The sequence below is a fragment of the Arachis stenosperma genome, chromosome 8 (genome assembly GCF_014773155.1).
Source record: "Arachis stenosperma cultivar V10309 chromosome 8, arast.V10309.gnm1.PFL2, whole genome shotgun sequence".
In the NCBI taxonomy this organism is placed as follows: Eukaryota; Viridiplantae; Streptophyta; class Magnoliopsida; order Fabales; family Fabaceae; genus Arachis; species Arachis stenosperma.
The window spans coordinates 37,925,720-38,063,996 of NC_080384.1; the positions used below are offsets into that span (position 1 = coordinate 37,925,720).

General features: G+C 32.0%; 7 protein-coding genes, 1 long non-coding RNA gene and 1 other non-coding gene across 11 annotated transcripts; 5 read left to right on the forward strand and 4 right to left on the reverse strand.

Moving 5' to 3' along the window:
• The first annotated feature begins 4,349 nt into the window (after positions 1 to 4,349).
• Positions 4,350 to 8,565, forward strand: LOC130946871 (organic cation/carnitine transporter 4-like). The gene is made up of 2 exons (XM_057875754.1): positions 4,350 to 4,896; positions 7,283 to 8,565. The coding sequence occupies exons 1-2, from the start codon at positions 4,485 to 4,487 to the stop codon at positions 8,470 to 8,472; spliced, it is 1,602 nt and encodes a 533-aa protein (XP_057731737.1). The 5' UTR covers positions 4,350 to 4,484; the 3' UTR covers positions 8,473 to 8,565.
• Positions 8,566 to 16,176: 7,611 nt separating this feature from the next.
• On the forward strand, positions 16,177 to 19,903 carry LOC130945943 (uncharacterized). The gene is made up of 7 exons (XM_057874629.1): positions 16,177 to 16,333; positions 16,484 to 16,566; positions 16,667 to 16,832; positions 17,436 to 17,527; positions 17,790 to 18,162; positions 18,255 to 18,324; positions 19,666 to 19,903. The coding sequence occupies exons 1-7, from the start codon at positions 16,177 to 16,179 to the stop codon at positions 19,901 to 19,903; spliced, it is 1,179 nt and encodes a 392-aa protein (XP_057730612.1).
• A 13,966-nt stretch (positions 19,904 to 33,869) lies between these two features.
• Positions 33,870 to 38,164, forward strand: LOC130944111 (organic cation/carnitine transporter 4-like). Its single transcript, XM_057872277.1, has 2 exons — positions 33,870 to 34,260; positions 36,850 to 38,164. Exons 1-2 carry the CDS (start codon positions 33,903 to 33,905, stop codon positions 38,001 to 38,003), a joined length of 1,512 nt encoding a protein of 503 aa, XP_057728260.1. The 5' UTR covers positions 33,870 to 33,902; the 3' UTR covers positions 38,004 to 38,164.
• A 97-nt stretch (positions 38,165 to 38,261) lies between these two features.
• Positions 38,262 to 38,334, reverse strand: TRNAA-UGC (transfer RNA alanine (anticodon UGC)). The gene has a single exon. It is a non-coding gene; the product is annotated as a tRNA-Ala (tRNA).
• A 5,584-nt stretch (positions 38,335 to 43,918) lies between these two features.
• LOC130943279 (uncharacterized) lies at positions 43,919 to 51,892 on the forward strand. 2 transcript variants are annotated; one of them, XR_009071771.1, is made up of 4 exons: positions 43,919 to 44,755; positions 44,927 to 45,082; positions 50,710 to 50,757; positions 51,836 to 51,892. It is a non-coding gene; the product is annotated as an uncharacterized LOC130943279 (long non-coding RNA). The 2 variants fall into 2 exon arrangements; XR_009071772.1 differs by lacking the exons at positions 50,710 to 50,757; positions 51,836 to 51,892 and adding an exon at positions 46,706 to 46,986.
• Positions 45,258 to 46,688, reverse strand: LOC130943278 (uncharacterized). The gene is made up of 2 exons (XM_057871070.1): positions 46,174 to 46,688; positions 45,258 to 45,540 (listed from the first exon to the last, which is right to left on the reverse strand). The coding sequence occupies exons 1-2, from the start codon at positions 46,479 to 46,481 to the stop codon at positions 45,483 to 45,485; spliced, it is 366 nt and encodes a 121-aa protein (XP_057727053.1). The 5' UTR covers positions 46,482 to 46,688; the 3' UTR covers positions 45,258 to 45,482.
• Positions 51,893 to 69,717: 17,825 nt separating the features above from the next.
• Positions 69,718 to 71,929, reverse strand: LOC130946017 (organelle RRM domain-containing protein 2, mitochondrial-like). The gene is made up of 4 exons (XM_057874701.1): positions 71,706 to 71,929; positions 70,791 to 70,859; positions 70,549 to 70,652; positions 69,718 to 70,111 (listed from the first exon to the last, which is right to left on the reverse strand). Exons 1-4 carry the CDS (start codon positions 71,860 to 71,862, stop codon positions 70,025 to 70,027), a joined length of 417 nt encoding a protein of 138 aa, XP_057730684.1. The 5' UTR covers positions 71,863 to 71,929; the 3' UTR covers positions 69,718 to 70,024.
• A 4,986-nt stretch (positions 71,930 to 76,915) lies between these two features.
• On the reverse strand, positions 76,916 to 79,293 carry LOC130946592 (uncharacterized). 2 transcript variants are annotated; one of them, XM_057875388.1, is made up of 4 exons: positions 78,811 to 79,293; positions 78,362 to 78,554; positions 78,112 to 78,208; positions 76,916 to 77,368 (listed from the first exon to the last, which is right to left on the reverse strand). In XM_057875388.1, exons 1-4 carry the CDS (start codon positions 79,125 to 79,127, stop codon positions 77,046 to 77,048), a joined length of 930 nt encoding a protein of 309 aa, XP_057731371.1. In that variant the 5' UTR covers positions 79,128 to 79,293; the 3' UTR covers positions 76,916 to 77,045. The 2 variants fall into 2 exon arrangements, with proteins under 2 accessions (XP_057731371.1, XP_057731370.1); XM_057875387.1 differs by having other exon boundaries at positions 76,916 to 77,371.
• A 17,860-nt stretch (positions 79,294 to 97,153) lies between these two features.
• Positions 97,154 to 101,065, forward strand: LOC130945944 (oligopeptide transporter 6-like). Its single transcript, XM_057874631.1, has 7 exons — positions 97,154 to 97,597; positions 98,001 to 98,098; positions 98,201 to 98,770; positions 99,243 to 99,501; positions 100,049 to 100,231; positions 100,365 to 100,641; positions 100,734 to 101,065. Exons 1-7 carry the CDS (start codon positions 97,154 to 97,156, stop codon positions 101,063 to 101,065), a joined length of 2,163 nt encoding a protein of 720 aa, XP_057730614.1.
• The last annotated feature ends 37,212 nt before the right edge of the window (positions 101,066 to 138,277 follow it).

Below are 138,277 nucleotides of genomic sequence, written 5' to 3' on the forward strand. Positions count from 1 at the left end.
AAAACAATGCAATTTCTCTTATCTAGGCAAATCTTCAAGCAGGGACACGTCACCTTTGCTCTGTTCAGCATCCAGAACTATGGTATCTGATTTCCTCTTCTTAAATACAATCCCTTTCTTCTTTGGTGCGGGCTGATTAACCTCCGCTTTGCCATCACCCTTGTTCGGATTAGAAGAAGAACCCTCAAAATTCTTGGTTTTGAAACGGGACCTCAAAGTTGAGGCTGAGACTCCGGGATACTTGCCAGCTGTAAAGTTCACCAAAAAGAAATCATCAGATCAAATATCAGATGAAGATAAGAAATCAGATACTGATATTTTAGTTTTCTCACCAAAATAATCCAATACTGCCGCCCTATTTTCTTCCCAAGGAAGCAAATCAGACACTGATATTAAACCCCCTTTGTCTACCATCTCAACCAAAAACGAAATGATACATTCATTTCGGCGAGTAATAAACTCGGGTCCCAGTATGTGCTGTGGTTGGCAACACCAATATAGTGGAAATTTTTCTCCGAGATTTTCATCCAAATAGAACGGAAATTCCTCATCCACTAATTTCACTTTTAAAAACATTTCTTTAAAATTCTTAAAGGATGATCGGTACAGTTTGAAAATCGAAAACCCTGGAGCTATTCAAATTTACTCACAAACCTTTCCAAACCCCTTTTGCCTGAAACAAGGAAAAGAATAGTTCCAGATCAACTTTAATTTCAAAAATTTCCATTAAAACCTGAAAGCTTTTGATGAATGCCCAACTATTAGGGTGGATTTAGGAAGGTGCGCAGTTCATTTATTTCATTACATCACATTCGAAATTAGAAAAAGGAAGTCTAACGCGTAGTTCTTCCATAACACAGCTATACATGAAAAAAATTTCAAAGTCTTTTATTCTATGAAAAATACAGTCAGCCCGATTGCATGGCAACAGTTCCAGGTGAAACCCAGGCTTCACTATCCTAGCCAGATTAACTCTGCCAACACTATCTCTATCAGAAAAAAGTGATGCCCGAATATGGATGTCACCATCGACCCATTCATAAGAATCGTTGTCTTCAATTTTAGGTAGGGCTTTCTTCTTCTTATGACTCATCTTGTGACCAAAACAGGAAAGCAATTTACGATGGTAAAAGATGAAGAAAAATTACTAACCTCTGGTTGTTATTCTTCCTTAAAAGCCTCTGAAAGTGACTCCCAAGTTACCCCACCAAGTGAATACCACACCCACAATCCACTCCACTCTTTAGTTAAACTGTTCAGTTCCATTATTGCATCTTGGCCATTAAAGAAAAACGCACCTTCAATGGTTAGTAACCCACGTTGGAAATCGCACACACTTATTAAAATAATAAATGCAACACACGGTAAACGATGTGGAACCATAAACTCAATTTTGTCTCACATTTGAGAGCCTTTTCATTTACCAGGAGAATTCAAATGAGCCACGTTGACTTAGGGGCTCCACATACCGAGCTATAACTCGTGTAAACTTGAAAGCTCAACCTGTCTCCTTTAAGTCATGCCAAGTTTGGGAGCTATGATATGACCAGTAAACATCAGTTACGAGTTATAGTTCGAAAGTGCATAATCCTCGGTCATAACCGCTGATTTATAGTAATTAGCATTGATCTCTATTCAATAACGTCGGATATGCAGTTACTTTTCCTCTTAGGCGTTACAAGTCGGATAAAACGGCTAACCTCACCTAACAAAGTATAAAGCGGAATGAGGAAACAGTAAAAGGTACGCAACTTATTCCGAATAGTAATTCCCATCAATTTATATTTCTATTGACTTGAACGTCGGAGTGCCTTTGCAGGTACCCACCTCCACTGTTCCTCCATTGCCGACGTATACAACGTTCCAGTTTGAAGAGTGTCGATCTCCATCAAAAGCACGAGATATACCTCGGATTAATCAGGCAAGAACAGTTTCTAAAAAAGTATTTTATATTTTTATTAAAATACAGTTGAAGAGAAAAAACACTTATTTGATTTCAATCTCGTCCTCCTTCTACCGTCCCTCTTAGCTGTTAGCAGTCTAACATCTATTGCAAAGGCATCTACAATCAAGAATTTTTTGAAATAAAAGAAAATTATTTTCACAGAATAATTATTTTGCAATTATATTCTAGAATTTATTTTTTTTGTGAGATTCCGGCAAATTTTATAAAATTTATAAAGTCTATCGTTCTTTCAAAATATACAGAAGTACACAAGAATACATAAAAGTAAGTCGTATTTAATAACGTAGAATTTTTGTATTTTTACATTAATTTTTTTTAAAATATGTATTTTTAAAAATTTATAAAAAAATTATATGTTCAAATTATTATTTGTTCAATTATATATGACACATGCATATATACAACAATAATGTAATAAGAATAATGTTCTCCAATAAAAAAAACTTTAAAGTTGGCCAGAAACAATAAAGTTCGCCATAGCTATGATGAATTTGCCCCTACCAAAAAAAAAATAAAAAAATATAATCCAAAAATAATTTTAAATAATTTTTTTATTTTATTTCAAAAGAATTCCTCTACAAATTATGATACAATTTTATTTTTTATGTTATAAATCCAAATCTATTTTCTCGGCCAAAAACCTTGAACAGACCAACATCACAGATTCCCACTAAATTCCAAGCACACGCGTCCATCATAATAGTTATTCCCTGTCACGCACATGACACAACGTTATTAGTATTAGCACCACATACCCATGTTCGATATGATGAAGTGAACCTCATCTATCCACTCTCATCCACCAGCTTCTTCAATCATATCCTCACTTTTTGCCAGCAAATAAAAATTTAAAACCTGCTAGGTGTTAAAGGTTTTTAATCACACTGGTAAAATCAATCAGTTTGATTATTAATCACACTTTGATTCCAAGATAAGTAAGTAAGTAATTCTAGCAAAAATTAGTACTTAGGTCTTGGAATTTTGACCAATAACTACTACTCCATTATGTTTTTGTCATACATGTTTTGTTTCAAATCATTGTCGTTTGTCTGCTCAAAATTGACTAATCACACCGTATATAGACCATTACCTAATATTTTGGTCAAAATTATTTGTGTATTCAAACATTTAAATTGATAGAATCATGCATGTATCTAAGTTTAGTTATTATCAAAGAAGATTTTGCTAAAGAAAGGTTGGAACCAAAAATTGCTCCTAATTATTTGGAAAAGATCAACTGAAAAAAAAATATATTCAGAAAAGATTTAGCAACTGTAGTTGAACATAAATTCCATATTCCAAGCTTAAATAAATGGTCAGAAGTAAACTATTAAATTATAAGTTCAAATAAGAAATACATAAAATTTAAACTCAGTTAGTAACAATCCATAGAATATCAAGTAGAGAATTGAATTAGATCAGCCAATTCAATTGCAAGTGAATTGATCAATGGTAAATCGGTTTAATAATTGGAATATATCTTTTTATATAGAAAATCACTTCAAATATAAAATGAAAATATATTATTATATTTCGTACATAAATATATTATTTTATTATACTTTATCATTAATGAAACCTTTAATATCTTTTTTGATAAATAACGGGGATAAATGCCCCAAAAAGAAACGACTGAATTGAAATTATTCTAGGAAGAGCAGTACTAACAAAATCAGCTAGGAAACAAAGAAAAATAAACTTGATATCCGTGTTAGAAACTATGTTTAAGAAAGACTAACTTGTGATGAAGAGATCACCTATTCGGCTATTCAGGCTCGAACAACGTCTCTTTAGTTGTGCTTCTAATTCCATCTCTGATTTTTTCAGAATTTTTATATTAAGTTAACCAATCTGGCATTGCAAATTTTTAAATTGCTCTTTTGTTAGGAACAAATAACTAAAAAAAATTCTTAAAATAAAGCGAGTTAAATAAAAAAATTTAAAAAATACATAGAACAAAGCAAGAAATTATAATAAATTCAAATAAGAAATATATATTAAAACATTAAATAAATTCAAATAAGATTATTACTTTTTAACTAGAACTATCCTAAAAAGAATAATATTAAAAAATTAATATTTTGAGTTAATATTAAATTTTTTAAAAATTATTTTATTTATTTTAAATTTTAAATTAAAATTCTTAATTATAAATTTAAATTTTAAAATTAATTGATATTAACTAACTTAAAAATTTGTTGATTTCTCTTTCAAGGATAATTCTTTCCCCAAATAAAATAAGATTTAAAAAACAGAAAATACATGTAACGAATTGAAAAAAAGAAAGAAACAAAATTTAAATAAAACCCAAAACGAAAAAAACAATTCTAGGAATATTCTCAAGCTAAGTCTCAAGTCTCAACCTAGCCATCCATCTCCATGAACAAGATTGAGACTATAAATAAGCCAACCACACACTCTCTCTCTCTCTCTCGTTCTCTCTCCCAAACACACTGTATCAGCAAAGAATACACAGAGAAAAAGAAGAATCAGACAACACAAGAAAAAAGGATCTGAAATGCCAAGGACACCGTTCTCGGACTCCGATGAGCTCCGTACACCGCTGGTGGCGACGGCAGCGAAGGAGGCGGAGACGGAGAAACTCTGTATCGATGAAATGCTTCGAAAGTACTGCGGCGAGTTCGGAAAGTGGCAGTTGAGACACTTCATCTTCACAAGTCTCGCATGGGCACTGGAGGCATTCCACACCATGGTCATGATATTTGCCGACCGTGAGCCGGAGTGGCGATGCACCGCCGCCACCTCCGCCACCTGCGGAATGGCTGGGAGTACCTGCGAGATCCGGCCGGACGACTGGGAATGGGTTGGTGGACGCGGCGGCGCCACCGTATCGGAATGGGGACTTATTTGCGGCGACAAATTTAAAGTTGGGCTCGTCCAATCCTTATTCTTTGCCGGATGTATGATTGGTTAGTTATTTTCACTTTCACTTTTTTTTTTTCGTAATTCATGGTTCTGGTAAGATCCTTTTAACTGTTATTTTCTAGATTCATCATTCAAAATTTTTAAAAAACACATTAAATATAAATACGTATATATTTTTCAATTTTATAATCTCATAAAAACATAAATGATGCGATAATATATGTACAATTAAGTTTGTTATATAATAATATATAAAAAATAATAATTTAGTTTCTAACTTTTTGATAAGTATCTGAATAATTATTTGTTAAAATTTCAATTTAAAATTTTAAATCATAGTAATTTAATGAAACAGTAATATGAACTGAATGTATCAGTATAAATTATTAAAGATAAAATAAAATTCGCTGCAGTTGGGTAGAAACAAATTAATGAGGGAGCGATGAGAGTTACTGTCGTTAGGAAGTATAGCTCTTCGCCTCTTCGTATGTAGCAGGTCTATTATTATTATTAGGATATTGGATTTTGCCATCGTATACCTTAAAGATATAGATTAAATATATTATAAAAAAATATTTTAATATTATTTATTATAAAAATATTTTTTTATATTTTTAATACATAAAAAATAATAAATAATATTAATTTTTTTATAATATATTTAACTTATATCCTTAAAACACACTATAGCAAAATCTTTATTATTATTCTTATTATTATTAAGGTTCCAGTTGTAGTTAAGACAGCTGTTTATGTTGAATTTTAAGCGAGAGAACTATTTATTTATGTTGAACTTCCGTGCTCCGGATAAGATCAGGATATTTGTTAATTGGGGAAATGGGAAATTATAGCAAGGAATGTGGTTATTGCAATTAATTAATTGGATGATCATTTTAATTCTATGAATGGTATTTGATACATCATAGTATCATACATAGTAGTTAATATTTTGTACTTATATGAATCAATAGCACACACAATTTTTCTATTGAGAATTACACAGAATCATAGATAACAATCACACTTCTTGTTTAGAGATAACAAACTGCGAGAGAAATAATAACTTAAACACAACCATAATTGAAGAAATTTCATTAACAATATATATTATTAGTCCAGTTTTTTAGTGCCGAAGTATTTTAGTGTTGAATTTGTCAAATTTTTATTTAAAAGAAATATCAAATATTTAAAAATTATTTATTTTTGTATCATTTAAATTACATATTAATTTTTAACTTTTTCTCTAAATTAGATACGAAATTTTAGGTACTATAACAATTATCATATTATTATTTCTCTATGTGGGTTTTGACCTTTGAAAGAAGCCATATATGCGTTGAGACTTGAGAATTACTTTGGGGGGATAAATGATAATAGTTTTAAAAAATAGATAAATGCAAACTCTTTCTCGAAAGAATGGAGACGATGAAAGTATGAACCTCTAGATAGGCATGAGGGCACATTATATTCTGGAAAACAAAGATAAAAATTACACAAAATAGTAGTTTATTACTGACTAATTTACTGGTGACGAGGTAAAGGATCACAACATGAACATGGCGTGCTAACTTTGAAACAGAAAAGTCTTAAATGGGGGCTTGGCCCGAGACACCAACAGGCTTTTTTGTGTTTGTCGTTTTCTGAGTAGATTTATTTGACTGTTGCATGTATAAATTTGCTTTTAGTTTGTCGTTTCGGTGGTGATTCACGTTGAATATTAAACAGACCCAAGTGGATGATAACCCTTTTTTATTTTTTCCCCTTTTAAATTATTTATGGTGGCTAGAATTTTGATTTAATTTTTAAAATTTTTTAATATTATAATTTTAAAATTTGTATTAGATTTAATAATTTTATAATTTAAATTTTATTAAAATTTTAATTTTATATATTTAATTTATTTTTTTAATTTTAAATAAATTTCAATTTTTCTACCTCAGCCATTCATTATTCCTCATAAATAAAACTAAAACACAACAAATTTCAATAGAAGGCCACGCGTTATTCAAGCTAGGGAACTTTTTTCGAGAGATATTAAATGATAATAGGGACAAAAGATGTACTCTTGAGTATAGTGTTGCTCCCCTATAAACTCTTTAGTGCTTAAAGTGAAGGCTCAGGTATAGTTTTCGTATTAATTTGAGAGTCGAAAATTGCAAAAAATTCAAATAATAAGTGGTGTTTCTTTTCAATGGACTTGAAGTTGGCTTTACTCTTATTTAGTTTCTAGTTGAATTGAATATTTATCGATTCTTGACTAGCAATTTATAAAAATAACTATAAATATAATTTTATTTATTTATTTTAGAGGTTTGGCTCTACTAGATCATGATATTAAATAATTAAAGAATTTATACAAAGGATTCAAAATTATGAATAATTTAATTAAATATATGAAATGAAATGATGTAAAGAATTTTGTATTGGCAGGTGCTGGAATATTTGGTCACCTCTCAGACTCTTTTCTTGGAAGGAAAGGCTCATTGATGGTCGTTTGTGCCTTAAACGCCATTTTCGGTTGCCTCACAGCATTTTCGCCAAACTATTGGATCTACGTCATTCTCCGCCTCCTCACTGGTTTCAGTACTGGCGGCGTTGGCCTATGCGCATTCGTCCTTGCCACCGAGCCAATCGGCCCAGCAAAACGTGGCATCGCCGGAATGTCTACCTTCTACTTCTTCTCCATTGGCATTGCAATCCTCTCTGCCGTTGCTTACGTCTTCCAAACATGGCGCGCGCTTTACATTGCGTCCTCCATCCCTTCCATTCTCTTCGTCTTCCTCGTCATCCCTTTCCTTTCAGAGTCACCAAGATGGTACCTCGTTCGTGGAAGAGTAACTGAAGCCATGAAGATCATGTCTACCATTGCTTCTACCAATGGGAAGCACCTTCCTAGTGGTGTTCTTCTTGCACTTGACGAAGAAGTCGAAGTAGAAGCAGAAGCAAAAACAGAAGCACTAACCTTGACTTATAAGAACAACAACAATAAGTCTTTGGAAAACAAAAATGCAGTTGGTGGTTCTATCGTTGACGTGCTTCGCTCCCCAGTCACTAGAATAAGGTTGATTCTAATGGTGGCAATCAACTTCTTTTGCTCTGTTGTTTACTATGGTCTGAGCTTGAACGTGGTAAATCTTGATACCAACCTTTACATGAACGTGGCGTTGAATGCGGTGGCAGAGATGCCAGCGTTTGGGATAACGGCGATTTTGTTGGACAAGTTTGGGAGGAAGCCATTGGCAATAGGGACAATGTGGTTCAGCGGATTATTTTGTTTGTTAGGTAGTTTAATGGGTAATGTTGGAGTGTGGAAGTTAGTTAGAATGGTGTGTGGTATTTTGGGAATATTTGGGATGGCCGGAACTTATAATTTGTTGTTTATTTACACGGCGGAGTTGTTCCCTACGGTAGTCAGGAACGCAGCACTTGGGTGCGCCACGCAAGCGGTGCAAATGGGGGCGATATTGTCGCCAGTGGTGGTGGTTTTGGGCGGCTGGTTGCCGTTCGCAGTGTTTGCTGTATGTGGAATAGTGGGTGGCATGTTTGCATTTTATTTGCCGGAAACTTTGAATCAGCCTTTGTATGATACATTCTCTGGGTTGGAAGCTGGGCTTGTTTGATGTTTTTGAAATTATTAATCTATTAACATTAGTTAACATCATCTCTATTAATATTGTTTTTTAGTGATCAAATTTTGGTAGAGTCCAATATTACCGAGCAATTCTAAATTTCTAATTTTAGACATTTGTAATTGACAATTTTTTTTTGTTTTATTTTCTAATTTAATAAGTTAAAAATTAATTTATTATAAATTTAAAAATCATTTAAAAATTTATTATTGGATAATAAATTATTATATATATAAAATAAAATTTAAATTTTGACATTTATTTAACTAAACTAATATATTAATTATTAAACCAATTCAATTTAATTGAAAATGGTGTATTTTTGACTGAACCTTTACCTGATTATTTTTTTTCGGTAATACCTATTAAAAGTCACAGTTTTTTGTCACGTATATTGTTCTTGATCAATAACTGTATAAGTTTCTGACTAATTTAAAAATAACATTACAGAACATATTTGAAGTCTCTATTTTCTCTCTTTTATTATTTTGTCATACAGACTCACCCATACACTCACATTAACATATACTAAAACTCTCTCTTTTTTTTTTTTTTTTGGTATTGAAACGGGGTTATAAAAACCCAGAAAACAAAAGCCTAAATACAAACTAAACGGGGTAAGGTAGCCCCTATTTCATCATCACGGAGGATACTAACTAGATCTGAAGGAGGTAAATCCCAAAACACAAACTCATCATCTAGATTTAAACTCTTTTTTGCTAGGCAATCAGCACATCTATTGCCTTCTCTATAAATTTGTACAAAACGAATACTCCAATCCTTTCTTTTCCACTCATTTACTTTTCTAATTACAGGATTTGGATGGGAGGCCAATTTCTTTCCTCCATTGAGTCTTTGAACCACCGCAGCAGCATCTATTTCCACGACCACTTTCTTGAAACCCATCGTCCATGCAAGCTCTAATCCTTTTACCACTCCCCATAGTTCTGCTGTGAACGCCGTCGCTTCTCCAGTTCGATGCGAAAAACCCGCAATCCACCGTCCTTCATTATTTCTCAGAAGACCGCCGCAACCACTTCTGCTTGGGTTCTTCTGTGAAGCCCCGTCTGTGTTCAACTTCACCCATCCCTCTGAAGGTGGCTTCCACTTGACATGCTTCTCTATTCTCCTTCCTATGCGACCGACCTTGTAAGACCTCTCCATTACTTCTTTAATTTCCTAAAACTCTCTCTGTTCGTTGTATATCGTCAGCCAGCATTGTTAAAGCCCAATCCATGAGATATTTGCCATTGAATAAACACAACCACCGTTCTTAAGAGGCCCAGATAATTTCCATTGAACAAAACAAACTCATACTGACCCAATAAAAACTGAAAGAAAAACATTCTCAGTCCTTGGGGGAAAATAATAGAAAAACCTTAATAATAATAGAGAATGGCCAACACTTTTTATTGTTATTTTTCAGTTGTTAGAAAATAATCGACTCTAGAGTTAGTTCCAGATCCAAAAATAAATAAATAAATAAATAAAAAACAAGAGAAACTCTAGAGTTAGTTCCACACCACGATTCTCTCTTCAATACTAAATTGCTAACTTTTCAACTTCACTAATTATGGGTAAACGCTAACGTGTTTTCGAAGAAGTAAGATATTTGCCGTTTTTTAAACTCTAAAGCATAAATCTTAAATTTTAAATTTTAAGTTTAAATTCTAAATCATAAAATTTTGAACCGTAAATTTAAAATTTAAATTTTAAAATTTAAAATTTAAAATTATAGACTCTAAATTTAAATAATTGATATAAAGTATAATAAATAAAAGTTAAAATTTATTTAATTAATAAGAAATGTAGCATTTGTACTTAATAAGAAGCATTTAAAAATGAATCCTAATCATGCATCACTGTTTTCAATATTATTGTTACCAATTATATATTGCAGGTTTTCTCAAAGTAATTTGAGACTGTTGTTACCTGCTGCAGTTGGAGACCAGAAAGGAACAAATGAAATTAGGTGTATGTTATCGTGAAAAGAAAAAAATGATGAATAGATGAAAATTTACTTTTATAGATAATTAAATATTTTAAAAAAATATTTTTGTATTAATATTTTAAAATAGATTATACACACTTCTTTTTATTTTTTTCACACAAAGACCTTTTTATTATAGAATTATTCATGAAATTAATCATTGGAAGAAGAACGAGAAATTAAAATAGCTTAGCAGATGTTATGTCGCAATTATTAAGATTAATTGTTTTGGGTAGTTTGATGATGCACGCATACTCAATTTGATAATTTAAAGTCTCGGACCAATTAAGGAGCCACCTGTAAAACCCATCCTAATTAAAGTAAGTAATTATCTATAACTCTAACATCTATTACGAATTATATATATTATTAACAATTTTTTACGTAGCATTATTTAAAATTATTTTATTTAATTTAATATATATAATTTTATAAATATAATATTTATAATTATATATTATTGATTCTATTTAATAAAATATATAGAGAATTAATTTTAGTTAGTTAATATTAATTAATTTTAGAATTTATGTTTTTAATTAAGAATTTAAATTTAAAAATTTATAATTTAGAATTTAAAATTTAAAATAATAAAATAATTTTTAAAAATTGATTGAAATTGAATAAAATAAATTAACTTTTTAACATTATTCTATTTAATATTATGCATTTATTTTTATGATAATTAATAAAAATAAAATAACTTTAGACTGATTTAAATTAATTTTTATTCTTCTCAAAATTTTTTATTATATATATATAATATATACTATACACAAGAAGAATATCTTAAATATATAACAGTGTAGCAAACTAGCAATCATCATATAAAATATAAAAACTTTATGCAAGTTTGACATAGAGATAATGAGCTCAATTAATTCTTTTACTCCAATCTGATCTTATTATATCAATCAACGAACGCCACTGAAAATTGAGAACATACAACAGTTTATTTGGATACAATTATTAAATTTAGATTTCGTGTAGTTTATTCAGGTTGATTACAATATATTAAATTTGTTGAATCACTTACGTAGTCCATTTTGGACGTACACGACCAAATGAACTTCACATTCTCGATTAGTACCGTTCCATTCACGATTAAGTTGACTTATTTTTCACTAAAGTCTCTATTAGAATTGATGATTTATTGGAGAACATTACTAGATTCTGACTAAATCACATTATTAGAATTACTTTTTGTTTTATATTTAGGCATTTAATTGATCGCTTTATTATTTTTCTAGTTATTCAATTGACTTGAATATATCAAAATTTTGATAAAAGTTTTTGAATTTTGTGAATTAAATCAACAATTTCAGACGTGTAACCACCATCAGAGTCATGCAAAAAGTGCAGAACGTCCAAACAATCTGTTTTATGTAACGACCCAACTTTTAGTCTGTCATGAGCAAGGCTAGTAGCCAGACGCTACTATTTAGTTGACTTTAGAGACTCTAGACCATATATTAAGTGGATACATATAAGTCTGTAGCACTAGTCGAGAATCGTGTATCTAATCGTGCATATTGGAATAATAGTAAGTTAAGCAGATAATACAAGAAACGAAAAAGTATAGCATAGTATAATCATATCATACATGAAACGCCCGCAGGCTTAATTCATCACAAAACTCAAATTCATACTTAATTACATACTTCTTTTTTATGGTTATAGGCCCCGAGTCACAAGAGTCATTCTAGTTTGGGACCCAATCTACTTATTAAATAAATAAAAAGAGTTAGACCTCTAAAAAGACTATCAAATACGAGGACAAGGACTACTACTACTACTACTACTACTCTGGTGATACTAGATATCTGGAAACTGCTGTCACAATATGCTGAAGCGAGAAAATTACTCTGACGTGCTTGTGATGTTACTGCTGCTCGCATCTTCTGTGAAGTCCTCTTTTTCAGTCTCAAAAAAACTAGACAGATCCGTCATCATCAGATCAATCCATGCCTCTGAGCTATACTCTATTGAAGGTGCGGAACCAAAGCTTTTGAGAATCCCTGGCCCATCGAATCTTGGCTCCACTACAAGGGATGGTGGTGGAGCATCAGACATAGATATATCGAAAACCACTTGATCCTTTTCGGGGTTGAACCATGGTGGATATTCGGGTATGTCAATGACCGGAGACTCCAGTATTGGCTCTATTATGTTTAGAGGATAAAGCGGAAAAAGAATACTGGTGTTTGCAAGGGTGAAGCTCGGATAGCAGGGTATCATAGGGCATGTCAGGGTCAAACTCTTGGCTGAGCAGAGGGTGAGAGAAAGGATGGTTGAAAAGATAGTAGGTGCAAGTACGCAAACTATCCCCAAAATACAGTGTTCCCCATCGCGGGATCCACGTAGCTTTCGTACACTGGGTACTCAAAGAAGATCACGCTGGTCCCATCTGCGGACAAGGAAAAAAGAGGTGAGAACTTAAAATTCCCAGTAAGGTACTATACAAAAAATTTAAGGGAATCCCCTAAGTTTAATCGTTTATAAGGTACATCAATAATCAATCATATAAACAAAAGCAATCACAAGTATATAAATCAGTATAACAGTCACATATACAAGTAAGCAGACACAAGCAAGGAAATATAGCAACCAAGTATGATGCATGTCTGGTTCTATGCAGGTCAAGAGCTCATGCGTTGATTGGCTATCCGCAACCTGACGTTACCTGGCTCAAGTCCGGATATGACTACTCCACTGGTCGGTTGCACACCGGTGCCCAAAATACATTCACGGCACTAATAAAGTATGGAAAAAAAATACAAGGTGCTCACAGTGAGTAACAATCCATATGACGGACGTCCGCACGTTCATATAGTCTTTGGCCAGGCAGGATGGAAGTCCGCTCTGCCAAGTATCTCTTAACACATTGGGGTCTACAGTTTCTTCTTCTGCGACACATCTCAACAAAATTTATTTCCAAAGGACTTCTCCTCCCTTCATTTATAAAAATTTGTGCCTGATTTTTTCTCAAAATATCTTAGTCTTATCACATTTTACCATTTTGCCCCTTTTATTTAACTTCAGTTTTACCGTTTTTAATGACGCTTTCAATGTTATTATTTTACCATTATATCTTCATGTTTTTTCTAATAGACCTTTTCTCCTTCATTGAGTTAATTAATCATTTTTAACTTGACTTTTGGCCTAAAATTACTAATATGCCCCTAAGTATTCTAGTTTTACCGTTTAATGTTATTTAGCGTCAAAATTTTACCGAATTAATCCTAATAGTTGCCTATGATCAAAATTACTCCCAATATTTTTATTAAATACCAATTTTTATCACAAGAGACCTAAAACCAATTTATCCTTTATTAATTTATTTACTTATTCTAGTTACCGCTTTTTACCGTTTTATTTTTAATTTTTACTAAAATTTTTATTTAGGTCCAAAACTTTATTGTAATTATAATCTTGACTCAATTAATTTATATCATTACTATTTTATTCTTAATGGCACTAAATTCAGAATTTTATTTATTTTTTATTTAAATTATATTTTTAACTCTTGTTTTACCTAAAATGAGCATAACATCCTTTTTACTTTTAAACTTTTGTTCTAGGATTAAAACTAATTTTTTAACTATTTTTTAACTCTTTTACAATCATAACTTTTGTGCTCTTAGTGACTGAAAATTTCAGAGGTGTAATTTTTATATTTTATATTTTTTGTGACATTTAAAGCTTAAAACATAAATCTCAAGTGCTTCCATATTTTCGGCTGTTGCCACACAAAATTCAGAGGCAATATAACAATATATTATACATATTTAGCAAGCTAAAATAGTGATAACTCATAGAATTTTAAAATTTCAAAACAAGCACAAATTTACTACAAAATGGCTCATACAAGCACTGAAAACAAGCACAAATATTCTCCAACTAATCCTAATCCTTACCTCTTATGTAATTCAATTAGTAAATCTTTTTCACACTAAAAAATGTACACACAAGGTAGAAACACAACTGGTGGTGCTGAGTGTTGTTTTTGGCCTAAAGTATCGCAAAACGTCAAAATTCAATCACTTTGAGCTCGAATCCCTCTAACTTCTTAGGCGTAATTCATGGGTGCTTCAAGAGAATTTTTCTATACATGAAAAAGAGTAAGAATTCATCATTACTACTATTTTAAATAAATAAAAAAAAGAGAAAGAACAAGAGTTTATCTAGCCAAAATTTCAGTATAAACGGAAGAATTGACGAAAATAGACAAGAGTTTGTGCTTGTATGGTTTGAGCCCTTGAAGAACACTTGAAGAATAGTGTATGAACAGTGAGATAAGATGCTGAAATCTCAGGTAATAGATGCAGAAGTCCTCTGTTTCTCCTCTCTCACTCACAGTTTTTATCTTTCTCTTTATGGTAAAATGTTATTGAATATTTGCTTGGTAATTGTCTTAAATAAAATATAAAGTCTAACCTAATTAAGTACATGTTTGGGTGCCATTATTTTAATAAAAAAAAATCTTTTTTTAATGAAAAAAGATCTTTTTTATTTTGTAGTGTGTTTGGCAAATTTCTAGTAGTAAAAGTAAAAGTACTAGAAAAATAAAAAAAAAAACATCTTTTTTGAGAAGTTACAATTTACATCTTTTTTTAAAAGATCTTTTTCCTTAAAAAAAAGATGTTTTATAATTATTGATAGACAAAAATATCCTTATTAAAATTTTAAAAAGACATCTTTTACCCCCTTTCATTCATAAATAAATGTACATCAACGCCAAATGCTTGGGCACTAAACTGGGCTTTTTACATGCCTATGCAAATGCGTGATATGCTTATGCAAAATATCTCGGTAAAAGAAAACATAATTTACCTTGGATATAAGGCGTTGAGTTTGAGATCAATCTAGTACTAGACAAACTCAGGTTCTCTTCATACTATCTTTTTTTTTTTATCTATTTTGTGTTTTTAATAAATATATGAAAAGTCATTTAACTAATTCATATAAAATTAACATAATTTTTATTTTCTTTTGCTATAATTATACGTGATATTTTTTATTTTTGTTTTTATTTTTATAGATGGATTTATATTTTATACCATGTTGATCTTAGCTTGATGTTTGAGATTTTTTAGGATTTTGTATCTGATATTTTGGGAATATTATTATGTAATATTTTACTAAATTCACTATTGCAAGAATCATGCAATATTTTGAGATAAAATCTTTAATGATTTGATATAAAATATAACCATATATAAATATAAAAAAAATATACTAGTATCAAAATATAAAAAAGTAAAAAATCTGAAATGATTCACAAATAAAAATATAACATATTCGTTTAGCTTTTGTGAAATATATATATATATAAAGGTTGAAAGTTAAAATATTATTGTTTTTCTACACACTCAACAACAAAGCATCAGATTCTTTTCTTTTATCCTTTCTTCTTCATATTGTTATTATTATAAGCTTCATATTAGTGTACGTTATTATTATTTGCTTTCTTTTATTTCTTTACCATTTTTTTCATATTGTTATTATTATTTGCTTTCTTTATTTTTTTATCATTTTGTCATTATTATTATTATTAATTTATTTGTGATTTTTATTTGGTTTTTTATCATAGTATTTTATTTTTATTTAGTGTGTTATTATATTCACAATTATTATTTATATTACAATTTATTTTATTAACGTTATACATTATTTAATTTGATATAATTTATAATTTATATAGTATGGCTCCAAAATTAAATCCAAGAAGAGGTTATAGTCAAGTGAATATTGAAAACGAAGATGCAACAAATGAAGGAGAAGTAGAAACTGTAAAAGCAAAATGGGATGATTGGAATACTGAAATATTTTTGACTATCTGTGTGGAAGAGATACGAAATGGTAATAGACCTAATAAACATTTCAGCAAAATTGGTTGAAAAAATCTACAAAAAAAATTTAGAGAGAGAACAGGACTCCTATATGTGCATAGACAATTAAGAAATAGATGGGATGCTCTTAAATCTTATTTTCAATTATGGGCTAAATTAGTTAGACAAGAGACTGGTCTTGGTTGGGATCATGAGAAAAAAACAGTGTTAGCTTCTGAATCTTGGTGGACTGATAAAATTAAGGTATGTTAATTTTGCATTATAAAATAATATAATAAGTTAATTTTATCTTTAAAATTTATTAGATATCTTTTATATTTATTCTTTTGCATATTTTAAACAGATTAATCCAGAATTTGCTAAGTTTAAGAATAAAGGTCCTAAATCTTTAGATAGGCTTGAACAATGTTTCAAAGACATCATAACTACTGGTTATAGTGCTTGGGCGCCATCGGAAGATCCAAATCCTGAAGAATTTAATCAGAACAATGAGGATTTTGAGATTGGAGGTGACATGAATTATACAAATGAATTTATTGAAGAAGACATTGCTTGCTAATTATACAGTTGTTCAAAGTCCTACTAGAGAGAAAAAGAAGGAAGACTTCTAACAAAAAAATTGAGAAACGAGTTGGAATAACATCTAGATTACAGGACTCACTTGATCGTATCTTGATTGGTGTGGAGTCAAAAGCTGCAACTAAGGGAGATGATCCTTGCTCCATAGAAAATTGCATCAAGTTGCTACGTAAATTACCTGGCCTAGAACCATATAGTCCAAAGTTCTATTTGGGAATTAGATTAATGGCTAAGCCACAATATAGAGAAACTTTCATTGCATTGAGTGATGATCCCAATCAACAACTTGGATGGCTAGAATCTTTTAAATTGGATGACATGAACCGTCTCTAAACTTTATTTTTATTTTTTTCTGCATGAATTCTTATTATCGTTATTGTTGAACTTTAATTTAGTGACAATGTTATAATTTGTCTTTTGATTTTATATTTTGGAACTTTATTTAATAATGACATCTTGAATAGTATTTTTTGCTTTGTTATCTTATTTTTCATGTTAATTTAAATTATACAGGATGAGTGATTATGAAACAGATAATGATACTGAATATGAAGAACATGAAAAAGATTACGAATCAGCTGCTATATTAGCTATTTGTGGAGTTGCCAATTATTACTTGCAATATGTCTTCAAACAAGAGAAAAGAACTTCAAAACTATCAGGATATCAATGGCTATTAGAATTAAAGGAAGGGAATGAAATGCAATTTTTTGAACAATTTTAAATGAGAAAATCAGTGTTTAACCGTTTATTCAATGATTTGGTTCTCAATTATGGCTTGAAATCCACACGAGGTGTTAGTGGAGAAGAGATGGTAGCAATATTTTTATACATGCTTGGGCAAGGAGCTTCTTATAGAATGTTAAAGGAGCGATTTCAACTTTCAGGTTAAACTATTTTTCGTCAATTTCATCATATTCTATCGTGTGAAGAAATTGGCAAAAAATATTATTAGACCTATTGATCCTAGTTTTGGAGACACACCTAAATATATTATGGATAACGATAGATATTGGCCATATTTTAAAGATTGTATTGGAGCTATAGATGGTACGCATATAGCCATTCATGTTCACCAAGATGAGCAAGTGCGATTTATTGGTAGAAAAGGAAATACTACAACAAATGTAATGGCTGTGTGTGATTTTAATATGTGTTTTACATTTATATGGGTTGGTTGGGAAGGTTCTGCACATGATACAATAATTTTTATGGAGGCTCTTCGAACAAAAAAGCTAAATTTTCCACATCCACCAGAAGGTTAGTTACGTTATTTAAGTTTATTTTGAGATTACATTCATTTTCATGATAATATGTGACTTGATTTTTGTATATTTTTTAATGTATTTCAGGTAAATATTACTTAGTTGATGCTGGTTATCCAACTTTTAAGGGATTCTTAGGACCTTATCGTCATACAAGGTATCATATTCCACAATTTAGACTAGCGCCAAATTTTAGATCAAACAATGAAAAGTTCAACTATTGTCATTCAAGTTTAAGGACAGTAATTGAAAGGACTTTTGGAGTATGCAAAGCAAGATGAAAGATACTACAAAATATGTCATTAAGAGCCAAATTTGAAACCCAGCGTGATATCATTGTTGCATGTTTCACCCTTCATAATTTTATAAGAGTGATGGATTCCGATGACATAAGTATTTTGCAAAATTTTGAAGATATTGTTTTGTTACAAGCCAATGAAGATGATGGTACTACTATGAGAAATGGATCAACAAATTCTGAAATTAATGAATGGGAAGAACCAACACAAGAAAATGTTCGGGCAATGGAAGAAATAAGAGACAATATAAGAGATCAATTATCGGTTCAAATAAATTAGTATAAATAATTATTTTTTTTATTATTATTAATAAACTCTTTTATGATTGAATGTCCTTTTATGTAATTTTATTATTATAAAAGTACTTTTGTATTTTTGTATCCAAACAAAAACATCTTTTAAATAAGTACTTTTAATTAAAATATCCAAATATAAAATCACTTTTACTTTTGTAAAAGATCTTTTAAAAAAAGATCATTTAAAAAAAGATCGTTTTCTAGAATGGCGCCCAAACAAGCCTTAAATGTGGTAAAAGAGGGTTAGAAAAATTATAAAGGAATGGGCTGATAGTAAGAGAGAAGGGGCGTGACTTCGAGAAAACACAGTTAGCGTCATAACGACGTGTTTATCTGCAGTTAATCGCGGTTAATTACTTGTGGTTAAAAACATAGCAAAGAGGGGGTGAGAGGCTAAGATAATCTCAGCTTAGAGGCTGAGAGAAGGGAGCCGAGTTACTTGGGTAGCAAGCAAGAGGATTCGAGACCTCTAGGAGTCGTTTGCGGAATATTAGACGAAAATTCAGTTCGAATAACTTTTATCAGGCGGTAAAATAATTAATGGCTAATATTTATCCTTAAAAATGTAAATCATGAAGGGATGACTAATATAAATCTAGAGACACATTTACTTGGATAGAAATTACTTTTACCACTGGTTCTGAGATTTTCAGACAATCGTTACTAAAAGTGTTTTTGTGGCTCAAAAGTTTCTGGTGTGGTAACTAAGCCAATGGTAAGATAGTATCTAATATTCATTAGTCAAGTTTGACTTAGAGGGATTAATTACCCTCATAAAGTCATGTTTGACATCGTAAATCTCCTTTTCTTTTTAATTTTTAATTTTTTTTTAAATAGTTAAAAACATTTGTTTATCAAAAATCTAGTTCTTACATTTCACATATAATGTCTCTCAAACTGTAGTCTCAGGCTAAAAGAAGCTCTTACAGGCTGCAAAAAGCTCACATCTTGTGAAAGACCAGAGAAGAGAACTACCAGAATAGTCCAATATTCAACCCCCATTAGAGTCTCTAATAATACAGCCAAACCCAAATCAGGGAATAAACTTGCATTACAATTAACTTTAAAGCTATTACCTATAGGAGGCTCCCAGCACCAGCGATTCTTGAAGGTTTTGAAGGAAGAACATTGGTGCATATAAAGTCTCAGGTCCATGACAGTGCTTCTGATAAAGACAACCACCTTGTGATCTGTCCAAAGATTTTTAAGATTGAGAATATCATTACACCTATATCTCCACAACCACCACACTTCGGCCACAAAAAGAACCTCATTACTAGGCACGACCTTTCTAAACCTTACCTCAATAGAGATGCCTTCAAATGAGTCAATAAAGTGAGAGTCTAATATTTGCCAAAGTCTCTTGGATTTAACACAATCCTGCAGGCAATATTCAATTGTCTCCTGAGCCACATTGCATCTCGCACAAATCCGAACTAGCTAGATGTCGCCTGAATCGGAAACCCTCCGTCGAGAGAGCATTATGAATCCTAAGCCACATGGTGAATTTGATCTTCTCCGAAAAATTTAAATGCCAAAGTCATTTCCAATCACTATTTTCATTCCAATTCACTTTATGCTTCAACAACTAACTGTAACCTCTTGCACTGTACCCTTTTGTCCTTGCAGGCCACCAACTCCACCCCGGATCCAGGTTCAAAATTTGGGTAGGAAAGGCCGCAAATGAATTACTTAACTGTAAGAGGAATTGTCGTAGCAAGCGTATCTACCACCCAAGATTCATTACGCCACAAATCTGCCACTACAAATTCTAACTCAGATATGTGAACATAGGGAATAAGATCACAAAGTCTTTCAAACAGGGTTCATTCATCATACCATGTAACAACCCACAATTTTAAAAATATAAATATAAATAAGTTATAATTCATTTCATAAATTGGAGTTCCTTATTTTATAAATTATCTTATTTTAAGTAATTAAATTAATTTTATAACTATTTAAGTTCAATTAAATTCATATTCCTATATATATTTTTATTATGATAAAATATTTTACATAATTAAAACTATAATTTTATTCATTTATAAATAATTAAAATTATATATATTTAATTTAAGTAATTGATATTTTTAATTTAAAAATAAAGTTTAGTTAGTAATATTATTATCGAGTTCGATATATGCCGATATGAGTAAATATCGGTACTTTTCGGTGAACATAACTTTGCTAATGCTTCATCGTATATTTTTTTATTGTTATGTTACTAATGTCATTTATATTAGTAACTCATATATATTATTTTATGTTTTAATATATATATTTTTCATAATTATCCGTTTGAGATATTTATAACTTGAATCACTGAATCAACAGTTTGAAACCACCACACCTAACCCCCCCCTTAATGACAGTAACCTATTAATTCACTATATAATCATCATAACCAGCCCTTAATTTTTCTTTTGCATCACCGAAAAAAAGAAAATGAGAGAGAGAACGTAAACTCCATGGAAGCCACAAATCTTCGGCATTCGATTTCTTGCGATCTATAACTCCAATAAAAAATCTAATTCGATAAAAGTGTTCGTATTGTATTCTCCTCCTCTACACGTTGGCACCACTTTTGTTCAGTGAAAGTTGATGGTGACATGACTCTCCTTCTCCTTGAGTTCGGCAAATTGGAGTTCTAGAAGGCACAGACGATTTCTGGTATTTTCTTCTTCAACAACTCAATTAGAAAGCTTCTCCAAAGCATCCATTGTTTTGATTTCATACGGGAGGTAAGGTTTGATAATTTTATAATAATTGAATGTGAACTTGATAAGTGAATGTTTGTTTGATTGATTATTGATTGAATTTGACTGAATTTATGTTAAATTTTTGTGATATATTGATATTTGTGACTAGTTAAGGGTTTGATCAGTTTAAATGCAATCAAGAACCTAATTATTTTGATGAATTCAGGATTGAAATATTGTTGGTGATCAAGTAAAATTGGTGAGATTTGATGATGACATTGAGATTTAATAAGAAATGAATTGATAAAGTAATGACATGATTTGATATATGAAAATGATTTGATTTTGAAAATGGTCGGATTTTTAATTGGGTTGATTTTATAAATATTTTGATATTAGAAATAATTTTGATTTATTGAAAACAATTTGAAAGAGTTTGAGAAATGGATGAAACCCGAGAAGGGTGGCAAAGTCCGAGTTTTAGGGGAGATGCTGCCAAAATTTTGTTATAAAATTTAAGACTTTGTTTGAAATGTCATTTAAAAAAAATTGGATTTGAGAAGTTGTATTATTTAATTTTTGATTTATTAAAAAAATAGTTATGTTTCAAGTTTAATTCATTTAAAAAAAGTATATGTTTGAGTTCAATTTTTTTAGAAAAAAAATTATTTTATGATTTTAAGTTATTTAAGAGAAGTATTATGCTTTAAGGCTAGTTTAAATAAGAAAAAGGCTTATGTTTTGAATTTGACTTAATAATTTCATTCGGAGGAGTTTTAGTAAACTTTAAAAGTAATTAAATTTTGATTGGAGGATTTTGTTTTGTGACGCCTTGAAAAAAGTTAAAGAATGAATTTTAAGGATGAAACTGGGATTGTTTTTGGTTTTAACATGGGTTTGAAACTTCTGATTTGTATGATTTGGTTTTAATTTAAATTAGAAAATTTATTTGATTAATTCAACTTAAGAAAATAATTATTGTTAAGGATTTCTAATGAATTTAACAAAATGAGATTGGTGGTCGTTCCCCTAAAGTTTAGAGGCTTTGTTGAGGGGTTTAACTAATAAATAGTTTCCCTTTGTCTTTTGAAAGAATAATTGGTTTAATGAAATTATTTTAAAGGTTTTGGAGAATGTCATAAAGAGGTGGTTTTGGTTTTAAAAGAAAAAGAGAAGATAAATTGGCACGTGTGATTATGGGAAGGTGACGAGAGGGTGACGTGTAAGGTCCCACATCAATTGGGGAGGGGAACGAAGCATGCCTTATAAGGGTGAGGATACCTCTCCCTAGCATGACGCGTTTTGACGAGTGAGTGTCGGGGGCTTCGGCTAGCATCCCTATCGTCAAAGGCAAAACTGTGAGGCCTTGTGTGCCAAAGCGGACAATATCGTGCTAGCGGGTGGTCTGAGCTGTTACAGATGGTATCAGAGTCAGAGTCCAGATCGATGTGCCAGCGAGGGCGCTAGGCTCCCTTAGGGGGTGGATTGTAATGTCCCACATTGGTTGGAGAGGGGAACGAAGCATGCCCTTCGGCTAGCATCCCTATCGTCAAAGGCAAAACCGTGAGGTCTTTTGTGCCAAAGCGGACAATATCGTGCTAGCGAGTGGTCTGGGCTGTTACAGATGGTATCAGAGGCAGAGCCCGGATCCATGTGCCAGCGAAGGCGCTGGGATCCCTTAGGGGGTGGATTGTAAGGTCCCACATCGGTTGGGGAGGGGAACAAAGCATGTCTTATAAGGGTCTGGATACCTCTCCCTAGCATGACGCATTTTGACAAGTGAGTGTGTGGGGCTTCGGCTAGCATCCCTATCGTCAAAAGAAAAATCGTGAGGCCTTGTGTGCCAAAGTGGACAATATCGTGCTAGCAGGTGGTCTGGGCTGTTACAGATGGTATTAGAGCCTAAGCCCGGATCGATGTGCCAGCGAGGGCACTGGGCTCCCTTAGGGGGGTGGATTGTAAGGTCCCACATCGGTTGGGGAGGAGAACGAAGCATGCCTTATAAGGGTGTGGATACCTCTCCCGAATGTAACAGTCCAGACCACTCGCTAGCACGATGTTGTCCGCTTTGGTACACAAGGCCTCACGGTTTTGCCTTTGACGATAGGGATGCTAGCCGAAGCCCTCCACACTCACTCATCAAAATGCGTCATGCTAGGGAGAGGTATCCACACCCTTATAAGGCATGCTTCGTTCCCCTCCCCAACCGATGTGAGGCCTTACATGACAATAGTATGGTTAAGGTGCCGAAGGATAAATGTTAATAAATCGTGAGCTTTGTATGTGAATGACTGTGCGGGAATACCCGTAAATGTGGAATGGCTTCCAGGAACATGGGTCACATGCTTCAGCTGAAGAATCAGCGCTTGCAAGTACTTGAAGAGGTCATGTTTGACATACTTCAGCTGGAGAATCAGTGCCTGCAAGAAGTAGAAACTTGCAGAGGTTATGTTGCTGGAATGCCTTATCCGACTTGTGAGTTAGATTACGTCTGGTGCAGGTCGAAACCGACAAATGAGCTCATTACCTGCGATAGGAATAGGCATGCATCATCCTTGTTTGCATATTTTGCATTTAGTTCGGTGTTGTGAATTGTTTGTGATTGCTTGAGTGTTTGTGATTTTCATTGCTTGTTAATTTGAGCTTCTATGACTGGTTATTGTTCTGGGTTCTTATGCTGGACTGTGAATTAAATTGAGCTATGATAATCACGAGTTAACTAACTACCCCGACCCTACTAAGAATTTTCCTATTCTTACCCCCTATTTCTATCCATTTCAGCTACAGGTGCGAAGGATTATTGCGGAACAACAAGAGCATAGAAGATTTTGTTTACATGTTTAGTTGTTAGATTTTATTTTTTCTTCGTCATTTATTGTTTTAGTTTTTAGAGGGGTAGGAATTGTATTTGAGGATTAAATAATTTTGTGATTAAATGATTTAAAGTACCGAATTTTTGTTTTCTTGGTGAAAGTTTCGGTTCGTATTTGTGAAGACTCATTATTAAATAAAAATAGTATAGAATAAACAGGTTTAGAGGTAAGTAACGCCTAAACTATTAGTCTGATCATGAGGTGCTAAAAGTTAGGGTATTAAATACTACACGGATTGTTGCACATCCCCTACATTCCACCTTAACCCATCTTTTAAGATCCTCATAGGTTTTAAGAATGTTCTTTCAAGTGGCCGACGCATTCTGTTCATGACTACCACCAAAATAATTCGAATTTCGGAGATATTTTTGCTTTACAATCTACACCCACAGTTTGTTTTTATTATTGAAGTAATCCCAAACCAACTTGTTAGGAAGCGCCAGATTAGCATATCATGTATCTCTTACATCCAAATTACCTGTCTATTTTAGAATAATAGTTACTTTTCACTTAACCAATAACAACACTCTCCAATTATTATAGTCTCTTCATAACAATTGTCACATTAGTAAATCAATCTTTTTGCATGTATACTTTAGAAAGAGAGCCTTCCTGCTTATTTAGTAGACACTCTTTTCAATTAGTTTATTCTAAATTTTCTAAATGACTTTTTAAGTCGTCCTCCTAAAAGACTGTTCATGTCTAATATTAACTCTTAGGTACTTTTTCAATTTCTGACAAAAATAAATACTAAAAACTCTTGAGAGCATCTTCTTCTTTTTTACAGAAATATTATTTTTGTATTCTAAAATAATACATATAAAAATGATTATTTAATTTACATTTAATAATTTTAAGTTATTTACTTCAATAAAAATTACATAATCATTATATATTTTTGGAATTACAAATTAAAATTAATATAGTTTGTTTTGAAATACTATAAATTTTTTTCTATCTTCATAATATGTATAATTTTTTGTCATAATATTAATTTTAATTCAAAAAGACAATTTTAATATCGTATTTTTTAATATTACAAACAAAAGAAAGACATGCGAATCTTTAAAATTGTTCCTAAAATTGTAATTTATCCAAAATAAACCCTTTAAAATTTTAATCTGTGAGTCACTTTAGACATTAAATTCGTTTATGTCAGTTGGTTTGTCACTAATAGTGTGTTAATGTGATTTGGTAAAGGTCACATAGGAGACCTGATATCAAACAGAACAATGAATAAGATTAAAATTAAAGAGAATGATTTATTCTATCTCAATTTAATTTTTTAATATAAATTTTTTTTTGGATTTATTTTGAGATTTTTATAAGTTGTCTTTTTTTTTTGTCTTATGCTATTTTTTTTAGGTTTATTAATAATGATTAAATTATTGATCTTTTGGATATAGAGATTTGATATCGTATCATAAAATTATTCATTCTAAAAATTTAAACTGATAAAAAAAGGTAATATTAATAATTATATCTCTAACAATAAATTTATTGAAACAAAATAAATCAAATTATAATTGGGACTAAAATAAAATAAAAAAATAAATACAAAATAAATTTTAAAATAAATACTAATAAGATAATACATATTTAATTTGAATAATGAAAATTTTTAATGTAACTTGAAAATAAAAAGACGTTTAATTTGTTATAATCGTTGATTATTATCTTAGCTAATTCTTAATACATATCTTAAATAAACAATTTATTAATGTTTACAAAATCTTTTTTTATTTTTTTAAACATCCCTCTTGTAATTAAATCAATTAACATGTGATAATTTTCAATTAGTCCCACAAAATTCGTATTAAGTTTCCTACCGTCATCTAAAGCCTCATAGAAGAGGAGGAGATAGTTCAGAGGAAGAGCTAATCAATAGATTTTGGCTTGAGGACGATCATTTGTTTTCCGAGGGATACATATTTTAACTTATTCCACTATGAAGTTATGCCGTTTATCTAACTAATTTGCATCCATTACAAAAGTGGTGTTGTTTTGATTAATTCACGATAGTAACTTGCCACTGGAGATGACGTTAAAAATTAATGCAAGTCGTCAGAAATTGAAATTTGAATTAAGTTGATTGACATTTTAATATTAGAGAAAATAATAAATAGATCTTTAATTTTTTTTGACATTTTTGTTTCTGACCATTAAATTCTTGATGTCTCTAAAAGTTGGACAGATCAGTCTCTCTATTTAAATATTTCCGTTAGATCCAATGAAAAAGTCTTATATAACTTCTGTAATGCTTGTCACCCGTACACGTGGGTCACGTGTACACGTTATCTGGCAAACTTTTCTCTCACATATTCGCATATGTCATGCATATGCGTCGCCATGAATTCAACAAATTCTCATTTCTTCACGAATTCTTCATTTTGCATGCTTTTTCCCATTTCTTTCAAGTCATTTTTACCTTCAAAACTTTAAATCACTCAAACAAACATATCAAGGCATCGAATGGGAGAAAAGTAAATTAAATTTAACCCTAATCCCATTACAACCTTTGAAAAGACCTCTTGATATGTGTATCCATACATTGAATATATGTTGATTGGTAGAAGAAGAGCAAGCCTTAGAAAGAAAGATTAGTAGAAAATTGAGAGAATCGACCCTTAAACACTAGAAAGATTAGAGTGCAAACACTTTCGGTGAGGGTTCGATGCTCAATTTCTTGCTCCTTGCTCTCACGAGCTTTTTTCTTGCAAGTATATTTATACTTCATTTTGAGATTTGAATTAGTGAAATTCATAAATCATCATACTATCTTAGCCCTACTTATTCATATAGGTTTTTTTTCCAAAAATAAAAAAATTATATTTTCCTAAAAGCCATTTTTAAACTTTAATTCTACAAGTTCGCCCATCTACCTGGCGAACTCCTGTTAACTTTTTTAAAATCCGTTTTTTAATCAAATTTAATTTATTATCATCATCTCTAAATAGTATATAGATCTACAAATAGTATATAGAAGTACACAAAAATACACAGATAACAACCATGACTTCTTCAAGAATTTTTTTAATTATAAATTAAAAAAATAAGCCATATTTAATAATAGCAACCATTATCATCGTCTCCAGAAATACCAGAATAAGTCATATTTAACAAGAATTTTTTTAATTATAAGTCATATTTTATTTCAAAAAGAAATTTTAAAAATATAAATAATTTTTTTTAAAATAAAATACGATTTATAATTAAAAAAAATCCTGGTTAAATATGGCTTATTTCAGTGTATTTGTGTATTTCTGGGAACGATGATAATAATTGTAATTGTTAAATATGACTTATTTTTTTTAATTTATAATTAAAAAAATCCTTGAAGAAGCCATGATTGTTATCTGTGTATTTTTGTCTACTCCTATATACTGTTTGTAGATCTATATACTATTTGGAGATGATAATAATGAATTAAATTTGATTAAAAACACGGATTTGAAAAAAGTTAAAGGGAGTTAAAAAATTTTGTTCTATACAAAAAAAATCGTATTTGTGAAATTAAAGTTCAAAAATGGCTTTTGAGAAAATATAAAATTTTTTATTTCTGAAAAAAATCCTGTTCATATATGTTCTTGGAGATTGATTCATTTTTAACTAAATAGGTAGACGCATTTTGCATATTAGTTGATGTACCACAAGTAGAGTTTAGCACGAGGACATGCTAATGTTTAAGTGTGGAAAAGTTGATGAATTATTTGATGAATTGTATCAACTTTTTTCACATTTATTCACTAAAATAGCATAGTTTTGTGAATTTCTCCTAAGTGTGCTTAATGATTGAAAACATGCTTTCTAGGCTATTAAATTGTTAAATTTAATTTACTTTTCTCCCATTCAATGCCTTGATATATTTGTTTGAGTGTGATTTAAAATTTGAAGGCAAGAATGACTTGAAAGAAATGGGAAAAAAACATGCAAGATGGAGCAGGAAGAAATGAAGATTTGCTTAATTCATGGCGATACGTACGCGTGACACATGTGTACGCATGAGAGGGAAGTCTGCCAGGTGATGCGTACGCGTGACAAACATTATGGGAGTCATGTTTCTGTTGGGTCTGATGGAGAAGAGATTGATCCGTCCAATTTTAAAAAACGTCAAGAACTTAAAAATATTTTTTAATAGTAAGAGACAAAAATATCCATAAAAAAAATTAGAGATCTATTTATCCTTTACTCTTAATATTATTGTAAAGCAAGACACAAAACTTAGAAGTCGTTTTTGGAACTTTCCTGGAAGACATACATTTTCAATTTTAGTTTTAAGTAATGTCATCTTATATTCTAAATTCTAACCCTTAAAATTCTCTTAGGTATATTTAGTTTAGCGTTTGAAGTATTAAACATATTTAATTTTTTTTAAAGGTTTTATTTTTTGTTTGGCTATTTTTTTTAAACTAACACAAATAAATTCTATTCTTCAATTTATGTTTATCTAAAATTAAAAATTCTAGTTTTGCGTTTTTTTTTTTCCGTTAAATTAAAATTTATTTTTTATCTATCAATTTTACCTATCATTAATCATATCATGAATTTTGTTACATTTTTTTATAATATTTTTTAAATATTTTCTCATATATATTATTATTTTTTATAAAACTTTTATTTTTTTGTTTATATAAATTTTTTTATTGTTATTATTATTTTTTTTGTATTTTTTACTTTATATTATGATTCTATTAATTTTATTAAAATACTAAAAAGTATTAAAAATACTAAAAAAATATTAAAATTTATTTAAATATTAAAAATAATTATTTAAATTTATATTCTTTTCGATAATTTTTTATTTAAAAATAATTTTAAATAATATAATTCAAACATCATTTAATTTATTATAATCTATTTTAATATAAAAATTATTAAATATAAATCACATTAATACTAGCTCACTTTTGATTAAAATCAATTTTGTAAAATTAATTTTATACAAATTTTTACTTACAAACTTTAATCCAGATACACACTAAATTTCAAATTTTAAATTTTAAATTATAAATTTTAATAGTTAAAAAAATAAAGTGTTGACTTTAAATATTAACTAACATTAATAAAATATATTAGTCTCTTAATATTTTTCTTTTTTAATTTAAAGGTGACACATTTAATTATTATCACCGTTATTATATATTGAATAAATGAACTGATATTCATTCTTTATAATTTTTTAATTAATTATATAAAGTAGACTTATTATGACTATGAAAAAAAAAAGTTTGATCTATATAATATAGGTATATAAGACGCAAGAAATAAACAGAAGAGGAACTTGTTCTTTTTTTTTTTTCGTAATAAAATTTTTCCTTCTTGTTTTTTTTTTTTTTACTTAAAAAAAAAAGTCTGGTTTTTTCTAGTGGCTTTACTAAACCTCTAATTTGATTATTAACAATATCACCCTGAATAATTGCTTTTTTCTTTTTGTTTATTATAATTATAATCACTAGTTATAATCACTAATCATGTAAATTGTGGAGCTAAATTGTGTCACTTAAAAGTTTTTTATTTTTTAACGATTATTACAATACCTTACAGAATTATAGGATATAGATAATTTTATGATATATGTAACTAAGAACAATCTTAGTAGAGTATTTTTAGAATTTTAAATCTGATTTGTATAGTTGTATATGAAGTGAAATGATTTAAAATTTATTTTATATTAAAAATGATTAATAAAAAAATGAGGTCTCATTTTTTTTTTAAATTTTTGTGGATAATTTTAAGTTTTGCTAGAAAACCAATTAAAAATGTAGGCAAATAGAATCAATTAATTAAAAAATAAATTCGTTACAAAAAATACTATCTTAATTTTTAACATTTTAAAATTGAAAAAAAAATAACTTGAGTACATAAGTAACAGAGATTTTATTTATTAACAAAAAATCTTAATAATTAAATAAAAAACACTAAAACAATCTCCAGTTAAACGTATGTACAAAAGACACGCTGAAATAGCGCCGATTTTTGAAGGGTGCATGCATCAAGCCATGAGTTTTGTAGTTACAACTTTCAGTTTCTAGAGTCAAAGCAAACTGAATAAGAAATTTAATATAGAATACATAAATATGATTAAAAAATTGCATTTGAGTCTTTCATGCACATAAGAATATAATAGTTTGGAGTAAACGGCGATTTTATTTTATTCGTAATTACAAAATGATTACACAGCCATGATGTATATGATGAAGATCAGAGATGAATCGGTCCTACAAAATTGAATTTATACAGTATTGATGCATGAGGCAACAGGTACAACTGCTATATATGGGACCGTTACTTTAATTTTCTTTTAACTTTGGCCATAAAAAAGACTATTATATTATTCGCTAATATTAATTAAAAGAAAAAAAAAGACAAAATTTTATTTTATTTAATATTTAAAGTAAATTTTGATTGATTTTGATTAAATATGTTTAGTTTTCAAATATTTTTGATATCATCCCATGGCCATCATAATAAATTGCTTTTATTTGGATTCAGAGTTTGTTCTATTTTTTTTCTTTTGGTAGAGAAGGGGTCATAGACCCAGTAACAGCAAGAAAAACACAAATTAAAACAAAATACTAATAAAAAATATTACTTGCAACCTTTTAATCTGAAGATACTCATGGTCGGAGAAGAGTGCATGTATACTATCTGAAGAGGGAGCATAAAAAATACATAACTTATGAAAAAGATTTTCTTTTTTTTTCTTAAATATTTTGCCACTAAATTTGCTTTTCAAAAGATGTGATTTTAATACATTTGAAACTTTTTTTTTATGAAAATTGCAATATCTTCCAAAAGAGTTGCACATGGATGCTGCACAGGGCTTTATATTTAACGAAATTAACGGTCATAATAGAATCTGATTCAATAATTACATAATAAAACTCATTAACGGTAACAATCTGTAGCTCTTTAATTATTTTTTATAATTCAGTTTGCATGATCGAACCAAAGTGATTACGAACAACACTTTCACAAATTACATTACCTATTTGATTGAAGAAAGAACCATCCACATTAATATTAATGGATCATTCAAGGGACACCACAGAATTTGTTCTATTATATACCACCTTTTTCATTTTTCTCATTTTATCTCAACAGATTCTAATACTAATACGTACTAAATTTCATTAAATAATGTAATTAATGACAATTTAATTCTTTTTTTTTTACTTTTTTTAACACTAGTAGTAAATCAACGTGCTTGTTTATTTGTATTTTAATTCAAGTATTTTAAAATAAAAGATATTAAATATTAAAAACTAAATATAAAAGAAAAATGTGATTTTTTTAGATGAGAAATATTAGGAGTCAGTAATTTTTAGTAATTTTTATGATTTGTAGCCATCAAATAATCATTAATAATATTTTTAATGGTGTGAGATTTTATTCAATAGTGTGTGATTATTCATTTTTTTTTTTTGCTGGTTACATGACAATACATGTTAGCCAAAATTTAATAAAATTGTTGGTCTCTAAACTTTTCCTTTATAGATTTATATAGTTATTTTTTATTTTGAAATCAAAATTACTAAATTGTAGAAATTGTTTAGAAAGTTGAAAAATAGAAAATGATAATTTTGGAATTAGTAAAAAAATAATTAAAAGATCAAATGATGAAAAATCTTCAATATACATATAGGTATATGGTAAATGCTATGGTGTCTATTACATTGTATCTAAGTTACTAAAAAGAGTAAATAATTAATATTTAATAAATTTTATATAATTTATTTTTTACTATAAACATTTTATTTTTTATTTTAAAAAGTAAGTTAGACAATTTAGACACCATAACAAAGGTATCATAAAAGTCACCAAGATATATATGGATGTTCACTTTATTAGATGAGCAAAATTCATATCTTATACATAAATATAAGAGTTAAGTATGATTTTGATCTCTAAGATACAAGTCAAAAATTTCTTTTGTCTCTAATATTTTTTTTTACACAAAATCGTCCCTAAGATTTAAAACCAAGTTTTAAAATCGTCATTTTTATTTAAATCTTAAAATTTTGGACCAAATTATCCATAACAAAAAAATATAAAATAAAAAAAACAAAGAAAAATTAGAGAAGGAAATTGTTTCTGCTTCTACGAAAGGAGAAGAGAAGAAGAAGAAGAAAAAGGAAAGAAGAAGAAGTTGTCCATGATCCACTTTTGTCACCGCTTTTGCCACAAAAAATTTAAAATCAAGTTAAATCTTAAAAACTATTTTAAAACCAAGTTAAATTTTAAGGACCATTTTGTATGTAAAAAAAGGTTGGAGACCAAAATAATTTTAAACCTATACTTTAGAAATCAAAATCATACTTAATCCTAAATATAAAAAATTAAAGATTTTTTTTAAATCATCCGTGCGTAATCAAAACTTTTCCAGCATTAGAAGTGGCAACATTATTTAAATTTGTGGGTATTTACCCCGCCCTTATCTGTTTGGGGTGGATAATTACCAGCTCCCGCACTAAAATGAATTTTTCATGGGGACAGATTCTTAGGTGAGATGGGTCGGATTTATGTTAAACCCTCCAGGGTGTGGGTGTGTGTATATATATATATATATATATATATTAATAGAATAATTAATAATATTATATTTAATTTTTTATTTTAATTATATTATGTATGTAATGATGATATATAAATTTTAAAATTTAATTTTATTTGTTGAATTTTAATAATTATAAGTGCAGTAGAGGCAAGGCGGGTATTCGCAGGAGTGAGTTAGGATTTAGTTTTTTACTATTCGCAAATAGAAACCGTGAAGGTTCAATGCGAATTATTGTAGAGAGGGGCCGGGTCAGGTAGGACAAAAATCCACTATTACCTCCCCATTTATTCGATGCAAGTTGTTGTTAGTTCATTTATTCGATGCGAGTTATTTTTTTTATATTTTTTGCTTTGTATTATGATTCTATTAATTTAATTAGAATACTAAAGAGTACTGAGAATACTAAAAAGAATATTAAAATTTATTTAAATATTTAAAATAATTATTTAAATTTATATTCTTTTTAATAATTTTTTATTTAAAAATAATTTAGAATAATATAATTTAAACAATATTTATTTTATTATAATCTATTTTAATATAAAATTATCAAATATAAATCACATTAATACTAACTCACTTTTGACTAAAATCAATTTTGTAAAATTAATTTTATACAAATTTTTTTTTATAAATTTTAATTCAAACGCATATTAAATTTTAAATCTTAAATTATAAATTATAAATTTTAATAATTAAAAATAATAAAGTGTTGACTTTAAATATTAACTAATGTTAATAAAATATATTAGTGTCCTAATATTTTTCTTTTTTAATTTAAAGGTGACACATATTTAATTATTATCACCGTTATTTATATATATTGAATAAATGAACTGACATTCATTCTTTATATTTTTTAATTGATTAATATAAAGTAGACTTATTATGACTATGAAAAATAAAGTTTGATCTATATAATACAAGTATATATATATATAAGACGCAAGAAATAAACAGAAGAGGAAAGGCACATATAGAGAGAAGCAATTACAAACTACTGCAAAAATGTCGGCGGAGAAGAATAGTGAGGCGGTGGTGGAAAAGCTGAGCATCGACGAGATGCTTCAGAAGCACTGTGGCGAGTTCGGGAAGTGGCAGCTGAAGCACTTCGTTCTCACAAACCTTGCTTGGACCTTCTACGCCTTCCACATAATGGTGATGCCGTTCGCCGACCGCATTCCGGAGTGGCGGTGTGTTGGCAGAGATTGCGAGGGCGGTGGAAGTGTGTGCGAACTGAGGCCGGGGGAGTGGGAGTGGGTTGGAGGACGCAGCGGCTCCACCGTGTCGGAGTGGGGACTGATTTGCGGTGATAAGTTCAAGGTTGGTCTTGTCCAGTCCATTTTCTTTGCTGGCTGCATGATAGGTTTGTTCTCTCTCTTATTATTCTTTTAAGCTTTTTCTAAAGCGTGAAAATTTTATGATAATATAATATTTATAATTTTATATACATAATATCTATAATTACATATTTATTATATTTAAAATTATATTATTATTTTAATAATAATTAAAAAATATTAAATAAAATAACTTTAAACTTTTTAGGTGATTTATTATTATCTTTTAAATATTATTAATTTTGTTTGGAAGTAATCCGTAAAATTTTTTGTAAAGACAACAAATTTATTTTGATATTGTTATTTTAATAAAAATAACTAATGTTTAAACTAAACTACTACTTAAAAATTTTATTTAGACGAAGTTGATTGAATTATCCTACAAAACAATTATAATTTGTTTATGATTTTTTATAAGTTTAATTTTAATATATTATTAATAAAAATTATTTTATAAAATTGTTTAATCAAGTTTATTTATTTTGATAATGATTTACGTATTAATTGATGAAAGTAATTATTTTATTGATATAATAATATAATTAAATATATGTATACATTTTTTTTATATTATCAATACATTAAAAATAAATTTTTTAATAAAAAATTATATGTCATCAAATATATATATATATATATATATATATATAATATATATATATATATAATATATATATATATATATATAAATTGATGTTCAACTTTTTGGCCATTATATTGTGACTTGACAAGTCGTACCTGCTAAATAATTCTGAATATTATTAAAATTAATTATTAGTATATAATATAAAAAAATTTAAGTGTATTAGTATATTAATATTTTAGTAATTTTTAATTATTAATTTTAGTTATAAAAAAATATAATATATATACTTAAGATTAATCGTTAAAATTTATTAAAATATCGGTATATTAGTATATTTAAAAAATTTTTTATAATATATATTAAAAATAAATTAAATGATTTACATATAAATATATTCATAGAGATTTTAATATAAATATAGTATTTTTTTTAAATTCATATAGGATAATGAGTAGGTGGTGTTTGGTTTGATAAGATTATTTATTTAATCACTATATGTAGATTGCATTGACGCCACATGTAACATGTTCTGATGAATCTATATATCTTCAAAAAGGAAATTTTGACTAACGCAAGAATAAGAGTGAACCACGAGATTGGCATGGAAGGCGAGGCCCCATGCTTATAAAATATATATAAAAAATAAATTAAATAATATATTATATATAACTATATTAATAATTAATTTTAATGTATAAATAATATTTTTAAAATTCAAAATAAAGGTAACGATGAAGAAGATGATTATGGTGAATTGGTGATAGCGATGGTATAAGCTAAAAAGTGAAACTGTATGGACAAAAACATGAGAAAATAGGCCCTAAGCATATTTAGATATTTTGTGTTTATTGTTTTTGTCACTAATTCTATTTGGATCTCAGAAATTTTAATAGTAACTGTGGTTGGAGGTTTTGTTTTATAGTGGGCTTTGTCTTAGGTGGCGAAAGGTATATTAAGGATCTTAGTGGTCTAAATAAAAAAATTAAAAAATAACATGGTAAATTACTTAAGTACCATCATCTTCTTACTCTTGTTTTTCTTCATAATAATAACCACCATCAAGCCACTTGCTGTATCTTTGTCTTTCTTTCTAACAATAGCAATCACCACAATATTTACAAGTTACAACCAACATTATTAACAATATTATTAATAATTATTGTTTTTTCCTTTTTATGTTGTTAGGACAAAGTTCTTTCGCTCCAATCTAAGGCTCCACAATCATAGATTTCATAAACTGGTTTGGGATAAAACAGTGGTAAAAAGTAATAATTAATTTTTATACCATTTTTAACACCAAACTGAACTAATCCTTGATGACTGGGTTGTATGCCTTGTTAAATGGTAACTAATATACAACTTCAATGTCTTGCCGCCAGTTGCACTTCACAGATCCAATATGTTGTGTTTTAGACTAAACCTCAATAAATGACGAGTTCACTTGGTCAAAAATGTTATGGATGCTTCATACTCATGATAGGTAGGTGATGCGTGTTGTTTTTTATAGGAGCTTTTATTTTTACTTCAAAGATCACATTAATTGGAGAAAAATAATAATCAAATATCATTTTCTATGAAAAGAGAAAGATAGTAAAGTGGATGATAAGACAAAGAGGGAATAAGTTGAGAAAAAAGAATAAAAAAGTAAAATAAAAATTTTACAAATGTTGAATAATTAATTTATATTATTATCATTTTTAATATATAATAATTATTTAATCTAAACCATTCATCACTATTTTTTAATGGTTAAGATGAAAGATTCTATTTGGACCACCAAGATCCAAATATACTTTCACCACAATAGAACCAGCCTTGTTTAGTGACATATTATATGTCTCCCAATTACCACATCCAGGTTCAAGTCTCAGAGGAGAAAAAATAAATCCATTTAGTGTGTGTGGTGCATGAGAAGATATACATTTCTTTTTGGTAGTGATTATTGATGAGAGATTATTCGTTTATCATAACATGTATGGTAAAGTAAATGTATGTAAACATGATACATTGACATTGTAATAATTTTCAGGAGCTGGAATATTTGGTCACCTCTCGGATTCATTTCTAGGAAGAAAAGGTTCACTCACAGTGGCATGTGCTCTAAACGGCATCTTTGGTTGCATAACAGCATTTTCTCCTAACTATTGGATCTACACCATCCTTCGCTTCCTCACCGGTTTCAGCTCCGGTGGCGTGGGTCTCTGCGCCTTCGTTCTTGCCACCGAGCCAATCGGTCCCACCAAGCGTGGCTCTGCCGGCATGTCAACCTTCTACTTCTTCTCATCTGGAATCGCACTCGTCTCACTTGTCGCCTACATTTTCCATATGTGGCGCCACCTCTACATCGCCGCCTCCATCCCCTCTCTCTTGTATGTCTTCATTGTCATTCCTTTCCTGTCCGAGTCCCCGAGATGGTACCTCGTTCGAGGAAGAATAACCGAGGCCACACAGATAATGGCATTGATTGCTTCCTCCAATGGGAGGCACCTCCCCAGTGGAGTTTTTCTTGCACTCGACGAAGAATCATCAACTAATGAAGAAGAAGAAGAATTTCTGATGGAGGACAAAGTTGCACAAATTGGATCCATCGTGGACGTGATTCGATTCCCAATGACAAGAACAAGGTTACTCGTTGCAATAGTTCTCAACTTTGTAGGGTCTTTGGTTTACTATGGTATAAGCTTAAATGTGGTTAATTTGAAAACCAACCTTTACATGAACGTAGCGTTGAATGCGATCGCGGAGATGCCGGCGTTTGGAATAACGGCGGTGTTATTAGAAAGGTACGGAAGGAAGCCGTTAACAATAGGAACAATGTGGTTTAGTGGATTCTTTTGTTTGTTGGGCAGTTTGATGAAGAATGTTGGGATTTGGAAGATTGTGAGAATGGTGTGTGGTATTTTGGGTGTATTTGGAATGGCTGGGACTTATAATTTGTTGTTCATATACACGGCAGAATTGTTTCCGACGGTAGTGAGAAATGCGGCGCTAGGGTGTACTAATCAAGCGGCGGAAATGGGGGCGATATTGGCGCCGATTGTGGTGGTTTTGGGAGGGTGGTTGCCGTTTGCAGTGTTTGCGGTAAGCGGGATAGTGGGTGGAGCATTTGCATTTCTTTTGCCGGAGACTCATAACCAGCCATTATATGATACATTTGCTGGATTGGTGGCAGCAAGTGTGTGATTGTAAAAATGTTGTTTAAGTCATGGAACAAATATTATTGCTTACAACCTAATTGGTGCCATGATGAGCAGCCAATTACCCGGTATTCATGTAATAAAAAGACAGTGCAAGTAACTTTTTTTTTGTCACTTTTTATGTCTGTAATGTACATGCCTTTGTCTTGTTTATATTATATGATAGAAAAGAAACATCAGCCAAAATGAAGTATAAAGTATCAGAGATTATGGTCGGTCATGCATAAATAATAATTAAACTTTGTGGAGATGCGGGGGATCGAACCCCGTGCCTCTCGCATGCAAAGCGAGCGCTCTACCATTTGAGCTACATCCCCGGGTTGGAAGATTCTTGTCAATAATATAAATTTGTTTAATATTTTTTAGGATCATCCTTAAGCCCAAAATCTCGAAAGAGCTAGTATGGCTAGATAATCTTTTAGGAAGCGTTTCAAATATATCATAGTTTTTGGTGTTCAATACTTTTAGATATTGATCTCAATCATGTATATAATTTACAATTGAAATTAATGTTTAAAATTAATTTTATGATTGAGATTAATGACTAACAAAATTGAAATACTTGTTAGAACTATAATATATTTAAAATGTTTTCAATCTTTTTTTTTTGGTTGTGAAATAAGATGGGACATTAAAGTGTTGATTGGTTTGAGCATTTAATGAAAATAAAAACAAGGCATGAAAATATAATTGATTTAATATTTTGAAATGTTTTTAATGAAAATATTTTTTTTAAAAAAATAAAACAAAGTTGAAACCACTTTTTTTTTTCAAAATTTTCAGTTATCATCTTTGAAAACATTTTCATTTCAAAATACCGGATTTTCAGTTTTAAGTTTAACATTCGAATCTTTCCAACTCCTCTTTTTATGCATTGATTTTTTTTCTCCCTCTTCTACTATCAATTCCATGCACTGATTATTTTTCTCCTCCCTCTTCTACCATCAATTTCATGCACTGATTTTCTTTTTCTCCTCATTCTTCTACCATTAGTTTTCTAACATGTCAACTCCTCTCTTTATTGCTATCAAGTGTTGTTGTGAGGTCTTTTATTTTTTAATCCGCTTATACAAACATCTTTTTGAAAAAGTTAAAATAAAACTTTTAATATGATCAATTTTTAAATAAAATTTTATTAATTAATTTTAATATAAAAATAACATCATTTTTTAATATAAGTATAAAGATAAGATGAGGTCTTTTAAGTTCAACTAAAATATCAAAATACAGCAAACAGTGCTAGAAGCAGTAAAAAAAGAACTAATAAAAATATGATCAATTTAGTTTTACAATTTAAGATTAAATAAGTGTATTTATTGAATTCTTTTGTTTAATACTGAGTACGTTCTAATTGAATTAAAAAAATTATAATGAATAATAGATTATCTATTAATCTTTTATAATCTTATTTTTTAATGGTAAATCTATATGAATATAATTAATTATTTTGAGATAGTAATTTATTTAATATTTAATATTGTATAAAAATAAATTATTAAATTAATAAAAAATTAAATAACTAATTTGTACATTTAATAAAAATATAAAAAACTAGCATATCACTTATTATATCTAAAGGTCACACGTGATATTAAAACAAATCTCGAGTTTAATTAGAAGGGTACTAAACCTTAGAAAAAGGACAAGCGTCAAAGACAATATCCACAAGTAATAAAGAATGTACAAGAAATAAAGAGTGTCGAAAAGAAAAATTAATTTGGCAATCTCAGGAACAACCTCCGAATCAGAGAAGAGCAATGGAACAACAAAAGGAATAACAGTATGGTAGTTTGAAACAAAATCAAGTTGAGTTAAAGAAGTATAAAATCATGGAAGGATTAAAAATTTAAAAATTTATTATTAAGAACACCTTCTAAAACACTTGAATATAAAGAATGAAAAATTTAAGGAAGACCACCTCATGTTCTAAAAGAAAAGATATGTAACTCGCATTTTACCAAAGGAAGTCAAAAGAAAATTTAATTGCATTTCGTCCAAACGGTTTTCAAGTAAAAGACAGAATAGGTGAGGTTTGAAAAAAAATGAAAATCAATTGTGTTAAGGCTAAAATAATGTCTCACCATTCTCGAAAGACATGTAGGTGCTCAATTAGATAAGATTGTGCAATGGAATCGCGGCAAAGTTGGAAGGAGTCAAATTTTGTTGGAAAAGGAAAGTCTGGAATAAAGTTTTAAACTACACAAACTTTCAAAATTTATATTCAAACTCCATTTAGAAAAGAAATTTCGAAGTAAAATTTGCTTATAGGTCAGTAAAGAAAATAAGTGGTGCATTATAAACAGATAGGTTCCCACTAATTAAGGAAGATTTTCAAAACTTCATTTAAAATAGTGCATGCCAACTTTAAAACAACTTTGTCAAATTTAAAGAATAGCTATGGATGCAATTAAGCGACAACATTTGATTTAAAATATCTTAAGAAGGAAATCCAAAACTTGTTTTAAAAATTCACATCAAAACATCAAGAATACACTTGAAATCGCCATCACCTAGGTAGCGTTTGGTGGAGAGACAGAGACAGAAAAACAGAGACTGAGAGACAGAGACTAAGAGACAGGGATTGAAACAAATCTCAGTATTCTGTTTGGTGCAAAATGGGAGACAGGAATTGAAATAGGAATGAAACTCTAATTTAATTTGCACAAAGGGTAAAATTGGAATTAATTAATTGAAATGAAAGTATTTTAGGTATAAAATGTTATTAAAGTTTCAGTCTTCATCTCTAAAAATTTTAGTCTCCTGTGTCCCTACTTTTTGGAGGTACTGAAATACTGAAATTTTGGAGACAGAGACAGAAATTTTAGTACCAGTCTCTGAACTAACAAACACAATACTGAGTCTCAGTCTCTCAGTCTCTGTCTCAGTACCTGAAAACAAACGCTACCCTAGGGACATTCAAGAATATTAAGATGTACTGAAAAAGAAATCAAGTTATATGAAAAAGGATCTTAAATCAAGGGAGTTCAAACAAGATTTATGAGGCATGAGACATCAAACAAGCTTTCAATCGATCCAAAAGAATACAAAACTCGTAAGAAAAGACAACTCGATCAATAGTGAATTTTCGAAAAATAACCTTTGACTAAACAAAGACAAATAAGAGGACAAACGGTGCACTAGATTGAAATAAATTCGGGATGACTCGAACGAGTATGAGATTCACAAGAAAAGAAAAACTAAGACTAATGATGATGTTTATAACAGTAAAAGAATAATTAAAAACAGAACCAAGTATATTGTTCAAAGAAGTGAAACGCTTAAACAGGAATTGGCCAGTTCTTAAAAGGAAGGATATGAGCCCAATACTTAAAAAAAACAATAATTGCATAGACAATGTGTTATACTAAACCAAATTCAAATTAAAAATAAATTAAGTGAAGTTTGTCAAATGAAAATCAACGGAAAAGAGGCAAAAATTTTTTTTTTTTGAAGAATTCCTAAATACATAATCAAATAAAGATATTCGTAAAAACTGTAATAAAGTTGTTAGGAAATCAAGTTGTATTTAAAGTAAATATATTTCCATAAATCAGAAAAGGAACAGGTGAGGTATTGAAAACAATTAGTTTTAAACTATTTATGGAACTTTCAAAGTTTATATAGAGAAGTGTATATCAAATCAAAAGCGGTTTTGTTAAGATTTGAAGAATCGCTATAATTATTGTTAAATAAGAGGAAAACTAAATCACAATTTGCTTACAAAGGACTCGGAATAAGAATTTAAAAAGGTATACTACATCAAAATAGGTTCAAATATATATCAAAGAATACATGACTCAAGAGGAAGTGCCTAAACAGAGAAGGTAAATACACTAAGGATTTTAAGCACAGACATATGCAGTTAGGATCAAACAAGAATGTATATGAATAGAGGAATAAGTTTGAAAAAATCAAACTACTATTCAAAAGAAAAGGCAACAAGAACTTCAAGATAGACTAGGAAAGAACAAGTCACATGATTCCAATAGAATTCAAGACACATAATCGAGTAACCATGAGAAATAGTCTCTAACATTTCCAAAATCCATGATTCGCGTTATCTATAACTCGTATATCGTCTATGATAACCCATGAATGTTTTCATATACATAATCCACTAGCTATTAAGCCGGCCAAACTCAATACCAAGAATTATGCAATGCAAAACTAATGGCATTATCAATAGACTGTCATGTGCATAAAGCTCTAATTCTCATTATCGGAACAAGACTTACTACATGACAGATGTCCAGAGTATGCAATTGAAGCATAGTCTGTCAATTCCTCAAGCTCTACAAGAAAGACTGCTCTGATACCATAATGTAACACCCTAACTATCAAAATGATACGCTTCCGGCTGCGCCACTCTGATAGCTCGGGTATCACGACTACTCTTATAATATTTAATACTAAAATATGAGCATGTTTAAAATTTTAAACCGTATTTTTCAAAAACTTACATCCATACTTACATTGCAAATTGCAATACTCATAGAGAATACATGTAAATATATATACTCAAATATTTTTACAGGCATTACATAATTGAGTTCCTATCCCTCTTATAAGAACTTGTAAGGATAAAGGCGAGAGAAAAGTAACTACTACAATACATCATATAAACAGAAAACAGAATAAACTTTTCGTGACTTCTTCGTCCATATCTTGAAAAAGAAACACCTGTAGGGGAGTGAGAACATTGTCCTCAAAAGGGTTCTCACTATAGGGTCGCAGAATTATTATAATAGGATACGTGAAAATAAAAACTGTTTTTAAAGTACAGTGATTGTTACCCGCCTTATGTATCTTTTCAAAACCATAAATCCACATTCAAAATTCAAAATCCTTTTTAAAAGAGAAATCTATTAATTCTCCAAAAATTCAAACCTTTTTAAAAGAGTTTTTCCTAGACAGTATGAATGACCAAACTGTTCTAAGCATAGATTCATTAAGTCTATGCTGAACCAGTTTAGTTTTTCATACTTTACTAAACTAAAAACACAAACTGTTCACGGCCTTTGGCCCATGACATAATCAATCACGGCCATAGGCCCAAACATTTCAATCAACAGTCAATCCACGACAATCCAACTAATTTTCAATCACAAACACAAGTAAGAAGGTTCAAACACAATCAAGCAGTTATATCAAGTAGAGCAATTAGCAATTAGACATAATTATTCACGTAGGCAAACCAATTACAATATGCATATCCAGATAACATCATGTAGATTTATATGATGAATGACGGCCCTATAACTAATGAGTCTCATCTGTCGGTTATCAAGCCAATTCGACAAATCCAGTTTGCTAAACCCTTGGGGCAGCAACCCCCTCCCCATGTATCACATATCATCAACCAGGAAAGGGTTTCAAGCGCAGGAGCCTATTGTTCATCAGAGTCGGCGTCGGCATCTTCAATATCCATGGTTATAGCTCCAGCAATGAGGTCTCCAAACTACCTTCGTGGCAAACTGAGGTGGTAGTGGTCCTAATGGAGCTCATGTGCCATTTTAGGTAGCAGGTCGTGCAGCGTATCTGTCCTGGTAGCTTCTTTTCCGCTTCAGACAGCTTTCTATGCTGAAGGACGTTCTGGTGGAGGAGCCTCGTGTTGTAGAGCCCTTCCAATAGCCCAGAATCATAGAAGATTTAATGGGGTTTCAATGGCGGTCTCTTATCTCCGGCGACTTTTCAATCGGCGTCTCTCTGTGAGTCAGCAGCAACACGCATTACATCTTGAGTGCCTTCGTCTTTAATGAAGGATAGCTCTAAGTCTTGATTCTTAGGACTAGGGGGGAAGATTTCATTAGGAGGGAGATGGTTGTTGTTACTATTTTCGAATTGTTTTTTTTTTTTTGCGGGTGTTTTTTGGCTAATCATTTATCACAAAAAAAAAAAAGGAAATAGGTTGGTTATTCACGGGGTCAAGCAGGCGATTGATAATTGTTTGTCAATAATCCCCAACGAACACTTGGGATCGGTCGAATAGCGCAAACCAGAGGTTGGCCAATTTAGTTTATAGACGTTCTGTGCAATAATTAGTCGATCAATTGAATCGGTTGACAAACGATCTATCGATTAGTGAATTTTGTTTTGTTTTTCCCATTAGATGTGAACACAACATATTACTAGAAAAAAGGGATCTCCCAAAAGGCATACCAATAAAAAACTAAACGTGGTATGAGAGAGGTGAAATTAATAGAACTAGAAGAAGGGGAAAGAGCTTCGAATTCGATTAAGGATTTGAAGGAAGAATTGCCAATAGCTTTCCACATGACATCAGGGACTGCTCCGCAGTTATGGATTCCTGCTCGAAGATGAACATGTTGCGAGCTTTTCGCATTTTCCAGCTTAAAATTTCCCACTCCATAAAGGTTCGCTTGTTAAGATGATTGCTCTTGAAGAGCGATGTTGCACGAGACCAGCTTTGCCAGAAGGAGGTCGAGCCATTGCATATAACATTTCTAGGTACGGTGCTTCTTTTCCATGTCTCATTAGTCTTCACACATTCAAAGAGACAATGATTAATGGTTTCCTGGGCTGATTACAATGGCGGCAAATGGGGGAGATTGTTTGGATGCGGCGGTGGAGGTTTTTGGAGCACATGCAGCTTTTCATGGAGGCTCTTCCAAAGAAAGATTTTAATTTTTGGCTGCAGGGGAAGCTTCCACAAGTCTCTCCAGGTCTCTTTATGCTTCATCGAATTCGAGAAAACTCAATTGAAAGGTGCAAGAAAAGGTAAGCAATCTGGTAGCCTGAGCTCACTTTGTACTTCCTACTCTTTATTTTTGTCCAGTAGAGTTGATATTCTCAATTGGTTATGTTTATTGATAAAATCATCTATGCTACTACTGTTGAAAAGTGCTGCTGAATAAATTCCCGATTTTATGTGTTATCTGGCCTTATTAGATCTCTGATTCCGAGGTTAGGAGGAAAAAAAAGGCTGATTCGGGCCAAGCCACGGGTCTCGGAACAGGTTGATGGAGTCACCAGTACCAACATTTCAATACAAACCTTTTTCTAGTACTTTTCGACCTTCCAGCAAATTCTTTCAACCCTAAAAAGGTGCATTCCCTGATTCTGCATTTAAAACATTACTTTACCGATAATATTTTTTTTTTAGCATTCTGCTAATAAGGACTGAGATTGTGTTGATATTTTTCAGCATTGTTTAACTAGCTAGTAATGCTAGATTTTAAATTCTTATGTCTTTAAAACCTAGACCACCTTCAACCTTAAGTCTCGACATAAAATCCCTGTTTATTCAGGCCATTTTGCCCTTAGATGTACGAATACAACATTTTGTGTTATACATAAAAACGTATTTTCATTCACATCATACAATAACCATTCATAAATACATCATTTTTCTAAACATTTTTAGTTTCTAGCTATTTACTCCTAGACCATATATATCAATATATACTTCTCAATACAATAGATACAATTGTTTATGAATTGTCCATCAGAACATGAATGGCGTTGGAGAGAATGCTGGCATAATCGTGGGCATGGTGTTTCGTCTGCGAATTACACAAAATAACATTAGAACCGAGATTGAATTATGAGCCATATGCCAAGTTGCCAACATAAACCAAATTCAAACAGGGTAGAAGTGAACATACAAAATGTTCCAATTAATGTTCCAATTTTCCGCCCCAAATTCCACAATGCTAAACTTACAAGCAAACTAATCTAATCCTTTTACCCTGTGGCCTAACAATAACCCAATAGCTAGGTGGATCAAATACTCACGTAAACTATTCCTTCAGCTCCTAATTTTTCTTTAACGTATAAAATAAAATAAAATACTAAAAACGATGATTGGTGCTGACTTTTTTTTCCCAGTAATATATGATAATTGTTTTTTCCCTTTTTTTTTTCACTTCATAACTTTTTTTTTTAAAGAAAAAATACCCATTTATTTTTTCTTTTAAATTCAAGTTTTATGAATTACTGTTAAGAAGTAGTTAATTTTCCATTTCTTTTCAATCGTGTGGAACTGTAGATACATTTGTAAGACTCTTAAATGTTTGTATAAAGAAGAAATAACTTAAATTCAAACCTTCAATAATTTTGTTCAGTTACCCTTTTAGTCATAGTGATTGATGAATAATAGCAAATAATTAATTTAATAATATTTTTTCTCCACTTACCTGTAATCATAATCTCCATCGTCACTGTAATAACGCCGCTGAACCCTCACTGCCGGAGCCACAGCGGCGCCACCGCCACTCCTCCTCCTAACATCCCTTCCAGCCCCCGGCCCTCCCCTCTCGCGCGTAGCCGCCGCGCCGTCCTCGGAAATCGATCCTAGCGAGGGTCGCCAATCCGGCGCCCCTCGCTTTTTGCGGCGAAAATTCTGCGACGGCGGCGGAACCAACGGTTTCGTAGAGTAACCAGAATCCTCGGATCTAAGATTCGAAGTGCCGCAGCAATAAACAAAGTCCAACAAAAACCTCATTGAAAAAATTAAAAATAAAAATATATATAATCCAAGAAAAAGAAACAGGAAAAGGAACTAATAATGGTAGGTTCCTAATGCTATAGAATTTTTAGTGGAAAAAATTAAAAGAAAAAACAAAAACAGGTTCCTATTTATTCTGTTTAGCATATAGCTATGTATGACTATGTTTCTGTGTTGTGAGTTGTGACTTGTGAGCGACTGAATTTGGGACTTTATAACAGGCGCTTAATAATGAACATAACTGTCCGAGGGGATGAGATTCGTCGTTATCCGTTGCATGCTGAAAATTTACCCTTTGGTTATGGTGTTAATTACGGGTTGTGCCATTACTTTCAAGTGCCGGTACCATCTCGCGTCGTGGTAGTTACTGGTTAGTGGTTAGTGAGTGTTTTGGGTTTGTGTTGTGTTGAGCATTGAACTGGGCCCACTGTGGGGCTTCAATGTGGGGGCTTTTATGGGCCATGAGCCCACGTGCTGAGCGTGATTTTGATTTGCCAACACCTTCCCTAAAATATTTTTAGTTTTATATGTTAAATGAATAATTAAATAGTAATTATGATTACTTGTTGATAAGAAAAAAAGCTTTTTATATATACACGGTATTAGAAGAATCATTTAATTTTGTGTTAATATTAAAATCTATTCATGTATATTTAATACTACAAGATAAAGTTAGACAATTATTTTTTAAGTATTGACTTCAAAATAGTTTTTTTTACAAAAATATTATGTATATACTAAAATTAGTCACTAAAATCAGCCACTAATGTATTTATGTATAAATACATATATAATTTAATTTATTTTTAATATATATTTATATTTTAACATGTATTTTATGTTAATAACTGACTTTGATAATTAATTTTGGTGTACACGTGACATAACTCAATATTTTAATATTGTCTTTTGAAGATATTTAATCTTATGTGAGATGAGTAGATGTTATTCGCAAATAATTAATTTTTTATGAAGACTTATACAAAAAATTAAATTTTTTTATAAAATGAATAGTTAAAAATAATTAAATAATAATTTAATTAAATATATTAAATTATTTAATAGATTTTAATTATTCATTTTATATGAAAATATTTATATTTGAATTTTCATCGTACTAAAAAGACCCAAGAGTCATTAGCGAAAATTCGAAAAGACATTCCAACGTCTTCCTTCGGACTCAAAAATCAAATTTGAAACTTTTTCAATAAATTTCTTTATTTATTTTCACATTGCCATCTAAATAAAAGTTCATTCATTGTGTAATTCTTCTGGTTAAAGAAATGAGTGGATGATGATGATGGAATTAAACAAAGAATAATAATAATCCGTTAAGGCTATAGCAAATCGCCATTTGCCAAAGAGCCCTATCCTGAAATGTATAAAGAGATTGATTCCTGAAGCCGCCGTGGTCCGGTTTTGGGTCCCTTTATTTTGTATGTATATCCGATAATATGTTATTTTGGCTTTTTTGGCTTAAATATGTCACTGCTCTCCCCCCACAAGCCCCATAGGCCATAGCCTAGGCAGTAGGCATAGAATAATTTTAATGCTCATATGTTTTTCATTTTACAAATTCGAAAACTTAAGAAAATCATGAGATATTTTTGGAGATAAATTTTATGGATATTTATGATTGTGTATTTGTTGATTAAAAGTGGAAGTGAAAGTACCGATGAACAGCAGTGAGACATATATATAAAACAAGGGCAAGTCTTTGAACCTTGCCAATCTAATTAGAGTGGCTCCTTTTCCGTTTTGCTATGTTTTGATTAAGATGATAAATTTGATGATGACTGTCAAGATAATTTTTTGCTATTATATGAATAATTTGAAGATGTAAAAATAGAGTAAAGTACGATTTTAGTCTCTAAAATATAGGTCAAAAATTTTATCCGTCTCTAATTTTTTTCATTTGAATTCGTTTCTAAGGATCAACTAAGTTTTAAAATCGTTTTTTGAAGAAAAAGCTTTTTAAAGACGATTTTATTCTTGTGTGTCGTCATTTTATTTTCAGCTCCGTCATCCTCTCTCTATACACCATCTTGATCATCATCTCTTTATACATCTTTTTTTCCTGCTTCCACTTCCGATCAGACACTTTTCCAGCAATCACTTCATCGTAGGTCGACCACCTGAATACCGGCTTGTTCGAGTCGTTCGATGAAGGTATGGGGGATCTCTTGGCTCGTGAGGAACGGTTTTGTTGGTGTCCATCGAAACTTTGCCGCCGTTTTCATCAGTGTTTGTGTTGATGTCGTTTTCACAAGTGCTTGTAGGTTTTGTCACTAAAACCCTCGTTGAGAACCGGAAATCAACCATGCACACCATCTTTGTGGTAAAGTGTGATGTGCAGCAATGAAACCCTCATATTTGTCTTTCAACATCTCTACCACTCGTCTCTTCACCTTGTCTTTGCCCACCATTTCTGTCGTGGTTGTTGTCCCGCTTTTGTCCATCGTCTCCCTCATTCCTGGTAAGATATTTTGGCACTCTCAATTTTTATATTGAATTTGTTTCATGTTTCATGGATTTCATTAGTAACTTATCTCAATTTTTATCCTGTTATTAAGTGCTCGTTATTGTTTGATTGGATAATTTTACTAATTTCATGAATTTGTAATTGAGATTGTGAATCACTTTGTAAAAGAATTGTGAAATTTAAGATTGTAAGGCTTGGTTATGTAATTTTGTTTGGAATTCAACCATTATTGTTTCTGTGTTGGTTGAATGGGTGGAGTATGTAAGCAATCTGCTGCTCAACGGTGTTCACAATCACTAAGGAGTGCTTGATGCTTTTATTGGTGATCAGCGAGCGAGAGTATAACTATCTGAAGGACAAATTTAAAATCAAATTGAACCTTAGAGATGAATTTAAATGCAAGAAAAGGTCAGGGATAAATAAAATTTTTGGCCAAAATTGTACTTAATCCGTAACAATATGAGAGTGTTTGAGAAAAAAGTAGCGAGTGTTGATAACAGATAAAAAAATAATTAAGAGCTTAGTATATCTTTGATATGAGAACCCCAGCAGAGCAAGGTAAGTCAATCACTGGTCTCCTTCCCGCCGTCGTGACTCTTCCTTTGTCAGCTCTAGCTGCCATGTCCGCTTCATCGTTTGTCCCGGTCACCAGTCTCCTACCTCCGCTGTGTAGCTCCCATGCACGAAGGTAAAGTGGAAGGGGTCGTCCGAGTCTTCTCCTTCTGTCGTGCATGTCTGTGACGTCGTCGGCATTCTCCCCAGCCATCCGTCCCTGTGTCATTGTCGGCAGCCTTCTCCACTGGCCCTGTTGTGCGTTGCCGATCGCAAGTGACTCCCCTCTCTATCGTATGTTCCTCTCCCTTGTCCCAATTTAATTTTAGTGGTTGTTGATAAATTAATCTTGCATCAATTCAATCTTTGTGCCTTCTGAATTTTGGTTTGAACAACGTTGATCGATTAATTTTGCCCAAAATTTTCTTCCCCAATTTAACATTCGGATTTAATTTTTTCCCAATTTTTAAACCCATAAGTCTTGATATGTTTGTGTTTATTGCTTCAGCTCATTTAGCACATACTGCTTAACAGTTTCCCACGACAATTTCAAGACCTGGATTTTTGTAAATTTTCTAAGTTGTAAGATTTGAAATGATGTAAATAAATAAAAAAAACTGAAATTAACACATTTGTAATTTTACCTTCATCGAACTAAGCTGAAAAGTTGTAATTTATTGAAATTGGATAATTTTTAGGTTCCACTTTTGATATTCAGACTCATAAGAGGCTTCATTCTCTCTAATCTTATTACTTAATGATTCCAACTGATGCTCATATTCTTGTGCCTTCTCTTTTAGTTCTCCTTTAGCACCCTTGATTTCTACTTCCAACTGTGAGCATTGTAAATCATATGTTTTCTTCGTTGTTTCTAGATCTTTCGTCAATCTAGCAATATCTTGGTTACTATTTATCAATGCCTCTTCTAATTCTTACTTCTTTGTTGAAAGTTTTGCATTTTTCTTTTCTAGATCATTCACCAGCTTAGTAACATCTTGATTATCTATTTTCAATGTTTCTATTTCTTGTTTCAATGCTGAAATTTCTATGGTTTTATTCTCAAGATCTTTCATCAGTTTAGTAATATCTTGGTTACCATTTTTCAATGTTTCTTCTAATTCTCGAAGTAACGTTCTAAATTTGTCTTAACTTAAGCTTATTTATGTATTCTTTTTGTTTGCCTTGAAGCAGGTTCTCTGACGAGCGGATATCTCGGAGATTTGAAATAAATTATTTGAGGTGTGTTCCTGTACCTTCAAATATGACAGATATTTCATTTGTCAAGAACCAATAAGTCTTGCACAAAATCTTTTCAAGAACTTACTTAGTATTTATTTTTAATCTAAAAACCTATAAATTCATGGCAAACCATTTCGCAGATCTATTTGTTCTATTATTCAAGTTGTTTTGCCAACTTGAAACAGTAAAATTTAGGATTATTATGCACAAATCAAATTATTAATTTGAATTTCAACTAACATGCTTTTAAATTCCATTATATTATCTCATATTTTTCTTTTCTTCTGATAAAATTTTGGGACTCGACTTTTTGTCTTTTGGTAGTAGGTGTATATATAAATCTTGTCTATAGGGTAAAAAAAAGTAACTATTTTCTACTACTAGGATATAAAAATAAATTTTGCATTATTATTATTATTATTATTATTATTATTATTATTGTAATTGTAGTGATTGAAATTGGATGGGAAGAACATGGTATGTCGTTTTCAGAGAGAAGTGCATGAATCTTGTGTGAGCCCCTGAATCTTTTTATCAAGTACTAGGAAATGGGAATTCAATGTTTAATATAGAATTGTAGATATAACTTTTACGTATGCTTCATGGATAACGCAGTAAATTATTTTATTACTGGTACTAATTTCCAGAATCTTAGTTGATATTCACCTTAATAAATAGCAAGCTGCACAGCTATATAATCAACTAGATAGTTGTATATGTGAACTGTACTCTCACGTATATATACAATAATAATAATATTGTGGTTGGAGCACATATATAATAGTTAGCTTTTCCTACTTAGAGTTGCACCTTATTTAATATTATTTAATTAAAATGTACACATATAATTGATAATCAAACTTATATATATTTATAAGTTTGATGTGCATGTTAAAACTATTAAAAGGGCGTATATATGTTTTCTTTATTTGTGAGATATGATTACAATGATAGGTAATATAACTAATTTTCATCTCATAACTTGATAATCATTAGGGGAACCTCTACTTTTTTTTTTTTAATTAAACTAGTTCTTTTGGCTTTGTATCGTTGGATGATTGATGGAAACAACTTGCAGGTTTAGTCGATGACCAACAACTGATGGAGACATTAGTGTTGGTATAAGTGCTCCTGGTACTTCATCAACTAAAAGCTTTACTAAAATTTGATCAAAGCATCAACTAAAAGCTTTGATACAGCTAATAGAATTTTCTTAGCATAGTAGTTTTGTATCCAATATTTTTTGAGCAAATAATTACAAATAAATGTTTTTTCTAGTTAACGTTTTGGAATTATCTATGAGTTTAATAGTTTATTTAGTATTTTTTATGTTAATATTTCAAGTTTAATAAATATGATGTAAAGAAAATAGGTTATAATGAAGAAAAATAGTATAAACTATTGTAGTTGATCAAAATTTTTTTTCTAAACTTGTGTATGAAATTGCAACGATTCAAAACCGTCGCAATTTTTTTAAAAAAAATCCACATACCAAAATAACGGCGGTTTTGCAACTGTTGTAAAATTGTCAACTTAATTTGCTGCAATTGTACCAGCGGTTTATTAGAACCGTCGCAAAATCAAATCTTCACCTCCTAATAGATGACGCTTGTAGCACCGCGAGAATTTTGTTTCGCGACAGTTTAAAATCGCTGTAAATCTCTAAATAAACTGCCGTAAATGACTATTTCTGTTACAGTGAATGAAGGTCAAATCCCCAAAAATGTGAAATTAATACATAAAGAAAAGCAAAGAGTTAATCATCAACAACAATGGAAAGGAATGATAATTGAAAAGTGAAGGAAATTAAATCAAGTGGGTAGTTTGAAGAAAAACGATACTAGATTAAAGTACTCGATAGGTAAACATTATCAAAAATAACAAATTAGCTTTGATAATATAAAAAGGCTAATATGCTAATCAACTTCAATACAACGGGTAGGATGTGGACATTTAAAGGTAACAATAGACTTGTATGAATATGGCCTAATAAACAGTTTGAGTTAGCAATGAATACAATAATAACATTTGTGGTCAAAAGAATTACTCGTTGTTGCTCTACTGTATTTTGTTTTTAGTGTATTGTTTGTTAAATTAAGTTGTTTCTTTTGTTTGAAACCACCCTACGGAGGTTATATTATCTTTGATGACAATATGAAAAGAGATACATAGTGGTCATAAATTAGTTATATTTTTCTTTTTTTAGGTCGAATTTGTACGGAATAATCTAAAAAAATTCATATAAAAATAAAATTATAAACGATTTGAGAATTTAATTAATTATATTTAATAAAATATATCAAATCATCTAATAATATATAATATAATTTTCACATAGATATTTTTCATTAGAGTAATCACTTTAGATTAAACCATATTTACATTATGCTAAGGTCTCGCCTATCCTAACATCATTCTTAAAAGTGGCAAATCAAACCATATCTATTAAAAAACATTTAGCAAAATAATGAAAGTGCAAATCCTTCATGCATCTCAACTTGTTAGTAGTAATAAAGTCTACAAGTGGGTGCATAAATAAATCTCCACGAGGTGCACTTTGTTGTCATGGCCTCAAACAAACAGCAAATAATAACTATAATAAAAATCTCTCTGTTTTTATTCTCTTGTCCATTAATTAAAACTGCTCAATTACAAAGATAGCTAGGTCAGTGTGTGTTCCTCGCAGCCCCGTTGACCCTAAAAAAATGTATATCTAATTAATAATGTCTAATTCTCAATTACAAAGCTTTGTTCACCTACAATTGTTTAATAAGCAAGTCATTTTCTCTTCGATCTTAATCTAAATCTATACAAGACTCAAAATTATATTACTAGACAATTGGCATCACTAATTAGTTGTTATGTTATTATTAACATGCTTAATTCAAATAGAAGCATTATTATTGGATCGGATATAGATTAAAAAATTGAGAACCAGCTTTTTTTTTTTAATTAATATTTTTTCTTCAAAATTATTTTTCACTTCAATTTTTTTTTTTCGTTCACTACTTTATTAGTTGAAATATGTTGATTCGCTAACAAAATCAACTAATAAATCAATATTGGAGCGGGTTGTGACTTTTGATAAAATTAAATCTGGTCATATATATGGGACCAGTGTTGCAAAAATAAGCTTGAATTTCATTAATGCTGTTATAGGGAAGTGCTTCCTTACTGTGTGTGTTGACACTTGACAATAACAATACGAAGATATAGTATTTTTGTCTTCCAAAAAAGGTATACAATATTAGTAAGAGCAAAGGTGGCATAACTAGAAAGACCTACATAATCAGAATATTTGACAAAAAGATTATTTATAAAAGCTAACTTATATATGATACGAAATCTTATTTTAAGGGGAAAAAAAGGTTTATCTAACATAAGTATTGTTTCCTTTTCCTTTTTCTTGGAAAAGTATACTCAAACTAATTTAATTACTTAATACATTTTATTCTAAAATTGAATCAATAATTCTATTTGAAAATATTGTATGTCTATACCACCAGCTCATCATTAAAGTAACGTTTCTTAATAAATAGGAGTGCAGTATTTTTTATTAATTAAACAAAATTTAATTTTTATTCATTATATTATATTAATAATTTAAATTTAAAATTAAAGATTTATAATTTATAATTTAGAGTTATTGTGTTATATTTTATTTTTTAATAACAAATTAATTTTTTAAAAATAATGCACTCCTTATTATCTTCCAAGCCTATTAACATTCGGCATCTATACCACTATGCTCATCAACTCAATATATATATAATCCAAATGACGTGACGTGAATAATTGCTGAAGGCAAGATCAAATCTCTGAAAAAACCACTTGCTATTTAATATCCGTGGCATATCTCTCTCAACTAAAATATAATCTATTAAAAAATTTCAGCCAATAATAAAATTCTTATTCAAGATACCATTCTGTAATGCTTTTGTTTGGTAATTGAAAAGAGAAAATGATATTACGGACACAAAACTTTAATGGAAAATTGACCTAACCTTTTATATGCGTCAATAATTCAATGACCATCTATCAGGGACTCATGTTTTATTTTGCTGAATTATTATAAAAGCCAAAGAGGATGTGGAAGTTCTTTTAGCAAAAAATGATAACCAGCCAATCTTGGAGAATATCAAGAAATGGTTAAGATTTGGCTTATTAGTTTGCTTAAAATAATAAATTTTTTTATTTGTTTTATATAAAAATTAGCTATTAGAATACAGTATCATAAGTTTTAACATAATATCTAAATATTTTTGTCCTCCATAAAAAAATCAGTTATGCTGCCTTATCCTAAGCCCTCTCATGAAACAATCGTTTTTTGTTTAATAAAAGAAACTTTTCATTTAAGAAAATAATCAAAGGACACTTGTATATTCCAGAAAAAATTTTAGATCTAAAATTAAACAATAAAATAGATAAATTCTAAATTAAACTATGATATGAAAGAAGATACAAAGTTCAATAAAAAACTTATACATGAAAAACAGATATAATCTCTTTTATTTTTAAATTTACATAAAATATTACAACACAGAAACATATCCCTTTTTTTGTCAAAATTGGTCTAAATATTGTCTAAAATTGTAAATATTTCTATAAATAAAAGATTTTCGTTGTATTTTCATCTCATACCTGCAAAAATATATCCAAAACGCACATAAAGAAGACTAATACACCACCAAAAAAAGAGAAAAATATCACAAAAAATTATTCAATTTATATCTGAATCTCAAATCTAAATTTCTAAAAAGAAAGTAAAAAATCAACAAAATTAGAAAAAACAACAAACTAAAGAAAGGGAAGAGAGAAAAAGGGGATAAAAGAAGAAAAGAAAGAAAAAAGCGAGGGCGTGGAGGTGTGGACGGCCAAGAGAGTGACGGTGGGAAAAAAATAACTAGAAAAAAGCAAGAAAAAGAATGAGACTAAGGGGAAAAGAAAAAAAAAGAAGAAAAAAAAAAGAGAAAAAAGATAAAAGAAATTAAGAATAGAGAAAAATTAAATTTTTATATTTTAATTTTTTTTAATTAAATTTTTATATTAATTTTAATTTTATAATTAAAAAATATTCATTAACTACAAGAAGGCAAAGTGTGTCTTCAACAACGACAAACACAAACAAAAAGATAAGCATGAAGTAGGGAAGAAGGGAGGGAGGCATGTTTTGTCCAAGATTGAGCGTGAAGCAGAGAAGAATGGATGGATCGGAGGGAGGGATTTTTGGCCTTTTTGGGTATGAAAAGGAGATTAACCATTAGGAATTTAGCCTTTTAACTGTGAATCTTGATTAATTTGGAGAAGAATATTTTGTCAATATAAATATTTTTTGGATCCACAAGAATTTAATTATAAAATTAAAATTAATATAAGAATTATTATAAATTTATTAGTAAAATTATAGAGACTAATAAAATAATTAAAATTAAGTTCTATGATATATAATATTCTTTTATTATTATTTTGAATTCTTGAGTCTTCATGAGTGTATTTTATTTGAATTATTCCTTTTAGTTTAATTATTGTGAGCCATTTTAAATTTATTTGTTATTGATGTAAGAAAATTTTCACTATGAAGAAAATAAGAAGTCAATAAATTAAAATAAGAGAAAAAAAAAAGATTCTTTCCCCACACAAAAAAAGAAAAAGTGAAGTGTTGTGTTTCCCACCTGTACTGGCTGCTGGGGCATGGCAGACTGGTAGTAAGTAGCACATTCATAAATAAATGATAACCCAATATCGACCACAATATATCATATGGTATATGTCAGTAGCAAATTTTGCAATCCAGAAAACTCTATTGTTTCCTAGTGTTATGGAAGAAAATTGGCAACTCTGGGCCCAACAGGCCCACACAGAAATAGCAGGCGAAATTGTGTCTTATTCTTAGAAGCTGCTGAGAAACGAAACCGCATTCAATTTCATGGCTTAATGTCATTCTTCGTTAGGCTCCACTTCACCACATAATAACGACCAAATATGGTGACAAAGCACTCGAGTGGAAAAATATCCAGTGTTTCGTAGCTCTCACTAACTTGAATCTTCTCTCTTGAGTTTGCCTTCGCAGTAGGGTATTGGTCTCAAACCATTGGTACATTCCGGAATTGATTTCATAGGCCTTTCTTCATTTTGGTCCATTTGTGCATTTAGTATTAATTGTTGGTGGATACTACCATGAAGATTTTACTATTGTCTTTATATGAAGATGCTTCTTTTTTATCATTAGATGATGAAATGTATGGTTTGATTTTGATGTGTTACAAAAGTGTTATTTTTTTTAAAGTGTGGCTAAACAAACAAAATACACTTTTAACACAAGAATCTTCATAAAAAGATGTTTTTAGCATCTTCATTTGAGTAGTTGCCTTAATTGTTTACGTCTGTCCCTTGTCCCTTGTCACTTGTCACTTGTCATTGTATGGAATTGCATCTATGTGTGAATCCTCAAGAATCAACTATAACAAAGCATTAACCAAGTTGAATTGGTCTAGTAGTTAGCTCACTATTCCGCTTAAATAAGTGTTGAAGGTTCAAATCCTGCCTTATACATGCGACAAACCTTTAAATGGAGTTAAAAAAAACTATAACAAAGCATTATTCTATTGGATGAGTCGATTACATGAATCAAATAAAATCATAATATTTCGATTTGATCTTGTTTAATCCGTATATACTTAAATTTACCAAATACTAAAAAACAAGAGTAAAATCTTTATAATACAAATCAAAGATAAATATATGTAGGGGTGTGCATGGGTCGGGTGAAATTGGGTTTGATGTGATCTAGACCCGACTCGAAATATATACTGGGTCTATTTATTTGACCTAAATCCGACTCTAAACTCGATGAAATCTATACATTTTCGAACCACGATTATAGCGGATAAATACCGGGTAAAACCGGGCCGTTAACATTACATTACCTTGATACCTTCTTATAAACTAGTATGTAAAAATATCCAAATTTTCAAGACTCCAACCATTATTTGACATGGTAAAATTTATTTAAAAAAATATAACAAGAACCAACTCTTCTCTAAAATTAAAGCATAACCATAATCAATACTAATATTGTCTAATAACACCAAATATTTAAATCAATACAAATAACACAATATTATGTATTAATTAGTCTAAAATCTTATGCATTTTAAATATAAAATATTAACTTATAGTCTTATACTAACTAATAACACAAAATATTAAGGTTTAGAATACTTAAATTTCACATAAGAATAGCCATTATCCATTACTAATAACACAAAATATTAATTGTATATGATAACTGAGGCATCGGGTCGATTTTGGATGACCCGATCTGAAATAATGACCAGGTCTATTTTTTAGATCCGATGAAATCACACCAAATTAATTCCTAAAGTGTTCGAGATCGGACTGGGTCTTCGGGTCGGGCTGGACCATGCCCACCCCTAAATATATGTTTGGTGGAAAAAGATTCTCTAAAGTGAGAATATTAGTAAAGTAGTAAAGTGATATTTTAATCATTTTTAAATTTGTAACATTAATTATTTGTAAGTTTTACTCTCTTAATTTAAAAGTGATTACTGATATATTTTTTTTTTAAGTGACAATATAATTTTAGAGATGGATCCTTATTTGTTATACACGTTAGGCTATCTAGCTAGTAGATAATATTAAGGTAATGAAAAATAATTAAGGATACACATAACCGATTCAAGCTAAATTAATTAAATCTGGACTCGATTTAAATATTTTATTAGATTCTGTTGGAGTTGAAATGAGCCACACAGGTCAAAGGAAAGAGGAAATTAGCTTTCATAAGGGGTAATTCTGATCGAAACTTCGAACTAGAGCACAAGAAGATAGGACATCCTGAATAAAAGTTAAAGTGATCTCAGAAGGTATAGAATGATTTTGACCCGCAAATAAGATCGAAAGAGGTTTTTGAGTACTTTTCTTGAGAATTCGTCGACTCATTAGATTTAGATTTGGAAATTTAGTCACAATTTAATTAATGAATCTAATGGAAGATATAGTATAATATGTACGTACTTAAAATACAAGCGATCGTCTCTCAAAATATGGGATAAGATTGACATTAAAAAAAAAATAACTGCTTCTAAAACGTGAGTTAATTGCCTTGTAGGTTCAGAATGCGGAGAAACTACCTTGATCCCCCAAGAAGATCCAGATCGTGGGGAAGAACTACTTGCTGCCCAAGAAGAGCATGAACGTGAGATAGATAAACTTGAACCCAAGACAATACTCACTTATAAATAGAGGATGGAAACAATGAAATAAAAAGGGTTTTCATTGTGCAACTCTCGTATGCACTGAAACTCTATCTGGAGAACTAATTTTCAGTGACACTAACGCAATTACGCAAGGAAGAACAATGAGGTGATGAGAGTATTAGGAGTTTTTTATTTTCTTTGTTCATGTTTATCTTTCAGTCTTGCTTTCAATTCTTTAAATATTATTCCTTATTTCACTATTTTTTCAGTATTTACTTATTTCTTTCCAGTTTTAACTTCATTTCGAGTTAATATTTCAGTTTGATCGTGTTTTTATTCCAACACTTGAGAAATTTTACTTATAAGATTGTGCCAACAAAGTTATTCATTCTATGCAATGTTTCGACACACTGAGTCGAAAAGTCTGAGCCAAACTTTATTAAAGGAGTCGCATCTACTCCACAAATTAAAATAATTTAATACAAGTTTGGTCGATACACGGTTGAGATCAAACCAAAATTTAAGCTAAATGGATTTATTAAAACCAATGTCTTATTTATAGCATGTGTATAATGAGTTAATTTTGGAATTCACCAAGAATAAAATTCTTAATTTTTCAAATCTAAAGCTCTAATACCATGTCATGATACCACTCATCATAGAGATTTAAGCTAATGAAAAGAAGTAACACTAATAGTTATATCTCTAATACTCCATAAATCTCCATTGTACGCATTGTACAAATATTCTATTGATTTCCCATACTTTTCTTATTTTAAAACACCAAATTTATTCTTAAATTAATCCAAATAAACCAGATTAAATTAGATCGATTATTCATACATATTTAAGTGTATATAATTTTAAAAATTTTATATAATAAATTAATAAATCTAACCTTTGAAGATTGAGTTTAATAAATATTATATAATAGTTATATAAAAATAAATTATTTTAAAATAAAAATAATATCATATAATATAAATAAATATTAATTAAAGTATAAAAATAAATCATATTTTATTATTAATTTCAATGCAAAGCATATATTTTAATTATAAAATATGATTTTAATTGGATCAAATTTACTCGCAACATAATCCCAAAAAATATTCTTTATGTCCGAATCAAATTTTAGACCAAATCAAATCTGGAACCAAAGATTGAGGCCGCATACCTTTATTAATTAACGGAAATATTTGGTAGCCAAAGAAAATCAGTCAAAAACAGCTATAATTTATCTTATTTAGTATTCATTAATTGTAAAGTAAGTTCCAGTTGTTTTTTTTTTCTACCTAACATTACCTACTAATTAAAATGTTACCCGTAAGGTAAACGTCATTTTGTTATTCAAAATACATTTGAAAATGTGATGCATTTAGATACAAATTGTGGCAAATACGATAGGAATAATGCTATTTGACCAAGTCATTTTAGTAACTAAGTTCAATTAAATTGGTTTAATAATTTAAAAATTGATAACTAAAGTATTAGTCGAAAAAAAGAAGGAGAAGAGTTATAAGAAGAAAAAAATGGTTAGAATTGGTTACAAAAATAACTTATTCTCTTAATAATTCTCATACACTAATCAATTTGAATAGGTTCATAAATAATTTTTTTAACTTTTAATTTTTAAAAAGCTATAACATTAATGTTTGGTACAATATTTAAAATGCTTATGAAAAAGTTAAAAATAATAATTTTTTTTATAATAAAATTTTTTTTATCATTATCCTTTTAAAATAAGTATTTTTGTTTAAAAAAACAAATAAACTTATTTTTCAAAAGAATTTAATTAAGTTATTTGACTAAATAAAAAACAAAAGTGAGTATTAATGAAGAAGATCTAATACAGATTATGCAAGAAATTTCAACAGAAAATTTTCACACGAAAGATTCCATCTACCATGTTGTTGTTGTTATGTTGTATTTTCTGTGTTAAATCAAGGGCTCATGACAACTTCACGTAGCCGTTTCACTCAAGCACAAAATTAAGAAAATGACTCGTGGAATGGCGGGTTCAAAGTATGCAGCTAGATATGAAAGCAACAACGATAGTGCTGGCACATTGCTAAATGGAAAGGGAGCGTTCAATCATCACTTAATCCAAGTAATGTACTTGCCTCATAAATATTTGATGTGTCTAGCATTGAATTTGATTTATGTGCTGGCACCCTAAGTTTTTGCTTTTTGTCTTGTGCTAACCATTTCTTGGTAGCTACTACTACTCTCACAATGACTTTTGCATAAAACGCTGGAACTTCTAGTATTCATGTATTTTCTATACATCATCGCATATTTTTAAAACAATTTTGAAAAAAGCCCGTCAAAATTTAATTTTTAAAGTTTTTTCTGAATACATCTTTCTATATTTAGTATAGTTTGTTTGTCAAACTTAAATAATCTCTGAATAGTAATTTACTCCTACTTTTGTTAACGAATAGATTGTACAACTTTTCACATGTAGATCTCACCACATCTTCTGAATAAAAATAAGTAAATTGATACAATATATTATATAATATATGAAATAAAATTAAATATAAATCACACATCTCTTGTTAGATTAGGGGTGGTAATTGATAGAATAGAATTTGGATCCAACCCTAACCCTACCCATTTTTAATCTGCGGGTATTCGATTCTATCCGCGGATTACAAAAAAGATGCAACATTATTATATAATTTGATAATAATTTAAACGGGCCTGCTACACATACAAGCCTACAAGCAAACAAGTTGGCCCAGTCCAAACACGAATCACGCGCATGAAGAGAGATAAGATGGCGCGTCAAAATCACGCGCTCAACATTCGAACAGTTACGTATGGCAGACTCTTCCACTTCTTCCACTTCTTCCATTTCTCAAGGCACTTTCAAAACAACGAAACCCTTTCATTTTCGAGCGAAAATCAAGTTTCAAAATATAGAAATCGTAGTTCGAAAATTACATCAAAACACCATCAACCTCTCTGTGAAGAATCTGAAGAAAAAACAAACCAAGAATACTCAACGTAAGTCCATTAAAATACTGTATATTTTACTTTTCTTCTACGTCGTTCTTCTAGGGTTTACTATTACTCTTGCTTCTTTGTTAAACGTCGTTCTTCTAAGTTATACGTCGTTCTTCTAAGTTCTACATCGTTCTACATTGTTATTCTAAGTTCTCCTGCTATTTTTGTTGATTTTTGGGGGTTTATTCCGTAGATTCGGGGGTGTAAACTGCTTAACCTTGTAATGTGGCTTTATATTGAAGCATGGTTGAATGATATCTGTCTGATATCTATATGGATGTATCTGAATAATATCTATGGGTGTATCTCACTGTAATCAATGGGTGTATCTTCTTTGACATCTTTGGGTGTATCTGAATAATATCTATGGGTGTATCTCACTGTTGTCAATGGATGTATCTTGCGAATATCTTTGGGTGTATCTGACTCATATATATGGGTGTATCTTACTGTTATCAATGAATGTATCTTATTGTTATCAATGGGTGTATCTGAGTCATATATATATGGGTGTATATTACTGATATCTTTGGGTGTATTTTTAGTTTCAGAGAAAATGGCAGCAAGAAACCAAACTAAAGACCTGAAATGTGCCACACATCTCCTGAATGATAAGTTCAGAAACATGACTGAGGAGAAGAAGGCGATTGTGAGGGATCTTGGATTCGGTGGGTTGATGCACATCCCACCACTGAGGGTGGATCACCAACTCTTAAGGGAACTGGCAAACAACTTCAAACTTGGGGAGAACAAACTGAAGACAGGATATGGTTCTTTCTATATAACCCCAAAAAAAATAGGTGATGCGCTTGGCATCAATGCAACAGGTAATTAGCTCAAAATTATAGATGTATATTAGGTTGTTGCTTGGGTGTATATTAACCTGATGCTTGGGTGTATTTGAACCGACTTGGATGCTTTGTTGTCTTCCTTTTTGTAGGAGATCTATTTCCTGAGAAAGTTGACTATAAGAAACTTTCTGATGATGACAAAATAATTTATAGAAGATTCCAGGGTAAGACCCTCAAAAGTCTTACCGATGAAATGATGGACATCGGCGTTGGCAACGAAGAGGAACGCCTGATGTTCAAGAGGATATTCATCCTCTACATACAGATGGCGTTCCTTTTGCCAACGACGATAAACAAAATATCGCCCGTGCACCTGGTCCCAATTTTTAAGATGGACGGCATAGAGGAGAGAAACTGGGGGGGGCATGTTTTGACCTTCATGATCAAGGGCATAACAGACTATCAAGAGAAGAAGAAGAAGGCAATCAATGGCTGCCTCTTCGCCCTGATGATAATCTACTTTCATCTTTCAAAAAACAAAGGCAAGAACAGGGTTGAAAGACCACCAAAGCCATGGATTGCCAACTGGACTAAGGAGCAGTTGGTGGAAAGAATGAATGCAGAGAGAGAGAAAATTTTGGTGAGTAATCATAATAAGTTGGTGTATTTTATTTACCCGAATGGTGCTAACTAAAATATCTCATGTTTCAGGGGATTCTGAATTTGGCAGAGACAAAAGAAAAAATGAGAAAAAAAAAACAAAAAAAAACAAGAAATAAAAAAAACAAAAAAAGGAAGGCGAGCTCAACATCGTCTTCGGAGACAGAAACTACTGACAGTGACACTTCTACCTCTGAGTCTGAGGCTCAAGAAGACTCGGAGGATTCGGGAATTAAACACTCCGGCAAAAAGGGGAAAAAGTAAGATACTTGGGTGTAATTTCTTTTTCGGTTTGGGTGTATTTTGTTTGTCCACGTTGGGTGTATGTAGCTTATTAAGCAGGGTGTGTTTCGTTTGCTGTTTTGGGTGTATATTGTATATTTAGTTGGGTGTATCTCGTGAATCCATTTGGGTGTATTTTTAGTATGTTCTAAATGACAATTGTTTGCCTGCAGAATGGACTCAAGAAAAAGAAAGCAGAGGCAAGAGGACTCAGATTCTGATTCAGAATCTGAATCTGAACCAAGTGATGAGTAATGTCCTGAAATTATTACTCCTTTCTTTTGGCTTCTTTATAAAGATTTTGTGTATTAACTGAGGTGTCTTTTATTGACTTATAGGAGCGAAGAATCATCACCTGGGAAGAAGGAGAAGAAAAAGAAAAAAAAAACAAAAACAACACCAAAAGAGTAAGCACTTCTTTCATTAATATTCTGTGATAAAATTAATTTTTTATTTCTGATTGGTACTGTTTTTTTTTTCCACCCAGAACACCACAAAAAAAGAAAAAAGTAGTTGTGGAGGATTCACCTCCTGAAGAAGATCAATACTTTTACGGGTACAGTACCTCGTAAGCTATACTACGGTCTTTTATCGTAATTATTTTTGTTAACGTCTTATTTTATGAATGTAGTGAGACATATGAAATATCAAGTGACGAACTTGATGAATTGCTAGGGGAAAACGTTCATAAATCTGCTGCAGAGGGGTATGTCTTGCTGTGCTGTGTATTTGAGATTTTGGTGTCTTTTGTTTGCTAATAATTGTATCTTGTTTTGCAGGGACAACCAGGCTGACCTGCGATCGACAGAAGGTCGCTATGTGTCCTCTGAAACGTAAGAAGCTTTATTATTTAATAAAATCTTGTTATCATGATTTGGATGTATTCTGTGAAACAATATGCGTGTATTTTGTGGATCAAGTTGGTTGTATCTTGTTTACTAAGTTGGATGTATATTTCGTTTGAATAACATGAAATCTGTTTAGACTACCGGCTGTGAACTTGGGAAGTGATGATCCTTCCTCTGTCTTCTTTACTTTAATAGATAGGTCTATTTTGAAAGTTGAGTTGGGTGTATATTCCATATTCAATTGGGTGTATATTCCATATTAAGTTGGGTGTGTCTTGTCCATTCATTCGGGTGTATTACTGATTTGTTTTGGTATTTAAGGGATATGTATTTTCAAGATTGATAACATATGCCGGCGGGAAACCTCTCGAGAAAGGCGAGAAGGAGAAGAAAATTAAAGCACCATATGTTAAAATTTCAGGCCAAAAAACAAGGTATAAATTTGTGACTCTGAACATTAAACTTTCCTAAATGAGATTTGTAATTTATTTTCTTCATTTTCAGCTATGACTGCGCTATCTACGTAATGAAGTGGCTTGAGTTAATAGAGCCGGAAAACATTAAAAAGGGGAAGTATGAATGGGATAATTGGACACAGGTAACTGTCTTTAGAACTATATAACTCTGTATTACTTTACTGAATTAATATTTCTGTTTAAACATAACATACTTTTTAATTGTAGGAGGAGGTGGACCACTATAGAGTGGAGTATGCTTCCTGGATACTATTCAGTGAGTTGAATACACAGAGAGATCGGGCAATTAGAGAGAGTAGTGCCATAAGGCTGTCAAAGCCATCCTCTGTATTATTGAGTCCATTTTGTCAGATTAATTCTGCTGATATAGAAACTGGGTAGTTTGTAAATTGAACAAATGATTTAAATGTTTGCCATTTATCAACAACTTCTATTCCATGTATATTTTTCCCATAGTTAAACTATCTGTGCTGATAAACTGTCTGTGATGTATTCAAAAACTGTATTACAGGTGGTAAAACATAAAGCAAAAAGTCAAAGCATACGCATATTATAAACTGTTACACCCAACGCAAGTCTAATAATACACCCGAGGTTGAATAAAATATACGCCCAATTGTCTGTGCTGTATTCAAAATGAATGAATTACATGTACTAAAATATAAAAAAAAACATCAACTGAAATATACGCCCATAACCTGTGAATTTTTACAGCTTTTGTTCTATATGTATCTATATATGTGTCTATATGTAAATTGTCAATTAACAAAAATACACCCAAAAGTAACAGTGATTTACACCCATACTCTTTATAACTATACACCCAAAGAGTTATCCCCTGCTGCTGGTACCCTGAACTGATAATTTATAACTTGTCCCTGATATTGGCTGCAACTTGAATGCGCCGCTGATGCAGCATCAAACAGGTTTATCTGAATATAACACTCACGCATTAGCTAAACTATTAACTAGAAAAATAAACTCAATCGCCACAAATTTAAAGAACATTACATTTACCTCGCTTAAACTTTCGTCTTCTTCTTCTTTGTGGCATTTGCAATCTGTTTCTCCAGCTTTGAACCTAGCCTGTTTTTGGACGTCCTCTTGTTCGAATCCTTGGCGGGCTTTGAAGCTCGTTAACGGATTCCAAGTTGGCGTCTTCGTGGGATAAAGAAGATGTCCCCTTCCTTTTGCCTTTTATTGCTTCCATCTCGGCCATGACGTTATCGTACGCACGGTGCAGAATTGCAGTCAGCTCCTCCGATTCGGAGGCAAATTCGCAAATATTTTGCGAACGAAAAACCAATTGGTCGAACCTCTTGCTTCTTGGCTCCATTAGTGGCTCGTCGTGGCTGCTCTTGATGTGTGTGTGTCGCCTCTTTACCTTCTTGCTCCATCGTTCCAGTATGTATCTAGGGGACACTTGGCTTACTTGTTCGAAGCTTAAAACGCTTAGTGCGTGACGGCACAGTATCCCTCTCGACTCGAATAATAAGCATTGACATTTTACCTCGGCTGCAACTGAGTCGTAGGTAACCGTGAACTTGTCGAATATTGAGCTGGAAACTTGTTCTCCGACTTCGTATACTGAATAGCCTAGAGCGGAATTCTTTAATCTGGTGATGCAATTCGCCTTTCCTCTGAATTGGGCTTGGACTTCCCTAAACTTTGCGTGGGTGTACGCATCTTGAAACTGAGCTTCGATGGAGGATTTGGTTGCACACGGTATGACCGTATGAAAATCTGCAGCATCTGATTCTCTCTCTGCTTGCTCCCTGCTTCCGAGGTAATTATCGTACTGTTTGACGAACTGAATGAGCGAGCTGTTCCGGGTGATGTACTTGTTAAAAAATGAATGCATGCTCTCGCTCCTTTGTGTGCTTCTCATCCCTGCCCAGAAGTGGTGGTCCAGATAGATAGGAACCCATATGTGACGGTCTTCGTACAGATCTGCATAATACACCCAAACACACACAGTAAAATACACCCGAGTGATCCTACAATTTACACCTCTGCTGCAGATTTTAAAAACACATTACCTGAAAGCCACTTGTTGTCCGCAAGACCAAAATTCACCAGAAAATCGTTCCAATTCCTATCGAATGAGTCTTTGCTGTGAGAGTTCCAAACAACATGGCTCATTTGTTGTTTGATATCGGCATGTCCCTTGTACCCGTTTAATTTGCTTGGAATCTTCTTCATGATGTGCCAAATACACCAGCGGTGAACTGTTGTTGGCATACAGGACTCTAAAGCCCTTTTCATTGATGCGCACTGATCGGTGAGAAACCCTTTCGGAGCGTTTCCTCCCATGCAACGAAGCCAGCATTGAAATAACCATTTGAATGATTCAATTTCTTCGTTCTTCATCAAAGAGCATCCGAGAAGTGTTGACTGACCGTGGTGATTCACCCCGACAAAAGAACCACAGACCAAATTATACCTGAAACGAATTACCATGGTCCAGAATGCAAAATCATTAGGTACACCCCAACAAATGCTTCGAATACACCCAATGAGACAGCCAATATACACCTCTGCTGCGGATTCGTAAAAATAAATTAATTTAGCATCATAAACAGGGACATTTTGTTACCTGTTTGTATTGTAAGTGGTGTCGAATGAAATGACGTCTCCGAAATACTCAAACGCGGCTCTGCTTCTTGCGTCGGCCCAAAAAGCCAGCTTAATCGATTGATCCTCCTCGAGTTCGAGCTCAAAAAAGAAATTCGGATTCTTCTCTTTCATTCGTAACAAATATTTCCCGAATTCCTTTGCATCTTCTTGTTCGGAAACATTCCACACTTCCCTGGTAATGTAATTCCTCACGTCCTTTTCGATAAAGTTTAACTCGCAGTGACCCCCGGCAGCCGCAACAAATGATTGGTAGGTTTTGCTTAGTCTGATACCGGCCTCGTCGTTATTCTCTATCGTACGACGAATGGACATGCTTAGTTCCCTGTGCTGTTTGAGCATCTCTGCTTTGCTTGGACAGCAGGGGTGTGAATGATCCAGGACAACCTTTGAAATGATCCAAGCACCGACATCCTTCAATGTGTGTATATAAATTCTTGCAGGACAGTTTAAACCGGCTGTCGGATTGGTCTTCTCGGTTGGAGATATTTTAGATTTCCATTTTCCCTCTCTGCTACATGTAATCAGTTGATTCTTAATCTCGTTTCCCTTCCTATTTGTGCACCGAACTCTTGTAGAGAAACCTGCAGCCTTGGCGTAGTTCCTGTAAAATTTTCCGGCATCTTCAAGGGTCGTAAAGGTCATTCCGACCTTCGGAACAAGCTCGTCATCAACAACAGAGAGAGGCTGCAGAATACACCTGGTCAGAACTGTGAATACACCCTAGATATGATAAAAATACACCCAATCATGTCTAATATGATACACCCGAACCGAAACAATTCAACTACAGAATGACCTTTAAGCCATAAACTGTCAATACACAGGCTGCAGAATACACCATGTCAAAAAACTAAAACACACCCAATCATGTCTGATATAATACACCTGAACAACAACAACTCAATTAAAATAACAAAAACCAGTAAAGTGTATATACACCCACACTTATAGCTAAAATACACCCAAAGAAGAATTGATCTACACCCGAGCGTCTGCTATAAATTCCAGGTAATTAAACAATGTTCAGCAATTTTTAAACTACACAATGCTATACAAATTACTGTAAATCAAACCTCAGGAACTTCGTTAGATTCAAATTCATAATCCACATCGCCTGGATTCAGCGCAGAATCTGAGCTTGAAGGATCCATCATCTTCAAAACGAGTTCGAACTTTGATTTCAGAAAACAACAAATCAAAAGAGAAAACGAAGCTGGAGTTGCAGAGAGAGAAAAAGAGAACGTAAACGAAGAACATACCAGTGAGAAAAGAAGAGGAAAAGATCGATGGAGAAGAATGAGGGAAGACGCGCGAGAAGAAGAACAACCAAATCTCAAAATAACGAAAACGAAGAAGGAAACAAATATTTTAAATTTGGAAGTTAGATATACGCGGCATATTATATAGCGCGTGTAATCAACGAAGGTGGAGGAGCGCGTATTTTAAATTTATTGTTTAATAAACTTGTAAAGCATACAAGCCCTAATGGCTTGTATGCAGAGCTTTTCCGTAATTTAAAATAGATCTAACTTTTATGTAAAAAAAAGTATTAAATTATCAATTAATGATTTTCTCTTAATAGCTAAAAATTTTTTGCATTTAATAAAAAATCTTTCGTTCAATATCCACTTAAAATATATTTTTATATAAGTATAACATATACATATATAGGGTATAAGTTAGTTAAGTAGGGTTGACCTACACGAAAATCCTACCCTTTCTGTTGCGGATCAGATTAGCAACTCTACTCGATCGAGTTGAATCAGGTTAAATATCGACAGGTAGAATACATGTTGCCATCCCTATGTTAGACATCATGCATTACTCGTTAACAAAAGTTAAGGTAGAATCCAATGTTTTGCCGGTTATAATGATACTAATCGAAGTTGTGTATACATCGGTTCATCCGTTCATGGAAGGCTTTGTTGTATGAAAAAAGATGGAATAAACTTGCTCAACATCTGGAATATAATATACAATTTTTAAGACTAATAAGTTCAATATATAAAAAATTCAATAACACAGTCCTCACTAATATAAGAAACAGATTCAGCTTATAAGTTATAATGGTGTGTGTATGTTCTTCCTCTTCTCATGTGTGTGTGCGTATAAGATTATATAAAAACTAGCAGAACAAAATATGAAAACATCTTAGCTATGCTCTCATCTCAACCAAATGATATTACAAATCAAATTTATGAAACATCACGCCATCCAAAGAGAACCATTGAACTACAACAATCTAAAATTTTACAAAAACTAATGCTTCTAATTAGAATTTGAAGCACCAATACAAACCACCACGATTTGGCCTGTTTATCGTCTTAGCCAATTACGGACCTCTACTGCCGGAGATGCTGGGGACATTGCTGTCTAGATTCTGGGATAGATTTGGCATACTCTACAAATATAACCCAACCATCCAAAAACTGTAGAGAGTGGGGAAACAATAGTTAGCAAACACCCAGAGAAATAAGCTTACAAAGAAAGAGCTAATCAAGAGCAAAATGCGAGATCAACCTAGCAGAACAATTAACAAGAGGAACTTAGCTCCTAGATCACATCAGCATGAAATAGCTAGAAAAAAAAAGCTCATTACAAAAAGTTTTTTGAAAGTGTCTAAAGCCATGCTTTCATGAATGACGGAAGCATTGTTGACATTTGACCTTTTCATCTTCTAGATATTATTCTGTTGCCACATTCATTAGCACTTAGTATCACGAATACATGTCATATTGGAACCTAATTTGTATGAAATATGCATGCATTCATTTGAGGTAAGGCAACAACGATGTTATCAACAACAAATTCTTTATTCTCCCCCCATATATCACAGGTTTAAGCATAGAGGCTTAATCCAGCATACCTTTCCATTCATGTTTTCGATGCCCTTTGCAGCCTCTTCTATAGTGGCATATTGTACAAAGCCGTACCCTTTAGAACAACCTGTTCTATCGATCATCACCCTAGCTGAAAACAACACAGACGAAACCATTATGAATTATGCAGATCCTTGAAACAAAAAAAAACAGAGATGTCAAAGTGTTAAAAGCAGAACACTATGAAAGTTATATCTACTTAGTACTTAGAGATGAGAAGAGGACAAACTGCGAACAACTTCGCCAAACTTAGAAAATTCTTGGAGTAGGCGTTCGGATGTCGTCCGTTTGTTAAGCCCTGGAAAATTAAAGATACATAGAAATTCAACACATTTGACATTGTCAAAGAGAAAAGGATTTAGCCAAGCAGGCCAGATAAAGATTTTATAACCCAAATCAACTCATTTTTAACTGATAAAGTATGAATAATAAGAAATTCAAAACGATAACTCTGCTGAAGATCTCTCTTGGTATTTGAAATTTAAAAACACATAAATGTAAGTAACAGAACTAATGAGTACTGAGTAATTATGAGTGGATTAAGCATCACATGAGAAATATTTAAGTTCCCTTTCTAGAAAATCCTTCTCCAACATCAAATGAGTCGAAAACAAGTACCCTAAAAGTCCAAAAACTAGCAATTTCGGTTAAAATTATGCGCAAAAATGCCAACACTTGCTAGTTGGAAGTTACTAGTTAGTTCCTCATCAATCATCACTCATATATCATATTATCAGCGAGCAAAACCCATATTATAGCTGAAAACAATAACTATGTACAACTATAAGCCCTCACTAGTCTAAATTACACTGAACTCCACACAAGCTACGCAATATTACATACAAACACCATTCTATTTGCAAAATTATACACTAGTCTCTCCTAAACACTAAATCAAAGAATCCAATCACCTATCTCATGGAAAAGGAAGTTAGTATAATTTACCCTAAATCCAATTAGGCATATTGAACCATTATAATCATGTGGCATATAATACAAAAAACATATTCGCAAAGCAGAGCCGCAGAGTTGAATTACTGATTGACAAACTTATGAAAATAAAAGTTGAAAGGCGAAATTCTAATTTTCTTTTTTGAATTTTTCTGAGCTCAAAATCAACGAGGAAGTAATACATTATACATACCGGAAACGAAGACGGAGGATTTGGGCTCCACCGCCTGTCGAGCAAACACTGCGGCAGTAGTCGACGGCGGATAAGCAGAACGGCTCGAGAGCAGCCGCCATAAACCGCGCGACGAAGGCTGCGCCGCAGCTGTAGCCGCTGCCGCCCTCAAAGCCATTGGCAGGGTTTGGGATGTTTGGTAGTTACGGTTTAAGCTGAAAAGCAATGTTATTGTTGCCGTTGGGGAGTAAAAATGTTTTTAGATTCTTATGTTTTATTCATTTTTAAATAAAAGAATTTAGTTTTAAAATTAATTAATTATAATTTTACTGTATTCTAAACACCTTCTTAATCAATAATAATCTCAAAATTGATTTATTTAATTCACTCGTTTTATCCAACACCACAAAAATTGATGAAAGAATGAAAACAAGTTTAAGAGCCGTATTCTGATTGCTCACTGTATGATTTGAAAAAATTTAGGGGATTAAGTACGGTATAGGCCAACTAAACTAATTTCTTTTATCTCTGATATTAAAATTTTAAAAATTAGAATAATGAAAATTGATATTATTTTATAAAAAAATTTGGAGAGTCAATTACCACAGAAACTAACTCAAGCTAATTCTTTATATTTTTTATTTAAAAATTTAAAAATTAAGATAATAAATTTTTTTTTTACAACAGATCTATTTTTTAATTAATTAACTCTAATTAACTACATCCTAATTGATTCCTAACGAAACCGTTATTTTATTCACCTCTGTTCCCTTAACAGGTATTAATGTTCTTATGGAAAGTCTATCATAACGTGGTGCCAGTTTTAGCTAATATTTAGGATAAAAAATTCAAATAAGTCGATGTGAGAAAATTTTTACACAAATTTACGAAATCAAAATTTGGTTTGTGAATCTACTAATATATATTTATATATAGTTTTTGATTCGAATTTTATTTTTATATAATTCGAACCAGCTGGGTTCGAATTATACACTTGTTAAAAAAATTAATAATTTAAAAATTAAAAAATATATATTTTATTTTATACATTAAAAAAAGTTAACAAAATATTTAATTATAAAACTTCTTTAAAATATTAATGAACTATCAATTCGAATTCCATATAATATTCTTTTGTCCATTTTTAATAGCTCATGAATATTTTTTAATAAATTTTTAAATAAATTTATTTAAATTATACTACAAAAAATATTTGATCCTATGCAAAATAATTTAAAAAAATTGTTTAAAAAATATTAGGAGTACTATAAAAATTTGTAACGTTCTAGTAACTTAGGTAAATACATGCATGTACTCAGATTTTAAATAAAATACTCTACATAGTCAATAATAATTTAGAAATGAAAGAAAATATTTTATTCCATATAAAACAATTTAAAAAATATTTTATTCTATACAAAATAATTTTAAAAAAATGTCTTAAAAGATGTTATGAGTACTATAAAAGTTTGTAATATTCCAGTGATTTAGGTAAATACATGATAAAAACATTTTTCTTTAATTTCTAAATTATTATTGACTATGTAGAGTATTTCTTTAATGTCCTAAGTCATTAAGATATTACAAATTTTTATAGTACTCATAACATTTTTTAAGCCATTTTTTAAAATTATTTTGCATAGGATCAAATATTTTTTGTAGTATAATTTAAATAAATTTATTTAAAAAATTTATTAAAAAATATTTATAAACTATTAAAAATAGACAAAAGAGTATTGTATGAAATTCGAATTGATAGCTCATTAATATTTTAAAGAAGTCTCGTAATTAAATATTTTGTTAGTTTTTTTTAATGTATAAAATAAAATATATTTTTTAATTTTTAAATTATTAATTTTTTTAATAAGTGTATAATTCGAACCCAACTAGTTCGAATTAGTGTGTGTGTTTGTGTATAATTCGAACCAGTTGGTTCGAATTAATGTGTGTATGTGTTTGTGTATAATTCGAATTCAGCTGGTTCGAATTATGTAAAAATAAAGTTTGAATCAGGCTGGTTCAAACTACGTATAAATGTGTATTAATAAATTCAGAAAATAAATTTTGATTTAGCGAATTTGTATAAAATTTTACCCCTTAATTTATTATTGTAATTTGTGCTAATATTTATAAAAAGTTAATTAGAGGGGCGAAGATAATTTCTATAAGTACTCTATGGACAGATACTTTCACAATGCGGAATTTCTTTATTTAAATAAAAAATTCTATATTTTTCAATTTAAATGATAATAGAAGAAAGTATACTTTTGTATATTATATTTCAATTTTGTATTCAATTCAATTTTAATTGCTGAGTCTATGAAATTAAGGATAGTTATTAAAGACTTAAAGTTGATGGAACAGAATAATAACTAAAACTTGTAAACAAAAAATAGATAGAATTAAATTAAATAATTTTGGCAAAAATTTAAATAGTATAACTAAGTGATAAAATTATTTTTTATATATTATGAAAATTCATAAAATATTATATATATAAAATATTTTACTAATTTTTTCAAATTTTTATTAATTAATTTTATACAAATTAAAACAAATTACAATTTATTTATTTTTATCAAATTATATGATAAATTAATAAATATTAACTTTTTTTCTCAAAGATAAATGTTATTTATTAATATAAAATAAAAGTATTTTCATAAGGAAGTACAAAAGAATTGGGTATTCCCATTTATCACCAACTGTGACTGAAAAACTAAGAGCTTAAAGAAAAGTAAAGTAAGAGTAAAGAAAATTAGTAGCATCAGGTATGGCTCACGAGTTCACGCACTAAATTGCTGGCTTCTTTCACTATCTCTGGTGCTGGGCTTATTACCTTCTCAAAAACACACCGATTCCTCGTTTTCCAAGTGCTCCAACACAGCGCCGCTATGAGGAGGGTCTTTTGTCTACCGTCTAATTGAGCCGCTGCCCAGGATAAGACTCGTTGCCACCAATTGAAAAATGCCTCTTCTTCTCTCATTCATAGGTCAGGGGTTATTAAGCTTAGTCTCCATATTATTGAAGATAGGGGGCATTGGAACAAAGCATGAGAAATTGATTCAGCCTTCAACATGCATCTTGGACAAGTGGCAAGAGTGAATGCGAACCGGCTGTGGACTTGTTGCAACACTGGAAGCTTTTCATGAAGACTTTTCCATAAAAAAATCTTAATTTTATGTGGTAATTTCAACTCCCAAATGCTATTCCAGACTCTGTTGTGTATGTTCTGGGGCCTCAATGAAGTAGGAGAATGAAAGAATTCATAAGCAATTTTGTATCCTGACCCAACTTCATATATACCAGATGTTGTCCAGCACCAATTAACTTCATCTTCCCCCTCTGTTGATTTGATTGAAAAAATTTTATTGCATATATCAACTGAAAAAATCGACTCAATCAGATTTCTATTCCAACTTCTATCAGGATTTAGTAACGCACTAACGTAATACACTTGCAGATCTGGCGGGATTGTGAGTGCATTTTGAGGGACATTAAAGGGCACTGGTGGTGGGAGCCGGGGGTCATGGAAGATGCGAACATTAGTGCCAGAGCCTATTTTCCATAACAAGCCTTTCTCGATCACCTTGCGCCCTTCAAGAACACTTCTCCAGCCCTACGACGGTACGCTTCCTATCTCTGCATGTAGGAAATCTGTATATCTGAAATATTTAGCTTTGAGCATTCTTGATAAATATTAACTTGAGTCTTATCATCTTATTTAACTATATTAAATTGAGAAGTGCTACATATACAAGTCTTTTTGACTTACAAGTCTTACAAGTTGCTACACATACGGGCCTTTTAATGCGTTATTCAACCGTTTCCTGTTTTCAAAGCGCTACACTCAGAACGGTTCTTCTTCTTCTTCCTCTTCCTCTTCCTCTTCCTCTTCTTCTTCTTCTTCTTCGTTTTTTTTTCGATTTTCCTGTTTTCACAGCGCTACACTCAGAACGGTTCTTCTTCTTCTTCCTCTTCCTTTTTCTCTTCCTCTTCCTCTTTTTCTTCTTCTTCTTCTTCGTTTTTTTTTTCGATTTTCATGGTTTCTGAAACTAAGCTTTGAAATCATTTTGAAGAAGAAGAAGCAGCAGAAGATGAGGAGAAAGAGAAAGAGTTCTGAATTATGCAACGAATTTTGGGTGTATTTCTTAAATCTTTTGGGTGTATTTTCGTAATCCTTTGGGTGTATTTCTATAATCCTTTTGAAGATAATGGAACTTCAGAAATACACCCAAACGATTACAGAAATACACCCAAATGATTACAGAAATACAACCAAACGGTTACAGGAATTCACCCAAAACGATTATAGAAATACACCCAAAGGATTACAGAAATACACCCAAAAGATTACAAAACTACACCCAAAGGATTTAAGAAATACACCCAAAATTTGTTGAAGTACATCTTATGCATAATTCAGAACTCTTTCTCTTTCTCCTCCTCATCTTCTGCTGCTTCTTCTTCTTCAAAAACGATTTCACCATGAAAAATCGAAAAAAAACGAGAAAACAGAGAGAAAAGAACGTAAATGAAAAAGAAGAAGAAGAAGAAGACGAGGAAGAAGAACATGCAAAAACGAAAGAAAAGAAGAAGAAGAAGAGTAAGAGGAAGAAGAACGTGCAGCAACAAGAAGAAGAAGAAGAAGGAGAAAGAGAAGGCAAAAAACGAAAGAAAAGAAGAAGGAGAAGACGAAGAGGAAGAAGAATGGTTCGAAGCGCGTTTTGAGTTAGTTTTAATTGAACTTGTAAAGGTTTACAAGCTTTAATCGCTTGTATGCGAAGAATAACTCTATTAAATTATATGAGAAGTTGATAAATATCAACTTGAATTCTTATTGTCTTATTTATTTACAATATATAATTTGCTAGTAATTTATTCTTTGATAAAGAAAATAATTATAAGTAACTAACTTATTCAGTTTTGCCTAAATCAAAGATGGCAACTAATTAGTTTATTTAAATTATGGAAAAGTCTAGGGGCGCGCAATTTTATTTCATTTTGGCCAGCATGTAACCAGCAGAGAAATGTGAGTCATTGGATGAAATCTCACACCATCAAATTATCATTGATGGCTAGTTGATGACTACCAATCACAAATGTTGCTAGTCCCCTAGCATTGCTGTTAAATTATTACTGTATCAACTTATTTCTTTACTAATCTATATAATGTTAAAGAAAAAAAATTATATTTATTTTGCTAAACTATAAAAAATATTTACGGGAAAATATAATTATATTTTAAAATATTTTTTTAATTAAGAAAACTTTTCAATATTTAAATTCTTTAACCTTATTACAAATAAACTTCATCCAAAACTCAGTCCATTTTCACTTAGTCAAGAAAAAAAGATTTAATTAAGCTCGCTTGAGTAACACAACTATCATGACCAGCATTGCCAATCCCATAAAAGTTCCTCCCATGGCCACAGTAGGGTTCATGAAATTATTTTCTTTTGCTGTAGTGGTGGTAATTTCAAAAGCATGATCACAGGATTTCTCATCAGATATTGGCCTAAAAATGTTCTTGACATAACTCGACATGCTGGTTACCATCTCAGCTACTGTGATAGAAGCCTTGTTCAACATGGTGCTCATATAATCAACAAGGGCATTCCCTAAGTCAGAATCAGGTAACTTTTCTATTTCCTCATTAAGGGTTAAACCCTCTTCAACACCAGCTGCTACAACACAAATATAATTTGTATTATATCTACCTAGCTAGTCATAAAAAAATGTACCAGAATATATTAAATATTTCTTCCAATATTTGTTATTTATTTTTTGGGTAAAGTACAATTTTATTTTTAACATTTGAACTAAATCTTAATTGCATTTCTAGAATATAAAATATTATGTTTTATCATAAATATTTTATTTTATACTATTTTCATCCTTTAGTTAAGGTTAATATTTTTTCTTCCAAAAATATTATTTTTTATTATTATCTTTTTTTCTATCAATTTCACTCGGAAATTACTACAGATACTATTAAAATAACCACAATAACAATTATTTTTATTACCTTAAAAAAGATGATAATAATAAAGAAAATGAATAATTAAAAAAAATCCTAAATAAAACCGAACAAGATATTTGAAATAAAATTAAAACTTAGTTTAAAGGTCAAAAATAGAGAAAAATATATGTTACCTCTAATTATATTTTAAACTTTTAGTAGATATTTTTTTTTAAGTTAGGAGTGAGACTCGAACTTAAACCTCTAAATAAAGAGAGAAGACTATGTCGTTTGATTTATAGTTACTTGGCCTAGTAAATTTTTATTGTTTTCATATAAATTATATTTAGATATGATAATTGTTAATATACTAATTTAAAGTGGTGAATATTTTAATTCACAGAGTATTTAAAAATGACAGATTAAAAAGGAAGAGAAGGAGGGATTAGTGTGATTATACGTTACCTTCATAGAGTGATGATTTGAAAAAATCCTTGAGCGCTGGATTTTGCATGACAGCATTCCACACGTTGGAGTCAGAAGCAATAGAAGCTACAACATTCTGATTAAGGCCAAAAGACAAGTGAAGGTTCAATTGTTAGCAACAAATGAAGGACAAACACTGATTCAAAGAATACTTATTTAGATCCTCATTGCCCTTGATCGTCAGTCGTGTTTAAAGTTATACAAAAAGAAAAAATCACTGATTACATACATGTGCCTCGGGATTTGAGCTAAGCAAATGAAATGCCTGATGAAAAGCATTGATTGGGACAGAAGGGAATGAAATAGTGGTGTCATGGTTGATATAAGAATGATTATCATTGATGTGAGAAGACGCCCATGAAGCCTGGCTTCCAGAATGAGAAGAACACTCCGATTTAGAACAACTCCCACACAGGTATATCCTTCAGGACCAAAAATAAATAATTAAATAAATTTAATATAATGTACTACATTATTCGTAACAACTATATCATCAGGTTTATATAAAAATAAATAGACAAGGATTTACACCTAAATTTTGGTAGTTGGTTTTAGTGTAAAATATTTTTGTATTTGTATATTGAAAAGTATTGTGATTATAGAAAATGAAGAAGCCTAAGTAGTTATGTAAATAAATACGCATATACTCAATAAATATATGAGAGACAGAGAGAGCACTTCTCAACGGCACTTTTCAGCTCCGACGCGGCGGCTTTTGCCTCTTCGAAGCTCGGAACAGTACCGAACACAACTCTCTCCACATTCGGCTGAGTGTTGTCAACGTTGGTCACTACCCAATCATCAAGATCCCATGGCGCCGACGAGTAAACTGGCGCCACGTCCCCAGCCATTGCTAGGAGCGGTGGTGGTGACGACAGCGCCTCCGGCACATGTCGTGCCGCGTTGCGCAGTGAATGCTCCGCCACCTGGGACGACAACCCATTGAATCCGCCGGCAACCTTGGCCGCTGACCTTATTGCTGCTCCGCCGCCCATGATGAAGACGGTGAAATGAAAAAGCAAGAAGGTGGTTAGCTTCGGAATTTAGAGAGAAAAGAGCTTGGTTTTTGAATCCGTATATGTATCTAATACTGTAGATTTAATCAGTTTTTATTGTGATGAAATTCTTCATGAGTAAAGAAATTAATTTACTGTTTTAGATTCTTGGATCTTCCACTAGTGTGTTACCGTACGGTGCAACCTTTTGAATTTCCGAAATTTCCACGCGTCTTCAGCTTTTGTTCTCTACAGTCTACATACCTTCCCACACGAACCCTTTCAATTAGCGGAGTTCAAATCCAAACTGATTTAAAATAAGAGCAATGCTAGGGCCAGCAATTTTTGTGATTGTTAGCTATCAACTAGCCATCAATGATGATTTGATGGTGTGAGATTGATGTGAGATTTCATCCAATGGCTCACCTTTCTCTGCTGGTTACATGCTGGCCAAAATTTAATAAAACTGCTGGCCCCTAAACTTTTCCTTAAAATAAATGGATCATCTAACTTAATTTAAATAAAAAATTAATTAAAATTGTACTAATTTAAATTTGATTTGATTTTATTTTTTGTAAACCGCTGGATCGAATTTTAGATCTACTTTTCATAACCGATTTAATTCAATTCAAACCACACAATGTGTTATAATATTATTATTTTATTATTATATTTACAATTATACTTATAACATATTTCAATTTGTTATACATTTTTATATTTTTTATATATTATTATTATTTAATAGATGTTTTATATTTAAAATATGATTTGATTTATTTATTTATTTTAACTAATCTATAATTTTATTTCTATTGTTATGTTATCGTTGGTTTTTTAAGATATTGTTAAGACTTGCTATGTGATTGTTGGTTATTTAAAATTGAGCAATGCTAGGGGCCAGTAACATTTGTGATTGGTAGCCATTAATGATGATTTGATGGTGTGAGATTGGTGTGAGATTTCATCCAATGGCTCACCTTTCTCTGCTGATTACATGCTGGCCAAAATGTAATAAAATTGCTGGCCCCTTAGACTTTTTCTTTAAAATTTGATATTAAAACTTGTTATATATATTTATTTTTTTTAATTTACAAAACCGCAAATCCAATCCAATCCAAACCACTCAAAATTGGATAGGATTGGATCGGATTTTTTAAAAAAAAAATCATCCAATCCAACCGCACTGTAAGTAAACATAGTGTTCGAATCGAATGAGTTTTTTACTCAAAACCGATCCAAACCGCACCGCAAACATCCCTACTTCCAATGTCTCTTCTAATTCTACACTAAAATCTATTATATATATATATATATAATTTTACAAAATCACATATCACTTTTTCATTGTAATTAAAATTATTTTTTTTCAAAAACTAAAAATTTCTACCCTCTACTAATTTTATAAATAAAATGTGTCACATATCACTCTCTCATTACAATTAAAATAAAATCTTTTCCTCCAAAATTAAAGAATTTTTCTTATTCCTATTAATTTTACAATCAAAATTTGTCACATATCATTCCCTCCAAAATTAAAGAGTTCTCCCGTTCTTTCTCTCCCTTTATCTATCCCTCTCATTCTTTCAACCGCTTTATCTCTTTTATAAATTTTTATTAATGATTAATGATTAATGGAAAAGTCTAGGGGCCAGCAGTTTTATTGAATTTTGGCCAGCATGTAACCAACAGAGGAAGGTGAGCCATTGGATGAAATCTCACACCAATCTCACACCATCAAATCATCATTGATGGCTAGTTGATGGCTAACAATTACAAAAATTGCTGGCCCCCTAGCATTGCTCATGATTAATTACTAGGGGTGTCCATGGATCTGATCGTATCCGCAGATCCGCAGTAAATATCCGCATCCGATCCGAAAATTGCGGATACAATCTGATCCGCAAATTGATCGGATCGGATCGGATCCCATCTGCATCCTTTTGGGATCGGATCGCGGATATCTGCTCTACATCCGCAGATCCGCACAATAATAATTAAAATATATATATATTGGGTATTATATTTACTTGTTTATATGTTTTAGTTAGTAATTATTATTCATATATTGTATTATTTTATTTTTGTTATTTAGAAAGAATTTGATTAAAAATATTTTAGGAATAAATAAGTTTAAAAGTATGAAAAAAAATTTATTGAATTTTTTTACATTGAAATATGATTAAAAAGAGAAGGTTTAATTATACGGATATATCTGATATCCGATCCGCACATTTGCGGATCGAATCCGACATTAAAAAGTGCGGATATCATATACGATCCAATCCGATGAAAATTGTGCGGATCAGATCGAATTTTTGGCCATATCCAATCCGATCTGTAGAAACTCTAAAGGTCGGAAGCACAAATTATAACTTGGTGAGCAAAATTATAAGGTAGCAACCGTTTATTTTAATTATTTAAATATATTCGTCATGTTTGTTAATTTAGACTTATACTAAAATTTTAGATTTTATTTTCAAAATTTTAATATTTTAATATTTTTAAAAAGTAGAGACACATAATACTAAAATTTTTTAAGACGGAAATCAGTCTAATTAAATATCAGTTAAATATTATATTTTATTTAAAAGAGAGAAAAAATAAAAAATAAATAACTTCTCTTATTTTTTGAACAACTAATACGTAAAAATGATATTATTTAAATTAATTAAATAATAATCAAAGACTGAATTTTAAAAAGGAAAAGTCTAGGGGGTCAGCAGTTTTATTGAATTTTGGCCAGCATGTAACCAGCAGAGGAAGGTGAGCCATTAGATAAAATTTCACACAAATCTCACACCATCAAATCATCATTGATGACTAATTAATGGCTAACAATCACAAAAATTGCTGGCCCCTAGTATTGCTCTTTTAAAAAACAAGTAACACTTATTGATCAAATGAATTCCAATTTTAATGTACTTCCCTATCTCTCTCACACTATCGCCAAACTATGGGGAAGACAAGGAAGAATAAGAAGAGCAACAAGAAATCCATGGCGGATGCCGTAGCCATGAAACTGAAAGCATCTTCTAAGGGCGCTGACAACCCTTTCGAGTCAATCCATCTGGTCTCGAAGGAAGTTTGACGTGACAGAAGCGCAAAGGAACACCCGCTGCATCGGCCTTGCCCGCTTCCTCGCCATCGAGAAGAGAAAGAAGAAGCTGCTGAAGGAGTGCGAGCAGAGTACTAAATCGGTGTTTAAGGATAAGTGAATTGATGAAGGAGATAATGACTTGATGAGTTTGGCAAGGCTATCTTGAGAAACCAGCGAGAACACCAGTTGAACATGGAACTAAGCAAGAAAAACAAGTATCACTTGTCGGATGGAGAAGATGATTTTGATGAACCTAGTGCTCTAGGTTTCGGAAGAGATAATTTTGAAGATGAAATGCTTCCAGAAGATGATGTTGACTAAGTGTCTAAGTTTATGAAACGAAAAGAATTAGTTTTGGAGTTGATATGCAGATTCAACGGAGGAGAAAGGAGCTGGAAATTAAAACTGGTTTTGGGTTAGGTTTCATTTTAAATTTAGGAGTAATTCTGTAATTTTAAATATTTTAACTTTAATTTTTATTAGAATACTGAATATAATTTAATTTTATACATTTTTATATCAAATATGATATTAAAACTTATTCAATTTATATTTTCATTATTTTAATTTTAATCTTAGATTTTTTTTAAATACTATCTAAAAATTATAAAATGGAGATAGAAAATAGAAGTTATTTTTATTCAAAGAAAAGATAATTTCTGTTCATACCCTGACCCAACGATAAGGCCCAAGTCCCAACAAAAGGCCTAACCCAAAAAGGTTGAGCTTCGCCTTGTACCACCTCCTCCATATGAAGTCGGTTCCTATCATGACTAACCCTAAAGAAGTCGGGGACGAAGATTAGCTGGCAGATAATCACTCATTCAAATGAGTAACCGCCCCTAAAATCTCTCTATCCACTTCCAAGAGTCATATCTCAACCTCCCTAAGATAAAGGAACGGTTATCCACCTTAAAAGGCGGAACTACTTCAGCGGTGGTTATTGGTTCACCACTATAAATACCCTAACACCCCTCAGGTATCTTTAAGTCTCAATACTCTTTAAGCCTGTTTGCACCCTTACTGACTTAGGCATCGGAGTGTCCTTGCAGGTACCACCCCCATTCTTCCTTACACAAGTCGGACGGGGGCTTTGGATCGCGAACTCACTTGGACGTTTCATCATTCAGACGATTAGGCCAGCCAAACTTGTCCAACCCATTAATCTCCGGTTACCCAACGTAACATTGGCGCCGTTGCCGGGGACCCAAGAGATCAACCAGTAATGGCGGACATGTCACAGGAAGATGGTCATGTGGCATCAGATTCTGAACAAGAGAATCTAGATACCGGAAACAATGACGCAGACCTAACCCTTCACCAGGGAACCAACGACCAACATAGGGAAGGCACCTCCGGATTTAAAAATCCAAAGATGAACTCCTCCGAGGGGCGTGAATCGGAAAAGGATGGTCCACCCCATGCAACCGAACTAATGGGGCTATTCCATGGCCACCAAGGTCGCTTGGAACAACTGGAACAGGAGCGGGAGCGACAAAGGGAAATAGAAAAGCACTTAAGAGAGGAGATGGAACGACGAAAAGAGTTAGAAGAAAAACTCTTAAAGTTAGAATCCTCCCTCAAAAAGTCAGAACTCCCACGGCGACCGAGAAGAGTCACCCCCAGGAGGGGAGGACCCCTTTAGTGAGGACATAATGAGGGCAAAAGTTCCAAGAAACTTTAAAAGCCCCGACATGGACCTCTATGATGGAACCACAGATCCAAAGCATCATTTAAGCAACTTTAAAAGTCGGATGTATCTGGCTGATGCTTCTGATGCAACACACTGCAAAGCCTTCCCGACCACCTTATCGAAAGCAGCAATGAAGTGGTTCGAGAGCCTCCCTCCAAGGTCGGTCACCAGCTTTGAAGACCTCTCGAGAAAATTTCTAACGCGGTTCTCCATTCAGAAAGACAAAGTAAAACATGCACCGAGCCTCCTGGCGATAAAACAGGAGGTCGGAGAACCTCTACGAGATTATATGGAAAGATTCAACAAAGCATGCTTAGAGATTCAAGACCTGCCCACCGAGGCAGTCATTATGGGCTGGTAAATGGGCTCAGAGAAGGACCATTCTCACAATCCATATAAAAAAGGCACCCCACCTCCTTGAGTGATGTACAAGAAAGAGCTGAGAAGTACATCAACATGGAGGAAAACGCCAGACTGAGAGAGTCAAGCTGGCGACTTGGACACCTCCCCTCGATAAAAGACAAGGAGAGGGAGCCAAAGAAGAAAGAAGACCTCGGTCTCGACAGACCCAGGAAATATCACTCTTATACTCCTCTAAAAGTTTTCATAGTGGACGTATACAGAGAAATTTGTAATACTGAAAGACTGCCGCCTCCCAGACCCATCAAGAATAAAAAAGGGGAGAGCCGCGGTGACTACTGCGAGTACTATAAGATATATGGTCACTCAACAAACGACTGTTACGACCTCAAGAATGTGATAGAAAAGCTGGCCAGAGAAGGCCGACTTGATAGATATCTCATGGAGAGGTCGGACAATCATGGAAAGAGAAAGCGAGATGATGCGGACAGAAGAGACCCACCACCACAGACTCCGGAGAGACATATACATATGATCTCAGGCGGATTCGCGGGAGGGGGGCTCACCAAGTCCTCTCGCAAAAGACACCTCAAGCGAATCTACCAGGTCGGAAGTGAATCGCCCGACCTTCCTACCATCTCATTCACAAAGGAAGATGGGCAAGGAATAATCCCCAGACACGATGACCCGGTAGTAATAACCATGATCCTAGCCAACGCCCATCTCCACAGAACTCTGGTGGACCAAGGGAGTTCAGCAGACATCCTTTTCAAGCCTGTGTTTGATAAACTAGGGCTTGACAAAAGGGAGCTGAGAGCCTACCCCGACACTTTGTATGGGCTAGGCGATACACCGATAAAACCACTGGGTTTCCTGCCCCCCCACACTACTTTTGGAAAAAGAGAAAAATCCAAAACTCTGAACATAGACTTCATAGTCATCGACGTGGGGTCAGCATATAATGCCCTAATCGGAAGAGCTACCCTAAACCGATTAGGAGCAGTGGTATCTACCCCGCATCTCTGCATGAAGTTCCCGACATCAACGGGGATAGCAATGGTGCGTGGGGACCAGAAATTGGCAAGAAAGTGCTACAATGAAAGCCTGAACCTAAGGGGAAAAGGCAAGGAAGTCAACACCATAGAACTCGGTGGAGCAAGGGCCAAAGAAGAGTTGCGACCACAGCCAGGGGGAAAAACCGAGGAAATACAGGTCGGCAAAGAGGAAGGAAAAAATACCAACATAGGAGTCAACCTAGGGGTAACCCTGAAGCAAGGGTTGACTAAACTCCTAAGAGACAATTCCGACCTCTTCGCCTGGAAAGCCTCCGACATGCCTGGGATAGACCCCGAGCTAATGTCCCACAAGCTCTCGGTATATCCAGGATCCCGACCTGTACAACAGAAAAGGCGCAAGCTTGGCCCTGAACGAGCTCTAGCGGTGGAAGAGCAAGTACAGCACTCCTAGAAGCCGGCTTCATCAGAGAAGTCAAATATCCAACATGGCTAGCAAATGTAGTGCTAGTCAAGAAGCAAAATGGCAAATGGAGAATGTGTGTCGATTACACCGACTTAAATAAGGCATGTCCCAAGGACCCTTATCCACTTCCAAGTATCAATACTCTAGTAGACTCCAGCTCGGGGTGTCAATACTTGTCGTTCATGGATGCTTACTCGGGATATAATCAAATCCCTATGCATGAGCCAGACAGAGAGAAGACATTGTTCATCACGCCCCGAGCAAATTTCTGCTACGTGGTCATGCCATTTGGACTAAAAAATGCAGGGGCCACATACCAAAGGCTGATGAACAAGGTGTTTGCCCCCCACCTCGGGAGCTTAATGGAAGTCTACGTAGACGACATGCTAGTGAAAACTAAGGAAGAAGCTGATCTCTTGACAGACCTCTCGCAAGTCTTCGACACCATAAGGTTACATGGGATGAGGCTAAATCCCGCAAAGTGTACCTTCGCGGTAGAGGCTGGAAAATTTCTAGGGTTCATGCTAACACAGAGAGGGATCGAAGCAAACCCCGACAAGTGTAAAGCCATCCTTGAAATGAAGAGCCCGACTTGCTTAAGAGAGGTCCAACAATTGAATGGCCGACTAGCAGCCCTCTCCAGGTTCTTGGCAGGATCAGCACTCAGATCCCTTCCATTGTTTTCTTTATTAAAAAAGGGATGCCAATTCGAATGGACTCCAGAATGCGAAGGAGCGTTCCAGGAGTTAAAAAGGTTCTTGAGTCAACCACCAATCTTGACCCGACCTCTAAACGGGGAAGATCTCGTCCTATTTCTGTCAGTAGCAGATAAAGCTGTCGCATCAGCCCTGATAAGGGAGGACGAGGTCGGACAGCATCCAGTTTACTTCATCAGCAAAGTTCTACAGGGCCCTGAACTAAGGTACCACAAACTAGAGAAGTTTGCCTACTCCTTAGTAATAGCCTCGCGAAGGCTACGGCCTTATTTCCAAGCCCATACCATAAGAGTCCGAACGAACCAGCCCATGAAGCAAATCCTCCAGAAAACGGATGTTGCAGGAAGAATGGTTCAATGGGCAATAGAGCTCTTTGAGTTTGACTTAAAGTATGAAACTCGGACAGCGATCAAAGCCCAATGCCTCACCGACTTCATAGCAGAATACGCAGGAGATCAAGAGGAAAAACCAACTACATGGGAATTTTATGTAGACGGATCCTCAAACAAGACAGGAAGCGGCGCAGGCATAATACTAGTCGACGAAAGGGGAACCCAAATAGAGGTGTCCCTCAAATTTGAATTCCCAGCTTCAAATAATCAAGTAGATTATGAAGCCCTGATTGCAGGGTTGAAACTGGCAGAAGAGGTCGGTGCAACAAAAGTGATGATATACAGCGACTCTCAAATGGTAACCTTCCAAATAAATGGAGAGTATCAGGCCAAAGACCCAAACATGAAGAGATACTTGGAAAAAACTCTGGAACACTTAGGGCACTTCGCGGAAATCGAAGTTAAGCATATAACTCGGGATTTCAATAGCAGAGCAGATGCCCTCTCCAAGTTGGCAAGCACCAAACCAGGAGGGAATAACAGAAGCCTGATCCAGGAAACTCTCCAAGAACCATCTGTAGTAAAAGCAGAAGACAAACGAGATGTCCTTGAGGTAACTGGGCTAAACCTCGGATGGATGAATCCCTTGGTTGAATACTTAAAATTCGACATCCTCCCCAAAGAGGAAAAAGAGATTAAAAAAATCCGGAGGGAAGCACAACATTACACTCTGGTGAAGAATATCCTTTATAAAAGAGGAATATCAACACCATTGTTGAAATGTGTACCGATCTCAAAGACAACTGAGGTATTAGAGGAGGTTCACAATGGGATCTGTGGAAACCATCTCGGAGCCAGGTCACTAGCCAGGAAAGTAATCCGAGCTGGATTCTACTGGCCGACCTTGCAGAAAGATGCCATAGAATTTGTGAAGAAGTGCCGGCCATGCCAAATGCACGCAAATTTCCACGTGGCTCTCCCCGAGGAGCTAATCAGCATAACTTCTCCATGGCCCTTTGCAAAATGGGGGATGGATCTGTTAGGTCCTTTTCCCCAGGCCCCAGGACAAGTCAAATACTTGATCGTGGGAATAGACTACTTCACAAAGTGGATAGAAGCAGAACCATTGGCCACCATATCAGCCCAAAGAAGCCGGAGGTTCCTCTACAAAAATATCATCACAAGGTTTGGAATATCCCATTCCATTACTATAGACAACGGATCCCAGTTCACTGACTCTACCTTCAAAAGCCTAGTGGCCAGCATGAAAATAAAACACCAGTTCACTTCGGTGGAACATCCACAAGCCAATGGACAAGGCGAGGCAGCCAACAAAGTCATACTGGCAGGGCTGAAGAAAAGACTACAAGAAGCAAAGGGAGCTTGGACAGAAGAGCTCTCACAAGTATTATGGGCTTATCGAACGACGCCACAATCTGCCACTGGAGAAACACCTTTCCGATTTGTTTATGGCGTAGAAGCCATGATACCAGTAGAAATCAGCGAACAAAGTCCAAGGGTGATTCTCCATGATGAGGACAAAAACATACAGGGGCACAAAGAGGAGCTCGAACTACTCCCCGAAGTCCGAGAGCAAGCCCAGATAAGAGAAGCAGCGTTGAAACAAAGGATGACCACCATTTACAACAAAAAAGTCATTCGAAGAAGCTTCACCTCAAACGACTTGGTCTTGATAAGAAACGACATTGGAGTCAATAAATCAGGAGAAGGAAAACTCGCTGCTAATTGGAAGGGACCATACAAGATTAGAGAAGTCCTAGGAAGAGGTTATTATAAGGTGACCGACCTAAATGGCACCGAGTTACCAAGGTCGTGGCATGCTTGCAACATGAAAATGTACTATACTTAAAAGCGAACTCTACTCCCTGATGCACTCTTTTCCCTACTTCATGATTTTTTCCCAAAAAACAAAGGGTTTTTTCTGAAGAAAGGGTTTTTAACGAGGCATCATAGTAGAGCCTAAGGGGAATAAGTTGCTAAAAGCCCTTAGTAACAGTAAAAAGTACCTTTCCAAATAAATAAAGATCTTTTTCAAATATCTCTCATAAAAATTCCTTCTCGTTTATTTTCTTTTCTACGAAACGCACCGACTTAAGCTCGACAAAACGTGAAAATCCCATGAACCGACCTAGGTGGTCGTCAGGATAAAACGACGACGTACAAGTCGGTGTAAAGAGGTTATATAAGTTGATCGTAAGAAACTCGGAAACACTCCGACTCATAAGTCGAAATGAAAACCTGAGTAGAGAAGCTCGGAAACACTTCAACCGGTAAATCGAAATGAAAAACCGAGTAGAAGAAAAATGCATCGCAAAAATAACCTAAGACATAAAAGCTCAAGAAACCACAAAGTTGAGTATAAAGGAATAGTGGAAAGAGAGATCGAAAAAACCTAAGGCCAAAAGACTGTCAAGCTCATAAAGACAGACAAGCCAAAGAAAAAGTTTTTCAAGAAAAAGGTCGGAGAAATTTTCTAAAGTATCAAACAAAAACAGAAAAGCATGCACACAAAAGGTAACTTAAACCCTTACCCAAAAAAGGGTATTTATAAATACTTTTTTTGTTACCCTTATCCAAAAAAGGGTTTTTTAAATATTTTTTGTTTACGGCCTTAAAAGGCCAAGAGAAATGTCAGTGTACCATTACTACCACAGATATAAAAAGAGTTCAAAAAAGGGGAGACCCACAGGCCGGGCCCCATATAGCCAACAAATTTTTTAAGTATCACCACCGGGAGTAGTAGGAGCACCACCAGAATCAGGAGTCGGAGCGCCATCAGGACCAGGGAGAGAGGCACCTACAGGAGTTGGAAGAGAAGTCTCGGGAGTCTCGGAAGAACTCGGAGCATTGTCTGGACGGGGAGGAGACTCTATGATTCTCTAACCCCGAGTCTTCAACTCAGACTCAGACACAGGTCGGAGAGGAGACACAATGGCCCCATTAATGACAATTTTGTCAGGGTCCAAAGGAGAGAGATCCAAATCGGGAGCAAGGACGCCGACCTGCTCCTTAAAAATCCTCCAAGCCTCCTCGGCTCCCTCAGCAATAGAGTCCACCAACTCGGCGTAAGCAGTCGAGATCCTTGAACAAGCTTGAATAACTCTCCTGCGCCTTCTTCCTCAAGCCCTCTTCCATATTGCATTGGGATTGTAACTTGCTCCCCTTCTCCCGAAGATCATCCCTCTCCTCCCTCAATTTAGCGACCTCCTCCTTCAACTCCTTCTCATGTTTCTGATATATGAGAAGCCTTTCCTCCAACTCTTCAACCCTCGAAGTTGAACCCAGAGAGCTAAGAGGAGTCTTCTCAAAAACATCAAGAAACTTGGTGCACACCGCCGCCGCCCTGAAACTCTCCTGAGCCAGAATAGTGAGGTGGTTCCGGACAGAAACATCATCCATACCTATACGGGTATGGAGATAGATGTGTTTCCGGACAAATGCAGGAGCATCCACCTTAGCCTCACCTTCAAAAGAAGAGGAAGACTCTAAAGTCTTACGCTTCTTCTTCTCTGGCTCAGGAGAAGGTCGGGGGGAGGGGGCGGCTGAGAAGAAGCTGAGGAGGAAATAACAATAGGCCGAGAAGGGGTCCCCAAAGTTTGAGGAGGAGGAGGAGGAAGAGAGGAGCTAGTTACCCTGGCACCGCCGGCCCTGGCGCGAGATCTTGCTCTGGCCTCCTGGACTCTCTGGTAAGATTCGCTGGAATTCTTCTTCGCCATCTCTGTAAAAGCAATTATTAGCCAAAAAATTCAGACAAGTCGGAAAAACAAGATACAAGTCGGAAACAAAGTATAAAAGACAAAGGCTACCTAATTGTGCCTGGACAAAGGCCGGCGACCCCTGGAGAAATTTTTTGGTATCCAGATATGGGACCCTCCCCCACACTTCTCGGAGGAACCCCACAATGGCTGCCTTCACCTCATCCAAGTCATCCAAACCATATTTCTCGCAGGGGGAGGCCTCCAACCAATACAGAGGAAAGTGAGGAACAGAATTTTCATCCAGGAAAAAGGGGTAGTGGCCCTCTACACCTTGAACTTTGAAAAAATAATTTTTAAAGTCATGGAAGGATTCATCAAAAAGGGTGAAAACTCTCCGACCTTGTATGGCTCGGAAAGACACCCATTGCTGCTTGTTATTTAGCCCACTGAAGGGCTTGGTCATATGGAAAAGATAGAAGAAAATCCTCAAAGAGGTCGGAAAATCTAAGGCGTGGCTGATAAACTGGTAAATTTTCAGAAAATCCTAAGAATTGGGGTGAAGTTGGGTAGGAGCAACTCGGCAGTGACGCAAAACAGCTATTTCAAAATCAGAAAATGGAAGAAAAACACCCAAACGGGTAATCATGCTTTCATACATGTAGAAAAAATGAGGGACCTCCTAAGTATCCCTCCCAAAACAAACCCGGTCTTCCAGACCCGGGACCACCAATTCATACTTCGGCTCATCCTCCTCAGAAGTACAAATATGGTGATGAGTGCGAAGGTTGGTGATGAACTCGGCATCGACCAAGGGTTCCTCCCCCAAGACCGTAACATCAACCCACTGAGCAAGAACTTCTACAGAAGACATTTTTCCCTAGGAAAAAAACGATGAAAACCTACAAAGGGAAAAGAAAAAAGAATAAAAAACGAAAGTTCCTAAGGGGCATGAAATCTAACAACCTACGACGTCACCTTCTCCCTCTCCAAAGAAAATAAAAGGCATGCAGAAGCACTTAATAAAAGGGAAGAAAGAACCAACCTTTGCCTGAAAAGGAGTAGAGGAAGATGAAAGCCTTCAACGAAAGTATCCCACGAATAGATACGAAAGTGTTCCACGAACAGATGAAAGGGAAAAGATTTTGAAAAATCGAAGAAACGAAACAACGAAGGAAGAGGGAAGCATTTATAAGCACGTTAGGGGCATAATGGTAAAAATAAAAGCGGTCATTAATGAATGCACCGTTACCAAGGTAATTAATACCTACGCACACCCCTAACGGACGCGACGTTTGATTAGATGTAACTGTGAAAATCAAAAGTCACGAAAATTCACGTCGGTTGCAAACAAATCACGTCGGTTCCCTCACAAGTCGGTTACGACCCCGAGTAGAATACTCGAACCCAAATCTTAAAGGAAATTGGGCTCGAGTAGGGGCACTATTCATACCCTGACCCAACGATAAGGCCCAGGTCCCAACAAAAGGCCGAACCCAAAAAGGTTGAGCTTCGCCTTATACCAACCTCCTCCATATGAAGTCGGTTCCTATCACGACTAACCCTAAAGAAGTCCGGGACGAAGATTAGCTGGCAGATAATCACTCATTCAAATGAGTAACTGCCCCTAAAATCTCTCTACCCACTTCCAGGAGCCATATCTCAACCTCCCTAAGATAAAGGAACGGTTATCCACCTTAAAAGGCGGAACTACTTCAGCGGTGGTTATTGGTTCACCACTATAAATACCCTGACACCCCTCAGGTATCTTTAAGTCCCAATACTCTCTAAGCCTGTTTGCACCCTTGTTGACTTAGGCATCGGAGTGTCCTTGCAGGTACCACCCCCCATTCTTCCTTACACAAGTCGGACGGAGACTTTGGATCACGAACTCACTTAGACGTTTCATCGTTCAGACGATTGGGCCAGCCAAACTTGTCCAACCCATTAATCTCCAGTTACCCAACGTAACAATTTCATTGCAAATTTTCTGGCCAAGTTTGAAGTATCCAACAGCATTGAGCAATTGGAATAGAATCAGCCTTGGAGTGAATTAATAGCTTTGAGCAAGGATCTAGCTACTCTGACTTAGGCTTTAGTTTCCTTTTTCTGTTTTTTTCTTTTTCTTTTTTTGTTTAATTTTTTGTTATAAAAAAATTTTATAATTAATTTTAATATATAAATAATTTTTTAAAATTTAATACATTTTATGCCATTCTCAATATAAAATAATTATACAAATAATTTAATTATTTAAAATTATTTTTAAAAATCATTTAAATATAAATATAACAAGATGATCATGTAAATTTTTTTTATAATATCAAAATTATATTTTTTGTAATAATTATGTTAAAATAAAAAATACATAAATTAAAAAGTATAATAGAAATTATATAACCAAATAGAATTATTTCTATAAAAAACAGAAAAGATCGAAATGCAATTTTTAATCATTATTATTATTAGGAATAAAATTCTAAAAGATTAAGATTATTTAAACATTAGTAACAAAATAAGTATTATTTAAATTTTTTAAAATATTAATAAAATATTTATTTTTTAAAAAAATAAAATAAAAAAATAAAAAATATATAAAGTTAACTGGCCGTAGGAGCTACTAGAAATTCAAACCACTTTTTGTTACACTAATATTTTTTACTTTAAACAAAGAATCTAAGGAGGTTAGTATCTAATCTTTAGCGAAAAAAATATTAGATTCAAAATTTCAAATATAAAATAATTATAAAAATATCAATTGTCTCATCTTTATATTTTAGATGAAAGAGAGTGAGTAGTTTAAAGAAGAGACTTTTGGAATAAGTAACTTAATTACATAAAGTTATTATGTTTAAAATTAAATTTCAAAATATATATATATATATGATTAAGTACCACTTATAATGACCTTAGGTTATTAAAACCTCATTGATCGTGATTTGCTGCTCCAAAATTCTATCGAAATTTAGTACTCCTTGACTAGAAGTAAGAAAAAAAAATTGTATATTAATTTTAATACTCCGTACTTTAAAAAAAAAGAAAGAGCATTAAAATTCTATTTTGATTAAAACTTTATTGTTTTATTATTTTAATTTAAATTTATTTTATTTTTTGATTGATATTAAATTATTACAAAATCATACCAAAATAAAAAATAAAGAATTAAAAAGATAAAAATACTCTTTTAGATTAATTTAAAAGACAAATATCTTTTAACATTAAATTTCTTTAATTTAAATTAAAATTTTAATTTAATTACAAAAAAGTAAAACAAGTTTGTAATTGATTTTAAAATAATAAAAATTATCTTTTAAATAAAACTTATTTTGTGTAAGCATATATTTATGAAACAACACTAGAAATTTTTATATAAATAAATAAAATAAATATAATTAAAACGAGAATAAAATGAGAAAGAAATAATTCAAATAGCTTTTAGGCGAAATTTTCAATCTGAATCATCACTTTATAAGTCCTATCAAGTTTTTTACATTTGGAATTTAGAAACAGCTATTAGGCCAAAGAATTATTCTCCAAATACAAGTCATTTACACATATAAGTCTGTACAAGTTATTTATATTGTATTGTTTAAGAATTTTTTGTGTATGTGTATTGATAAATTATGTATAATTCAAAACTTTTCTTCTTCTTTCTTGCATTGTAAAAGTAGATTTTATTAGGATAGAATTAACTTGTATAAATTTGTATGCCAAAAAAACTTGTATGTGTAGCAAGTCTCTAGACCAAGTCTATAGAGAATTGAGTTAGCTTCAAAACGAACTTTGAACAAAGTAAATGTAATAATCACAAAATACAGTTAGTATACCAGGATGGTTCCTTAGATCACGATTTTTTACTATGAATTTGTAACTGGCTTAATTTAATTTGAATTTGATTTTGTACTGAACTTAAAAAATAAAATTAATTTTCTTCTCTTTTTATGTAACTAAAGATAATTTAAATTCAATAAATATAGAATTAATTATGATTACATCTTAAAAAGTTGTTTATTGTCCGTTAGAAATTTACTAAAACTGATGCTAAAACTGTACGTATATTTTGAGTAAATATATAAATTTAATTGAATTTTAATATACATAAAATTTTAATTAATCTATATTATTCTTATATTGATTTTTATTGATTTGTAACCTTATAATAATATGTATTATAAATAGACTAATAATATTATTGATGTTTTGAGTTTGTTGAGTTATATAAAAATCACGTTGTGACATGAAAATAGAGAATAGAAAACAAAATAGATCGTTTTTATCTTAAAAAATTGTGTTATTATTTTAAGAAATGGACAAAGATTAAATTAGTAGTTCACTCTTATAAAAATAAAGATTTTTCTTCAACTTTTTTCTAACAAATATATCCTTAAAATTTCTATCGTTATAAAAATATTTGTTATTCCATTCTACAATAATAAACTTTCAAACTAACAATAGATAGAAAAAAATTACAATGTTAGTGATGCAAATAAGTAATAAATATATCATTATTAGCAACAATAACTTAGGTTCAGTTTGATAAAATTTCTAGTTTTTAAAATTTGTAGTAATTATATTCAATAATTGAAATAAAAGTAACTTTTAATAAATATGAGTTACAAAAATTATATTTGTAAAATTGTTTAACAATTAAAATGATGTTAATAGACAAATAAATAATAACAATAAATATAAAAGTTCATTAACATAAGGTTATGTTAAACTTTAAGAGATATAAATTAACTTCTAAAAAGATATGTTGGTGATTTCAAAAAACTTTTTATCAGACATTGGTTTTTACTTTTTATATAGGTTTTTGAGTTTATAATTGGAATATAAAAATAATAAGAGATTAAAATGTTTTAATAATTTTTTATATTAATCACTAATTAATGTTTTATAAATATTAAAGACTAAATTGAAATTAAACAAATTAGACAATAAACTAAAATTGCCGTGAAATACGAGGGACAAGGTAAAAAAGCATGAATTTACTTTCGTTTTTTTTTGTTATTTTAGTTTAAGAAAATCTAACTTAGTAATATTTAAAATTTAAAATTTAAAATTAAAATAAAAAATAATAACTAATCTTATCTTAAAAATTTAAAATCAAAATAATTTAAATTTATAAGTACAACCATAACAGCTTCACTCAATCTTACTAAAATAGCTGAATTTTGAGAATTATTTATTTAATTTCATAATAAATAATATTTTTAAATTTAAATAATCTATTAATTAGTTTGTACTTATTATATTATATATTTAATAATTTATTAAAAAATATTAATATAATACATAAAAAATAATTTGAAAAAGATATTGTTTAAAAAATAAAAATAAATAAACCTCTAATCAATTTGAATTTAGAAACAATAAAATCTTTGTCCATTTCTGTGAATCTGATATGCCATGTTTTTTGTTCAGAGTTGACGGACAAAAACTTGATACGTCATTGTTTTTTATTTAGAATACAAAAAAACATCTATAAAAATTGCGTTGTGTCACGAAAATAATGAATAGAGAGCAAAATGAATCGTTTTTATTTTAAATAATTGTATTATTATTCTAAAAAATAGACAGAAATCGAGTTGATAGTTCAATCCTATAAAAATAAAAGTTTCTCTTCCACTTATTCTCTCTAACAAATATATCTTTAGAATTTCTATCGTTATAAAAGTATTTGTTATTCCATTCTACAATAATAAACTTGCAAACTAACTATAGATAGAATAAAATTACAATGTTAGTGATGCAAATAAGTAATAAATATATCATTATTAGGAACAATAACTTAGGTTCAATTTGATAAAATTTTTAGTTTTTAAATTTGTAGTAATTATATTCAATAAATTGAAATAAAAGTAACTTTTAATTAATATGAGTTACAAAAATTATATTTGTAAAATTGTTTAATAATTAAAATGATGTTAATAGACTAATAAATAATAACAATAAATATAAAGGTTCATTAACATAAGGTTATGTTAAACTTTAAGAGATATAAATTAACTTCTATAAAGATATCTGGTGATTTCAAAACCTTTTATTAGACCTTAGTTTTTATATAGTTTTTTGAGTTTATAATTTGAATGTAAAAATAATAAGAGATTAAAATGTTTTAATAATTTTTTATATTAATCACTAATTAATGTTTTATAAATATTAAAGACTAAGCTGAAATTAAACAAATTAGACCATAAACTAAAATTGCCGTGAAATATGAGGGACAACGTAAACAAAACATGAATTTACTTTTTTTTTTTGTTATTTTAGTTTAAGAAAATCTAACTTGTTATATTTAAAGTTTAAAATTTAAAATTAAATAGAAGATGATAACTAATCTTATCTTACTTGTTATCTTTAAAATTTAAAATCAAAATAATTTATATATATATCAGCATAACAGCTTCACTCAATCTTACTAAAATTGCAGAACTTTCTTTATCCTTTCTATCCAGCTAATGCCACAGATTTGTTTAGATTTCACTCTTGTGATTCTTTCCATATATAATAAACAGGTAGACATCCTCGTCTTTTAAGTTTTAACTATGATACTTTGTAGTTTTAAATAACAATAACAATTTTCTTGAGAATAGAAGGCATAAGAGAGTTAAAGCTTCAACTTCAATCATGGATGAACTTCTAGAAGAAATCCCAATCAAACAAGTGGACGTAACCGTTCCGAAGACTGACGATCCAACCTTACCTATCCTGACATTCAGAATGTGGGTCTTAGGAATCATCTCATGCGTGGCACTCGCATTGGTGAATCAGTTCTTTTGGTACAGAACACAGCCTCTATCGGTTACGCCAATATGTGTTCAGATCGCCGTTGTTCCAATCGGCCATTTAATGGCAAGAATTTTGCCCACTCGGCGGTTATTCCAAGGTACCATGTTCGAATTCACGATGAATCCTGGACCATTCAATATGAAAGAGCACGTTCTCATCACTATCTTTGCCAATGCTGGTGCTGGAACTGTCTATGCAACTCATATTTTGACTGCGGTCAAGCTTTACTTTAAAAAATCTCTCCCTTTTATTCCTGCTTTCATCGTTATGCTCACTACTCAGGTTTGTTCTGTTTCTCTTCAATCAACTTTTATTTTAAAATTGTAATATAAACTTTTGTTATAAAATAATTTTATACCGTAAGTTCGATTTTTTATGATTAAAAATTTCGGAATTTGATCTTTTATCGTTCTTTAAATAAAAAAGTTTAACATAGGATAGATAAAAAGGAAAGCATACATAATTTATGCATCAACCTCTTAAAGGAGATTTTTTTTGTGAAGAATGAATTAGATATAAAATTTGATGCACGAACTACGTTACATAATTATATTTAGGGTTTGATTAACAGTGCAACAAAATTAATTTTTATAATTATTCATGTATTTTTAAGAAACAAAATTATATCCTTTTGGTAAGTTCAGTTAATAGCAAAGATATTGAGAATATTGGTGAAATTTTGCAGGTACTAGGCTTTGGTTGGGCTGGACTTTTTAGGAAGCATTTGGTTGAACCAGCTGAAATGTGGTGGCCTGCAAATATGGTCCAAGTCTCTCTGTTCCGGTAATTCATCACAAGTTTATATTATATCCTTTTTAATTTGAGAAAATCCATAACAAATATTGTTTCTTGATTTAATATGTTGATTCTTGTGAAATATTCTAGGGCTCTACATGAGAAGGAAAAAAGACCCAAACACGGCACAACCAGGAACCAATTTTTCTTAATTGCTATGGCCACTGGTTTTGCTTATTATGTCCTCCCAGATTACCTTTTCAACACACTGTCAACTATGTCTTGGGTGTGTTGGTTGGGCTCCAAATCCGTCTTGGTTAACCAATTGGGATCCGGAATGCATGGGCTTGGGCTTGGCTCATTTGGGCTTGATTGGACCTCAATCAGTTCTTACCTTCAAAGCCCACTAGCCAGCCCATTGTTTGCCACTTGCAATGTAGCTGTTGGATTCTTTCTAATTATGTATGTGATGACACCAATCTGTTACTGGAATAATGTTTATAATGCCAAGAATTTCCCAATATTCTCAAGTGGACTTTTCATGAAAAATGGGACAAAATATGATGTTTCTAAGATTGTCAACTCTAAATTCCATCTAGACACGGTAGCTTATTCGGAGATTGGGAATCTTCATCTCAGCACTTTCTTTACAATGACATATGGTATTGGATTTGCTACACTTTCTGCCACTGTTATGCATGTTCTTCTCTTCCATGGAAGGTATAATCAATATAAATATTTTTGCAATTGTATTTTCATTTATGGTTATATATATTTAGGACAAATATTGGCTTGAGCTTTTTCTATTTTTTTTTTCAAAATCTATATTGAGCTCAAAATTTTATATGAAAATATACTTGGTGTTCTTGTATTTTATAAAATATAACATTTATTTTTTTTTGAGTCATACAACTCACACAGTAATATTTATTTGAGAATAAATATTGTCATTATTTAATAGATAATGTCACTTCTCTATTATTATTATTATTATTATTATTATTATTATTATTATTATTATTACATGAAGAGTGTTTATCAATCACTATGAAAACTAAAATAATGAGAATAAAGAATATTCAGGAAAAAAATAACAATTTGGGAATGAGTTGTATTTGACTAGACATAACAATTGGTTCTCATGTATTGGAAATTTGGAAGCTTGCTAATTAATTTGAATTACATGATGCAGAGATATATGGAAGTATAGCAAAAAGGCGTTCGGAAGCAATAAGAAAATGGACATACACACAAAACTGATGAAGAATTACAAATCAGTCCCAATGTGGTGGTTTTTGGTTATCGCAGTACTTAACTTAGCTCTCATCCTTTTTGCTTGCCAATACTACAATGAGGCACTTCAGTTGCCATGGTGGGGTGTTTTACTAGCTTGCGCAATATCCCTTATCTTTACGCTCCCAATTGGTATAATCTCTGCCACTACAAATCAGGTATAATTTCAAATTACCTAATAATTAATTTTTACATAATTATGCTACCTATATAAAAAAAATTAGCTATTATATTAGCCATTTATAAAGAATATATTAAAATATAAAATAAATATTGAAAATAAATTAACAATAGATACATTTCAACATTTTTATTTCCTAGAAACTATCTATCCAACATTTGTATTAGCTAATTAGTGGTAAATTTTTTTCGGATGTCGCTAACAAATGTTTAAGGATATCTTTTAAAAGATACTACGGTTAAAAAGTAAATTAAACGTAAACATGTTAATTTTTCTATTTTTATGGGAAAAATAAAAAAAAATTTCACTTTCATTATTTTCATGATCATTTTTAGAGTATCTTTTAGTTAAATGTATTTTTTATTATTTCCCAAATTTATCCTTACTTCTTAGCACATTTAATGTGAATTTAAGAATAATTCATAATTACACATTTTTTTTGTTTTTAATATAATTTTGAAATATTATTAAATATATATATATAATTAATTCTTTTTTCTTTATCTTAATTTCTTTTTTGGCAGACACCGGGTTTAAATATCATAACAGAATACATAATTGGATATATGTATCCAGAACGTCCGGTAGCAAACATGTGCTTCAAAGTATTTGGGTATATTAGCATGATGCAAGCACTCTCATTTGTTCAAGACTTTAAACTCGGCCACTATATGAAGATTCCTCCAAGAATGATGTTTATGGCACAGGTTAGTTATTATTATTATTATAACTCTTAACTTATGAGCTCACCATGAAATTCGATTTCAGTATAATATGTTAGTGAGTAAACAAGTCATATAAGAAAATTAAATGGTTCTGATTTGATTGGTAATATTACAGGTACTTGGAACATTGATAGCAGTGGTAGTGTACACACTAGCAGCATGGTGGATGATGGAGAAAATTCCTCACCTTTGCGACGTTTCAAAACTTCCGGCAGATAGCCCTTGGACATGCCCAATGGACACGGTCTTCTACGACGCAGCTGTTATCTGGGGCCTCATTGGACCCCGCAGGATCTTCGGCAATCTCGGTGAGTACGCAAAGGTCAACTGGTTCTTTCTTGGTGGTGCCATTTTACCCCTTCTTGCATGGCTCGCTCACAAGGTATTCCCAGGTAATTTACTCTTCACCATTCTCCATTCAATTTCGTAGCATATAGGCATGTATAACAATCTAACAGACTTGCATATACTCCAATTGATTAAGGTGTGAAATGGATCCGCCACATTCACTTCCCCGTATTGTTGGGTGCGACGGCAATGATGCCGCCGGCTTCATCGCTTAACTTCAATAGCTGGTTAGTACTCGCGTTCCTGTCGGGGTTTGTGGTGTATCGGTACAAACCGGAGTGGTGGAGCCGCTATAACTACGTCCTGTCCGGTGCTCTTGATGCCGGAACTTCCTTCATGGCCATGTTCTCGTTCTTTTTGTTAGGATCCACGCAGATTTCATGGTGGGGGAATAGCGGAGAAGGCTGCCCCTTGGCTACATGCCCTACGGCCCCTGGCATTGCTGTTGCTAATTGCCCAGTTCATTGATCATTATTCTCAACAACAACAGCAGTAACTACCTAGCATTATTATTATTATTATTAGTTTTCATGTGGATACTAGGAACTAGTTTAAGGCTTCAAATGTTATTTTCTTATATTTCAGTGTTTTATGATTTTAATTTGGGACTACACTTTCTAGATTTTTTAGGCCACAATCTTTCGCTTCTCTTTTATTTTATTTCCGCATGTATAGAGTGCTGTTTGGAAACTATTTTAATACGAGAAAAGATTTTTCTTTTTTTTAAATATTTTTATTTAAAATTTAATTTTATAATTTAAAATAATTTTAATACATTAATTAATATAATGGAAGAAAACTTCACATAAGTTGAAGAAACACAAATGAATGCATGGTACTATAGTAGAATCCGTTTAAATAGGTCTATAAATGACTTTTTTTTTGTTGCATATAAAAAATGATAACATTAATGTTTGGTACAGTTTGTTAAAATTAACTTATGACTTTTTAAAAACTCAAAAGTTAAAAAAATGATTTCTTTTGTAACAAAAAGTTTTTTGTTATTCTTCTCTTAAAACAAATATTTTTATAATTAAAAAATTAAATACAAAATAATTTATTTATAAGTTATTTTTAGAATCAATTTGCATTGATTTTTGAAAAAATATTTATTTTTTTATTTTTTAAAAAAATAAAAGACAAATTATTTTATATTTGAATAATTTTTTAAAAAAATTTTTAAATATTAAGAACGTCTTTTGCTTCTCTTTTTTAAAAAGTACTTTTTATTTTTTTAATAAAAATATTTATTTTAAAAGATGTATTCAAAATACGTTTTAAATTGAATAAAATCATTCTATTTAAAGAAGAGTATTTTTTTACTCAAAAATAACCAATCCAAACCAATACTTAAATATAAGTTTTTATATTTTAAATTTTTTTAAAAAATAATTTAATTAAATTATTTATTCAAACTGGTCCAATAATAAATTAGCACTAATTAATGATGTTGAGATAAAAAAATAAGTGTTGGACAAAATCAAAATAAATAATTATAAATAGAGATATTTTTTATTTAAAATATTAAATTTAAAAAGTTATAAAAATTAATTTAAAACTTAAATTTTTTCATCTGATTTATAAATATAAAAATTAAAATTAAAATTTTTAAATTAATTTAAATTAATTATTTTTATTTGTTCTAAAGAAAATTAGAGTTAAATCTAATTGCTAATTCCGAACAAGTCCATAATTTCATTGATCTTCACTTCTTCGGCAAGCAACAAACCAAATACATATATGGTTTTTGTTTTTAAAATTTTTTTTGGGTCGGATAATTTGCCACTTCTAAGAATGGGCTCTTGCTAATAGCGAAAATATGAATGCTCCCCATCCATAGCCCAATAAGACCCATTGTTTTTGGGGGGGGGGGGGGGGGGGGATGACCTGAAAAACAATTATCATCGTGTTATAAATTTGAAATAACATGTGCTGTCCAAAAATATTTTGCCAAACTGTCAATCTCCTTAAACTATATGAGAAATGCTATAGATAAAAAAATTTAGTAAGAATTTTTGCTCTAAATCCAATATTATTTTTTACCAAAAAAAGTTTCTTAAATCATATCATATCTACATGTTCATGTCTTTTTCTTATTCCTTTTATACAATAAAATTTAAATTTCTGCCAATGAGTAATAACTCAAATGGCATAGTCTCCCTATACTCAATTAAAGTTGTAGGTTCGAATCTCTTATTTTTGGTAAAAAAATAAAATTTGAATTTCTATCAGAAATATTAGAAGGTGAACAGAATTTATTATTTTCGACTAATAGTTAGTCATTAATATTTAAAAGTATATACTAAAAGTATATCGTTAGATTATTAGACTAAAGGAATTGGGTCACTGACTAAAATTAATTACTCTATTGGTTTTTATAGTTTCGTCAAGTTTTCAATTAACTCCTTACACTTTTTTCTTTTCAATTGGATTCCTAAACCATTTATTTTTTTTTTCAATTCAATCCCAATCGTGACAAAAATATTTAATTTAACAGAATATTATGTTTTTAAACACCTTAGCAGGCTCTCCGGTGTAGATATAGAGATTTTATCTACATGTGTAGATAAGTTCTGCAAAGTTATAGGTTATTGTAATATTGATCTATTAGTCCAATCATATACATATTTGAATTATACAGTAATTAATAATTACTCCGATGTTAATTATGTTTTGGTAATATGGGTCTTTTTTATATTTTTTATTGTATGAGATACATAGATATTAGATCTATTGTAAAAAAGAATACAACTAGTACCATAGTTATCAAATCCGACTCGATCCGGCCGGTTCAATCAGAAATCTGGTTACCCGATCATCTGGCCGAGTCTAGTCACTCATCGAACCGGACATGCATGAGACCCGGTGAAAATCGGTTCGACTTGGCCGATTTTCATCAAAACTGGTGATTCTGCCGGTTAATGCAACCCGGTCCGGGTTGTGTTTTTTGCTTTTTTTTTTTGTGTTGTTTTAATTACCTGAAAACGGCATCGTTCAAGTGCCATCTCCCCCTTTTCTATTAATCAAACCTAATCTAGTCATCTGAAAGAAACCCCCCAACCCCAGCCTCATCTCTTTTCTCTCTCAACACTCCAGAGGGCCTCACCTTCGCCACATCACTCTCTCGTCTCTCCCCTCACCTCGTCAGTCGTCACTCTCAGTCTCTCACAGCCTCACCTTGTCACTCTCTCGGTCTCGCACTCATACGCTCGTGGTCGCAGTCTCATGCCCTGTGTTCGTTTCGTCGGCGGCAGAAGCAAATGGAACCAGTCAAGTAGCATATGCTCTATTGGCGGGGGTGGTGGTGGTCGTCTTCTTGTTTCGTCTCGGTCTTGGAACCAGTCAACTGGGTGAGCTCTCTTCGAATTTTTGACCCTGTTCTTTCACTGGTTCAGTGTCAATTTTGAATAAATTAGACTTGTTGTTGAATCTGGTGGTTGTTGTTGTTGTATTTGATTTTTTACATTTGTTGCCTGAGCAAATTTTTTGTTGCTCTATAACCATTGGATTGAATTTTGTTGTTGGATAAAAGAGTTGATTATTTGAATAAATTAGAATTGTTGTTGAACTGGAGCAAATTTTAATTAGAATTGCTGTTGAATCTTGTGGTTATTGCTGTTGTATTTGATTTTTGTACAATTGTTGCTAAATCTGAGCAAATTTTTTTGTTGCTAAACCTGAGCAAATTTTATATATTTTTTAATTATGACCGGGTGAATCAGTGACTCACCGATTGAACCAATAACTCAGTGACCCAGTGCTATGACCGGATTGATTACTGATTCGGTTTTGATAACCTGCTAATTATTAGATCTTTAGTTTCTTTACAATTTCAGTAATATATAATTTGAATAATATATATTATTTTTAAACAATATTTTCAATATATGAATAAATTTATAAAAAATATTGAATAATACTCTATATTTTTAAAAAAAGATTAGTCAAATATTTTAATCATTAACAAATTAATAGTAATTCAATTCCTAAAATAATATTATATCTGATAAATTAATTTTTATATTAGATTATTTAAAATAAAAAGTTATAGACTAATTTAATGACTAAAGTTTATTCAAAATTAAAATTTTCAAATAAATATTTTTTATAAATTGAATTGTGATATCACTAAAAATATAAAACAAAAAAATTATGTGTAAATAGTATAAAAAATAGTGATTTTATTATTATTCTATTATATTGTATGACTTTTATTACTAATAACAATAGTATAATAATTGAATTACTATTAGTTACTAATAACATTAGTATTACTATTATAGTAATAACTAATGTTTGATAATATCATACATATGAATAATATCAATAGTAAAATTATTTATTATTAGTGAATAATGTAATTATTTACTACTACTACTACTACTATTATTATTATTATTATTATTATTATTATTTGTACCTGGAGTAGAGTATTAGTGGGGTGTAGGCATGCTTTCTGATTCTTTTTTTTTGTTTTTCTTATGTGAAACAGCGTTGTTTCATTGTTTCCGGTCCAGTTTTCAATCGGTTCATCGAATCACTTTTTCTAAATTCTTATTATCTATTCCCTTCTATTTTCAAAAAGATAAATTACTCTTTCTCTCGCGCGCAATATCTAACAGAATAAAAATATACCTGCACCTACAACTTACCAACTCACCTCAACAATCTCTATTGTCTGTTTCTGTACGTTCTATGTGTGTTGTGAATAAAAGTAGAGTAGAGCAGAGCAATAGTGGCACTGGCCAATAGCATTATGACCACAGTGCTAATGCTGATGATGGTGTTTCCACTAGAAAAGGCAGATCTAACATCGGAGCAGGCGCACATTGCTAGCTTTACAGTTCTCCGTAGGTGGCAGAACCCTCTTCTGGGAATGTGACCAGGATTAGGTAGTGGAGCTCCACCTGCCCGCTGTGGCACTCTCCAAGCGCATTTCGACAGGAATATTCGGAATCCTAACACACTTCCGCACCGACAGAGCCTCTCCCCGTAGATCTGGCATCGTGCATCAACCTCTGAAACTGTATTTTGCAGTGCAATCTGCTTTCTAGCAAAATCCTAAAATTATTGTTCCGATTGTCGGACCTGGTCCGTCTGAACCTGAGTTTCAATAATTTCTTGGGTAGTGTCCCACCGGAGTTCTACAAGTTGAGCAGACTTTTTTCACATGCTGGTTACTAAAATTTTTTTCTCTTCTTCTCTCTCTTTTACATCATTTTATTGATATTTATTCTAATTTTGTACAAAGATGAGAATTTTTAATATTGTTATCAAAACCGGACCGAATCTTATATCGGTCCGATCCAATGATTAGACCGCACTCGGTAAAGACCGGTCCGACCGAACCATTTCAATTTCAGAATTTACGTAGCCACAACCACCAGGCTAACATGCTTATTACTAGTTTATATGCAAATTAAAATACATATTGATATCTTTCATCAAATAATTTACTTTTATTTTATTTATTTTAATTATAAGCTCACTCATTCTTAAATTAATTATATTTTTATTTAACAGTAATAATAAACTCACTTATTATTTTTCTTTATAATTATATAATATCTATTAATATTATTTTTCAATAAATACTTATAGTATATAATAGTATAATAGATATAAACTAATTAATAAATTATTAAAATTTAAAAATAATAGTTATTTTAATATAAAAACAAAATAAAAATATTTATGATAGAGTAAAATTAACAAAATACTTATTGTTTCTGTTCCATATTGTTTAGAATAACTAGATATTTTTAAATATTAGTAAAAATATATATTTTAAATTTTTATTCTAAATTTTTTATTCTAAATTTTTTACTATATTTTGTTTTTTATTTACATAGGATTGGGTCAATCAGTTCAACAAGTGATCCACCCGATTGAACCAATAATTCAGTGACCCAATAACCTGACCAGTTTAATCACCAGTTCGGTTTTGATAACTATATTTTTAAGAAAAGATCCTTTAAGGTGTGTGTGATCGATATTCAATTCCTAGCCAATGAAATGATATTTTGGATGAAATTGCTTGATCTGGAATTATAGAAGTTGAGGATTTTCGTTACAAGGCACCTCGTTCATGATGATTATATACTCTGATGATTTTAGACGTCTTAGTGCCTTCAAGGTTTATGGTACTAATGCAATAGCCTAGGTTTTTAGCTTAGTGTGTCTTGTGTTATTATATGTTTGTTTCTTGATTTGTTTGGTTTAAACTTTGTTTTAAATTGTTTGTGGTTTACTCTCACTTCTTTCTCTGGGATCTAAGTGAGTTCTAATCAGAGGAGGAGAAAGGTTAGGAAGAGATGAAGATAGTTATAATCCTATTGAATATAATGAGTAATTTTAATTTGTAAAGACTAAATAATGAGTATAATGATAAATTTATTTTTTTAAACTTTTTTTGTAATATTTGTTATTAAGAGGGACCTAATTAAAAAAATATTGATTTAAGAACCCAATTAAAAAAATAAATATCAAAATCTAATTAAAAATTTGATGAAACTATAAAAATTAATAAAATAATTAAACCAAAAAATAAATTCTGCTTACTCTTAAATATTTCTCAAGTTAATTTATCCATATTTTCTTTATTTGTTAAGATACATGTTTGCATAATTTTTACAAGAAGCGCATTTATTTGTAACATATACGACTGTTAAACTAAAATTATGATAAATCATGCATTTATATATAATATATACACAGAGAGATATTAGTTTTACTACAACATTTTTCGTCTGTTGTTACGTTTTAAAATCATGGTTATAACTAAAGAAAACTATGTCCAAATTAATGTATATATACAGCAATAAGCATAAAATTACTCAAAACATTGTAATCTTAATGTACATTTACAATATTATAATCTCAATCCGTTTCAATAATGCATTCTTGTAGTATCTAAACACCCAAATTCAAGGGTAAAAGACTTATATAAACCAACACAATTTTAAAATTATTTGAATCTCTTAAATTTAAAAACGTTGGAATGTAATTGTCTCCATTTACATTTTTATGTAAATCGAATTCAATGAATTTGAATTAAGGATTTTAGTAGTAAATCGAATCTATAAGATTTAAATTATTGGATTATCATATTCATTACTAAATTGAATGAAGACGATTCGATTTGGCTTCCTCCATAGTAAATCGAATTGGTTGAATTCGATTTAGAATGGGTTGGTATATATTTAAATTTTGCCCATAGTAAAATCGAATTAAACGGTATCGATTTAGAGCCAAATAGTAAATCGAATGCAATAGGTTTGATTTACTAGCATCCATTGCCTTTAGTAAATTGAATCAAATAGAGTTAATTTACCTATGTGTACTGATAAACCCCAATTTTGTGGTTTATCTTGTGTAGAATTTGGAGGGTTTTATCAATATTTTTCACACTTATTCATATAAATTGCATGATTTTGTGTTTCCTTCCTAATTTTGCTTCATGGTTTAAAACATGCTTCTTTAACTCTAAAAATACCAAATTTTAATCCTATTCTATTACCATTCGATGTCGTGATGTATTTGTTAAGTGGATTCAGGATCTATAGGGCAAGAATGACCTAGAAGATGGAAAGGAAGCATGCATAAGTAGAAGGGACATGAAGAATGAAGCTTTGGAAAATCGATGGCGACGCGCACGCGTGGCTGACGCGCATGCGTGGCCGTGTGAAGCTGAGATTAGAGCGCATAAGCTGGTGCACTCACGTGGTAATACAAAACCCAACCGACGCGCACGCATGACTGACGCGTACGAGTGGCCCGAGGAGTTCATATGACGTGCACGCGTGGCCGACTTACACGCGTGGCGTCTAGCACGTGACTCATTAATGAAATCGTGGCTAGCGATTTTTGAAAGACTCCAAGCCCAAATCCAACTTAATTCTGCATGGAAAAGACCCAAGGAACAAAGGGAGAAAGGGGGACTCACTCATTCACATCATATACATAATTTTAGCTAGTTTTTGTTCTTATTTTCTTAAAGAGAGAAACTCTTACTTCTCTCTAAGTTTAGTTTATTTTGATCTTCCTTTGTTGAATTTCTGAATTGGGTCTTGTTAATCCTAGTTTCAATTACTTAATTTTAGTTCTCTAGTTACAATTTGTTTAGATCTTGTGTTGAAAATGTGTTTTCTTGTTATTTTCCCTTTCTTCTCATTTTATGAACTTTGTTGATTTTAAATTTCTCTTAGTGCATTGATGTTTTCTATGATTGATAGTGTTATTTGAGTTGTTTTCTATTGATAATTATTAGTGGGTACTTGTAGTTTCTAATTAATTTTGCAATTTAAATATGTTTTCAGTTAATGCATACCATGTGTTTGATGAAATGTTTCCTTTGATTATGGCGTAGTTTTCTATACTCTTGGCCTAGGCTAAGGAAATTGGGTGACCTTGAATCATTAGATCTAATTGAATTGGTGCTTTGAGAACCCTTGTTGGTCAAATTGCTACCCATTGACACTAATCTACTACTAAGCCAATTAGTAGTTGGCCCAAATTCCTATGACTTGGCCAAGAGTCCTTTTTATAATTCATATTGGAAACCTAAAAATCCCAATTGCTTGATTCTTGTTATAGTTAGTTTAGTTGCTTACTTAGTTCTAGAGTAGAAGTAGATTTATATATTCCCTTGTTAGATTGCATTTACTTATACCTTGCTTTAATTGCCTTGATTTAAATTCTTGCATTTTAAGATTTCTTGCATGTTAAGTTTAGTAGTTTAAATTCTTGTTTATGACTCCCAACCTCGGAATTCTAACCAATATTGATGCACATGTTTGTCCATTCTCTTGAGAACGACATGAGACCAATACTCTCGGTTACTTATTATTAGGGTTAACTTTGTGACAACCATATCAAAATTTGATCAAAAGAGTTACACGTCGGTCTAGGACTATACTATGACATGATTTTTCACTGATGAAATTCTAGACCGATGATAATTCTCACATCATGTACCTATATATATAATTCAAATTCAAATTCAATTCATCGAATTAGAAACCAACATTCCCACCCCCACCAAACCCCACCACCCTCTCCTAAATCTTGGAGAAAAACCCGCAAAAAATTCAAATATGTACACATGGAGGACAATCTGAATTATTTGTATCAGTTAGATGAAGTCACACATATTACTGGTGCCGTCTATAAAGAGATTAGTAAACAAAATTTTTTGTTTTGAACATAATTTAGTCATGCTAGTAATATTAATATGCTTCTTATAGTAGTTGTTTAAAGTCGTTAGGTAGGAATTAAAAAATTAATTTTTACAATATAATCGCAGGGTAGAAGTAGTAATCTGTTAGTTAGTTAGATTTTGAGAACTTGAAATGGTACCTAGAAAGATTAGTTAGGATTGTAGGCTATGTTAGATTTTAAGTTATTAGTTTTATAGTTAGCAAGATTTAGTTTATGATTAGGGTTCAATATAACCCAACTATTGCAGGCATAATGCTGATTAAGTATTGCGCTATTTTTGATACATGAAAGATAATTTTTTTTTATATAATTGGGTCATGAATCATTTAGTGTTTTGTATTGGGTCCTATGAATAATTTGTTGAGCGTTATTGTAAACAATTTTTTAAAAATTAGACCGATAGGACATGATAATCAAGCATCCTGTGATCACTAGATATCGATGTGGCTAGGCAAGTATGAGGACCACGGTACCGTTTTACCTCCCAAATACCTCTGCGCTGGCGGAGGCTAACCTGAATGAGCCATGTGCACCCGTTGCCGAACTCCTTACACTTGTCATAGTACTTGCGATGATCGGATTCCATCACTTTGTACTCAACTCCACGGCGGATGCTATAAGTCTTCACGCTTAATACGACCTCTTCTTTATCCTAAAACTGTTAACCAACTTGAAATTCAGATATAGCTCTTGTATCCTGTGTATCTCTGGCCCCAAAATCAACAGGTACACCCGGATCTCCCTGCTGTGCCATGGCATTCAAGTCCAAAGTTGAAAAATGTGGGAGGTATTGATGAGTTCCTAAACTAGATGCTCCTTCACCCACAACTGGAGTGGTCCTTGCTATGTGATCGTCACTATCATAAGCTATTGTGGTGGGCTCATCATCATCATCATCATCATCATCATCATCATCATGCAGTGCATCCTCAATCCCATCCGGTACTCCACCCTCTCCAAAAATTGGGACCATAATAGGAGTGTCGGGCGTCACAATCGCAACCTCCTCCAAGGATCTAGTCTCATCAATTCTTGCGTCACCACTCCGGTTCAAATTAGCTGTAAAGGATAGAAATGCAACTAAAACTGCCTCAGGTACAATCATCATCACATCTGACAAGGCACCAACAGGTATGAAACTAGAGCAGGCTGGATATCCTGAAGATTGAGGATTCCGGTTCGAACCTCCAGAACTACATACCACATCTACAAGCTTCGCCAGCAGCTCTGGGGTCCTCACCTCAAAAAACTGTCGACGACAACATAACATAACTTGTAAATCTTCATCACTGCTTATGACAAATGAATCGTACTTCACATTATTGTGCAACACGGAAACCAAAATTCTATAGAATAACTTCTCTACCCTTTTCACGCCATGCAACCCCAGTTTCTGTAGTATAGTATTCTGAAACTCAGTGAAACTCGTCGAATGTTTGAGAAAAAACACTCAGTGGGTCCTTATTAGTAAATTTAATTCCTGATTGCGTTTTCTTAATTGACCCTCTATAGTGCACCAAAACTAAAAAATTCTCATTACTAGCCATTGTGAATCTCACTATGGTGAAAATTTCACGTTCAGCTCATATTTATATACGTTAGGCATATACTAAATCGAATTAATTCCTTTCGATTTATATATATAGTAGAATTCATAGTAAATCAAAGCTAATGGAGTCGGTTTACCATTAACCAGTACCAAGTATAAATCGAATTCATCGATTTACTAAGGAGACTAAATCGAAGCTTTTTTATTCGATTTAGTAGTGTGCATATAAATCGATACTCATTAATTTGATTTAGTAGTTCTTGGCCTAATTCAAATTCATTAAATTCGATTTACGTTTGAATCCAAAATAAAGTAATTAAAATGCTTTATATTCGATTTATTACTAACAAGTCTAATTTGAATTTAATGAATTCGATTTACATAAAATTATTGAACGAAACATTTAAATAATAATTTTGTATTTGAGAAATTCAGATAATTATAAAGTTGCTTTGGTTTATAGAAGTAAACTATCCCAAATTCAACGTGCAAGTCCATTTGTGTATACACTACTACCGCCTTCTCAGCCTACTTGTCACCATCAAAATTATTGGAACCTCCCACTGATTTGCATAACTCATCATAATAACTTGTGCCAAACAAAACTTGTTCCAATGCAGGGAAAGTCGGTATAGTAGGAGAATAACTATGCCTAAATAATGGTTTTTCAGACAGAATGGACCATATTGTACTGTAGGAAAAAAATCATTCTGTAACAATAATTAATTATGTTTCCTTAAATAACTAATCCACTGTGTCTAATGTCTTTTAAAATAAACATTTGGATGATGATCATGGTTGGCAATAATCAAAGTTCAATATTCCAACGAGACGTTTAGTTAGGTGAGAGATTTTTATGTCTCTTAGTTGATGACACCACTTTGCAAGCTGTTTAAATCTTATGATGATGCTTAATTAATTTATAGCATCTATATATAGTTATTTGTAATTGATTTTTCCTGCCATTTAGAGGAGGAGACGAAACTGTTAGCTTGGAGGAGTGGAATTGATTGTAATTTGAATGGGATTGATTGATTTATTTATTTATAAATAAGTATGGGAACAATAAGAACTAAATTTTAAGGCGAATGTTAATAATGTGTCCGAAAAAAAAATTAAGAAATGCAGTGTTCTTTAAATTTTAAAATTTAAATTGTAAATACTAAATTTTAAATTTGAGTTATTGATATAAAATGTAATAAAAAAAGACTAAAATTTGTTTAATCTGTACTCTTTATTCAGTAAAAAATTTTTAAAAATGAGTTATTTTTTTATCAGTTAATATTAATCAACTTTTTATTAATCATAAAAATTATATTCTTTTTAAGATTTAAGATTTATCACTTAGAATTTATGGTTTAATATTGATGATTTAAGAATTATAATTTAAAATTTAAAATAAAAAATAATTTTTACAAAGTAAACCGATATTAATTAGCTACAAAAGTTGGTTTTATAATTAAACTCTCTTTATTTAATTTTTAAAATTTTTTCAGGTTGATTGATGTGAAGTTTTTTTTTTTTAATCAAAACAACCACAATTATCAGTTTGTGTTTTGGATTTCAGTTTAAAAAATGGAGTTTCAAATGAAGCAATCCGACTTTAGTTAAACATGGGTTATAAAGAGATTTGTTATATGAACGCAATAAATTGACTATTATTCAATCCGACTTTATTGTCGATGATGTTTATACACATGAAAGGATGGTGATGGTAAAACAATAATATCTCTGGCAGAGATTTCCAAGACCATGTGCCCCCTGAAAATCTTTTGCTTATGCAGTGAGGTAGGTTGAATTCTAGGGTGTCACACACATCAAGACTATTGCAAACTTGCATGCAATCACCATTTTAGAGAAGATAACGTCATCAAATTAAGTTGAGAAATAATTGTAGCTTCGGAAATATATTTAATGAATATTTTAATAGTAATTAGGTCGGTTTCAAAAGTTTTAAAAATAGTTCTTTTCAATTTTTAACTTATAAAAAATAATAATATTAATATCGGATATAATTTTTAAAATTAAATTATAATTTTTTAAAAAATTATTTAAAAATTTATAAAAAAATTAAAAAAATAAATTTTTGTATAATATAATTATTTTTTTATTATATTTTTATAAAATAAATATTTTTAAAATTAAAAATTTAAACATAAAATAATTTATTTATAAATTATTTTTAGTATAATTATTTATTGTTTAAATTATTTTCTAAAAAAATATAATTAAATTATTTATTCAAACTGAATCTTAAACGTTATTATATAAAAAATTAAAAATATAAATAATAAGTGATTACATTTTTTTTTACAAACATACATCATTAAATACGTTAAATATATGTCTAGATATAGAACCTCTTGTTGAAGGAAAGGCGGTGATGAATTTCAACTTGGTCTGATCTGCTAAAATTTTAATTTTCTTCTATCTTCTTTATCAAATTGACTTTATACTTCATCTTTTTTAGAATTTAATTTTCATACTATTAGTATAAAATGTTTTTTATACACACAACCAATTATATATTAATGAAAAAAGTATATTTTTTATCTTTAAAATTTGATAAAAATTTTAAAAATATCTCTAAGTTTTATTTTATTTCAATTTTATTTCATAAGTTTTCGATTTACATCAAATATACTCTTGATTGTTAATTTTTCAAAAAATTTAAGACCAATTCAACAATAATTTCATAAAAAAATCTTTAATACACAAATAAATCAAGCATAATATAATTTTTATACATTATTATTAGATTGGTTTTAAATTTTTTAAAAATTTAGTCATCGAAAATATATTTGATACAAATCGAATTTTTAGAACAAAATTAAAACAAAATAAAAATTAGAGATAGTATTTTTAAAACTTTTACCGAATTTTAAAAACAAAAATATATTTTATCCTATATTAATATGTCGACAAAATTAATTTTATATTTATTATTTACAAAATTATTTGAAAACATAAATTTAATTAGATAAATTGTATAAATTTTGTACCTATGACATGATTAAACAACCTTTTTATTTACCCCTTACAAAATTAACAAAACTTGACCCCATGAATATATCCTAAAGACATGTAAATGTTTCTGGATGAAGTATATGATATTATAATTTTATATGTGTATTCAACTATGTAATGTTATATCAATAAAAATAATTATTTTTTATATTAATAATTACGTGAATAATTATAAAAAAACAAATATAATTATACAATTATATAAAATATTTCACACTCTCTCAATGTATCAAAATTAAACTCAGATATTAATTTATATCTTGAAGCCATTAAAAAATTGAAGAAACCTTTTTAAGTCTGCTATAGCGGTCCTAATAAAAGCTATACACACCGCACTTCAGATGAAGCAAAGTGATGAGTAATGACTGATGACACTGGCCTTGCAATTGGTGTCATTCCCATATAACAATCTTATCTCTTTCTCTCTATTAAACAAATAAAATCCTGGGTTAGGGTTAGGTGAAGCCTTGAAGTTTCTAAATCAATAGAATAGTAGATTGCCTCAAACTCAAGAGAGATTATTTTTGCGTCTATCGCTTTCACCCTACTGCTTCTTAATTGCCATATAATCTGTGCCTCTGTGCGAGCTGACACTTGCATTGTTAGGAACATAACCACTATGAAAGAAAACATTATCCCTAGTTGTCTCTCCTTTTCATGCAGAAACATTATCATCCTCTCGCACCATCTGGCTTGCCCCGTGTGATTAATTAACTACTACATGTCAACATTCTAGCATGCTAGTTTATGTAACTATTTAAATTTTAAGTGTGGTCTGATCCGCTACCGCATTTAGTTATATTATGATTATGATATTACATTTATATTCACGCAAATCGACTTTAACGTAATTATAATAAATAATAATGTGAATGTTTTAAAATTGTTTATCAGAAAAATTTAAATGGAATTTTTTGTTTAAAAATTTGTGAGACATAAATAATAATTATATATCTACCAATATAAGAGTCGTATTAAGATATAATAATAGGCCGTATGGAAAAAATTTTCAAATTATAAATACAAGTAAAAATCTTTTGAGTTTCAAAGTATAACTAATAGTTGTAATATTCCCAATTGCAATATGCAAATAAAACCCTTATTATATATATATATAACATGAGTGAAGCTAATATTACAAATTCTATGTTTCAGTTGCCTTGTGGTCCAAAAATTTGGAGACTGGAGACGAATTATTAAAGCGAGTAATTGAGGCTTGTGATGTATAAGTGATTATGGTAGTGACGGTTGTGGTGCTTTATGACATGTATACGCTTTTGTTTGTTCCTTTTTTTAGGACCATTTGTATCTTATTGGTTCCGATTTTCCAATCAAACAGCAAGCTAATTATATATTTGGTGTTGGATTAATGTAACTATCGAGTTCACAATGGCGGTATCACTAGGTCCAGATGCTACACGTTAGGAGGACATTTGGCACAAACTCCTTTTCCTTTTTAAAAATGATCTTCTAATGAAGAGGATAATATATATATAAAATAGAAAAATAATATTTGTATTATTTATTTTATATATTTTTTATGATGAGATAAACTTTTATTTTTTTCACTTCTATCAATTATTTTAACAATAGAATTTTATATTCAAATTATTTAATCAACTAAGTCCAATCAAATTGTTATAATCTAATTTATTTTTATCAATTTTTTTTGCATTAATGTGTATAATGTGTATATATATATATATATATATATATATATATATATATATATAAATAAGTATAAAACTGTCTTTTTTATGTGGATTTTATTTTATTTTTTCGAATTTTTTTATCATTTTTTGTATTTTTTACATTCTCTTTCTTTTATGTATTCTTTGTATTTTCTTCATTTTTTGTATTTTTTTTGTTTAAGATCAATGCTCTTTTATTTTATTTGAAGATTTGGATCAAATTTTTTGAAATTAAGGAGTGAAATCAGGTTTAAATAGGTATTTCATTTTCAAAGACAATGAATGATTCAAGTATAGACCGTCAATTGAACCAGGATGAATTGGATTATTGTTTTGAATTGAATCAAGTGGTTGAGGTGTGGTTCGAATCTAGCTAATATAATTCGTTAGTAGTTTATAATTTTATAGCTGAATAATTTTATTTTCGTTTGTGAAAATTGTTATTCATTGTTGATGGTTTGAATTTGAATGTAATGTAAGAGTTCTGAATCTGCATTATTATTTTGATGAATTTGCTTCGTTCCCAATTTCAGTGCATTTGGAGTTATAATTTGGTTTATTAGTGTAATACCCTACCATACTTAATCTTATACTTAAGTCATAAAACTGAGATAGTAAGGTATTACGACCTCTAAAGGTAAGAATATATATATATATATTAATAGTGAAAGAGATATTTAAAGAGGAGCCTTGAAAAATAGGTAAAACAAAATCGCAAAATTAAAAAGTGCAACCCTCAGAAAACGTAGTTACTTGTGTAAGAAGAAAACTAAGGCTCAAAACAAATATATACAAATAATGCGAGTAGAGGGTCAATAATACAAAAATAACAAGCTCCTAACTCAGTCTGCGAAGCCAAGGCTGACTGGAGAATATTTATATACATATACGAGCGTCCCAAATACCCAAAATATAGAATTAAGGCGCTAACTCTCCTGTAACCTCTATGAGGAACAAAATAATCAAGTTTCTTGGAGAGAAAGCTAAGTAACTAAGTACATATATACATAAGCTGATAAACCCAAATATCCCAGGAACCACTCCGTTTCAGGAATCCAGACGCCTACCGAGGAGTCTTCCGACTTGCATATGAAAAATAACAACACAGTATGGGAGGAGAACCGGAGGTTCTCAACATGGTAAAGATGCCACTCATATAATATATAAGGTCCTGAGAATGCCAAAGGCAATCCTAGAATGCCAACTCTCAAATTATAAAGCTTAAATTTCTAAACAGAAGTCATAAAGAGGGGCGGTCTTCTAGGAAATTCTAAACCTAACTTAAACTTTAACCTTGACTCTAAACTTGTCCACTTTTCCTCCGTGCCTCAATCTCCGATGGTTTGCATAGACAAAATAAATAGACAAGGCAAGCACAGGTAGAAAATAAGTAATTCAAGTAACAATTACAACAATTAGCAGAATATAATCAATTAAGCATTCCCAATTAAGACATAGCAAACAAAGCACACATATGCATATGATGAATGTCTATCCTACTGGCCGTGAGCTCACGTGTCGGTTACTTTGCCAGAACCTGACACATCTGGTAGCTAACCCAGACATTGGTCTCTAGGTTGCGCATCTCCAGGAGGATCATAAACGAAGGAGAGTGCCTTTCCACCTCCTCCTGGAGGTTTCACGAAGGAGAGTGCCTTTCCATATCGAAGGAGTGTGCCTTTCCACCTTGCAACCAGAGAAGAACATAGGGGATACAATACGAAGGAGAGTGCCTTTCCACCTTCCCCACATAGGGAACTTCCACCCTCAACTTGCCATCCGAACACATGTTCAAATTAATTACGCAAGCGGGATTACACCCAGACTTTGTCATCTTGACCATTTCGACAACATATACATCTCAACCATTCCGGCCATACATAGTTATCTTAAATCTCATCATTTATCATCGTCATTTCCTTACAATTGTTCTCTATAACCATAGCGACATATATTCATTTAGCTTTCACACCATTTCCCTCACAAGTCACCTTGTTTACCCCTTCTCTTCATCCTCAAGTTATCTCAAATTCCTAACTTCAACTGATTACTAAGATTTCTAGTAAAATCTAGGGTTACAGGGCAAAAGTAGAGGTTTATGAGTTCAAAATCATGTTTAGAATATAGAAATACAGGTGCTGGAAAACAGGGCGTGTGCGTGTGCATGTGCACAGCTCAGAAAGGAAGCAGGTCGTATGCATGCACACGAATACGTGCGTGCGCACACATCACTTGGTGTGCGTGCGCCTCACCTGTGCTAGCGCCACCAACAAAAGCCTATCCTGGTGTGTGCGTGTGCACAAGGCGTGCGTATACACAAGTAAACTTTTTACTTTTGTTGGGTACGTGCGCACAGCTGTGTGCGTGGGTACACATCAGAAAAACCTGATTCTGCTATTATGTTCAAAATTTTAGTTTTTCGCACCGATTTTCCGGCGTCCATAACTTCCCCTACAAAAATCAGTTTTCCGCAAACTTTATATCAATCTCAAGCTTTTAAGACCTTATTTAATTTGAAACAAACCTCATTTTCATCCAAAATTTGAGGAGCGAGTTATGAACTACCAAAGTTCATCAAAAATAAGTTTTTTTTCCAAAATTTACCAAACCTCCATTTTGACCAAAATCTCATTTTCAACCAAATATTTCACAACCAAGACATACCAATACTCAACTCCAAACCTTCCATTCCTTTTACAACACACCACACCTAACAATTTCAACCATTCAATAACTCCCTACATATACACATACATTTTCACAATTCTAAATCCAAATCAATGACAATTATGCTCATGTTTAAACCTAGTTCCCTTATCACACATACTAACATATACATTTAACTCTTTTATTCAACAATAACCAACAATAAATACTCCACTTCACTCTCATGAGTAACTCAACATTTACATCAAAGATTTGCTAATTAATATCAAATATGCAAAGTCAACCTCCCTCATACTCAATTAAATTAATCATCAAGCACCAACTCCACATTTACAACATAACTATCAATCACCACTTATTATCAATATCATGTAATAAATCCATCAGGGTTGCTAAACATTAACATACATGCATATTTTTACTTATCCTATAGCTCTCTAGCCTAAGTTTTCACAAGGCATTACATATTAAATATGCGAATCCTAAGCCATACCTTCTCCGATTTTCACGTATTTCCCGAGACAACCCACTTAGGCAAAGGCAAACCCTCAACACCGAAAATCAGCTCTATCACCAACCAAGATCTCAATCAAGCTTCCAATGGCTCCAAGGACTTCATATCATACATACATACATACACACCTAACATATATATATATATATATATATATATATATAACACATATATATCCAAAATTCAATACCCAAAAATAATTAATCAATGAATTAGTTAGGTTTTTAGAATTCTCACATTACCAACAAAAAATTAGGACAAGACTCGGCAAGTCCACCAAGTTAATTCAATCCTAAGCACCGAAATTATATAAAATCTCAACACCAAAGCCCAATAAATTCAGAACTGAAAATGAAGAAATTGAGGAAAAAACGTGGCTTTCTTACCTTACAATGTTATGGGCTTTGTAGAGCTCGACGCTACAGTCGCGTGGCCGCAAACGGATGGTCAATCGGAGCTCCGGATCAAAAGTTACGTGGATTTGAAGTTGAAGTGAGGGTTAGGTTTTTATTTTTGTTCTTCTCCCTCCATGAAAGTTTCCCAACGTAAATGATGAAGAAGAAGAGAATAAGGGGCTGTGTCTCTTTAATGGGTTGGGTTTAGTTGGGCCTTGGGCCCATTTTGGGCCCAGTTCAACTGACTCGGCCCGTCTGGCCCAATTTTGGACCAAATTCTTTGAAATTAGTGTCGAAATTCTCATTTTAACGAGCTCTATTATATTTTAATATTAGATTTATATTTTTAATTTTCTTTATTAAAATTTAATTTATTGACTAATTATTCTCTAATTTTTCAGAGAAATACTTTCGGTGTTTTTTCAGTTTTTGTATGATGTTGATGAGTAGCTTGTGCCAAAAATTGGAATGACTTTTAACATGCTTGAAGAAGTTGGACAATTCTACAAAGATTATTCTAAACTTGTAGGTTTTTCTGTGAAATTCAGAACACAAGTAAGAAGAAAAATAAAATTAAGAACCAATTAATTACATGTAGCAGAGAGGAGAAATGAAAATCGAACATATCTCCAACTCAGAAGGTAAATCCCTCAGCTGGATTAAATTGTCTTGCAAGAATTTATATACATATATTGAAGGACGTTGGTGTTTGGATTATTTTGAAAGTTGTGTTGTATCATTCACACCTGTACTGTTTAAATCAAGCAGAGATGCTTAAACAACACAGGAAGTTGAGCATGTTTGTACGTCGTACAATTGAAAATAACAACGAAACTAGAATTAGACCAAGCAAAATATATTAATTATTTGTCGCAGCAGCAGGGGGTCATCATGAATTAAGTTTTATTGAAAAAGATGTGAGAAATTACATTACGAGAGAAGTGCATAATGTTTTGGAACTAGAGGAAGCAAAAGAATTTAGGAATACTTATTAAGAATGAAAGAGAAGAATCGGACTTTCTTTTTTGAGCTTGAAGTTGAGGTTGATCGCTCAATTAAGATTGTTTTTTGAGCCAACGCAAGAAGCAGGGCTGCTTGTCAATTTTATGGAGATGTTATTTTATTTGATACCACTTGCAATACAAACAGGTAATTTGCTGTTCTGGTTTATGTGTTTTTTGAAACTACTTTTGGTGTTGATATCTGTATACATGATTTGTTTTCTCGTATTGTTTTCAGGTATAATTTAGTTTTTGGTTTCTTTGTTGATATGAATCACAACGGTCATTCAACACTTCTAGGATGTGCTTTGATGAAAAATGAGGATATTCAATCATTCAAATAATTATTTGAATGTTAGCTTCGTTGTATGGGAGAAAATGCTCTAAAGGACATTTTTACCAATCAATGTGCATCGATGTAGGGCTATGGAGGTTTGTATGTCCACAACAATTCATAGGTGGTGTATTTGGCATATTATGATGAAGATTCCATAGAAATTAAATGGCTACAAGCGACACGAAGAAATTGAACACGAGATGAGTCATGTTATTTGGAACTCTTTTACAAAAGAATCATTTGATAGGAATTGGAATGATTTTCTGATGAAGTATGGTATTGGCGACAATAAGTGGTTTTCAGATAATGATGTCTTTATTAGGATTAACTGATGTTACTTTTAGTGACTGGATATTTATGTGTTTTGCTTGTCTAGTAGAGGTGCCAACCTGTATGACTTTCGATGCATTTGGTTCTGATTTAGGTATTTTCTCATTTTTTCATAGCTTTTTGAAGATTTTCATTTATAAATCCCAGTTTATCTTAATGACCACTTCTGGACTGGGATGAGAAGTAGTATACAAAAGAGTGAGAGCATGCATATTTTTAACAAGGTTATTACGTGCAATAGCTCACTTATCCAATTTGTCAAATAGTATGATAATTTTCTAGAAAGTAAATAGCAGAGAGAGAGAGAGAGAGAGAGAGAGAGAGAGAGAGAGAGAGAGAGAGAGAATCGGATACTGTAGATTTTCATACTGTCATACTGTGTGTAATAAAATCATTAATGGAAGCTCAATTTCAGCATGTGTATACTCAAGAGAAGTTCAGGGAAGCCCAAGCACAATTTAGAGGAAATGTGAATTGCGTCACAAGATCAACACAGTCTACTCTAGGTTTTACGATATATGAAGTTGTAGAATAGGTTTCTAACTCAACATTCAACAAGTTTGTGGTTACATATGACAGGATATCAGGTGAAGTTAAATGCCAGTGCTTATTATTTGAGTTAAAAGGGATATTTGCCATTATTCTCTGAGTGCGTTAAACTTTGAGCGAGTAGATAAAATGGCACTGAGATATATATTAGAACGAAGAAGTAAGAACATAAAGAGGAGGCATACATATATCAAGAGCAGCCATGCGAGCCTTTATTAGAGCCAAGAAGTAGGAGATTTGATGATTTGGTGTTTCGGTAACAAAATATTTGTAAATTTTCATCAGAATCTGAGGAGTTGACTGCAATTTTGCACTACGCTTATGATAATGCGATGGCTAAGATGTGAAAATATAAAACCAAAATCAAAGAAAAATGTTCGTTATCTTACGAAGATGCTTCCTTGAAAGATATTAATGAACTCCAAAGCCCTCCACGCGTGAGAACAAGAGGACGTCCCAAAAATATATTGGGATCAAATATAGAAAAATAGATTGCAAATACTTCAAAAAAAAAAAAGAAAAAGAAAGCTCTTAGTGAGATAAAATTGATGTGCTTTAAATAGGAAAAATTGAGTTTGCATGTGCATGTTAATAGTTGCGTGCTAATATATGATTTATTTTTTGCAGTTGAACCTTTTAGATGGTGGATTAGTTGTGCAATCAAATTCCAGCCATTATCATGGACAAATAACGAATTATAAGTTCAAAGATATAACAGAATAAGATAGACTTCTCGGTGTTTATCTGAAGGCATTTCAGTATTTTGCAATATAGTTTCGGTGCAATCTATGTAATATTTTTATTTTTTGATGGAAATGAGCTTTACTTTTTATATTTTCTTGTTTTGTTCCATTTACCATGTTACTATTTGTTTTGAAATTAGTTTCTTCAACTTTTTCAAGGAATTTCACTACAAGAAAATCGTTGAGTACCGTCATATTTTCTATCAGAAAAATGAATAAAATTTGACGGTAATCAAGTTACTGTTAGATTTACCGTCAAAAGGAATTGTATGGTACAAAGCTCGCCGGTAAAATGTTTACCGTCAAATTTTTGTCGTCCAATGGTAATTATCATAAGATTTTGCGACGGATTACCTGCTCAAAAAACTATTTGGTTATCGACAGATTTTTCCGATGGTAATGTTGGGCCACAATATGTTGTTTCCTGCACTATTACCGTCGAATTATTCCCTCGGTAAATCCGACGTTAATGTCAATTTTTTAAAAAAATTGTGAAAAAATGGTCAATTTTATTTTTTATTTAAATTTATTTTTCACATAATTAATGATCAATTTATAAATAATAGAAACCTATTTTTATAAAATAAATGATCCAATGTTCAAATAAATTAAAAGTCAAGTAAATTAAATAAATACAATAAAACAATAAAATGAAGCACTGTTGAGTTTAGAGAACTAAACTATGATTAAGATAAAGACTAAACATTATTGGATTAATATCACATTATTTGTGTGATTAATTTTGTTTAGTGTGCAGAAAATAAAATGAATTGAAACTGGCCCAAGAAGCAAATGCTCAGGCCCACATACACACACTTTGGCCCAATAGCAAGTTCAGCTTAAACAAACCATTCATTCCAAACAATCTTGATCCAAAGATTGAATGGCTGAAACCATAAGAAAGAAAGAAAACAATTTCGCCCTAGAACAAACGTAAGCCCAACTCGGTGGCCACACCCAAATCCATTAGCTCCACTAAGTCTCTAAGTAAGGAATTCAAACTTTATATCATTTGAACACATTTCACCCACTGAACTAAAACTCTGTCTTCTCTCTCTTCTATTTCTTTTCCATCACATCACTCTGAAACAAAAAGAAAGAAAAGAAAAGTTCTGAAGTTAGGGCAAAGAAAAAATAAAAAAGCAAGTTTTCATTTTCAAGAAAAGAAGAGAAGGCAAAAGGGGCAAGAACAAAAGGAAAGATCTCATCAGAAAAGAAAATCACAAAAATGAGATTTTCCCATTTGTGCTTCAGCAAGGAACGGTGAAGAAATCAACTCTGAACAAGCACCGAATTGAAAAATAAAGAAAGTGAAGTTAATGGTGCTCTGCTGTTTATCAACGATTAAAAATCATACTTGGGGCCAAAGTAAGGATGCATGGCTCAGATTCAAGAAATAAGATGAAAAAGGTTGAAAGAGAAGATTGAAGGTATAGTTGCATGTCACTGCTTTTGCTCCCTCTCTCCTCTAAGAATGCCATTGCTGATTCTGATATTGGGAGAAGAAAAACCAACATGTGCTGAAGCAAGGTTTCAAGCCTAGAAAGCTTCACTCTTCTATAATAAGGGTGAACGGCTAAGGATTGGAGCAAGGAGTGAGAGTACACGTTTGGATTCTTAGAGCTCAATGAGCTATTAATTCTTCTCCTTGATGGTTTTCATTGCGTATTTCTTTTTCTCAGTTTAGTCTATCTGAGTTTCAATGGTAAAAGGAAAATTGGTGAGGTTTGTAAGTAAAAACAATTGAGTGGTAAAAGGCAGAGAGTTAAACTTGGAGAAAAAGTCATAGTTATCTCAGAAAATCTTTGTAAGTTTTTTTTTTATTTTGTTGTCATGATCCTGATGGAATTTTCTTGCAGTTGGGTTAGCACTTTGCTGTTGAAAGCTAGGGTGAGTCCTAGTCAAGTTCAGTTTGGGTTAGAAATTGGACTTGTCCCAGATAGAATTGAGTAGAATCCTAGGGAGAATTAGTGAATGTAATTATGTTGAAAGGTAGTGAAATTCCATCACTATTGTGATTGAGACTGAATGTAGGCTGCATTGCACTGAGTAGCTAAAGCAAAATACATCTATGTATTATTATCCTTTCTCTTTTCTGTTTTTGGTTCTGCATAATAGGAGACAAAACTGAAGTATCTCCTGATTTTACTATTCAGTTACACTTCTCTGTATCACACCTAGCACGTAACTCTGTTTTGGCTCCTACCACATTAAGAGACAAAACCTCAGTCTCTACTGTTTTCTACTTAAAGTGCCTCACTGAACTCAAGGTTGAAAGCAAAATTAAAAGGAGGCCAAGATTAAGCCCCCTTCTCTTAGCCACTGATAACCATCAATCACTAATCACTAAAGATCTAGGTAGTCCTTATCGTCGTGGTCATCGTCATCGTTGTTCCCGTGGCCCTTATGAGGCAGCGCAGAAGGCGATGATGTCTATGTGCCACCAGCAGAACCGTTGCCTACCAGTAGGGATGATGCTAGCGGTGTGCATCTGAGCCTAGTACACCTCTTTCTGAGTCTCCATCCGCTGAAGCCGCTCCAGCTGCTCCCTCCACTCCAGCCTGAGGTCATCTGTGCCCGTCAGCGTGTGAAGATCTCCTGATACCTCTCTTGATAATCGTTCAGCTTTTGAGCCTGTTGGTGAAGGCTTCGGGTGAGCTCCTGCACCAACAATCTCAAATCCACACCTTTGTCGAGCTTGACAGGTCAATTTGTGGTAGAGTTAGATGATGGCATCAACATGGAGGTGCAGGAGGCTGCTGATGAAGAACAACCCCAGCCCGTATACGCAGTTCTTGTATGACGCTGAGGTAATCTCGCACCAAACCACACCAGGATCGATGATTGAAGCACCAGAGCCATTGGCGTCCTCCCCACTTTGCTGAGATTGCTGAATCGCGACCTCTAGTCTATGCATGTAGGACTCCTGTGTAACACATGTTGTTATGATTAGTACGACAGCTATACAATTAATCTCTAATTTTATATCAGAAGATCATATGTATATTTACTTACATAATGATCTTGAGATCGCTGATCAGCAAATCTTGCTTTGTTCTCCTTCAACGTGTGGGTGTACTTGAATGTCTCTGCCAATATCACCTCGCGATCCAAGAACTTCGACTTCACATGTTGCATTGAAACAATATAATTAGAATGCCTAGCAATGATATGTAAAATAATATAACTAATTTAATAACAAAATTAAAGAAACTATGTACTAGCCTAGCCTTAGTCTTCATGAAGGTTGTTAAGCCACCGGTATACTTGGCCGACCTGGTCGATGACCTGTTAGTTCTGTTGGTGAGATGCTGATGCCTGGACCCCTTATCGGTCTCCCAGTGAACTAGCAGAGCCTTCTTTATTTCCGGGTGGAGCCAGGTCATCAGGTGGTCCCATCCCTCATGAACATCCTCCAGCATCTGCTGCAGCCGCCGAACCCATCCGATGGTCGTATGTCTTCAATGAGGACATCGTGCTCAGCGTCCCATATAAAGTGCAACTGCACAAATAAACTTTAAAATTATTTAAACAAAATAGAAGATATAAACTAGCTAAGAAGGTTTGAAACTAAAAAAAAATTAATTACTGCCCACTTCTGAAACCATCGCTCTCTGGTCTCAGAAGGAATATTCTTGTAGCTGGGCCAGGGATGGTCGTACATCATCTTGATGACGCTGGTCATCTCCTGAGTACATGCGTTATTGTTTAGCGCAAACCTATCAAAAATCCACAAACAAACCAATATGGCAATATAAATTAAAACTTCAGAAGCAAATAACCATAATATATAGAGATTTTTATAGAAATTTTGCCAGATTTTCATCTATAACTAGAATGAACCACAAACTCTATCTGGCAACAATTAACTTAAATAGTACCAATTGTCAACAATCAATGAACAACAAGAAATAATCAAGAATCAACACCCATAAATCCACTAAACTAAAATCAATAATCAGACACTTTCAACAATTCAATAATTAAGAATCGTTGAAACACTTTCAGCCATTCAAATCTACAACCCTAAATCCACTAAACTAGAATCAATAATCAGACACTTTCAGCAATTTAATAATTATGAAATATATAAGACTTAAAGTGATACGTACCCCATTCCGTCATCAGGCCAAATCGTCAACCATATGATGGGAGGTGCTAGAGGGGCATCAGCTACCTCACTTCCGTGAGAGGACTCCGAGGCCGCGGCTTCTGTTGCTGGAGACGGCGTTGCCGTGGTAGTGGGCTGCTAAGTGGTTTGAGGCGTTGTCGTCGCCATAGACGGAAGGATGTACATGGGGTTAGGGACCATGATGAACATCTTGTTCGATAAACCCGCAACTTGTGACGTCATCGGGGTAGTTGGAGTAGAGGGAGTTGATCCAGAATTCTCAGAGGTACCAGAAGAAACCTTTCCTCTACCACGATCACGACCACATCCACGACTAGTAGTCTGATCTGCAACACCTCTATATGTTGTCATGTCTGCAAATAGCATATCAATTAACAGAAATTTAAAACAACAAATAAAAAAATGATAATAATACCAATGTAATTCTTATAATTAATATCACAACAGCAAGTTCAAGATTTGATCATCCAAACACTTTTCAAAGTTCAAATTCAACTCAATTAGTACACCTAAGATTATTTGTGAGTTATAAATAAGAAAACAAGTAACAAGAAGCTCAATAATCACTTTGGCCAATCAAGAATTGATCTAATGTGATGGATTATGCAAAAGAAGAGTTTTAGAGTAAGTGATGTAGTGATTGAAATTCAATTTTCAAATAACTCAATCATGGCAATTGTACATAATACATATACCCGAAACTTAATTAATAAGAAATAACATCTCGAGCAATCTATCATATCAAACTAAAATTGGTAAATTAGAAACATTCACATTCACATCAATGCATAATAATACTAATCATGTAAAAACAAACATTAGTTTTTAAAGATTGAACCAAATCTTTATCTAGAATTCTTTGAGGCATATTGTCGAACACTTAGCATGCCAAAGTATCAAACAAGTAAAAATCAATACCAAACATCAATATACAATCCCAATTCTAAATCAACAATCACACCAGCAAATAATTAATGCAAAACAAGCAGCAATCAAGCAAAATTCAGCAATTCCAATAGCCATATCTTAGCAAAATCAATCGTAACACAGTGAATCAACATAATCAGACAATCCAACCACTTTCAGCAATCTCAAAATCAAGTAATTTACACCTAACCTATCTTAACAACCTAAAATCCACTAAAATAGAAAATTAAATCTAACTAAACTAACTAAAACCAAACTAATGAACCAATACTAACTAAATAGAATTTAAAAAACAGAGTTTAATAAAAAAACCTGTAATGCAAGGCAATAGATGAAATAGAGGAGAGGGAAGAGAGGTGTTGCAAAGGCATTGAAGGATGGGAAACTCACCGAGAGACTGATACAGGGGCAAAGCTAGGCAGCAGCGGCTCTGAAGGCAGGACTCGCGATGAAACTTGGCAGCGGCGGTGAGATGACGGTGGCTTTGTGGTGCGGTGGTTCCGAGGAGAAAGGAGAGAAGAGGGAGAGTGGTGCTCTGCTACAAGGAGAAAGGAGAAAAGGGGAGAAGAAATAGAAGGGAGGGGTCAGGGTGGGTTGACAACGACGAAGAAGGGGCTATGATGGTGGTGGTTTTGGCGATGGTAGATGGTGGTGATGGGGAAGTGGAAGAAGTGAGAGCGAGAAAGAGAGTGAAATTCAAATGAGAGGAAGAGCGTTCGCACTTTTAATTCACGCCGCAGTTATCATCAGAAAAATCTGACGGTAAACCATTGCGGGTCACCAAAATGCATCGTTTCACTTAATTGATTTACCGTCGCATTTTTCTGATGGTAAATCTGACGCTAAGGGGTGCGCCATTTTTATGTTTCCCTCCAAATATTACTGGCGAAGTTATCATTAGAAACTTAAATTCACCGGTAATTATATAACCTTAAGAATTTGATGCTGTTATCGATAGTAAATCTAATGGTAAATCTGTCGCTACTCTACGACGCTAAATTCGATGGTACTCAGCACTTTTCTTGTAGTGTTTGTTTGTTTTAAATATACAGTATACATATAATTCAATATTTAAGTAGTGTAAAAAATTAATCTACACAATTTCTATATCTTATCATGAAAATTTACATAAAAAACTGAAAGCATTTTCTCGGTGTTTATTTGAATAATTTTGGTGTTTTTGGTTAGTAATTCAGTGTATTATAGAAAATTTTCATCTCTTTCTACAATTTTGTGAACCTAGATTCATTCAGATTAACAGGTTCATAGAAGTTTAATCTTGCAAAGAAATTTTATGAAAAGCTTGGATTGAATATTTCCAAAGATACAAAGTACGTGTTTGTTAATTTAAAATTGTACATAAAATTCAAAATAACATTGAAGAGATATTGTTAACAATATACATCATACAATCTATTGACTTTCTATATCCCCTGAGGTAAACCTACAGTAAGGACTTGTTAATGCAGTAGATGGCTTGAAGAGTCTGATGGCTTCAGATTCTTTAATAGCTTTACCTCTCAGTTGATTTAGTTTGTCAAAGAGAATGAGAGAAGCATATTCGAGTCTGAAACGATCAACTTGTTCCTACAGTTTAAATAAATTTATTTATTAAACTCTGTTAATTTAGTAATATAGTTATCTATTTTTAATGATAGTTACATATTTTCAATTCTTCCATGCGTATTTTTCTTTTTTGATCTTTATCAGATCAATTATCTCCAGCAATTTCATCACATATATTGCACAATTCCAACTAAAAACAAATGAAATAACACATTAAAATAAGACAGTGACAGAAAATACAATAAAATTTATTAAATAGAAAGATTGATACCTTGTTTATTGCCTATTGATATTAATATATGGTGCTTCGACGCCATCATCCTTGTCTATCAAAGGTTTTACTCTGGCAAACACCTTCATTTGTTAAATCATCAAGTTCTAAAACAAAAAAAAAAGCCAAATATAAGAAGCTCTATATTTCAAACCTAAATGAATAAATGATAACTTTAGACAAACAAGTACCAATGCACCTTATTTCAAACTGAAGTGCACCGAATTTATATAATGAGAGAATTTATACAACAAATATGTATCACATAAAAAACTTACAAAAGATTTATTAATTTGTGTTCTAGTATCAGAAGGAGATTTTTTTATAATATGGGTCAAGGATATAAAATTTTTGTTTTCGAACATCTGCAATCCAAAGCCACAAATGATTCGCATAGCAAACTAGGAAAAATATCTGAAGTTTGGCTAAAGAGAATAATATTTTAGTCTAAGTGGCACCTAATGAAAGAATTATTTAAGAAGCTTTAAAAATAACAACTTACAAATAGATGGGATGCAAATTTTTTCTTGTCTAAAAATGGTAGGCACTCCTTATATTCATCAATATAGAAGGGCTTATTAGTTTTTGAATCAATGTAGACCTCCTTATATTTGGCCAACATGTTATTCTGCAATATTTGAATAACACCAAAAGAATCAGTTTTAGCACAAAGTATATTTTCAAAATGCACCAAAAATTCAATAGTAGTAGAGCTTACCACAATATCAGGTGGGACACAGTATATTAGTTTTTTAAATCTTTTACATTTCTTTCTGTTCAAAATTAGACACATTGCAGAGACCACCTACGAAAACAAAAAACCAAAACTTATTACATATTTGGCAAAACAACTCGTAAGAAAATCATTAATGTTAATCTAGGATTACCAAATTTTTTATATATGATTCTTCTTTTAAAGATGTAAAGTGCATTTTAGTTCCCTCCAATTGAGCTTCTTGATCTAGCTTGAATATGATTTCCCACTAATTATTGGTGTCATCTTTGTAAGTCTTGATATATGTGGCACAGTGATAGCACTTCTCCTTAAGTTCCTCTGATATATTCTTTTACTAGAGTTTTGAACTTCTCAAGGAAGCTTAGACTAGGCTACAACTTTTTTCGTGGGAAACTTTCCTCCTTAGCATATTTCAATACTGTTACAACCTAGTATCCATCACCTAAACCAAGTTTTTCAACTTTTTCACCAACACTAGGCTGTCTTAAGAGTTTTTCATTTTAGCTGGTGGTTCACCCTTTTAGGTAACTGTAGCTTCATCATTTGATTGACTAAAGTCAAGGATAAATGATGGTGCACCAAAGTCAACCTTCAATGCAGCATTAGCAACCATCATTAATTTATTTTTCAAGTCTTGAGCCGGTAGATGACTGCATGGTGACACATAAAATAGTTTACGAATGCATAAAGAATATTAAAAAGGAATTTTATTAAGTAGAACTTACACATTAGGAGGAGCTACATGCTGAGTTTTTTGTTGAAGAGTTTTCTCCTGAGATTCGTGTTGAGGTTGTTGAGGTTGTTCTTCATATATTCTTTTGTGGGAGACTTCGCAGCAGGTTGTTGAGGTTGTGGAGGACTGTAGGATACACACAAAAAAATTATGCTGCGAAACTATTAGAAAAATAATTTAATTAATACTTATGTGTAAATTTCGGATAATTAGTAAATAATTAACTAATAAATTAATTATTATTTAAAAAAATTTAAAAATTAAATTTGATAATTTAAAAGAGTAGAAATAATTAAAATACAAATTTTAACACTAATTTTTAAAGTTTTGTCCCAAAATTAGGCCAACGGACCAAACCAGTTGAACCGGGTCTATATTGGACCTAAGACTCAACATATATAAACCAAACACAGCCACTCCCCCTTCATTCATAATGGATTCACGCTGAAAGGGAAAGGGGGTGGAATAACCCTAATTCCCATGTTCCAATTCAATTTTCTATCGTCCATAACTTTTAATCCGGAGCTCTAATTGATGAGTCGTCAGCGGCTATGTGTTCGTCTCAAAATTCTCTTCAAAATCATTTGAACAAAGTGGTAAAAAATTTGAGATTTTGTGTCCAGTTCTCACCCCTCTTTAATTCATAATTTTGGATTTTAGATGTTGAGGAATTTAATGTTCTTGATGATTTAAGTGGACTCTAGCAGCGAAAAATCACTGAGTTTAGTCCTTTTGACCCGTGGATAATGATAAGAAAATCCTAACCCTTATGAATTGGTGATTTAGTGTGCCCTATATTGACTATTGTGATATTGTGTGAGTTAGATTGTGCTTCTTGTTATTTTGGAGTCCAATTTTTGCGGTTTAGAATGAGATTCTGGTGTTGGAGCTTGCGGAGTTTGAAATTGTGACTTGGGACTTGTGAAGGAGAGGCATTTGAGGTATTCCGGACTTAGAGAGAAATCGGCCAATGTATGATTTTGGTTTCTCCAGTTAATATATAATGTTGCGTGAAAATTTAGGCTTGTGGCCATAAGATAGGCTTGAATTCTTTGAATTGTTGAGTTTGGTGGATTAAATGTGTATATGTATATAATGTATGATGAGTATGATAATGTAAATTGAAGAGGTTAAATGTTGGAATGAGGGTGAAGTTGTTGAATGTATATATATATCTTGTAGGATTGAGTATGATGATGATTGTTGATGATATAAAATGTGATGTATGATGATTGTGAAGAGGAGTATTGGTGAGATTTGGGCCTAAGACTGTGACCAGTAAGTCCGGGTAAGTATAATAAATTAAGATTGGTGCAGTTTATATTTAGATTGGACGAATTTGTATGTTGGCATGTTGGGGCATGAATGTGACGTATGTGAATATGATTGGTGTTGATTTGGTTGAGTAATTATGGAAGATATGTATGAAAATTATTGAATATATTGAAGGTTTTAGATGTAAGTATATTGTGAAATGAATAGAAAGTGTTGAATTGAGTTTTGGGACTGTTTTGGTTATGGAACTTTAGTTTAAAATTGAGAACTTTGGAAAAATTAGAGGTTTGGTGCTTTTTGGTAAAAGTTGAATTTTGACCAACTTCGGCGGGTCATAACTTAGCTTCCGGATCCTTAAATTTCATAAAACTTGTTTTGAATGATAATTGGGTCTGTGAAGTTCTTGTCGTTCGAAGAATGGACAAAAAAGATTTTTTAACGAAAAAGTGATGTGCGTTCGAAGTTGGGTGTAAAAAACTGATTTTTATGAACTTAGCAGCTTTTTGCCAATTCTGCAGCCCATGCGTATGCAAACATGCGCACGACACGGACCCTGGGCTTTGACCAGATGTCTTACGTACATGGACAAGGGTCGTGTATGCGAGAATGGAAGATTTCACACTTCTGCATACGCAAAAGGCATGCGTACGCGGAACCGTGGTTTTGTTGAAAATTGTGTTTTTGAGTTTTAAAACCATCCCTCTAGCTTTTCAAATCTCGGTAACTACTATTTAAGGCTCGAAATCTAGTTTTTAGATTATAGAAGAAGAGTGAAATTATTGAGGAAGTTAAATTGAAATGGAAGGAGGACTGTGAAGAGAAGGGATCAATTAATGAGGTGCGAAGTGTGGTATGAGATTTAATCTAATTAAGAAAGAGATTCCGGGTAAGAGGCAGTGACGTTATCCACCTACTCCGAGTATAAGTTGAGACTCCAGGTAGAATGCAGTGGTGTTATCCACTTGCTCCGGATAAGAGTTGAGAATCTGAGTAAGATGTGGTGGTGTTGTCTACTTGCTTTTGATAAGAATTTGAGACTTCGGGTGAGAGCCAAAGGTTGAATTCTGCCGTCGCTTGCTCCAAGTTGAGAATTGTAACACCACCTGGGTAAGAGACAAGGGTGAGGTTGTCCCCTTCCTCCAGGTACGTGGGTAAGATGCAAGGGTTGCGACTTGGCGCCACTTGCTCCGTATATGGTGTTCTGTTCAGGGTTAGCTACTGGACATGTCGGGTTTGGCTATATAACTGACAGATGAGACTCATCGGCCATAGGGTAGACATGCATCATATGCACTTGTATATTTTGTTTGAGTATGCTTTATTTTGGCTTGTCTAATTGTTTAGCTATAATTAACTGCTATTTGTCCTATCTGTTGTACTTACTATCCGTAATTGTGTTTTCTTGATTGTATTGTATGTCTTTACAACTGAGAAATCCCTCATACTGGCGGAGTTGACGCTGAGGGTAGTTCCATCGGTGATTCAGAGGGTTGGAGGAGACAGAAAGGAAAATTTTAGGTTAAAGTTAGATTAGAACTTGAATACCTTAGATAGTTTTACCCAATTTCTGGTTTAGTTGGATCTTAAGTTTAAATCTAAGTGTTGAAGTTCTAAGAATGCCTCTGGCTTTCCCAGGACCTTTTATATTAACTACGTGGGTACCTTTACCATGCTGAGAACTCCCGATTCTCATTCCATACATATTCTGTTGTTTTCAGATGCAGGTCAAGAGATATTTCGTTGAGCATTCTAGAGACTCTTGGAAGCGAAAAACTATTTTGGGACTCAGTGTTTGTATTTTGTTTATGTATATATGTATATAGATTCTCCACCTTGTATATTTTGTATTTTGTCCCTCCTAGAGGTTGACTTGGAGAAATAAGGTTTAAATTTTGTATTTTGGTAAACACTTTTAGGGTTGTATATATGTATTTATGTATACTCTGGTTGGCCTTTACTTCGCAGGTCGAGTCTAGAGCTTGTTATTTATATCTTTTGGAAGTCTGGTTTAATATATTATCCTTTTCCATCCGATTTTATCTACCTTTCTACATTGATCCGATCGTGAGTGATGCGTTTTTCTGTTGGTGTTTTGTTCAACTTCATTCTCAAGGCTCCTAGTTATAATTTCTTTTGGCTCTATTTATATACATATTTTTATTTTAGAGTTCGTAGCGCCTCACCACCTCTAATTTACGTCTTAGGCATAAAGTTTGTGTGGTGGGGTGTTACATTATACATTACTAGGTTCTTCTTCCATATATTCCTCTTTGGGAGACTTTGTAGTAGGTTGTTGAGTTTGCAGAGAGCTTGAGACAGTGGTTTCCAAAGAAGGAGAAATTGCTTGAAGTGGAACTCTAATGAAGACAAACAATGAAAAGTTAATATTATATAAATTAGAACATTGAAAGTGAATTGGAAAACTCACTTGTCCAGTGATTCAGATTGAGAATGAGTTTGTTTTTGAAGAATAATCATTTGTTCTTTAGAATCATTATCGATATCAACAGTTGGGCTACTCATCCTTTCCTACAATTGGGTTTCTTTTTCTATTCTTGCTTCCTGAATAGGATTTGGTTCATCCAATGTTTCTTCTTGTTCTTTGAACCTATAATGCACAAAAATCATCCCATCCCAATACCTCAAGCATTGAATAAAACCACAATTATGAGAACTTACATAGTAGCATGCTCTAAACTATTTTTTTCTTGTCTTTTTTTTTCTTGAATAAAATCTTAAAAGGGATTTTTATTCTAAAAAATGATATGAAATTAGAAGCAGATTATGGTAGCACAAGAAATAAAGTAATGATAAGAAAAATAGAAATTACATGGTATCACTTGGTTGATTTACAAAGCTCTGATAGCTTGATTGTGTTTGAAACACAAGATCATTTTCACTCGACAAATTTACATGCAGTATTCTACGGACAAAATAAATATTATTCAATAAAACTAGAGTAATTACATTAGTTTTTAGGAAATTTTAGCAAAGAAATAATTTCAGATATTAAATCTTACGTTTGTGAAGAATCATAGTGAAAAACAAACAATCGTCAGACAAATAAACACGATAAAATTGGCAAAAAATGCCAAAAATTAGCATTTACTTTTGTGCAGGCTTATCATTTTTTTCTTCAATCTTGCTTTTGTTACTTATTGCATTTCTTCACTTCCGACAATACATGCAAAAAATTCTATTTATAAAGAAAAATTTAATGAAAAAACAAAATATAGCATTATAATGATAGTTTCTTAATCTTACTCATCATTAAATTCAGTTTCTATTTTGGAAGAAGAGTCCACAATAACATGCTTCCTCTTTTTGGATTTCATCCTAGAAAAGCAAACAATCATCAGGTACATAAACACAATAAAATTGACAAAAAATACCAAAAATTAACATATACTTTTGTACAAACTTATCATTTTTTCCTTCAATCTTTTTTTTTTGTTATTTCTTGCATTTCTTCACTTCTGACAATACATGTAAAAAATTCTGTTTATAAAAAAAGTTTGATGAAAAACCAAAACATAGGATTACAATGATAGTTTCTAAATCTTACTCATCAATAGATTCGGCCTCTATTTGGGAAGATGAATCCACAATAACGCACTTCCTTTTTTTGGATTCCATCTTGAAAAAGTACAAACACACAAGGTAAATAAAGAGAATAAATATTTACAAAAGACATCGAAAAGTAATACTTACTTCTTTGCCATTCTCTCATGTTGTTTTCTTCTCTTTGGGGTCTCCTTTGAGTCATGTTTAGAATCACTTTCACTTTCCAAAGATGAGTGCAATATAACAGTTTTCTTCTTTTGTTGCTTCTTTTGCTGCTTCTTTTTTGGCTTTCTTTTTCCCTTTTTTTTCGTCTTTTGATTGGTCTCTCAGTTGTGCTTTTCTCACAAGGCCCTAAAATAGAAAACATATTAGTTAGCAGTATATTTAAATCAAATGCACCAAAATTAAAGAAAAAATTTCTGTTGAGTTACTATTTCATCCATCGCCTCACTTTCTATTCTTTTAACCAGCTTCTCCTTAGTCCAACGTCGCACCCACATTGGTCCAGGAATTCTATCCACCGGCCTATTCTCGTTTGTGGATTCATGAAAATATACAATCATCAGTGCAAAGAGGCAGCCATCAACTGCAAATTTATTTTCCAATTTGTGTCGTCTAATGCCTTTGATGAGAAAGGTGAGCATATAAGCAACCCAAATCCATTCTTGTATTGTGTCCACATAAAGAATGGGTAGCATGTGAATCGAAGAAATTTTGTTTATTGTTATCGGCAATAAGAAGCACTTCTGGATGAAGAGGATGAATGTCCTCTTAAATTTCAGCTGATTTTCTGATCCATCAACACTCATGTCAATCAAAGACTTTGTTAATTATGACAAAGTACAGCCTTTGAAGTTTTCAATAACGTCCTTCTGCTGCTCATTAATTTCTTTATTTACAATTTTGTTTGGATAGCACTACCCTATAATAACAGCAAAAATATTCAATAACACAAAAATAATGTAAAAAAACACTAAAATTTTATTTATAGAATAGATTACAAAATGAATTTTTACCAGATGCATTCAAGCCAAGGGCATCTCTTATTTTGTAACTGGTGATGTCGATTACACCATACCGCGTGTGCAATGTTCTTTTGTACAAATAAAATGAATATGCCAATTCTTTCAGGAGCTTATACGAGACATTAAAGGCTAGGATATGCGTCATAGTGGCAAATCCCAATTCTTCGACAATAGCTTTTTTGTCATTGCTCATGTTGTGGAATATATAATAAATGGACCTTGTAGAGCATCTCAAATCATGAGTTTTCTGTAAATAAATAAAAATTATGTTACATAACTATATAAAAAATGAGTTGTTCTAACATATATATGCTTATATTATATTTTGGTCCTTTTTGTGGTACTCCTCTCAGCAACTTTTTTTATTGTCATTTTTTCTGTAAGGAATAAAAAATTACATTAATAGGTAACAAACACTAAGTACACCTCAATTCACATGAAATACACCAAAAAACAAACCAAATACACCACTATTATTTATTAATTATATCACACAATGTCAGTTCAAAAAGACATACAACTCAATCAAACATGAATAAAATGACACTAGAAGCACTACAACAAAATTTTATAGGCTAGTTACAACAAATTCATGAACAAAATCCCTCAAAAATGGACAAAAACATATGCAAATCACTCAACATGCACAAAATAACATCAGAAGTGCCACAACAATATTTTGTTGTCTAGTTACAATAAAAAGAGGACAACAACACCAAGTGCACCTCAATTCACATGAAATACATCGAAAGACAAACCAAATGCATCGCTATTATTTCTTTATTACATCACACAATATCAGTTCAAAAAGATATGCAACTCAATCAAACATGCACAAAATGACAGAAGTACTACAACAAAACAATACGGGCTAGTTACAACAAATCCATGAACAAAATCCCTCAAAAATGGACAAAACACATGAAAATCACTCAAACATGCACAAAATAACATTAGAAGCACTACAACAATATTTTGTTGCCTAGTTACAACAAAAAGAGGACAATAACACCAAGTCCACCTTAATTCAGACAAAATACATCGAAAATTGTTACTGATTTCTACACACGAACTCATTTCAAAACATTGAAATACTTAAACATGCATAAAAATACATTCAAATCCCTCAAACACATGCAAATATAGGTTAAACTATACGAGAAATACTACGTAATATTTTTATATCGTCCTAACAAAGTTATCACCAAATGAATAGTATAATAAGAGCAGTAATATGTACTTTAACGCAAGAACACAAAATGAATCTACAAAATAAATAGAAATATGACTATCAAGTGTTTCGCAATCGAAAATGCGAAAGAGAAAAGTGAAAAAAACTAGAAGCTTAGTAAACAGTACTTTCAATAATCTTTCATCTTTTATTTCTATATTTCTTGGTGAACATTTTGAACGTAGTTTTGAGATTTTG

Coding starts and splice junctions, on each gene's coding strand:
- LOC130946592 (XM_057875387.1), bottom strand. CDS start 79,127: ATGGGCGGCGGAGCAGCAATAAGGTCAGCGGCCAAGGTTGCCGGCGGA. Junction 78,555..78,810: donor CTGAAAAGTGCCGTTGAGAA/GTGCTCTCTCTG, acceptor TTGGTCCTGAAG/GATATACCTGTGTGGGAGTT. Junction 78,209..78,361: donor GCTCAAATCCCGAGGCACAT/GTATGTAATCAG, acceptor GGCCTTAATCAG/AATGTTGTAGCTTCTATTGC.
- LOC130944111 (XM_057872277.1), top strand. CDS start 33,903: ATGTCGGCGGAGAAGAATAGTGAGGCGGTGGTGGAAAAGCTGAGCATC. Junction 34,261..36,849: donor CTTTGCTGGCTGCATGATAG/GTTTGTTCTCTC, acceptor AATAATTTTCAG/GAGCTGGAATATTTGGTCAC.
- LOC130945943 (XM_057874629.1), top strand. CDS start 16,177: ATGGCTCCAAAATTAAATCCAAGAAGAGGTTATAGTCAAGTGAATATT. Junction 17,528..17,789: donor CCAATTATTACTTGCAATAT/GTCTTCAAACAA, acceptor TTCAACTTTCAG/GTTAAACTATTTTTCGTCAA. Junction 18,325..19,665: donor GGACCTTATCGTCATACAAG/GTATCATATTCC, acceptor CTCAAACTGTAG/TCTCAGGCTAAAAGAAGCTC.
- LOC130945944 (XM_057874631.1), top strand. CDS start 97,154: ATGGATGAACTTCTAGAAGAAATCCCAATCAAACAAGTGGACGTAACC. Junction 99,502..100,048: donor TCTCTGCCACTACAAATCAG/GTATAATTTCAA, acceptor CTTTTTTGGCAG/ACACCGGGTTTAAATATCAT. Junction 100,642..100,733: donor CGCTCACAAGGTATTCCCAG/GTAATTTACTCT, acceptor CAATTGATTAAG/GTGTGAAATGGATCCGCCAC.
- LOC130943278 (XM_057871070.1), bottom strand. CDS start 46,481: ATGAGGTTTTTGTTGGACTTTGTTTATTGCTGCGGCACTTCGAATCTT. Junction 45,541..46,173: donor GATGGAGATTATGATTACAG/GTAAGTGGAGAA, acceptor TGTAATTCGCAG/ACGAAACACCATGCCCACGA.
- LOC130946017 (XM_057874701.1), bottom strand. CDS start 71,862: ATGGCTTTGAGGGCGGCAGCGGCTACAGCTGCGGCGCAGCCTTCGTCG. Junction 70,653..70,790: donor GTTTGGCGAAGTTGTTCGCA/GTTTGTCCTCTT, acceptor TGTTGTTTTCAG/CTAGGGTGATGATCGATAGA. Junction 70,112..70,548: donor TCGAAAACATGAATGGAAAG/GTATGCTGGATT, acceptor CACTCTCTACAG/TTTTTGGATGGTTGGGTTAT.
- LOC130946871 (XM_057875754.1), top strand. CDS start 4,485: ATGCCAAGGACACCGTTCTCGGACTCCGATGAGCTCCGTACACCGCTG. Junction 4,897..7,282: donor CTTTGCCGGATGTATGATTG/GTTAGTTATTTT, acceptor TTGTATTGGCAG/GTGCTGGAATATTTGGTCAC.